The sequence below is a fragment of the Phasianus colchicus genome, chromosome 1 (assembly GCF_987193195.1).
Source record: "Phasianus colchicus chromosome 1, bPhaCol1.hap1.1, whole genome shotgun sequence".
NCBI classification, from domain to species: domain Eukaryota; kingdom Metazoa; phylum Chordata; class Aves; order Galliformes; family Phasianidae; genus Phasianus; species Phasianus colchicus.
This window is the reverse complement of record NC_143436.1, coordinates 48305950-48417704: the sequence shown is the minus strand read 5'-3', so window position 1 is coordinate 48417704 and position 111755 is coordinate 48305950. Positions and strand designations below refer to the sequence as shown.

The 111755-nt window shown below is 40.1% G+C and overlaps 3 protein-coding genes across 4 annotated transcripts; 2 read left to right on the top strand and 1 right to left on the bottom strand.

Moving 5' to 3' along the window:
* Window positions 1–753: 753 nt before the first annotated feature.
* On the top strand, window positions 754–46230 carry NUP205 (nucleoporin 205). Its single transcript, XM_031600388.2, has 43 exons — window positions 754–1001; window positions 4078–4220; window positions 5228–5399; window positions 6344–6488; window positions 7392–7551; window positions 8644–8872; window positions 9040–9204; window positions 9983–10158; window positions 12592–12708; window positions 14244–14381; window positions 14912–15062; window positions 15794–15999; window positions 17341–17523; window positions 18948–18998; window positions 19503–19712; window positions 20298–20397; window positions 21367–21504; window positions 21759–21948; window positions 22707–22827; window positions 23816–23897; window positions 24299–24463; window positions 25542–25666; window positions 26514–26628; window positions 26963–27112; window positions 27934–28008; window positions 28714–28871; window positions 30303–30383; window positions 30965–31156; window positions 32018–32288; window positions 32727–32825; window positions 33953–34101; window positions 34862–35053; window positions 35250–35371; window positions 37042–37180; window positions 37398–37524; window positions 38286–38362; window positions 39883–40011; window positions 40542–40668; window positions 41395–41561; window positions 42189–42312; window positions 43210–43338; window positions 43979–44052; window positions 44838–46230. The coding sequence occupies exons 1-43, from the start codon at window positions 974–976 to the stop codon at window positions 44988–44990; spliced, it is 6045 nt and encodes a 2014-aa protein (XP_031456248.1). The 5' UTR covers window positions 754–973; the 3' UTR covers window positions 44991–46230.
* Window positions 46231–46523: 293 nt separating this feature from the next.
* Window positions 46524–51558, top strand: ARL1 (ARF like GTPase 1). 2 transcript variants are annotated; one of them, XM_031600389.2, is made up of 6 exons: window positions 46524–46650; window positions 47332–47469; window positions 49052–49133; window positions 49879–49990; window positions 50655–50833; window positions 51157–51557. In XM_031600389.2, the coding sequence occupies exons 1-6, from the start codon at window positions 46647–46649 to the stop codon at window positions 51185–51187; spliced, it is 546 nt and encodes a 181-aa protein (XP_031456249.1). In that variant the 5' UTR covers window positions 46524–46646; the 3' UTR covers window positions 51188–51557. The 2 variants fall into 2 exon arrangements, with proteins under 2 accessions (XP_031456249.1, XP_089996586.1); XM_090140460.1 differs by lacking the exon at window positions 46524–46650 and adding an exon at window positions 46659–47034 and having other exon boundaries at window positions 51157–51558.
* A 505-nt stretch (window positions 51559–52063) lies between these two features.
* Window positions 52064–111183, bottom strand: UTP20 (UTP20 small subunit processome component). The gene is made up of 62 exons (XM_031600386.2): window positions 111045–111183; window positions 110770–110850; window positions 109884–109950; window positions 109557–109689; window positions 108016–108204; window positions 106489–106570; window positions 105702–105839; window positions 105106–105261; window positions 104031–104177; window positions 103370–103504; window positions 101877–101954; window positions 101018–101199; window positions 99443–99598; window positions 98837–98925; window positions 96637–96742; window positions 95322–95472; window positions 94828–94890; window positions 94344–94502; window positions 93406–93482; window positions 92118–92197; window positions 91184–91427; window positions 90295–90498; window positions 88494–88584; window positions 86637–86722; window positions 85963–86088; window positions 85226–85392; window positions 84501–84709; window positions 81892–82035; window positions 80492–80571; window positions 79382–79608; window positions 78809–78953; window positions 78303–78390; window positions 77087–77230; window positions 76380–76430; window positions 76133–76285; window positions 75224–75379; window positions 74048–74188; window positions 73474–73611; window positions 72090–72229; window positions 71493–71572; window positions 70344–70648; window positions 69719–69858; window positions 69107–69263; window positions 68176–68274; window positions 67355–67522; window positions 66750–66916; window positions 65996–66137; window positions 65598–65714; window positions 64703–64873; window positions 63811–63939; window positions 62959–63069; window positions 62135–62214; window positions 61368–61437; window positions 60273–60455; window positions 59202–59333; window positions 57701–57833; window positions 56722–56921; window positions 56346–56417; window positions 55580–55852; window positions 54618–54744; window positions 52926–53071; window positions 52064–52381 (listed from the first exon to the last, which is right to left on the bottom strand). Exons 1-62 carry the CDS (start codon window positions 111087–111089, stop codon window positions 52226–52228), a joined length of 8406 nt encoding a protein of 2801 aa, XP_031456246.2. The 5' UTR covers window positions 111090–111183; the 3' UTR covers window positions 52064–52225.
* Between the last annotated feature and the right edge of the window lie 572 nt (window positions 111184–111755).

Here is a 111755-nt window from a genome sequence, read left to right as displayed (position 1 = left end):
ACCTTAGTTTACCACAGAAGACCAAGAAAGATACCACCTTTAGATGCCCCACACTTGCTAGCAAAGTTCTTCAAAAAAATGTAGTTCACTGCTTTTCAGTGGATCACACTGCTTTAATTATCTGTATTTTAAATAAGGATCATAATAAGCGCGTTTACAAATTATTTTCTTAAACAGTTCAGTTTGCAAACACAGAAACACAAACCACTCTGATTTGGGGGAAGAGAAGAGAAGAGAAGAGAAGAGAAGAGAAGAGAAGAGAAGAGAAGAGAAGAGAAGAGAAGAGAAGAGAAGAGAAGAGAAGAGAAGAGAAGAGAAGAGAAGAGAAGAGAAGAGAAGAGAAGAGAAGAGGAATAGCAGTGTGTTTTTTTTTTTCACGAAGAGAACGTGATACTAACACCCTGCTGCAGAAACTGACTTCAGGCATTCTTCTTTAATTAACACGGGTGGGACGCGAAAGATCCCCTTTAGCATGATAAGAATCCCCATTCTTGAACGAGGAAATGAATGAAGTAAAGCTGACTTCATTATTTACATTATACGAAGGAATCCGGAAACGCAGCACGCGATACGGCGCTCTCCGAGCGTCCGCAGGAGCCGCGCCGCCCCGCGCGCTTGGCCGCCCTCCCGCGGGCAGCGGGACGATCGTAGCCGAGCCTCGGCCTTCCCCTTCCCGCAGCCGGCGGGCGGCCGCGCGGCGCCTACAACTCCCGTCAGGCCGCGGCGTAGGCTCTAGGCCCCGCCGCACGGCGGCTTCCGGCTGCCGCTGCCGGCGTGAAGCGGCGTTCGCCGACCCTCACAAACACCGGGGTGGGAGCGGGGTGCGGCTGCGGGACCTCGCCCCGTTCGGCAGGGAGGAGAGCGGAGCGGAGCGGCGCTCCCCCGCTCCCCGGAGGCGCCGCCGCGGGCAGCCCCGCTCGCCGTGGGCCTTCTTCTGGTGCGGCGGCGGCGGCCCGCGCCTCCTCTCGCCAAGATGGCGGCGCCGTTGGCGGTAAATTCGGGTAAGAGGAACCCGCGCGGCCCCTCCTCGCCCTTCTGGGCGGCGGCGCCGAGCGCGGCTTTCTCAGGAGAGAGACCGCGTTCCGCCCGCCCCGCGCCGGCCGGGAAAGAACAGCGGAGCACCCGGATCTCGGGACCGCCGGGCGTGGGGAGGGAGGGCTCCGTGCGGGCCTGGCACCGGCCGTCAGGGCTGCGGAAGGTGCGAGCTGCCGCCCTGCACGGGTGCTGCTGAGAGCGGCCGCTCGGGCTGTGGTAACTCAGTGAGTCCGTACTGCGCTCTTACTGCGTGTAATAAAATGCAAAAAATAGCAGCAAACCAAGCAAACGAAAACAACCGAACCGAAACCGATCTTTGAGTGGTGCTGTGTGGAGCCGGGAGTTGGACTTGGTGATCCTTACGGGTCTCTTCCAGCTCAGGATGTTCTGTGGTTCTTTGTCATCTGGTCCCGCACCTCCCCTCTGCACTCTGAAGCAGGGCCAGCGCAGTGCAGTGGCCCGAGGCTTTATCCAAATGAGTTTTGGGCATTTCTGAGGATGGGGATTCTCCTAGAGAACGCTCTGGGCCTCTGCTCAAACGTTTGACAGCCCTCGTGGTAATTTTATTTCATGACAGCTAATTCTTCTTCTGGATTCTCTCTCTATTTTCTGTGCCCAGTGCCACTAGGTAGTTGAAGAGAACAAGCTGCTGTTTCCCCATTAGCCTTTTATTTTTAAGACTGAACAGTAGCAGTTCTTTCAGCCTTCTCCTCATTCCTTATGTTCTCTGCCTGCCTACTTCATTGTCTTGCTTGCTTGCTTGCTCTGGGAAGCCCAAAACTCAGCACAGTACTGGAGCAGTGCTGTCTCAGAGATCACTTCTGTGCACTGCTGGCTGCCATTCTGTTAACGCAGCTCAGTGTGCAGAGGCTGCCCCTTCTGTGAGGATGTTCAGCTTCTTGTCTGTCAGGACACGTGGGTGCTTTACTCTAAAGTTGCCTTCTCCAGCCTGTATTGTTGCATAGTTATTCACACTCAGGTGCAGGACTTTGCTTTTGCTAGTCTTGAACTGGAGTAAAATGGAGAGCACGAAGACATTCTGAAAAGCAGTTGTGACTATGACTAGTAGAATGTGGGTATGGCCAGAAAGTAGTGTATGTCATAGTGAGGCAGCTCATACAGCTGCTAATACAGCAGCCTACAGATTTTAAATGCTCATCTCCCACATCCAGCAAGGAATCAACTTACATAAAGGGTGTCTTGATCTAAATGAAACAATTGCACCCTGTGCCCCACCTCATAAAATGTTAATAAAACAGTCTTCATCTAAGGGTGGAGGAAGGGTGATTATTCCTACAAGCCCCCAGAGTCTGTGTTAAAGTGAAAATGGTATAATTCAAGTGGGACTAGAGTTTCTTGCTATGTAATTTATACAACTAATTCTTTAGCCTTACAGGTAAAAGAAAATAGATGTAGAAGGTAGAAACTTGTACACGAAGACAAGATAAAAATTAAGCCAGATGTAGCATTAGAGCTAATGGCAATTTTGCCTAAGATTATAATATGTTGTTTGTGAGTACAGACCTAGCAGGGACATATCTATAGCTTCACAGAAAGTTCAGGCATAAGCATCAGCAACTGTTGTCAAAAGAAGCAGCCCAGCTTGTTCTTGCATACCCTGGTAGGATGGGCAGTCCTTCTAAAGCTGGAATAACAGACATAACATAAGTGGCAAAAGTCAGCATGGTCACTAAATGAAGGAAAATGACCCAGCTGATTTCCATCCTGGTTGCTTGTTCCTTTCTCTGCACATCTTTGTGCTTGTATAGTTTATGCCCGTCACAGAGCAAACTGGGTTATAGATGTGATCACGCTTTTGGCAGTGGCTTGTGTATAGAATCTGAAGCTTACATGATTACAGATGATCCTTAACAAGGGAATCACTTTGGTACTTATTGTAATGTGGGCCTTATAATCTTTTTTCTCTCTCTCTCTCTCTTTTTTTTTTTTTTTTTAGTGGGCTGTTAATTCTAGGTAGCAGTTGTCACTGTACATGGTGATGCTGCCAGAAGTCTGAGAAATAGGTTGGCATACTGTTTTCATGAGACCTGAAGCAAATGGGGAAACTTTTAATGTAATCTTCATACTGCAAACTTTGGTTTGTGAATGATGCTGCTTGTAGTGAGTACTGACAGCTGTAGTATTGAATTCGGCTTTGGAGTATGCAAAGGAAACTCTTTTTTGGTATTGAGGAGGAGGAGAGATTCTGGAATAGGGTCAGACTTGACTTAAATTTGTGATTGCTGGCTTCCAGAAATAACCTAGTCTCTTCTCAGTGTACTGAGGTAATTATTTGTGCTAATCTTTTTCTATTAAAGCAAATTCACGTCTTTAAGAAACTGATGCAGAATGATAACAGCAAATGTGTTATGAATCCAAAGTAATTTTTTTTTTTTTAATTAGATTGAGAAGGGTGAACAAATGTAAAAGCATCTTTAGGTTTATGATTTTTATCATTTATATAACATTGCCTTTATACTTATGGTTTTGGTTTCTAATATACATTTTATTCTGCATAGTCTGATGATGCATCATGTTCATTGATGATTGCACAATTGTTCATAGTCTCTCTTATTGGGTATTTCATTGTTTTGGCCGTTCTACCAAAAACAGAAAGCAGGAAGCCTGCCTTACTAAATTTCATTCAGCTTCAAGGTCTGCTGCTCAGTTTGTACTTATTCTTTAATCTTACTGAAGTGTGTTGGATTTCTTAGGTATATAAGGATACAAGGTGATGATTTTCAGCCCTGAAACTTACCTGCTTGCATCATCTTTTCTGTTTCTCTAAATCGATTAGATTTTATACTAGATGATTGTTGTTTTGTGTAGGTAGAAAGGGAAAATATATTTTGCTTGATGTGTGTAACAATCCATACTTGTCAAGCATGGACTGTCACTATAAAAAGCCTATTGAAAACACTATATGAATAATTGCTTCTTCTTTTTCCTATTTCAGATGCTTTTTTTTGTTGTTGTTGTTTTATTTCTTTCTATTTTTAAACATTTCTATTTTTATTTCTTTCTATATTTTTTTCCTTTTAGCTGCCAGCTTGTGGGGTCCATATAAGGACATATGGCAGACTGTAATGAATGCCATTTGGAAAAGGCAACCTGAAGCTATTCATCGCCTCGACCAGGTGTTAAAGAAACACAGATCTGACTTCATTTCTCTCTTCAGAAACCCGGTACTGGACTAATGCTCTTGCAGAATGATTTGGAGAACTGATGATTTACTGTTTTGTGTTGTTGGACTGTGTACTATTTAGGCACTGACTATGCCTTTTATTCTACATTTTTACAGTACATTACACAAATGTCTTACAGAAATCTTCTTCTGTTGTATGAAGAGAAATGGCTTGAAAAATACGTGTTATTTTGCCTCTTGTAGAGGATAATTGTAACATTTTTCCTCTGATTACTTGAATGTTTTGAAAGGAGCAGTAAGAGCATCTGATTATCCATCGGTTCAGTGTTGCATTTTCCCGAGTACTCTTATTTGTCTGAAATGAAGCACAAAACTATTTCTTCTGGCTTTGGTCCATGCTCGTGCTTCAGTCAGTTAGATAAATGAGCCTACTGAACAGGTAAACGTATGAGTTTACGCAATATAGAAAATAAATTGCTCAGAGTGTGAGATGATTTGAAAAATTTCACTGCTTCTTGGCTAATGGATCACAAAGTAATAGCTATAAATATCTTCTATTGTTACTTCTGTAGTAGTGTGTAGCTTTACAAGAGTGGTAGATCAGAAAATTGAACAGTGAGATATAGAGATTTGTCAGCATATTGGAGTGTCTGAATTTAAGAGAAAAAATTATGATGTAGAAAATACTGATCTGGAGAAAAGCAGCAGTTCTGATCAACATTCCTGGTATCTTTCATTGAACTGATATTCATTTCTGTAGAGAATTTTATCAAAATTTAATTTTCAGCGCCGTTATTTTCAGTAAATTAATGCTGATTGTATAATACTGTTTTTGATATGTTCTCACAACAAGACCATTACTGTGCAAGTGTAAAGCATTTTTAGGATGCCTTTGGTATCTTTGTGTTTAGGAATGCTGCCTTTGTTTTTAAGATGACAATCTAACTTGTCAGAACTGCATTTGTGAGGAAGGATTAATGTATAAAGCTTCATTTGATTTTTCATCTTGCCATTTTGAATAACTTCCGATGCTTGTTTCTCTTCCAGCCAAAGAATGTTCAGCAGCATGAGAAAGTTCAGAAAGCAAGTACAGAAGGTGTTGCTATCCAGGGTCAGCAGGGAACCAGGCTTTTGCCAGAACAACTCATCAGAGAAGCCTTTATCCTCAGTGACCTCTTTGATATCGGAGAGTTGGCAGCTGTTGAGCTTCTTCTAGCTGGTGAGAAGGGAAAATATTTAAGAGCTGGACAAAGGCAGCTTCAATAGCGTCTTCCTTTTTATCTTAAATGTATGCTTAACATGAATGGATGATTCTGTCAAGGCCTGACTTTCCTAACATCTAGAATGGTCTTAAAAGGAACTCTACTACCTGCTATCATTTAATATGAAGGAAATGTCCTGAACTTTTATGTTTATGTCTTATGCAGATTTTGCAAAAAGGAGTAACATGAGTTTTTAAAATAATTTATTTCTCTATCACTGAATTTAAGCATAGTTTTAAAATAAATAGTTTAAAAATAGACGTTGGTTCTGGAAATTATGTATTAGTTACATATTAATATGTAGCTGTATTTAGTTATAATCTAATAAATGATTAATAAGGGATGTATTCTGGAAAGAGTCTTCCACATAGAGAATTGATTTCAATGTTATTAAAATATAATATCTTAGGTATCATTATTAGTTACTGTTTATCATTAACTTTTTTTCAAATTGATAAGGAAATGGCTTGCTAGTTTTGTCATGTTTGGAAAGACACCTTGAAGCCAGTCTCAATTTCTATTTGGAACTTGTTTGTTTTTATGTAAATTCAGGCAGAAAATTTCATTTTGAACAACAAAAAAAAATTTTTCTGATAATTAGCTTGAACTGGTTCTTAAGATAGGCAGATGTTGCAAATACCATTTGAACTAAGTTATTTATGGACTTGCACTTCTACTCTTAAGTTTGTGGAATTTTTAATAGTTGAATATGAGTTTCAATATCATCCAAAAACCTATGATTTCTTGGAGACACCTGAAACAAATCGAAGTGATGGTGAGTAACAATGGTTGCTTTGAATGCTATGTTTATGTTTCAATTAGAAATAAAGTGATATAAAGCTATTATCAAAATATGTATTCTCAAATTTCCTTGGATATTCTGTGCATTTTCATTCAATAGGAGAACACCAGCAACCTCATTTTCCTGGCCTTACAAGAGGTCTTGTGGCTGTGCTGTTGTACTGGGATGGAAAAAGATGCATAGCTAATTCACTACGAACCCTCATCCAGTCACGCCAAGGCAAGACTTGGACATTGGAACTCAGGTCTGTATTAGGGTTAGCTACTTTTAATGCTTTTAAAACGATTTAGACTTGTGGGAATGCAGATATTCTCAGGTTTGTCTTACTTAGAACCTAATGCTATTGCTTTCGTGTTAAACATAATGTTCTCTGTCTTAGTAATACATTTAACAGATTATGAGGATACCCATTTTATTTTCAGTTCTTTCATACTGCTTCAGCTTTTAGCAGTGTTTTGCTTCAGACACCCTCCCAGTCAGTGCTGTTCAAACTAGCGATAATTACTCAGTATTTGAGAGACTGAATTTCTGCCTGTGCTGTGTTCTTACTTCCCACATCCCACAAAACAGAGAATTGTGCTCCTGCCTCTACTTAAAATAGATGCACTGTCTACTGGCAAGCATAATGTTTTTTTGACTAAAACCATTATTCACTCTTTAGTTCCAGTGCACAGTGATTGCTTAAATACAGAAAGATTAAAATAATGTGTTATGGCATAAACTTAAATTCTGCAACTTAAGAGAAAGTATTGCTTTAAAACAAATTCTGCTGCTTCTGTAGGGTGTATATAATTGGACAAATGCATTTGCTAGTGAGAAAGAGGCTGTGAGCTTATGAATTATGTACATCTTATATAAAATACTTTCACCTTTTGATAGAAATCTTAACCTACGTAATCCATGTTGTACTCTCTTTGTATTCCGTGTTCTTGAACCTAGTTCCTACAGACTTTGTATCCATTCAGCATGTTTTGAGAGAGCGTTGCTTACTCACCAGTGATGCACGTTTGATTATTGTACATATATAATGTAGGTGTACATTTTATGTCAGCTAGCATATGCAGTTGATGGCATTCATTGTTTTAGAATTCCTCTGTGACTGAGAATAATATGATTAATTGTTAAATTTATGTTCTCTCTGTTATAGTCAAGAGCTAGTGTCCATGACAACACGCTTTACAGATGACCTAATGGAGCAGGGTTTGACTCAGAAAATCCTCACGCTTGTGTCTCAAATTGATTTAAACAATGAATTTGATAAACTCCAGAGGGAGCGAGGATTGGGCAGTGAGAAACATCGCAAAGAGGTAAAGAGGGGACTGGCTGTAATTATTCTTCCAAATGACTGCATGGGGCAAAATGTGGTTAGATCACAAAGAGATAAAGATTGATATTTTTTTTTTCTCCCTACTTTCTGGTTTCTTTTCTCTACCTTTGGAAGCATGGTTAGTGTTTGAGACACAGAGGTAACTACTCACACTCTATCACTGTGTAATCCAGATTACTACCAGCATTTCTGTTTATGTGTTGCTCCTTTTTGTTAGGACACACATTGTCTTTACTGAAGGAGAGAATTAAGGACTGCATAGAAGTAAATGTAATATTTATACGTAGTGTAATTTTTCTTTTGCTATTTTATTCTTAAGAGTGTAAATTTAACCATCTGCTTTCATCACCACCATTACCACCACCATAAAAAAATAGGAGTGGAATAGAATAAAAATAGAGAAATAAATTTCACAAATGATTAAAACGGAATGAAACCAGGTCTAGTCGGGCAAATAATTCATTTTTTTAATTATCCATTTGTGTTATTGTGATCAGAAGCATCTCAAATTGTAAGCATTAAAAACTGCTTGAAAACCAGTTCTCATTTTTGTACTCCTTGGAATTACTTGAGACTACAACTAGCGGTAGTGTATTTGCAATAGGAAGATTCCAGACATTTAAATATTTTATTTCCTGCTCTTTCTGATATGTGATGTATCTAAAAATTATGATGTAATCAGTTAATTTATTTTCTGCCAAGTAACCAGTTTTACATTTTTGCTACTTATGTAGAAACTGTGCAAAGAATTTCCTTGTAGTTTTCTGTATGTACTGTGTTTATTGCTATAAAAATTCTGTGTAGATTCATGTCTCTGGACTTTGACTGTCATGCTGGTTTGCATATTGTCATAATCAGAGATATCGTGTCACACCTTACATGAAATGACAGGAAATATGAAGGCATTTAACAGGAAAAAATGTTCCTTTTGCTGTTTGACAAGGAAAAAAATCAGCATTTTCTGCTGTTTTTCGAGTTGTTTTTCACTTACTCTAGTCATAATAATTGACTGCAAAAGTCAAATTGAATGTGTTGCTAGTACATTTATATACTCTTTATTTCTTTTGAAAAGGTTTCTGACCTCATCAAAGAGTGCCGACAGTCCTTGGCTGAAAGTCTCTTTGTCTGGACCTGCCAGTCACCTCTGAGTAAGGATGACACTCTAATCCTAATAAGTTACTTGGAGAAAGTAACAGTAGAAGCTGATGGCTCATTGGACAGCGTCAACTTGTCTCTTCTCATGGCGCTCCTCTACTGCTTTGATGTCAGCTTTCTGGAACAAGGCACAGAGGATCGTGAAGGTAATGCTGACAGATTTCTTTCTCAGGGAAGTTATGCTGTGCAGATGGATACATTGTTATTTAACCAGGTTTGTTATTTGTTGATAACAGATTGGTAGAATTTTGCATGTTTGTCTCCATGTTCATGAGGTGATGGTGTTGCAATTGTGGCTTTGTTTTTCTTCAAGATCTGATGCACCGGCTCCCTCTATTAGCAGAAAGACAGTACATAGCAACAATACACACTCGTCTTCAGGAGTCTCAGCCTTGGAAACTACCAGGTTTACAAGCAACTGTTAGATTAGCCTGGGCACTGGCTTTACGAGGAATATCCCAGTTATCTGATGTGACAGGTAAATTACCCCAAAGTGCAGCCACTGCACTTCATTATTCTGAACTTGCAAGTCAAAGTATGTTGACTTTTTGAAGCATTGGTATTTACTTTTGTGATAAAGCTACTGTTGACACTCCTTCAAAGCTTTCTCAGTACGTGCATTTGGTTGTTGAGAATTAAATTGCTCTGATATGTACACTGATTTAGAAATCATTAGTCATTAGACATTAATATTGTATAGTATCTCATTGAAGAGAAAGGGATTTTAATACATTGAAAAATGTGAAAAATTGCATCTTATCTGCTTTAATATAACTTGAACACTGAAATTAAAAATAGATTCATGTTTATGACTTTTTGCCTCTGGAGATATTAAACCTCAGTATCTTAAGAGGACAGATCTCTTTTTTTTTCCTGTACTTCACAAGCTGTCCATGCTCCCTACTAAGTCAGAATTTGTCTTCTACAGAATATTTGTTAAAGAAATTGTAAACATTGTAATTTTTATTGAATTAAGATAGGTTTGTGCTTCTTAGTTCACAGCCTTAGTTTTGGTCAGGTAAACGCATTATGCTCTTTATCTTACTTCCAGAAGAAAATTGAAACTACTACCCTACATTAAATTGTCTTTTCTAGTCTAGAGTTTTCCTGTACAGTGAAAAAAAAAGACCTAGTGGATAGAAGCGTGCTGATTTCTTTTTCAGACAGATATTCTGAAATATGTTAGTTTGTTAACAGATAGTTGTGATTTTTTTGTGTGTGTGTATTATAATTGATTTTTTTTTTCAATTGCTCAGCTCTTGCAGAATTCACTGAGGCAGATGAAGCCATGGCAGAGCTAGCAGTTGCTGATAATGTCTTTCTGTTCCTCACGGAATCTGTGGTGGGATCTGAAAATTTCTACCAGGAGGAGTTTTACATTCGCAAGATTCATAACCTTGTCACAGACTTCCTTGCGCTCATGCCAATGAAAGTAAGCTTTTTTCTGTGAATAGCAGTTCTTGAGGAATGTGGACATGTCTTCTATAGTTCAAAACTTAGGTCGAAAAATGTAGGAAATCTGATATCAGCCTTCGAATGCTGCAGTTCAAAACTCTTTTATGGAATCCGTAACATTTGGAATTTGTTTTCCACAGTGAACCATTTTAAAAACCATGTTTTATTTCAGTGTGGTGAGATTTGCAAAACAAGCTATTGTGGTGGCTGTGGTTTGGTTTCATTTTAAATGCTCAGAATCTAAATGAATTCTGAGGTTGTTGGCAATATGTGTACTTTTTATCTTTTTTTTCTCTTCAGATACAGGCAGTAGTATAACCTCAAAGAACTGGCTGTTTTTGTCCTTCATTGTTTATTTCATTCTTTTACTGACAAACTTTTGCAAGTTTAAATGCTCTTTCTTTCAGTACCATCAGTTGTTGGTAGAAGAGCTAGAAGAAGAAATGCTGCAAAAGGGGTTTTAAAAAGTTTAAAGCAATGACAACAATTTTATTTGTGTAAGAGCTCATATCTGGGCATGGAAAATTAAAATTTTATGAAAATGCTTTTATTTAATTGATAGAATCTTTATTTTGTGACCTTCATTGTGTTGAGCTGTAACTGGAGTTGCAAATAATTACTTTTTTCAATGAGGGAAAAGAAGGAGGATTTTAAAATACATTTTGTTCTCGTTCTGCCAGTTTACAATGAACAATATTGGCAGGAAAACATTATTTGAGCCTTGAGAATCTCTGAGTGCACATATAATCATGCTGGAGATAGCTTTTATCTTCAATCCTAATTTATAATCTGTTGGTTTTATATGTTGTTTTCTGAAGCTGTCTGTTTAACTCACAGGATATCCATAGAATAAATATAATTTCATTTCAAGCAAATTTTTGTAGATAACTTTAGCACTGTACTTCTGCTGCAGTGGTTGCCTGCATACAAAACTTACTGCATTGTAACAGACTTTGGACTTTGAAGGCTGCCTACAGTGCTGTCTCCTGTAATATGGAAGCAGTAGCTCTTAGGAATATTTTGAATAGATGAGCAGTATGTGGGGTGTATTTTATGAAAGTTCCTTGAACAATCAGGTGCTAACACGTTTGAATCTGGGAACTTTTTTATGATGGCTTTTCTTTTTTATGAGGTAGTTCTGAGGATAGTGTTGCTTCACCAGAGATGAACTATTGTACCAAATTTCATGAAAGAGATATAGGCACATTATTTGAATGAAGGTGGAAGAGCTGGAGACTGACTTAGGCTCAAGTTGCTGACTTCATAGATGCGCATCTGACCCTGTTTCCAGTATCCCAGAGAGCTGCATGAAAACCCCAAGGCTGTTCGTTGGTTTGTTGTTATGTCTCTCTTTGTTGCACAATGGGATGGCAGGCTCTAGGAAGAATATTTCAGTTTTTTGTTTTTATTTGGTTTAGACCTGTGGTTTGTTGCACTTAACGCCTAATTATGAAGAGAGATTCTTCACTAGAAATAGGATTTTGTAAGAAGTCCATGGTCAAAAGTCTGAACACTGGCTCATATTCCTGCTTGACAGAGGCCAGTGCCAGTTGTTTTAGAGGAAAAAATCATTGGCAAGCAATTAGAATGTAGGTGTAGAAAGGATTCTTTTGTTCAGCTACAATTATTCAGTACTTAGCTTACAAGTTATTTCTACTGAGGCTCAATTTTTAGGAAAATAGAAATGTTTGCTTTGCAGGATCCCTTTTCTATTAAGGTATTTATAATCTTTGTTTAGTTTTATTTAAATCTGTAACTTGACATTTTATTATATCTTCTGTATAGTTCTAGTACATTTGCTGCTTGTCAGTGATGGTTGACGAAATCTTTTGGTTGACTGCATTACACTTATAATTTTTCTTTTTTCTTTTTTTTTTTTAAGTAACTGGTATTTTTGGCACCCAGAATTTTGCAGGACTGACTAAAAGACTTTTTTTTTTTCCCTCATTGCTTCATTTTTTTTTTTATAGTAATGCTATTAGTTCTTATAGATAATATTCCTAGATCCAAATTTTTTTGAAAGATAAACTAGCTGTATTTAGAAGTAGTCTTAAACTGCTAAGAAAGGTGCAGTCCAGAGATCTTTCTATAGAAGACATTATTTCCTGGTATTTTCCAATACCCTTCACTCCTTTTGGATCACAGCCAAACATTCTTTGAAATCTAGCTTACTTTAGCTTTCTCTCAAAATTTAAAAAAAAAAAAAAAAAGGATTTACCTTTTACAGCCAAACCAGGGGATCTGGTGAAGTCAGGGCCTTGGCAGTAAAGAAGTGACGGAACAAATCTTTGAATGTAGGCTGTGTAATAAATAAATAAATGAAATTTTAAAATTTGCTTATTTCTGCAATTGTATCTCGTTCTTAGCTAAATACAGAATGGTATTTTTCTCCAATTCTTAAATTGCATAGGTGAAGCAGCTGAGAAACCGTGCTGATGAAGATGCTCGCATGATCCACATGAGTATTCAGATGGGAAACGATCCCCCTATTTCTCTTCGGAGAGATCTGGAGCATTTAATGCTTCTAGTAAGCCCTATTTTCTTTTAAACTATCATAGGAAAAAAAGTTGCACTTTCCTTATTCATTAGAAAGCCTGTATTTGAATGATAAACTTCAGTGCTGGGTCTTGCTCTCTTTGGATTGAATTTTTTTTCTTACATAAGCATTGACACTTGCTATAAGTTTCTGTGGAAAGAATGCACTGCCTTGGCTTGTGATGTTGAAGCATCAGTTCTTTCCTGTTCAGTGAGTAAATACTGCATTGTTTCTCCTGCTGGAAAAATTACTGAGCTATTGTTATTGTAGAAAATGTTACATATCTATAATTTAAATTATAGCAAGATTCCTTAACATAACTGTTTTCTTAAACATAATATATATTATATTATAGATAATTATAATGTGATATATTATAAACACATTATTTTAATGTCACTTCGAAACAACCTTTATTCTTAAAATTCTTATTTTAAGAATAAAGAAAAGAATTTAAGTTCTAAACACCTGTGTATATAGATGCCTTACTGTTCACCCAATGTTTGATCTTTCTGTAATTCTTCACAATTTTATGTAGTAAATAGGGAGAAAACTGGTTCTTTTTCCCCATTATTGCCAATTAATCTGATAATGATTTAAATAATTCTTTCCTATGTGTGATTTGTAATATTTGTAATGAGACTTTTGAAAGACTATTTTATATTTGCTGTAGAGTAGGTTAGGCAAGGTGACCCCAGTAAGTCCAATGCAGAATTGCAAATTCCATCATTTCCCTTGTTATGACCTATTTTGGAAAAAAGGTCTTTTTATTTCTCTCCTATTTTTTTAATAGAAGAAAGAAAACAGTCTGTATGTTTAGTTAAACATTAGTTATTAAAGTTGCCTCATGACACTTAAAAAGATCAGAAAGAAATTTTAAACTTAGTGACTGTGTTTTCTATTTTCTGTTCATTTATAATTTAAAAACATGTATGTATTTCCCACTAAGTAGCATGCAGATGTACAAGTGTGCAGTTTTAAATATAGCAGTCTTTAACATAGGGACTGCTTGTCTTTTGTAAGGGAGCCCTTTAGGCTGTTGGGCATTGAAAGAAATGGTTTTAGTGAAATATTTTCTTGAGTAGCTCTGAGGTGTGGAGTAAAGCTATATGAAGAGCTAGAAGTGAAAATTATCTGAGAAATTGTATGTTCCTTTAATAGTTAAAATTTGTGATCCTGATACCAACTAGTATGTTGATAAATCAATACAGCAAGATACGCAAATGGTTGCTTAAGGTGAAATGCCACTCTTTTGTTAGCAGTACTTTCATCTGTAGGAATTAGATAGAAAGTATCAAAGCTATGAAAGCTTAACATGTATGCTTTTTAATTTCTCTGGCTGTCATCTGTTCTTATACTATTGTTTAACAGCTGTCATTCTTCAGAGATTTTTAAGAAATGAAACATCGGGTGTGGAATGCTTTGTGTTGCAGATGTGTTTAGCTTACGTAGAAGCAGTACTCATAGAAATAATCTTCTCATCTTTATACAGTTAATGCTTTTTGTCATCCTCCTTTCTCTGACAGATTGCTGAATTGTATAGGAAAGACCCCTTTAATTTGGAACTTGCCCTTGAATACTGGTGTCCATCGGAGCCTTTGCAGACATCTACCATCATGGGCTCATATCTTGGAGTAGCTCATCAGCGACCTCCTCAGCGCCAGGTTATCTGCATTTATCAGTTTTACATTTTTTAAGTGGAAAAACATTATTTTCTTTAGTATTTACAGTTAACTTCAAATTAAAGTAATAATAGTTGCAAGCTGAAGCAATACAATAGTGTGAGTTAAAAAAAAAAAAAAAAAAAAAGTTTGTTATCCTTATTACCCAATTACTGCTAGCTACTAAGAAGGCATTATCATCTTTTCTCCCCGGCTTATCTGCATATGTCTTGTTCTGCAGGATATGGTTATTGTTGCTTACTCTAAAATGAGCTACTGCAAGTCACTCATGGTTGTCAAAACATTTAGTAAGAGAGAATCTAATTAACCTCTTTAAAACTTTAGTTCTATTGCAGTTTTCTGTCTTGTGTTTTCTGTCTGATGACCTCTTCATACATTTTGGTGTAATCCCCCATCCCCTATGATTACTTTAGAATCTGTTTTCTCACTCTGCCTGCTTACTGTTTTCCTAAAATACTCAGGGTTTTTTTTGGTTTTGTTTTTTTTTTAACACTGATATTTATTTGTTCTAGGTTGTATTGTCAAAGTTTGTTAGGCAAATGGGAGATCTTCTTCCCTCCACAATTTACATCCCATACTTGAAAATGCTGCGGGGACTGGCCAGTGGGCCTCAGTGTGCTCATTACTGCTTTAGTTTGCTGAAAGTCAATGGCAGTAGTCATGGTAAGAAAAATGACACTTCAGCTCCTTCTTATCTCTTTTTCCTTCTAATGTAATAAAAAATGAGACTCATGTGAAATGAACTATGGCTTTATGCTTTGCATTATTAGTACACAGATGAAATTGGAATGCTTTGCTTGAAAATGTAATTCAGGGGAAAAAAAAAACTGATTAAATAATTAAGTGTCTGAGTACCTTAGCAACTAAATTGCTTAACCAAGCAGTGCATTTTAAAAAGGCATGTCTTACAACAAGATGGAGAATATTAGTGTAGCTCAAGGTGAAATATAAAATAGGTAATATCTTCAACATAAGTTAGATATATTTTAAATGTAGCTATCTTTCCCAAAGGTTTGTTTTGTTTTGTTTTACAGAAGCATTTTGAGAAATACTACATGTATAAGAAATTGTAACAGAACAGATTTTTTTGTATTTCGCATTGGTCAAATTGGAAAAATACTTCCAAGTAGTACTACAAACATTCTGATCAATAAAATAGAAAACTTGCTTCCACTGGCTTTTTGTATTAGCACTTTCATGTCTTTCTTGTCAAAGAAGCAAAGTGACTTCCAGCAAAACAACAGAACCATTCCAGAAACAATAGTTTTCCTTTGAACTTTATTGTTGAGTCAAGATAAGAAAGTTTTCCTTTTAAATTTAACTACCTTCCTGGTTGGACTGTGAATGAGTTAAAAAAAAAAAGAAATCTTGACACCTTTTTGTCATTTTTCTAGCGGAAAACATCCAAGGAGCAGGTGGCAGCCCTGTCTCCTGGGAGCATTTTTTCCACTCTTTGATGCTTTATCATGAACACTTAAGGAAAGACTTGCCAAGTGCAGACAGCGTTCAGTATCGTCACCTGCCTCTCCGAGGAATCACACAGAAAGAGCAGGATGGGCTAATTGCCTTTTTACAGCTGACCACTGTTATAGTAAATTGGGTAAGTGACATTTTATTTGTTATTCTTTAATGTATTGTTTTTTCATGAAGGTCATCCTTCAGCTGTGATGTTCACTTGATCAAAAAGATATTCAGGGCAAATGTACCTAGCAGCTCTTTTCATTTGATTAGGGAACTTCAAAAGTATGACAAATATGAAACATAACTTCTATGACCAAACACATTGCCAGTGTTACTGATTTTCTCTCTTCCCTGACACTTCACTGTCATGAAGATGTCCTTCAGAAGCGAGATGTATTCAGAAGAAATGCTTAGAGAGTAGGAAGGTTCTTTGATAAGGATTTTTAGAAAGCAAAAATAATAGAAGACTACATAGAAAGCAAAAATAATAGAAGACTACATAGAATTGGTAGAAACTTGGCAAGGAAACCAGTCTGCTCTGAAACTTGCCTGCAGAGTTAAATTTCAAATATCCCCAAACCAATAATGCAAAATGTGCCATGGAGTGGCCAGAAGTGGAAATCTAAGAAAACAAAACTGCAAAACAGGCTTTATATTGTGAATTATCTTTATAACTCATGATACTGTGGAATTCAGTTCTTTAATACCCACCAGAGTCTGCAGTTTAGAAGTTTGAAGAATATCAGTCTAAAAATTCTGTGATTTAGCAGGATGCCCACGATTTTAATGGCACAAACACAGGACAGATCAGTGAAACTAATTGGGCTTTTGAAAAATTATCTTTTTTGGTGCTGATGTTGAGATGTTCCTCCTGAAAGCCAAATTAGTTCATTGAAACCTACATTAACTGTCATGTCAGCATTGAATGAATGGGAAAAAAAATATTATCTTAGCACTAGCAAACCATAACCTAGGAAAACGTCTAAGGATGTGAGCAGTTATCATTTGATGAGACTAGAGGCTTGATCTTGCCCAGCGCTTCAGAGTGGATCAGAGTGTCTCAAATGAGCTTACAACAGTGATGATCCTTCTCTTAGACTTAAACTATTTCATGTAAGTTCCTAACGGATGTCCAAACAGAATTTAGGTACTTGTTTAGGATTAATTACATGTATGTTCTTCCACATATATGTGAAATGAAAGGAAAAGAAAGGCAATTGTAACAAACTTATAATGCACGTAAGTTTTCTTTATGGATAGCAACAATTTCAGTACAATTTTAGGAACAAATTGAATCATTACATTGGGCTTTTGTTGAATTAAAGTTGTTTGCATTGGAACAGTCTGCCATTCTTTTGATATTTTCTGTACCTGTGCAGTTATCATTGCTGTTACTGAAGTGTGAGTTAGAGATTATAAGTCATGAATAATCTTCAAAATTATAGCATGCAATTTTTTTTTTTTTTATGTTGAACTCTAGAGTGAGAATGCTCGCTTGGCTCTTTGTGAGCACCCTCAGTGGACACCAGTGGTGGTCATTCTGGGACTTCTGCAGTGCAGCATTCCTCCTGTTTTGAAAGCTGAGTTGTTAGAAACTCTTACTGCTTTTGGGAAATCTCCTGAAATAGCTGCTTCACTTTGGCAATCTCTGGAATACACACAGGTAATTTAGGATTTTCAGTGCTTATGACTATAGCATCCCAGTCTGATAAAATTATCAGTGTGTTCAAATGATGCATTTGTACCAATGATATTACATTTTCCACTAATTTCTCTTTTCCATTCTTGATTATCAGGTTTTTCACTTAGTTAATGCAGTTCATATTTTGAAACAAGTTTGAAAATGATGGTGTGGTTTTATGTCTTAGATCTCACTGGCTTTGTAAACTTTGTAACAGACAGTCCAGTATATTCAGTATATTCTTTCCCTCCCTGTTTGTCATTCATAATTAATGTTTTACAGGCTACGTATTTTTTCCCTTGTGTTTTTTTTTTTTAAATTATTTTTTTAAGAGTATGTGTAATATTCTGTGAGTGGTGTTCACAGAAAGAAGGAAAATTCCGCTTTCAGGAATTTCAGAGGAAAAGTTGATTGAAATTTACAGTGTGTGGTTGCTAACTTCCACAATTGGATGGCAAACGTCAGATGGATATTTAAAAAAAATAGTTTTTCCTTTTTCTCTTGATTTCAGAGAAAAAATGTGAATGTGACTCCTAACGAAGATTGATCTCAAATGAAAATATTTTCAGTCTTGTTAACTCAAAAAATCATAAGGAATGGAATTGCATTATAGTGTGCATTATAGATCAGACTCGTTTCTGTTTTGTTTGAAAGAACTTGAGGCATTTAACGACTGCTTACAAGGGTGCATAGTGATAGGACAAGGGGAATGGTTTTAAACTGAGACAGGAGAGGTTTAGGTTAGATATTGGGAGGAAGTTTTTCACACAGAGGGTGGAACAGGTTGCCCAAGGAGGCTGTGGATGCCCCATCCCTGGCGGCATTCAAGGCCAGGCTGGATGTGGCTCTGGGCAGCCTGGTCTGCTGGTCGGCGACCCTGCACATAGCAGGGGGTTGAAACTGGATGATCATTGTGGTCCTTTTCAACCCAGGCCATTCTGTGATTCAAGCTGTGACTGCTGGCTTATTGTTAATTGCTAATTGACAGGCACCGACAATCATGACATCTCATAGCAGTAGTATTTTAAATGCTCACCACCTCTGCTTCCTCATTTATTACATTCCCTAAAATATACTGCTGAAAGAGATAATAAGGAAAATCTCTTTTCTATGACTACTATTAGAAGAAAATTAATAAATTAGTGAAAGAACAACTTTTTTTTTTTTTTAATAAGCATGATGGAGATCTTTGGGGATGCAGAACTAGAAGTGTGTAAGTATATAATACCTAATTCAGCCTTTCAGACAGACAAAACTTAGCTTTTCAGTTTTTAAAAGGATGTAGAGAACTGCTTACAGCTACAAGGTGATGAGTACCTTTTACTACTGTTAAGAATGATGGAGAAATGCTTTGATGATGTGAAGCATATTGTTTATCTGTTTTCTTTTCTCTCTCTGTTTTGAAGATATTACAAACAGTGAGAACTCCAGGCCAGAGACAAGCAATTGGTATTGAGGTAAGAGTTTCTTTGTCCCTAGGCAGACTGTCTCATCTTCTGCATATGAGTACAGGGTAAATTTGGAGGAGGTTACAATTTCTGGAAGTTTTATACGTTTATGTGCAGCATTGTACTAGTAATAGAACATATGAACCTTCAAGTTCCTTATTGGCACTCATCTTAAGATTTTTTCTATATTTTAGTTATTTTTATTATATCTTAATACAATTCAGTTCCATTTTAATAAAATGGTAATTAAAAGCTAAGTGCAATTCTGAAGCATATCTCCAAATAACTCAGAAATGAATGAAGAGTGTGTTGCTAATTTAAACGACAGTATTTTTTAAATCTAATTTAAAATGATTTGCTTTTGCTTTGTTTGTGATGTTCTCTGGACAATAGTGCAGTGAAGTCAATTCACTGAAAATAGTTTTATAGTTGATGTCTTTATCTTATTTGTTCCCATGTATTCTTTCTCACTCAAAATCTTTGCTTTTCTGGTTTTGCTGTCCTCTTGGGAAGGTTGAACTGAATGAGATTGAATCCAGATGTGAGGAATATCCTTTAACCCGTGCCTTCTGTCGACTCATCAGCACGCTTGTAGAGAGTTCATTCCCCTCAAACTTGGGGGCAGGTCTCCGCCCACCAGGCTTTGATCCCTATCTCCAGTTCTTGAGGGACTCCGTGTTTCTTCGATTCCGCACCAGAGCTTACCGAAGAGCTGCTGAAAAAGTAATGTTTGCTTGAAATTCCTTTTTTTTCCCCTTTTTTTTTTAGGGTATACTGGTATATATCTAATTTAAAATGATTTGAAATTGATTACGAAGCTTAGGTCTGTTTGAAAAGCTGTGTTATATGCAAGTTTGACCCAGCAGAAGTAACTTGGGGCAGTTAATTCTGTAAACACATCACTTTTCAACTCATGTTATTAGAACTACTTCTAAGGAGCGTGTATAAACTACAAAAGTGTTGAAGATCTAGAAAAAGAGAACTCTAGAAAAAGACTGTATACCTACAGTCTGTTTATTACTTGTAGTTTTTAATACATTAGTATATGTAATATAGGAGAGAGGACAAATAGACAATAAATCTGTTTTAGTGTTCCATTTTACTTCAAAAAAGGAAGCTTGGCAGTTTAAATTATTTGTTGTGATGGATTAAGTGTTGTGGGATAGTGCTTTAGAATGAGACAGTCATGCTGTGTGTCTGATCAACTATGTCACTGTGTTCTGTTGTATTATTTGCATTCTGGATTTGTTGCTGCAGCATTAGTCATATTCTGTGTATGATTTTTCTTTATTTTGTGATTATCTATAGTGGGAAGTGGCTGAGGTGGTACTAGAGGTATTTTACAAATTGTTGCGGGACTACGAACCTCAACTTGAAGACTTCGTGGACCAATATGTGGAGTTACAAGGTTAATTTGTTCGTTCACTTATATTTGTTCTCTGACAAACAGAACTGTAAACTTTGTTTGCTCTCTTGCCTTTATCTTGTGATCTTGTTAATACAGCAAGTAAGCAGGCAAAAAGATAAGTCAGGGCAATAAGATATTAATTAGATTATTAATGGAAGACATTAAAAAATGTCCACATACTATGGGGAATTATACTCCTGATTCAGTAGAGCTTCATGTAAATTATTTCCAGCATCTCTAGCTCTGCCAGGAAGGTGACTTACATTTCTCTTGCATTGCTGATTTGGTTAAAACCCACATTTGATACTTGTGAAAAATAAAATCCAAAACTTCTTGGGGGGCTTGTTCCCCTGGATTTGTTTCTTTTGGACTTTATTTAAATCACAACTGTACTTAGGGTTAATTTAAATGTTTATTTTTAACCTAAAGGTTAATTTAAATTTTGTTTTTATTTTATTGAGGAACTTGATGCTTCAGACCAGCTGTTTTCTTATTTTTACATATGTTGTTGCAGCAGATAAGCAGGGATCTTAGACTGTAAGAAACAGTGGTTCAGTGGACCTTTTCAACATTGGTTTCTGAAATGTTTTTTTCCTCACGTTGGGTCTTCATGCAGGTTTTGGGAGATGTAAAGTTTTTTCTCAGTTACTTTTCAGTCTCACAAAACCATTTAACATAGCTCTAATGAAGTATAAAATCCCGTCGTTTATCTGACGGGATTCAAGGAAGATCAACTCAGGGAGAGTCTAACTGGTTAGAGTTGAAATCAAGCCATTAGATACTGAAGAGTAATGGTAATTGGCATTACTGCTCTTTACAAACTTTCTAAGCTACCTAGATGGCTTGTCTGTAAAGAAAAGCTCTGAAGACTTTTGCTGCTTCCAACAAACTGTGTTTTCTAGCTCAGGCTAGCTTGAGTAATAGAATTTTTTCTATTTTGTGTTTTTTTGTTTTTTCTTTTGCCTTTAGGAGATGAAATAATAGCATACAAACCACCTGGATTCAATTTGATGTATCATCTATTGAATGAGTCCCCAATGCTGGAACTGTCTCTGAGTTTGCTGGAGGAAGGGGTTAAGCAGCTGGATACTTATGCCCCATTTCCTGGTACGTGCCTAAAATTTATTTTCCATGTAAAATTGAAGTACATACTAAATGTTCTAAAGCTGATGTTGTATAACTTCAACTTGACTTTGTTTCTCTTCCGTATAGAAATTGTGTTTTGTGGGAAAGTTTCCTAGTAGTAAATAACTGATGGAATTCTTTCTTGGTGCAATACTTGGTGAATTACATTTATGAATGTGGCCTCTGTAACTGCTCCTTTCTTTTTCTTATTGTTCTTGTTTGTTTGTGCACTGCAGGGAAGAAGCATTTAGAGAAAGCAGTAGAGTATTGCCTTGCACTTCTAAACTTAACCCTACAGAAAGAGAATCTTTTTATGGATCTGTTACGGGAAAGCCACCTTTCCTTAATTGTCACACCACTGGAGCAGCTGCTTCAAGGAATCAATCCCCGCACCAAAAAGGCTGATCATGTGGTGAATATCGCTAGGTACGTTCAAAGTACTGAGAAGGGAGGAGTTTTGTAGGCATGGAAGTCATTGGATCCCTATCCTTTCATTTTGCCAGCTAGCGGTGCTTCTCAAGATTGGAATCTGCCTTTGTATTTTTTCTTTTTATTCTTTTTCCTCATAATTTCTTTCAGTTTGCCTTATATGCAGTGGTTCCCTGGCATATAATTTTCTGTTTGACACATACTTCGTATGGATGTCATAGAGTGGGAGACAACCAAAAGCTTCTTTTTGCTGTTGACCATTTATGTGTTTTATAGTATTGTCCATTAATTACTGTATTTAATGTGAAACAGTGATTTCTGCCATGAATTTACACACAAACCAACACTGAATAGTAGAACAGACTGCATAAAAAAGCAGTGAGATTCTGAGAAATCAGATTCTTTTTTTGTCTTTCTTTTGCCGTATTACTTTTGTTTTCACATAACAGTAGTTGATGAGTATCGAAAAAAAAGTGTGTCTTTAAAGATCCTTTTATTTTTTTTAAATCTTGCCTATTTTAGGAATAGGTAGCAGTTGAATTTAGATAGTCTTGGTGTTCAGTAATGCTCATTCCTGTGTGAGCTGAAGGTACTTTCCCCACATGTTTCATGTGAGTCTTTGACCAGATGCAGATATTGGATAAAAAGAATGATGAAACTTTTGGTAGCCATTATTAAGTTTGCATGTCAGCATATACTTTTGATGCAGTAGTGTTAAGTGCTTCAGTCATTACAGTAATCTTGTATTTTTGAAGGTATCTTTATCATGGAAACAGCAATCCTGAACTGGCTTTTGAAAGTGCGAAGATTTTGTGCTGCATTTCTTGTAATTCCAACATCCAGATAAAACTAGTTGGTGATTTCACACATGATCAGGTAAGCGTAAGTTTTGTTTGGATCTGGAATGACCAACTAGTGGAGAAATCCTAATGCTCTATAATGTTACTTTCAGAGCTTTATTTCTAGTTCAAATACATTGAAACAATCATAGAATAATTTGAGTTGGAAGGGACCCTTAATGATCATCTAGTCAAATTCTCCTGCAGTGAACAAGATCACCTGCAGCTAGATCAGGTTGCTCAGACTGGTCCAGCCTGATCTTGGACATCTCCAAGGATGGGGCATCCACCACGTCTCTGGGCAGCCTATGCCAGTGCCTCGCCATCCTAATTGTAAAAAAACTTTTTCATTATATCCAGTCTAAATCTACCCACTTTTAATTTGAAACCTTTTCCCCTTGTCCTATCACAACAGAAACTGCTAAAGAGTCTGCCTCTTCTTTCTTATAGCCCCTCTTTAGATGCTTAAAGGCCACTCTCATGTCTCACTTGAGCCTTCTTTTGTCCAGGGTGCACACCCCCAGCTCTCTCAGCCTGTCCTCACAGAGGAGCTGTTCCATCCTTTGGATAATTTCTGTGGCCCTCTTGTGGATGTGCTCTAACAGCTCCATGTTTCTCCTGTATTGTGGACTCCACTGTTTTGTCTTATCTCTGCCTCTGTCTCCAAAAAATCTTTTACTGTGGCACTGTAACTACTTCATTACTTGAAAAACTACTTCACTATTTGAAAAAAAAGCAATATCACACGTGTTTTGCAAAAAGAAAAAAGACAGTATTCTTAGAGATACTGAGACCTTTTCTTGACTTTGTAGTCTTCAGTTTCTGAGGATAATTTAGCATATGTAACGACAGATTTGTTTTTCTCAGTGCTCAGTGGCTACTTGCTAAGCTTAGCATGTACTCTTCATGCTTAGTAACCAGGTTACTAGGTTAATTTTTGTCAACAGCTTCTCTTGAGAGAATTGTTATTGTTTTTAATACTCTTAAAATCCCCTTCATTTCCATCTTTCTGTTGCTGAATGCAGAGTACTAGTCAGAAGCTGATGGCCGGGTTTGTGGAATGTTTGGACAATGAAGATGCAGAAGAATTAATTAATCCAGATGAAGGTATGTAAAAAAGGCTTCTTAAAAATGATTTACATTTGTCTTTGCACAGTATGAGATTAATGAAGGAAGAGGCTTCTAAGTCAGGAAAAAAACTTTTCTTACATTCTGTAGAGACAGACCCTTAACAGAATGAAAAACACCAATGTCTGGTTAACCTGTGTCCATTTTAAGCTGAACCTAATAGAAATTGAGTATGTTTTCAGAAGAGGATCATTTAACATGGCTCCGGATGTATTATTTAGAGTTTTATTAATAGTAATTTGAAAATTTGGTCTTGTATTTCTCTGCAGTAATATAAGCTGAATGCCTTAACTTTATTGCATTTAATCTGAAGGCTCTGAAAATTGTTCCATTAAATGCATTTATTTACTTCATTGCTCACTTGATCTTTTTTAATCAAGAACTGGAGCCTGAAAAGAAGCGGGCGCGAATCCATCATGAAACAAGGATCCATATTCTGAATCTCCTCATCACATCTCTTGAGTGTAGTCCTCCCAGCCTTGCTCTGTATCTCTTGGGTTATGAACTAAAGAAACCTGTCAGCACCACAAATCTGCAAGACCCAGGTATGAATAGAAGTTAGAGCATTTTTTCAGGTTTGGTACCACCAAGAGTACCTATTCGAAAATTTATGGGGAAAAGCAATTCCTCTAAATGTCAAGACTAAGAGAACAGGCCTTACTCTACCCCTCAAAAGCTGAATTAAAAGATAAATTGATACTCAGATGCAGCATTTAAACTGCAGAATTTGATCCTTTGTATAAATTTGCTTTGGAACAGATTCAAAATTAGAGCTTTGAGAAAAAATGTTAATTTAGAAGTGAAGCATTAATTTATTTACTGTTTCCATGCATTGTGGTTGTGTCAGCAGTGCGAAGAAATTCATTATGGGACCCAGAAAGTCCCTACATAAGACAACACTTAGAATTGTTACACAGCTTGAATACTACCCTGCCCCTCCTCTAAGATTAATTATTGAGTAGGAAAAACAGTCTTGCTGTTTAACAGTGCAGAAGAAAACTTGATAGAATATGTACGTTTTTCATTCTTTTGTGAATTCATTTATGCATATATACAAACTTTCAAAGCGACAGGAGGGGTATTTCAAATATTTCTTGAAGAGGTGTGAAAAATAGTGTGCCTTTATGGTGCAGAGGATAGGGCAGAGCCAGGACAGTGCATGAATGAGGTACGGGGTTGTTCCACAACACCTGATGCCATGCAGAAGGCTGTAAAGTTGTGGGTAGTTGGCTGGGGTGGATGGGTAGTCACTGCTTGGGGATTGCTGGATGTTGGCTGATGGGCAGCTTTGTTTGTCGGCAGGGCATTGGTTGGCAGGTGGCAGATAATTGGAGCTGAAGAGAAATTTCTTAAATAAGTTTTGATTGCATAATTTGTCTTCTTTCACCAGTCTCAGAAGCCCGCAGAGTAACTAACGATGTTTTCATTTAACTTTCACTGAAAGACTTCCTGCTTTTATTTTAATTCAGATTTTTTTTTGATATTTTTCTGCTGCTCTTTGAAGCAGTATAGTACAGCACAAGGTATCTGAAGAATTCAGTTTCTGTAATTCTGTGTACTAGTCTGCATTTGTCATGGAGGCAAGTAAGATCAAGAATGCTAGGAATTTTTTGTGTTTTTAAGGTGTTTTGGGTTGTCCACGGACTTGCCTTCATGCTATTTTGAACATACTGGAAAAAGGCACTGAAACAAGAAATGGGCCTACAGCAGTTCAGGAATCTCCTCATCTTGCAGAACTCTGTTATCAGGTATTCAGCGTATTTTCTTTTGACAAGTAGTGAACGGTTCTAAATAAAATTAGCTGCTTCATGGCTGGTGAAATGGATAATTTTTTTGTTTTTTACAAGCATCTGTCAGATTTTTTTTTATATGTTGAACTGCTTCTCTTCTGTCTTTTCCTATGTGAAAATGTTATATCTTCTAACAACATGATAAAGAGCCTATACTCATATCAGAACTTGGAATATACTTACAAACCTAATGATCTAAATATTTTTGTCAAGACTGAGTCTTTTGTGACCACATACCGTTTTTTTGCTTTAATGTTTGGAACTGCAGTTTGCCAACAATTAAGATGATAGATAATCACAAATAAGTAAATGAAATTATTTTCCTTATTCTGCAGCAGAGACGTCTGTCTGTCTTTCTGTCTTGTCAGGGGGAGCAGGCAGGGAAGACAGTTGGATTTGACATGTAAGCAAGGTTAGCTGGTGTTTGGCCTTAAATAGTAAAACAACACATCTTCATAATGCAGCTAGTCTGTGAAACCTTGAAATTATTTTAAATATAAATAATTGAAGTGGAAGGGGAAAAAAAGATGACGTCCTGTCTTGATGAACCTAAATAAAAAATTGACATTTAAATGAAATGGACAAATGGGGAGGATTATTCAGTGTCACACTGTAGGTGACTAGTTTTTATAATTGTGTACATGCTGATAATCCTTCAACATTATAATATTTAAATACTGGATATACTGTTTGAGCAGTAAAACAGAGTTATGCTGCTTTTGATTTGACAATTTGTTTAGTTCTTCTGTTTTGTTTCTTTTTTCTTTAATAAATTCCATAAATGAATATTTACTGTTTTTGTCAGGTGATCTATCAGTTATGTGCATGCTCTGACACATCGGGTCCAACTATGCGATACCTGAGGACCAGTCAGGATTTCTTATTCACTCAGCTGCAGTATTTGCCATTTTCTATAAGAGGTAACTTTTGTACTAGGATAAGATTGTGCCTGCTTAAAATTCAATGCATTCCTTGCATCTGTAGGAATCATAGAGGAAAGATACGTACTTTTTTGTTTGTTTGTTTGCATATATAATCTATATTCTAAATGCATGTGTGTGTATGATTCCTTCAAAATATCAATCTGCACGAAACAGCTTTTGTCAGATCCCTCATTAATTTTGTCTTGTGAACAGTTGGTGAGCAATTACTAATAGCATCTCCTAAAAGCTTTCTCATATGAAAAATGCTTTCCTCGGAGTGGGCAGTATTATTTATATTCACTTTTATAATTGTTTCCTTATCCCCACTCAGAACATGAGATTTCAACACTGAACCAGATGTCATGGTTAATGAAAACTGCAGCTATAGAAATGCGAGTGACATCACTTAACCGCCAGCGCTCCCATACACAGAGACTGCTGCATCTGCTGCTTGATGACATGCCTGTGAAACCATACTTGGGTAAGAAGAATCTGTTGTGAGGAAAAATAAACTCAAATAAATGAAAGCATGAGAAAATGGCTTATTTTTAAGTCTTTTCTCTATAAGCTTGTGACATTCATTTCTGGTTTTTGAAAATGAATCTGTTCTTAGGTATGGAAATGCCACTGGAGAGACAGTAAGAAAGAGGATGAACTTGGATGTAATGCTCCAGATTGAAAGAAAGAAGGGCATCTTTTTGCTCATCGCTGCTTTGTCTTTGCTTCAGATAGTAGCTATGGGTCAATTTGGCTTTTGACAGTACAACATCACGAAAAAGATATTTCAAACCAATATGCCTTAAAATGTAATGTTACATATAGTATGTAACATTAGGCAAGACTTCATAGTTTCAGAACAGATTAGTAGGAATCAAAAGCAATATAAATAGGTGGAAGTAAAAGTCATTAGGTACAGAGAATTAATGGGAGTAGCAGGAAGATTCTGTAAGAGGGTGCAGCAGCATGGCATTTTTCCCTTACTTTTCTTGATCCTTGTGGACGTATGGCTGCTGGTTCAGATACCCTACTCATTCATTTTACTCTTCATCTGACAACATTATACGTACTGGGGGATGGGGTATGCTTTTAGGCATTTCCAGCAATGTCAAATCTGTATTTGATAATTGTTAACTTCTGTGAGATGTATTGTTTTCATTTTTATTAACAATCAGGGCTATTTTATCTGTATTAATAACTTTAACATGAAAAGTTTGTGTGGTCTCTCTGCCTTCCCTTTCAGGATTGATAAAATAGGTGGCATTTTTCTCTTAATTTTTTAATTTATTGTTTCATTACCTTCAGCTGATGGTGAAGGAGGGATGGAAGACGAAAGTCGATCAGTTAGTGGTTTTCTCCATTTTGACACTGCCTCTAAAGGTAACCAATCTGACTGTTAGTTATTTCCCAGTGAAGCATTCTGATCCCTGAACCAGGGCTGCCTCTAGTGGAGGACACTGTGAGAAAGAAGATAATAAACTTTTAAAACAGCAGCAGCACATGGAATACTTTTTATTGTGAAATAAGTGAATTTTAGAACTTTGACATAGGTGGCTGGAGAGTAGAAAATAATACACTGGAAAGGAAGGAAGAACAGTGTGTTTTAGAATCTATGGAAGGGAGAATTGGGAGGTGGCAGCCTGTAAATTTAATGATAACAGTAACAACAGTGAGACTGTTGCTAAGACTTAACATGCTTGTGTATTCATGACAGAGAATGTAAATACCAGATGATTAACTTTAGATTCCTTATCGTCTTTTTAAGTCTCAGAAAAAGCCTGCGGAATAAACAGCCAGTTTTTAAGAGACAAAATTTAGAGTCATGTAGTTGCAAGTGTATACGTAACAGAGAAAATAGAAAACAGCATAGTTAATAATTTAAGGCTCTAGAAAATGTTCTTAACCCCCTTATGCAGATTGATAGCACTTTTGGAAGATTTCGTTTTCTTTTGAAACGATATTAAGACATTAAGATTTGAATTTAAGGGGTAAATAAGACTTCTTTCATCAGTCGTTTTATTTGATCCTTTTTTTTTCCTCCCTGTGGTATTTTGGAGTACATCCTGAATTGTTTTGTATTTACAGTTCGCAGGAAAATCTTAAGTATCTTGGATTCTATTGACTTCAGTCAAGACATTCCAGAGCCTTTGCAACTGGATTTTTTTGACCGTGTTCAGATTGAGCAAGTCATTGCTAATTGTGAACACAAGAATGCACGCGGGCAAGTGGTCTGCAATGTCAAGGTGCGCAGTCTTTCTTCTCAAATTGTGTGTGCCATTTTTATCCTGATAATTATTAATTTCTTTAATTGATCAGTTCAATAATTACACTTTGAAAGTTGCTTTTACACAAAGAATGTAGCTGTGCGAACTGTTTGGGTTAACTTATTTTTATTATCTTCTGTATTGTATACATAGATTTCTCATTTACACCTGACAAATTGATGAGTTCAAGATGCTTTCAGGAATATTTTCTGTTTTAATGATCTTCCCTCCTCAGAATAGCCAAATGAAATTACAGAAATGACTTCTGCATTTCATGTTTCATTGTTCTGTAGTACACAGCTGTGTAGTACTGCATATGTACACAATTATGTACATAAAATACTTGTGTACTGCAGTTGTCCATAAAGGTTTCAGGTAAGATAGCGTCTGATGGGGATAAGTACTTGACAAGTATATAATATGAGGGCTGCTGTGAAAGTAATGCTTCCTATTTTATTATGTTGGCCCACAATGTCAGAGGTGGATGTTGGTGGAATGGCAGTAGAGGTTGAACCTTCCCGCCAGTATTTCTGTATATGTTTTGTTGCCGTGTGACAGATGGCAGCAGATGGGCAGTCTGACAAAATTATGTTTGACATGGAAGTGTAAGTGAAGTAAAAGTGTACGGAAAGAAATTGCACCCATTGATGCTCGCTGAACATTTTGGAGACCAAAGAGTGGATGTGAGTGCAGTGAAGTGGGTGGTGCGTTTCAGTAGTGGTGAAAGTGCTATGAAAGACAAGCTGTATTCTGGATGGCCATGCACAGCTGTCACAACATGAAATAAAGAGCATCTCAATCAGTTCATCCACATGAATTAGCTAATGGTGTTGACTACATTGAAAAAGAATGTTTTGTAGCAGAGAATTTGCTCTATCAGATAGTGTTATTGTGCTCTTTGTATCTGTTGTAGTCTCCATGGAAATAGAAAGCATTATTTTCAGAGTGACCTAATAGATAGATCTGAAAAAACTGTGATCTAAAAGACACTCAACAAAGCAGGAGTAGAACAGAATATCTAAGTGATCTTGATGGCAATGAGAAAACTCCTACTCCACATTACTCTACACTGTAAATGTAAATTAGAGGAGATAAACATTTACATCTGTGCAAGAGGTCTGTAGTGAAGATTGACAAGAAAAGGGAGTTGTGATGTACTGGAAGAACTGATGATTTAGGAACAGAAGGAGACAAATAAGTGCAGAGATGAAAAGTGTAATCAGTAAGCAGAGACTGGACAGCTAAAAGTAGTTAGGTTTCTCCCATATTTAATTCTCTGAAGAATGGGTGAGATTCATTTGAATTTCAGTCTTTCAATTGCATTTCTTACTATGTAGCTACCTCCTAAATAATTTTAAATCTTTCTTGTGGTTAAAGTTTCTTATTTTTAATAATCCTTTGCCATTTCAGCATCTTCACAGAGTTCTGGTTGCAGAAGTCAATGCCCTTCAAGGAATGGCAGCAATAGGTCAGAGACCTTTACTTATGGAGGTAAGAAAATAAAAAATAAGCTGCTGTTGTTTCTCTTGGTGAATTTCATAAAGTGTTAAACAGTAAGCTTTACCATGAAAACTGTATATTTGAGTCCTGAACTTTGAGTTAGTAATTCCTGAAGGTGAAAAAAAAGACATTGGTAAGAGAAACTAGTTCTTAACATTCTGTTCTCTGTACAGTATCAACCAAGTTTGTCTTGCCTGTCTTGTAGGAGATACCAGTTTTATTTCTGCTTTTTTCTACACAATTAGTTTCTTTGAACTTGGAGGATCTTAGTTATTTTTTGATGCTCTTACTATCTTTTAACTTTATTTGCAATTGGATTTGAAAATAGAAAGATGAAAGAGGGATGACTGACACTAAAATGAGAAGATAATACTTGGACAGCTTTTTCCAGTTGTCTGTTTCCATTTGTAAGGTGTATGTTAGAATTTCTTTCAATTTTATAAAGCTAAAGACTTATCCTTTTTTTCCCCAGAGACTTACTAATAGATTAATACTTCTAATCTTGAAAGCTATCTTTGTCATTAACCTCTTTTGGCATATTGTAACTCAGTTTTTTTGTCGTGGGTGGTCAGGAGATCAACACCATCCTGCAATATGTAGTGGAGCGGAATAAACTGCTGCAATGCCTCCATGCTAAGAAACATGCTTTAGAGTCATGGAGGCAGCTGGTGGAAATTATACTCACTGCCTGCCCCCAGGATCTTATACAAGCTGAAGACAGACAATTGATTATCCGTGATCTATTACAGGACGTTCATGACAAGGTAAAGCTTTATTGGAAAACAACTCTCTCCTTGAACTTTGTTGCTGTGTCTTTTTGAAAGAGAAACTACTCTTCATGTAGCATTCTTGATTAAAGACAAAACAAAATTTATTTGCCTTTAGTGTTCTTTTCAGCTTTCTGATTGCTACTGTGCTGAAGTTAGAATGCACTGTGAACAGAGTAGCTATGTGAACTATGAACCTTATATTGACAAATTTTAAAGACATTTTAGTGTTAACTGGAATAATGATAGCCTGGAAAGGAAAATGAGGAGACAGCCCATTTTGATAAAGAATACAGAAGAACTCACTGAAGTGATGAAAGCAGCCAGTACTGTATTTGTTAATTTATTGCATTTAGATATTCATTTAAATCTTATCAATACTTCTTTTGAAGAGTGAAAGAGTTTAATGAATCCTCATAGTAGAAAGAGTAAGGATTTTGTAATTAGAAATAGCTGTGAGAGGCTAAATTAATTACTTCTATAACTGTAGGGAAAGACCATGGCAGATAACCAGTTCTAAATTATCCAAAAAAGTGTGATTGTCACAATCCAGTTAAAGAAAGAAAGATTTGCTTAACCATCCCAAGGATCAGGGCTCATCAAATACTCCAAAAGGAGGGATCTCCAGGTAGAGATCTTTCCTTCATAGCAGTCAGCCCTGAAAGGAGGCTTAGGGAAAGGTGGAACCCTGATTGCTTTCACCTGTACTCCCAAGGCTGGCTGTGTCCCTTGACCAGGTGCTCAATCATTGGTTGAGGCTGTGACTTAGCCATTCCTACACAGTAACTCATGAAATTAGACACTTATGGACTTCTTTTTTCCCTTTGCTACTGCTTGTTTGTTTTCTTCTGTGTTAAGATCCTGGATGATGATGCAGCTCAGGAGCTGATGCCAGTGGTGGCCGGGGCTGTGTTCACCCTCACTGCCCATCTTAGCCAGTCTGTGAAAACAGAGCAAAAACAGCCACTTGCAGTCCCAATGACTGGACAGTCCCAATATGTCTTGATGCTGGATGGTTCTTTTACCTCATCACCTGGCTCTGAGAGCATATCCATGGGTTTTGCTTCCATTGGTGACTCTTCACTCCACATCATCTTAAAAAAGCTGCTGGATTTCATTTTGAAAACAGGTATTTGCAGGGCATGTGTAAGAATTCTAACCACTGAAGGTAGAAGGATGATCTGAACTGCTTGATTTAACAAACCTACTGCCGTGAAGTTTTTTTTTATTGCAGTCAATTAGATGGATCTTCCAAGATTCATATTGAGGCATTATAAGTGATACTGCTAATATGAAAAAGAATAATTTAAAAAAAGGCATATTTTTAAAAATCAGAACAATCAGAAGAGAACGTAAATTACTTTAAAGGGAATTTCATGTTTTAGTATTTATGGCAGCATAAACTTGCTGAATTTACTCATAAATACATTTTTATACAAACAATAGAACTCTAATAAATCTGTTTGTTTTATCTTTACCAGCTCTGCCACAGAAAAGTGTCAGTGGCAGATAGCTTTGTGAAGATTGCATCTATTTGGTTCTAATTATGAATATTTCTTGCAAACAGGTGGTGGATTCCAGAGAGTGAGGACACACCTTTATGGGTCACTGCTTTATTATTTACAGATTGCACAGAGACCGGATGAACCAGACACTTTAGAAGCTGGTATGGTTCAACTGTATTTTGGGAAAGAGAAAAAACAACAACAACAACAAAAAAAACACAAAAAAATTAAACATGCTGAGATAGTTTATGATACAAATTTTGTCTATTTGAATTGTCTGTCTAGAAGATAGAGCATTTATTTTTGTGTAGAGCTATGACTCACAGCTACAAAGTTGTTGAAAGACTGGAGATTACTTGGACCTACACCAAAACAGTTATAGCTGTAGAAATATGTTGTCTTCACATCTTTATGTATACTGATGCATCCTTCAAGCTGTTAAAAGTATGGATGCCACTATGATTATGTTTAAAAAAAAAAACCAACCAAACAACCTCAGAGATAATATTCTTTCTTTCTGTTTAGTGGGAGACTCCAGGGGAAAACAAACAACCACAAAACGGAGCAAAAAAACCCAACAAAACAAACAAACAGAAACTCAGTAAAATGCCTTTTTCAAGCTAGTCAGCTGCTTCTTAACCAGCCTAGAGAGCTTCTGGCCAAAATTACATTGTCTCTCTTAATAGTCTGGGTGCTTGACTCATCAGCATTTATTACTGCTATTTCATCTTAGATGTTGAATGAGGATGGAAAAAGAACACTTGGGGTCACTAATTGTGCATGCAGACTGTTATTACTTGATCAGCTTTTTGAGCCTAAGTGAAAATAACTGAAATTGTTATGACCTCTCTGTAGTTTATTGCTGGCTTTGAAGTCAGGACGTTTCCACTTACCTCATCTTGTTTACTTTCCTTCAAACTGAGTATTTTGTTCTCTATGGAAGTTCTTAGCTCTAAGAACTATTTTAATTTGCATGTATTCAATCTTAAAATAATTTCATACAGATTATTTACAAGCATGGAGTAAGTATACGGGCACAAATCTTTATTAATTTTGGCTGGCACGTTATGTGATACTTAGGAAAAAAAAAAAAAAAAAGGATTTGTGGGAAAATGTCTGCACTTCAATCAAAACCCATTATCCCATGGTTTTTATATTTCTTTTTCAACATAGAGAATGCCCTGAAAGAAGTAGCCTAAGCTGTGCTATAAGTAAGCTAATGCCAAGCTGCACACTTAGTATTTTTCCTTTTTAGCTTTACTTGTGGTTTTTTTTTTTTTTTTTACAGCTAAAAAAACAATGTGGGAACGTCTGACAGCTCCTGAAGATGTGTTTAGTAAATTGCAACGAGAAAACATGGCAATTATTGAGAGTTATGGGGCAGCTCTCATGGAGGTGGTCTGTCGTGATGCTTGTGATGGCCATGAGATAGGCAGGGTAAATAAATCTATTCCTCTGCAATTACTGCTTTGTTTGTTATAGAGAACATTTTCCTACTGTGCAGGGAAAGTAAATTTCATGAGGTAGAACTGGAACATTCTTTGTAGATACTTTGTCTCTTTCACATTTCTGTCCTCCCCCTTATCCTTCAAGCTGTTAAAAGTATGGATGTATATACGTATTATTTTGTCAAAAAAGTAATGTGTCCTTTTGTTTAAAAACAAAAGTATCAAGGACTACTGCAGAAGATTGCAGATATGAGCTGCTGTGACATTTATCTGTTATCTTTAAGTCATGACCTTAGTGGTTAACTTTCCCACTTTCGAAAGATTTGTTGACTTCAGAAGTAATTATTTTGTGATATCTTCAGTAGACAGAAATCTAGTCAGAATGCAATCTAATTTTAATTACTAATAGTTCTTATAGCAGTATTTCATTAAAAAATACTTTGGCATAGTTATTGGTGAAGAATATCTGTAATGTTTTGTTAAAGAATGAGCAATAGAGGAAAGGTAATTGGCTTAGAGGAAAGATAATTGGTTTGTTGTATACTAAAACAAGAATTTTTACAAAGTATTTTACAAAGAAGGGATAGACAGAAATACATTCTGCTTTTAAGAAGTGATTAGAAACAACTCCCTAGCATTTAATATTTTTGGGTATTTGTTAGAAATCTCATTCATCTTATCAATTTAATCCTGCTTTGGATTTGTTTGTTAGTTTCCAATTTTGTTTGTTTTTTTCTTTCCCATCCCAGATGTTGGCATTGGCTTTGCTTGACCGCATTGTTTCAGTAGACAAGCAGCAGCAGTGGCTTTTGTATCTCTCCAATAGTGGCTACCTGAAAGTGCTTGTGGATAGCCTAGTAGATGATGATCTCACTCTTCAGAGCTTACTCACACCTCAGCCACCTTTACTTAAGGCATTGTACACCTATGAATCCAAAATGGTAAGAGCACCTAAGGAACAATTTTGTGTTTCTAAGTTTTAGTTGCTTATCTATACTCTAAATCGATTGTATGCAGAAATGCTGTACTAAAATAATAGTATTTGAAATGATGCTAAAATCAAGAAGGAATTACTTACTAGTCTGTTGTTTGTTCATTGCCAATAGCAAGTACTTAAGTTTTTCTGTTGTTCTCTAGGCATTCCTCACCAGGGTAGCTAAGAGTCAGCAAGGGGCATTAGAACTGTTGCGGTCTGGAGTGATTGTAAGGCTGGCACAGTGTCAAGTATATGACATGCGACCTGAAACAGATCATCAGGGGTAAGTGTTGTTCCCCTAGTTGGTTTTGAAACTGTAATACAGTAAAGAGAGCACATTTTATCTTTTTTATAGCCATGAGTCTTTTGAGTAAGTTTTAGTGAGTATATTCTTTTTGCATTTGTTCAAGCTTTTTTCTTTTATTGAGAGAAAAATTCCAAGTGAGTGTGCTTGCATGTTCAGTTGCTTATAGTATGTAAAGCTGTATTCGTTTGATTCCTTAGGCAGGAATGGTCCTCGTGCTAATATTTTTTTTAGATTAATATTTGAAAAGCTGGTCAACTACCACTGCTTAGGGGAATTGATAACTGGTGAACAAAAAGTAGAAAGTTAAACTTCCCCCATGATGCACTAGCAATAGAGCAATAAACATGATAGAATAAATATAATTTCAGAAATATTTCATGTATTTAAATATCAGCCATATACTGCTTGGCAAGTTTATTGGTATGTTGTCATATTGTTGGTCATCACAAGACAACTGAGAGAAGAAAGTTGACTCCCAGAAAACTGAGCAGTCAGGGAAAATCACCATGGCAAATTTGAAACCTTGGTCATTGTTTTAAATTTACAGTTTTTAGTAATGTACTGTGGGTTCAAACTTTGAAAAAGTAAAACTTAGACAAGTAAGAAAGAACATCAAGTTGGTGTGGTACAGTTGACCTTGGCAGTCTTGAAATGTGGACCCATGTGAACCTCACGATGTTCAGTGAGGCCAAATACAAGATCCTGCACCTGGACTGGGCAATTCCAAGCACAAATACAGAGTGGTCTAAGAATGGTTTGAGAAGCATCCCTGAGGAGAAGGATGTGTGGGTGCTAGTTAGTTAAAACCTCAGTGTGAGCCAGCAGTGTGTGCTTGCAGCCCAGAAAGCCAGCCGTATCTTGGGCTGCATCAAAGGTCTGTGGAGACAGGCTGAGAGAGTTGGGGTTGTTCAGTCTGAAGAAGGCTCCAGGGAGTCTTGGCAGCCTTCCATTACTTAAAGTGTGCATACCAGAAAACTGTTAGAGGGACACTTTAGCAGTGAGTGAAATGATAAGACAAAGGGTAATGGCTTTAAATGAAAAGAGAATAGATTTAGATGAGGTGTAAGGGAGAAATTCTCTACTTCGAGGGTGATAAGGCACTGTTACAGGTTGTCCAGGGCAGCTGTGGGCACCGCCATCCCTGCAAGTGCTCAGAGCCAAGTTGGATGGGCCTTTGGGCATCCTGATCTAGTGGAAGATGTCCCTGCCTATGGCAGGGAATGGGAACAAGATGATCATTAAGATCCCTTGTAATCTGTACAATTATATGGTTATATGAAATACTTTGTGTAGAAGTATCAGTGACATGTATAAAATCATATGAAACATATAGGGCATTTGTAGAGGACAGTGCTTTTCAATTGCTGCAGAATCAAGCACATCTCTCCATAAAAGATTTGAGAACATTTAGTTTTATATCTGGAAAAGTAAAGAAAGCATGTGTCTTATTTCTAAGACAGATTTATTTCTTAGTCTGTTTTCTTATGGTATAGTGCAAAAAAGGAATTATCTTTGAATGGAGAAAATGTCTGATGGCAACCTTTTAGGTTTTGGGTGGTTTTTAAGCTAAGGCTCTGCTTCATGAGTGGGCCTCATTTTTCTTCATTATTTTTTCTTTACATTTGTTTTCCCCTAAACCACTTAAGAATGTATGGAATGAGAGATCCCCCACTCTTCATTCCTGCTCCAGTGGAACGTTATCGCCAGATTCTGCTTCCAGCTCTTCAGCTGTGCCAAGTGATTCTCACATCCAGCATGGCACAACACCTGCAAGCAGCAGGACAGGTATGTTGTGAAAGATGCTGAAATATCACTGTTATTGTTCCTTCGATCAAACGGTGTGTCATCTTGCTCTGCTTAAGTAAGCTATTTTAAAATAACATTTTCAATGATACTGAGAGATTGCTCTAAAAATTCCCTCAGAAGTTAAAACACTGCTTCCTCTTTGCTTACTGCTAAATTCTGATGGATTCACATTTCCTTTTTTCTTCATGTGTTACAGGTTTTGCAGTTTCTCATTTCCCATTCAGATACTATCCAGGCAATCCTGAGGTGTCAAGATGTTAGTGTTGGATCTCTCCAAGAACTGGCCTCCCTGACAGGAATAATCAGCAAGGCAGCTTTGCCTGGTAAGAACCTGTTGTTTTGAATTCTCTTACCTGCATTTGCATGAATATTGGAGTTTGTTTTCTATAAGGAATTAGTAGACTAGTATAATGTGCATTTGATTTTCATTTTCTTTTCATTATCCTACCTGGAAGTAAGTCCTTTTTGTCTTTGAGATCACTTGTTAATAGTAGTGTTCAAAGTAGCTTCAGGAATTTTCATTCAGAAAATTCTACAGCTGAGGAAATAAAGTCAGAAAATGTTTGTGTACCCATATCTTTATTAATGTTTTCTACATTTTTATTTCTTTTTTTACTTTACAAATAATTATTTTTTTCCTGCCAATTCTGTGGCATACTGACATTTCTCTTGTGTGACTTATCTTTGTGGAGGACTAATCATTATTTTGATGTATACAGAGATTTCTGCTGATTCTAGAAGACTTGCTTAAAATTTCAAAATAACTTCTCTATTTTGATGTAATGGCTTGTTCTGTTCAAAGGAAGATCTGAGTACAATAGAAAGGAGTACAGAGTTGCAGGTTGAGACCAAGTATTAATTTGTGTATAGTATACTGTGCTTTTTAAAACTACTTTGCAGATTAGTAACCTATATAGCATGCATACTAGCTGCATTCATATATGAATGTTTTCCTCAAAATAGTGCAAAATTTAGATTGTTTTGCTGATTTTTTTTTTCTGATCTTATATTTAAATATACTTTTATACTCCCTCAATTTGTTTTCGTTTGAAAAAGTTAATTTCATGGCTGTATTTTTTACCAGGGGTGCTAAATGAATTGGATGTTGATGTTAATGAAGGGACACAGATGGAGCTACAAGGACATATAGGTCGATTTCAGGTGATAAAGTTACATATTTAACACCTGTCTTTTTGGAACTGTGTATATAGATTAGAGTTGCTTCCTGGTTCTGTAGGTTTTATGCTCTGACTGATAGGTAAGAAATGCATTGCATAACATGAAAAAGAATGTGCAGTGCTAATTTTTGGTGTGTGTTTTGTGGATAGGATGTGTATTGTTTATTTATTTATTTATTTATTTATTTATTTATTTATTGCCATTCGATTTGGGGATGCAGTTGTTCTTGTTTTGAAACAAATAGAAAAGACATCACTTGGCAATGTAAGAGTTAAGTCAGAGACATTTTTAGCTCTCCTTGGCTTAGGGTTTACCTTATGTGGAGAACAATTTGAAGTCAACACCAATGTGTGTGAAGTGGTGCAGGATATTGTTACCACTTCTGCCATAAGCATGCCTCCAGCTCAACAGTGTAGGACATTTAGCATGCTTATGTTAAGTTTCTTTGCAGAATAACTCTGACTTAGAATCCAAAGGTAACGCCAAGGTAGAGTAAGTTTTGCTCAGGAGCTGTAACTGTTGCCCATATTGCAGCTCATCATTCAGCAGTGTTTTTGAAGCTTTGCTATTCATATCAGCAAGATGTTTGTAAAAAAAGATTCTTTGAAAACTGTTTGTAGACAGAGCTGCCCTGACAAATATTTCTGGTTGCCAAGAGAAGGATGTGTTTTCTGGGCATTTTGATAGTAAATACTAGACTGACCAGCCTAAAGCAGAGTAGCAGAATGTAAATGATTGCTGAAATGCTGGGCTAGTTGTTTCTCTGAGGCATCATGTCAGCAAAAAATTCATGCAAAACAGCAGAAATGTTTCTTGTTAGAAGGAGTTTTAATTGGTTCATTTGAAACAGAGCTGTTTTGAGCAAAACTGGAGATCAGTCATCTGTTACTGTAACTTTTATCTCTAGTTTGTCATGTTATTTTCATTAAATAATAAAAATACTTTTTCCTAAGTGCAATTACCAGTAAATGTTTAATCTTCCATATCTTTTTGAACACTCTGTATGAAACTGACTTCCAGTCTGAGACACTATGACGATCTTAGCAGCTGTATATAAAGTAAAACCAAATTTATAGGTTTTTCTTCCTTTTTATGAAACCACTGAATTGTTTTTTTTACTACTTTTTTGCAACTTAGTATCTCCATATCCAGATTATTCTTCTTTATAGATAAAAGTGTTTTAAATAGGTATACATAAACCTAAACTGTCATTGCTGCTAGTCAGTATAACAGTCTGAAAGAGGTGTTAGACAACGTTGTGCCCTCCTGAATCACATCTCTCAAGGAGCTGTTTTAGGATGTCATTAGCTTTTAATTTAACTAAAAGTGAGTTAAAGCATTGTGTTTTGAAAGATACAAATGTAGCTTGAAAATTTTATTTGCATCGCTGTCTTCCTATTGTGCGGGAAGGGATGTGTCTTGCTCTTCTGCTTTTAAAAGTGACAAGGATCATGCACTTCCTTTGCTGAGATTCTAATTGAACTGTGTGTTTCTGATGGCAGCGCCAGTGCTTAGGACTTCTAAGTCGATTTGGTGGTTCAGACAGGCTACGTCAGTTTAAACTGCAGGATGATAATGCAGAAGGAGACAGAGTGAACAAGAGAGATGAAATTGAGTTGGCCATGCAACAGGTAAGGACAAAAGAAGTTCAAGAACCTTCAGTCACAAATTATGGAATTTTACCTGTTGTGCAGGTTACTTTTGTTGTCATACCTTCGTGTGATTTTGACTAGTTTTAATGCTCTGCACTATTTTCAGTTTGGTATAGGATCCCACATTTAATTTTTATTCAAAATAGTCATTGAAAATTTGGTTACTTAAACTTTCATTAGTGATCGTTATTGTTCTGGATACACAGAAGTCTGACAACTTCAAAGCTATAAACTGATTAGAGAATTTCAAAATAAAGTCTGGATACAGGGAGCATGGAGAATACTAAGTTAGAACCCAAGAGGAGTTACGAGTGACCAGAAATTGTGACTAGTAGGTTTGGAAAGAGGGATAAGGTTGTAAGTCCTAGACCTGACATGGAAGTGGGGCTATAACTCAGAAAAAATAATCATCACATTCAACTGAATAGAGACAAAGAAAAATCGAATGCTGTTTATTGACTTTTATCCATGTTTCAACTTGCATACCATCTCCTTCTTTTTATTTTGAGATCTGTGCAAATGTGATGGAGTACTGTGAGTCGCTTATGTTGCAAAGCGCCCCCACTTTTGAGCACACTGTTTGTCTGTTCACTCCTAGCCTGTCAGAGTCAACCAACCGAGATGGGCCTCGTCAAGGTGAGATTTTTGGCTTCCTATTTTTTGGACATTGAACAGCAGCGTCTGGGCTAGTAGAAAATAACATAGCAGCGATTGCAGCTTCACCTATACTTCATGTCAATGATGTAGCTGCTCATTTTCATACTCTGCAATAAATGGTTTTACAGCCTTGAACGAATCCAAATCAGGAAACTAATCAAGTTAAAACAAATATAACCCAAAGTACTTTTACATCCACTTCCCATTGAAGCCTCAGAAATAGTGCATGAATTTAAAAAAAAAAAAAGTGGATATAAATAAATAGTAAAAGGCAGGGGAAGCTAAGGGGTTTTTTTTTGATTGATTGTTTCTTTAGCAACTGTGCTGGATTAAATTATGCAAAACTAGGACCTTATTTATGACATATAAGATTAGTTTAAGTGTTGACTCTTCATTACAATACATGGCAACAGACTTGGCTGTGCTGTTATGCAGTTGAGTGGTTAAGAAATGTACCCTGTATGTTGTAGTTAAATTTTCTTGTGTTACATTCAGTACTTTGCTGATTGCCTTCTAGTACTGCTGCTGCACAACTTTTTACCTAGACTTCCACTTGTATGAATTCTGGCACAGAAATAAATCACAGACTTGCCAATGCTTCCATGTCTTTCACTGCTTTATTGACAGTATTGACTTCTTGATTTTTTATTTTTATCATTTTTCTTAATTTAATTTGTTTATTATAACTTGGTCATCTTTTTCTAGATACACAAGCACCAGTGGTCCCATACTGGCGCTTGCCTGGTTTGGGCATTATCATCTATCTACTGAAACAGAGCACTAATGATTTCTTCAGTTACTATGATAGCCATCGTCAGAGTGTTAACAAACTACAAAATGTGGAGCAACTCCCACCAGATGAAATAAAAGAGGTAACATTTCCACTGACTTTGTAGGGACTATGTTGCTTGTAACACATACAGCTGTACCAGGGACTCTGAAGTATCTTATATAAATAAATAGTTCCAGTTATTTTGCATGGTCCTTTCTGCTGTTGATAAAAGGAACTATAGAATGGGTGGCATAAAATTGATGGGGGGTGATACTGGACTTGTTAAAAGTTGAGTGGTTTTCCATTATGTTGGAGAACCATTATTAACACTTTGGGACTGTTCATCCTGTTTCTCCTTGACTAAATAGATGCAACTTGTATAGTGTTTAGTAGCTGTAACATCTGCATCAGACCTTGGGTTACAGATGACAGGGTTGCAGAGAGAATGAGTACTTCATACAGAAACACTGTCACAGTGAACTAATAAACTGATTAATAAACCAAATGATCATTTTTCTTGACAGAAAAGTTGCTTGAGGATACAGTTAATTTATTCATTTTTTGGCAAGCAAGGTTATGCAAGTTAAAATTAAAGTGTAGAGTTCTGAAGAGATAACTGGTTGACAGTAAGTTCTAGATATTGGTAAATAATTTTATTTGCTTATTTCTTTCATTATTCTTTCCTTCTGTTCTGACTTGCTATAATTTTCTTTTTTCCTCTTGACAGCTGTGTCAATCAGTTATGCCAGCTGGAGTTGATAAAATCTCCACTGCCCAAAAATACGTTTTGGCAAGGCGACGGCTGGTGAAGCTCATAAACAACCGAGCCAAGCTGCTTTCTCTTTGTTCTTGTATCCTTCTGAAATTGAAGTTAACCTCAAAAGTAATTCCTTCCAAAAATGCGGAGAAATAGGAACAGATTATTTTAACCTAGGTTTCTGACCACTTTGAACAACACATCATATAAAAGGAAAATTTGAAATACAGAAACTTAAAATAGTACACATTGTTCTGCTACTTTTAGGCTGTAAGTATTTTTTAAGTAATACTACGACTGGAAGATGAGGTCAGTGATAAATCCCATCACAGAGACACCCTTACTAGGATTTTTCTTAATTATGATGAAGCACTTATTATTGTTAATATTGCCAATATTATTACCGACCAGCTCTTAAATTTAATATCCAGGCCCACTAGATATGTACATACATGTACAAGTGTGCTGGCAAAAATTCTCTGAAAAATAATTCAGATGCTTATGAGAGCGACTGGAGTTCCCAGTGTTACAGTGAATTGTGCATAAGCTTTTTCTTGTGAATACCAGTAATTCTTTGGAAATAACTAGTACTGCACAAAATAATTGTTGCAGAGGCTCAGAATTTTCCTCTGAAATCTAGCTTAGGAAAGATATGCTCTTGCAGACTTGCATGTTGTAGCTGGTACAGCCACTTCCAGCTTTACAACCTGAGCTTTAACACACTACTGCAACTGAACTACCATTACAAGTCACAATAAGTGTAGCAGTCATTTGAACTAGCCTAGCCAGTACGGAAACAGGTAAGGATCCATGTGATCCATTCCAGGCCCTCATTATCAGCAGTGGGGGTGGGAACCTGCTGCTGGAGGAAGTTACAGTTGCTGAGATAATATCTTGAACTGCTTCTAAATGGTTGTCTAAATATGCTTATATAGTAAATGTACAATCTAAAGACAAACTTGAACTCCTTCACTTAGAAATATGTCAACAGATATTATAGAAACATGTCTCTTCATTCTTTGGCGTCATCTGGAACACTATCTACTGAATTACACACCCACTGACTCCCAAGACTCATTGCTATCTTCCAGAATATCATTTAAGAGAGGAAGATTGCAAGGTAAAATTTCTGATAGATGCTTTTGAGTTAATCTGATGGTTAAATTTAAAACCAATTTGTTACTATTAACATTTTGCAATTTATATTTAATGAAGAGGTTTTGTTTGGATTTGGATATATGTTTAGACTTTCCTTGGAAGAAATGACGATGCACGTATTGTTCAGCCACAGACTTTGGAGTGTTGTCTATTACACACAATCTTCAAATGAACTACTATTTTATTTATTTATGTAGTTCAAACAGAGTGAAGTTCAAATAATGAAATCAGACCGGTGATCCAAAACGATGCATATGAAAACATTGTAAACAAAGAAAAAATGAAGAACTAGAATGGAGACTGGTGTTTTTGAAAGCGCTTGTTAGAATTACAGGCACTGTTGATTTGACAGAATGTGTTGAATTTTGATAGAAGTCAGAAAGATTACTGACTTGAGGAGGAACTTTTTGCTTAAAGTTTCACGTTGTGTGATCATGGCTGCTCAGTGACTTAGAGAAAATATGTTAAGTCAAAAAATTACTTTAACTTCTAATATGCAAGTTTAGTGACAAATTTTGAGTATTACAATTTAAAATTATTTATGACGGTGTGGAAAAATCATGTTGTTGAGTAGCCAACAACCTCTTATTTTCTATCACTAGATTCTTTTGGTTCAGAGTCCAGCTTGGATTTCAGCAGTGGACTGAATCGAGTGAGTCAGCATGATATAGATCAGGTAAGATGTCACAGTCTACTGAAAAATACAGATTGTTACCGTACAGCTATTGAGAGCAGTCTGACTACAATTCTCCCATCTCTCAACAACCTGTGGTAACATCAACAGTAAATAACTTGATTTAGAACTAAAGATGTATTGCACACTTTTTTTAGGAAATATTATGAAGCAGGTAGCACTTGCAGTGCTGCACACACATTTTCAAGACTTAATATGTAAAATGAAAAATTAATCTAGAGTTTCAAATGAAACTAATCACTTTTTTTTAATAAACCAGACAAATGGTATGCATTTATTAATAACAGCTCCCTGAAAACATCAGTTATCTTGAAAGGTTTTCAATTTGAGGGCAGGATGCCCAAGTTTCTGTGATTCTGTAACTGTTTACAACAGGTCAGCAGCAACTGACCATAGAGAAATGAGATTGGAAAGGGTAACAGAAATTGAGCAGACTGTAAAGTGTGAATATTTACAAACGGAATCGTTTTATTCTTACACAGAAATTTAATAGTCTGTGTTAATTGGGTGCAAAAGCAGCAGAAAAAAAATACCATTTTTATTAAAAAATTCCATTGACATTTCTGCTGCTGTTTGTGCACAAAAAAGGAGCCTGTGTTCAAAATCTTTTGTAATCTCAAGCACCTTTATAAGAAAAAGTTTTGTTTAATTCCTAAAGATTGTAAAGTATTGTGAAAAAACTGATAGATGTTGACAGGTGATAGATGAACAGATGTTCTAGAATGATAAAATTTTGTATTGTTGACTGAAACAAATCTGTTTCTCAGCTTCAGATTGAAACCACCAACAGTTTTGGTGAATCCCTACAGAAGAAACTTCTGGACATTGAGGGGTTATATTCTAAGGTTCGGTCACGTTACACCTTTATTCAAGCTCTTGTGAGACGCATCCGTGGTCTCCTAAGGATATCAAGGACCTAAAAGACTGATACATGAAGCTTGTCCCTTGAAGCAGTGTATCTGGGCAGGCCTTCTGGATCATCGGATTTTATAGATGACACATTTTCTAAACAATGTCCAAAAAAAAAAAAAAGCATTTTTGTTACCTTTTTTTTCTTATCCCTTTGGATCGGTTTTGTGCATTCTTTCTTACTGCTCCCAACTTGAAAGGAAAAATAAAGAATCATTTTTAAGTGAGTTCTGATTAATGTAAGAACTACAGCAAGAAAGAATTCAAATGGAGTACATAAAGGAAAGAAAAGCTGTTGTGATGGTACCAGACTTATGGATGCTCTCAGAAAAAAGGGAAAGGTTTGTGTGTTCATACTGTTCCTGCTTCACACACATTTAATGTGATTGGACTCTGTGATACGGATTTTATGAGAAAGGTCATCATTTTTATGCTGTAAGCTACTTGTTTATCTTCCCCATTGCCCTGCCTTTTTTCAGCTGACATGGATACAAGCTTCCTCTCTTTGGAGAACTCTAGGTACAAGAAAAAGAAAATCCATGAGGAAAGGCACAGAAGGTGACAGCCATAGATTATGTTCTTACAGCTTGGAAAGCTAAAGATTTCTGTGCTGCTTCAGCAGGAGTACAAAGGCAGAATACAGTGCTTGAAGAGGGAGCAGGCAGGTTTGAGTGGCAGATTGGTTCTGTAATTAGAGATTATTCTTAGATTTTCATATCTCATTGTCTCATGTAAAAAAACGTGAGACTGATTGGATTTCTTACTACAGTGTCTGATCTTACAGCTCACTTCTCTGCACGTGCCTTGTGAGTTGTATCCTGAGCTGCCACTATGTAGCGTTTCACGTTCTTGAGGATTTTATACTTCACATAATTAACGTGTGCTGATATTATCTTTCACACAGGGCTGGTTGTTCCCTGCTGTCAGACAAGGGCTGTTATCTGTTCTCTAAGAATTACTGGTTATTAATGATTTACAGGGCTGCCTTTTGCCTGGTGCTTCGCATCGCTTTTGTTCATCTATTCATCAGTGAGAATCAGGAAGCACTGTATTTAATGAGAAAGCCTGTACTAGAACTAATTTGGGGATTCTGGTGGCTCAGACATCACGCAGCGCTGTGTGGAACGCTGTTGTTTGTGACGGGTAACACTTCCACCGCCATTTTACACAGCGCAAGTCTCTGCCTTTCGTGCAGAATCCCACAGCGATTCGGATCTTGTGTGTTTATTTGGTCACGGCGGGAGCGATCGGCGCGGATACACCTGCGCTTGTACCGTCGTGGATGCAGGAGGGGCAGTGAGGGCGGGGTGAGGGTGGGGGGAGGAGGTTATGCCGCACCGCCCTCATTTCCGCACACGCTGCTTCCGCGGCAGCAGATTCGTCACTTTTCCTCGTCGGCCCGCTTTATTAATTTCTTCTTATTTCTCCTTTCTTTTTCCTCCCGCCCCGCGTACCTCTGTATCAGGAGTGTTAGGGTCGCCCTACGCTCTGTTCTCCCTTCTTACTTGGAGGCAGAGCCCGTCCCGCCCCGGTGTCGAAACGGCGAAGCGGGGTGGGGGGGGGCGCCTCTTTTACTCGCCGCGGCGCGCGACGTGGAGCTGCGGGCAGGCGAGCGGCGGCGCTGACAGGAGCGGCGAGGCGGGCAGGGCCCGGCGCAGCGGCTCGACATGGGTGAGGGCAGCGGGGCAGGAGCGCGCGGTGGGCCGGGTTGTGCTTGTAGCGCGGAGCGGTGAGGGAGGCGGAGACCCCGAATGTAGGGGTTGGGCGATTCGTGCGAGCCTAACCTACGCGGACGTGGCGTTAGAGCAGGGTTTTCGTGTGGCCGAATGGCGTTGTGCAGAAGGCTGTGCGGAGCGGGGAGCTGCGTGCCGCCGTTCTGCCGATGGGCCTCACGGCGCCGTTCCGACGCGGCGATGTGCGCTTGTCGGCAGCGTGACTTGGTGAGCGCCCGCCGAATTGCGCTTCGTTTGAAGGAAGGAGAAGCAGGTGGTCCCGGGAGAGATTGTAGGCGTCAGGAGGAGTGCTTTCTCGTACCGCAGTGTCCTTGTGTGCTGGGCTCTTGCTTTGACAAGGCAGAGGCTGATGCAAACGAAGGAGGAGATGGCTCAGATTTTGGCAAATGAGAAAACTAACCGCAATGAGGAAGCTCGATGCTGCTGCAAGCTTCGTTTTGCCGGGAGATTTATGATAAAAGAATTGCATGAGACCATGAGAGAAGGATGTGTTTCAGCACTCAGAACTTGCCTTTTTTCTCTGAATGTAAGAGATGTGCTGCTGGTCAGGAAGAAGGACAGCCTCTGCTTTGCCAGCTGACCTGGAGGTGGCTTTCTGTTCTGCTTTTATTTTTTGTAGGGGGCTTTTTCTCCACCATCTTTTCCAGTTTGTTTGGAACTCGAGAGATGAGGATTCTGATCCTGGGGCTGGATGGAGCCGGAAAAACAACCATCCTGTACAGGTTACAGGTTGGAGAAGTTGTTACCACCATTCCAAGTAAGCAGTCGGTCCGTTACTAAATGCAGCTGATTTGTTAGCTCTGGTATGTCAGAGCTTACTTTGTAAACAAATGCACCTTATATTGTTGCAGCCCAGCACTTGCCTTTAAGAACTTTCTCTTACGCTCTTACTGTATGCTATAGAAATACAACAAAAAGGAATCTTTTATGCTGCTCTACTGAATGCAAAAAGTACTTGACTTCAAGGTTGTTACTGTGATTGGTAGGCTTCTCTAACTAGTAGCTATGGACTGTTGAATTTTTTTGTCTCTAGACATAGCACTAATGTGAATTCTAGAGTTTGTTGTTATTGTACATATCACATTTTACATAGCATGTGATCGATGAGTCACACCTATTTAATTTAAGGGATGTGGTTTAGTAGGGAAATATTGGTGGTAGGTGGACTGTTGGATTGGGTGAATTTGGAGGTGTTTTCCAACCTTGGTGATTCTGTGATTATCACTTCTTGTTATTGACAAGGGTCTTAAGCTTGTTATATAAACACTTCTATTTAACACAGAAAACTACCTGCATTTCTTTTTGTGTTCTACATTCTGTAGAAAGTGTAGCAATTCAGTGTGAGATGTCATAGTAGGAGATATTTACTTAAAATATAACTAATTTCACCAATTGTTCTAGTGTCCATGCCATCATACCCACACATAACAAACATTGAGGTTTGTGTGCTGAAGTTTTCTGGCTGAAATCATAGAATCAGAATAGTTTGAGTTGAAAGGGACCTTTAAGACCATCTAGTTCCAACCCCCCTGCTATAGGCAGGGACACCTCCCTCTAGACCAAGTTGCTCAGAGCCCCATGCAGTCTGGTCTTGAATGCTTCCAGGAAGGGGGCATCCACAGCCTTTGTGGGCAGCCTGTTCCTGTGTCTCACCACCCTTGCAGTAAAGAATTTTTCCTGATATTTAGTCTAAATTGTAGTGTATTGTGAACTAGATGGGGGTGTAACATGAAGGACGGGGCATATTGGTTGTTGAATCCTTGCCACATCTGTTGAAGTCTTCCTGAATGGCTGGGATGAACTTGACTGTCTTTGGTCAGGCCTTTTAGGCAGTCCACGTTTGTTTGTTTTCCTGCTCTGTGTTTCTCTGTGGTGACAGGGAGAGGAATGACAGCTATATATGCTGTAACTTTACTGCCATCTTTCAGATATCACAATGTAAAGCCTTCTGCTGAGAAGCAGTCTCTGCTGTGATCTTTCAAGGCCACAGATCTGGTGTTGATGTGTAGGATATGTTCCTTAGCAATTCTATTGCTGTCAGTTGTGTACTTTGTTATCAAAGCACGCTGCTCTTTTAACTGCTGCTTTGTTTCCTTTGACACTTTCAGGCACACTAATATTCATTTATAACAACTTTAGCATTTGTTGGCAGGTCTCTATAATATGTTTATGATGCATTATTTTTAGCCATAAATGCCTGCTGGAGTCACTTCTCAAGGGATGTGAGCATCACTACGTTTCTCATGAGGAATTTTTAGGCATGATGATATTAAACTAAGTGTATTTCAGGAAAAAAAAAAAAAAAGGATCATCAGTAAAATTGTGTAACTTTATTTCAGCAATTGGCTTCAATGTTGAAACAGTGACATACAAGAATCTGAAATTTCAAGTTTGGGATCTGGGAGGACAGACAAGCATAAGGTAATATGTGTTGTCTAAAAAATGAAAGGATGTCATCAAACTTCTGTAAAAAGTGCTTGTAAAGTTCTTGAAATTCTCATAGCTGTCTGTTCTGACAGTTGTTTCCTTTGAGTTAAAACCAGCTTGTTGACAAGAGAGCGCTGTAGTTTGACAGGGTTCTGTTACTGCCACCTCTGTTTTGGACTACAGGTGAATTAATTTCACTGGTATACAGTTCTGCTTTGAAAAGCTAGTTGACTTGTGTAGCATGGAATTAGGCAGCATGCTGAACATTTATATTTAAATATTCATATTTTTAAGAGTGCAAAGCTATAAGATTATATTTGAACATAGGCAATAATTTTTTTGAGTAGTGAGCTTTGAGTTTTTTAACAAACCATTCCATGCATAATTGTAATGGTTTGTGCAGGACCCCTGTGTGCCCTCCTCAGGATTACACTTTGAGCACTGTTCAGTAAGGGGCAGTGCTTGTTTCCTTTTCCTTTTTAGCTCCAGTAATCCTGAAAAAGATGGTTTGTTGTGACCCTCAGTAATTGCATACCTATATGAATTAGCTGTTTGAACAATTCCTCTTAGTTTTTGCTGGTGATTTTTTTGTACCAGTCTGGTCCTTTTCATAACCTCATGATGATAAATTCTTTCTTTTTTTACCCCAGAGAGAATTGTTACTTCCTCTGGTTGGTTTTTCATTATGTGGCTGTAGAGTGCTGCTAAACCTTCAGATGGCTTTTTTTGTCTTCTGCAGGCCATACTGGCGATGTTACTATTCCAATACAGATGCAGTCATTTATGTAGTGGACAGCTGTGATCGAGACAGAATTGGCACTTCAAAATCAGAGCTTGTTGCTATGCTGGAGGTAAGAAAATGAGAACAATGGTCATATGAGTGAAATGGAAATGAAGTGTTACAGTTCTTGGAGCAGATGTGAAACTTGATTCAGTGGTATCATGTTCAGTTGTGAAGTTTCAGCCATCAGAACAGGCCTGTGCAGTACTTCTAACTGAAGCAAGCTCAATGTGCTGTAGGTATTTTATATTTCTGCACAGTAGTTCTCTGGACAGTAGGTAACATTTAGCCTTTGGTTGCGTGAAAACTTGCCTGTCCACAAGCTGCTCAGTGCATCAGTGGTAGAAAATCAGGCCCTGAAGGGAATTCCAGTGGTGTCCTACTGGGTAGTGAAGAACATGCACGGAACAGTAATAAAGGGAAGATGTGTTAAGTGAAAGTTCTTTTTCTTCCAAAAGTGCTATAAGCTTTTTAATTGTATGCTTTGTCAAATCTGCCTCCTGTTTACAGTGCGCTGTTACATTATGAAATCTGCCTTGTTTTGAAAGTGCTTCTATGTGATGTGGGAGCAAATGGAATTCAAAATAGGTGTCATTCTTTTGGTGATGCACTAAAATTGGCAAACTGGAGGAGAGTCATGATAGAAGCTGCTTTTTGTCCTACAGGTTTTCTCTGCATAAATAAAATTAGTTAAAAATCCTGGCAAACAGTTTGGCATGATTCTCATTTCTTAGGAAGAAGAATTGAAGAAAGCCATTTTGGTGGTGTTTGCAAATAAGCAGGACATGGAACAGGCCATGACTCCCACAGAAATGGCAAATGCACTGGGCTTACCAGCACTGAAGGACAGAAAATGGCAGATATTCAAAACTTCTGCTACTAAAGGCACTGGGCTTGATGAAGCAATGGAATGGTGAGTAAAAATCTGATTGTTAGCTTTATTAGTGAGGTGTCTTAACACATCTTCTTTTGTAAAGAAGAAAGATGGAAAGTCTGATGTAAAAGCATTAAGGTATGAATTACAGGTTTGCAGAGCTTCTTTGGTAATTGTCAGAACAGAAAGATGAGCATTTCAGGACTTGCCTGTTTACTGTGCCCTCTAGCTAGGGCTGTATTGCTATGGGCAGTCATCTTTAAAACAAGAGCCCTCGTAAGTTGAAAGGGTAGCTTACTCCTAAAGGTGTCCTGGTATCTCTGAAATGACTTTTCAATAAACTGCTTTACCCTTTTTCCTAGGTTGGTGGAAGCCTTGAAGAGTAGACAGTGATACAAAGCTGACAATTGCCAAGAAGTTTCAACTACGTCCAGCATCCCTCTTTCTGCAGTCAAGTATGGTCAGGCCACAAGTACTTGTAAATAGGGCAGGTTTGCATTTGGGTCACGTAATGTGGATGCCTCTCTTCAGCTAGAAAACTGAACCCAAGTGGATGTCTGTGTACATTATGACCTTCATTTTCTTTCTTTATGTTTAAAGATGTGCTTAATAATTTGTATGAAAGTTTTTCTGGAGGGCAAAGGGATTTATATATTCTTTTTCCATTCACTGGGTAGTTTGAAGTTGGTGTGGTTACTCTATTTGTGTAATTAAAACACTAATAAAATCCACAATGATCAGCTGTACTTAAAGGTGTGTTGCTTGCTTGCAGAAGCAGAGTTGAGTTCAGCTGCAGCCAGTTATAACAGACATGGCTGAACATTTCAGGAGGTTTCCTTAAGCTGCTGTTGTTATGCTTCAGCATCCCTCAGTGCAGGTACATTGTTACAATAAGGTACAGCTGTTAACAACTGTACCTGTTAACATAGCATCACTTTTTCTGTTTCTCCAGTAGCTGCCTGCTGCCCTGATGTGGCACGGCTGTAACTTAACTCCCCCCTTCCCTGAGCTGTTCTTCCTATACTCTGTACTTAGCTGCAAATGAGTCAGCTTTCTCCCTACAGCTGTGGAAGCTGAAAGACAAATCAAGGTCAATGCAGTCTGTTTTCTCCAGAAGGTAGGAGGGGCACAGGCATGAATGCAGTCATCATATAACCCATCTTTTAAACATGAAATAAAAATTCAGTGTAAAAAATCATACTGGTTGTCCAATGAACTTTACATTCTCTAATAAATATACAGGTTTTGGAAAAAGAACAACCCTTAAGCTTTATTAAAAAGCTTTTATTTAAGATCATCGATGAAAAAGAAGACATGGAAAAAAATACAAATAAATACAATTAAAATATGTAAATACTCTTTTTTTCTCCCCAACAGTATTAAGTTGAAATTCATTTTTACAAATTCACCTTCTGGGAAGAAGATGACTTTTCATTCCACCATTGCTAAGTCTTTCAGTGCATGACCACGATGTCTCTTGGCCTTATAGCTGGGGCGCAGGAATTCTATTTTTCTCTTCCTCGTTTCTGCTTTATTCTTGTGTCTCTTCAGCTTCCTCCTTGCAGCAATGTCAGGGTTTGCCACAGTCTAATGAAAAAGAATGTTTGTTTAGTTAAAGCTGTAAATGTCAGAAAGTTCCCAAGAAATGTGTGCCTAACAGGCCTAGTGCACTAGCTCCAAGGCTTCTCAAAAATGAGGGTCTTCTGGCTGCTGGAGCCATGTTTATTGCTGCTCTTCAGGTAACCTAAACAGCAGGGCACTGGGATCGATCAAAACCTGCCCACAGGTTTATTTACCTTAAATGAAACCACAGCATCATAGAACGTTCTGAGTTGGAGGAGTCCCCAAAGATGATTGAGTCCTGGCTCTGCATGAGGCCACCCTACAAACCCCTTGGTCTAGGAGCGTTCTCCAAGTGCTCCTTGAACTCTGGCTGCTCAGGGCTGTGACCAATGCCACCATCATTGCTGCAGTGCCTGATCACCTTTCTCAGTAGTTTCTTGTTTCTGTTTCACAAACTACCCAAATTCAGGATGAAGTTATTCTTCACACTCATCTCCCTGATCAGCTCTCAAGCCTTTAGAAAAGCCCTGTTTTCCTTTTCCCAGAAGAGGAAGCAGAATAAACTTACCTGCAAAGCCCTCTGCTTTTTCCTCATAGCTCTTTTCTGATTGGCCTGTTTCTGCACAGAAGAAAAGGCAAGCGAAAAAGCCTCCAGACCGACTAATTTCTTGAGCAGTTCTATAATTTCTTGGGAAAGGTTCTTCAGTGTTGGATCTAATAAAACAAAATAAACTAGCTTAATCCTTTCAGCATATAGAGCAAAAGCCAAGAACCCAATGGGGAATTACCCTTTTTACTAAAAGCATTCCTACTGATGGATCTCGCCCAGTATTTCTGCAGGCACAGTCCCAAAGACAGAATCAGAGAATCACCAAGGTTGGAAAAGACCTCTGAGATCATCTAGTCCAACCATCCATCCACCACCAGTATTTCCCTACTAACCCTGTCCCTCAGTACCATATCCACATGGTTCTTGAGCACCTCCAGGGTTGGTGACTCCCCCACCTCCCTGGGCAGTCTGTTCCAATACCTGATCACTCTTTAGGAGAAGAAATTTTTCCTAATATCCAACCTGAATCTCCTCTGGCGCAACTTATGAAATATCTGCTTGCTCTCTACCAGCCTTCCCATAGGGCTACAAGTGGTGCTTCATGTGCTGACACAGAAAGCAAGAAGTTTATCTTTCTTTACCCACTCACACCATTGCCAATCTCTGCTCCATCATTTTGAACTCAGCTAAAAAATGATGGCCAGTCAGTTGTTCCTTACAAAAACCCCGTTACTGCCCTTCTCCTTTTCTCCAGTTCTTTTGTATCCTTTCTAGAGATGCACAACATACTTTCAAGGCGTATGTTACTCTAAGTGTATGGCTGTGTAACTGTTTTTTGCTTTATGGCCTGGGCTTATCCTGACATTGGGTTTGCCTGACTTAAAACACTCTCATGAACAATGAAAGATTGTTCTTAAGTCAAGAGTCCATCATGGGAAATTAGTTGGTCTTTCTCCACCCAGCATCACTTCATACAGGCCGCACACACAGATTCACTGCTCTGCAATTAAGTTTTGAGGCTGCCCTGCAATCTTTGCTCTCATTTTCCTCATTATGTACCTTCAGGTTTCCTTAAGAATTTTAAATAAACACAGGTCCCCAAGGAGGAACCAGGGTTTCTGCTCAGACAAAGTGAGTGGAGCAAAGTGACCTGGACTCATTCTGGAGGGTGAAATTCAATAGGTGCCTGTCTGCCTGCACACACAGCGTGCATCATTCCTGTAGTAAACAGCTCTCCTCCCTCGCTGCAGCATTTGTTCTCTTTCAGTCACTGTAAACACATGACACACACACTGAAGTTCATTTTCAGGATGCTCTATTTCAAAAGAGCTCCTAATCCTCACAGCAGACCTTAATATGGCAATTAAGAAAGAAAGACACTTGGCTGCAGCTTTGTCCTACCTTCTCTGAGACCTGCACCCCCTACCTTCCCTTGCTGAAGAAGTCAGTCCTGCTGCCATGAGTCCACCCTTGAGCACTATACTTTTTCCACATAAGCTCAAGCCTTATTCACTTGTGTGCAGGAGCCTGCCTAACTCCAGGACTTTCTTTGTCAGCATATACATTTTTGTTCCAGCTGTCATATTGTTCTCCCCCTCTCCTGATATTTTGGTTAAACTGTAGGTAGGTGAAATTCACTGTTAAAGGCATCTGTTCCTCAACAGAGGAAAAGGATGACAGGGGGCGTTCATGATGAAGGATATCACTTACCTTGCTCTGCATAGGTGCTGTTCAGCTCCCTGTACAGAGGAGTGAGGACTGTTGGAAGGTACGGCTTGATTCTGTCTTTCCCCAGATCCACTGAGATTGCTCCGAGGAACTTAAAGATGCAGCTCCTCTGAAAATGAGTGCATGGAACACGAAAGCAGGTAAAAAGAAACTGCCTAAATAAGCAGCTACAAGAACACTGTGCATCACAGTGTACAAGGTGTTTCAGATAGCTGTCAGAAATTCACCGCTGGCATAAAGTCCTAGTGCAGACAAGTACAGCCTTCAGATGAGACAGCCCTATGGGATCTGTAAATGTGTGAGCTGGTAACACTTTAAAAACAAGCTTGTTCTGTCACTGTCCTGTACCGGGGCAGCTGAAGACATGAAAAGCTCGGCCTTTCCCTCTGCATCACAGGGAATCACAGCATTTCTTCTGTAACTCACATGGCCTCCCTTTCTCCTGACAATTCCACACTGCCATTCCCCCGTCTATATAAGTAGCACTGTCAAGCTTTTAAAGCATGCATGTCCAACCTGCTAGCTTTATCACTTGGTTGCCTCTTTTTCTGTTTTAATAAAAACAGAACAGAATAAAATAAGTTTTGGTAACTATATGCATAAACTATATTACATGTTTTATACAAGACAATTCCTCTTTGCTCAGTGTGGCCCAGACAAGCCAGAAGGTTGGACACCCATGCTTTAAAGGCAGCACTCTGTCCCTGCACACTGGTGGCCTTTGGCTTCCCACCTTTCCACCACCTGGAAGCAACAGCAAAGCAGAAGCAAACTGGTGGAAGGCCTTCCTGAGAATCCCAACCTGAAATGCTGAAGATCAGAGGTGAATTCTCCATCAGCACCCACTACTCCTCACCTCAGCACCAGTTCCCTACAGCCTCTGGTAGCAAAGTGTCTATGCAAGTGCTTGTTGCATTAAACTGCTGGTTTAATCTTGTTCTCACCTTTAATGGGATCTTGGGGGAATATGCTGCTTCTCGCTTTGCCATGAGAGAGAGTTTCTTCATCAGCCATATCAACGTGGCTGGCTGACCGTTCTCTTCTGTGTCTTCTCCTTCTCCCTCTCCTTGAGCAGAAACATCTTTCTCTTCCTCATCTTCAGAAGCCTCCTGCTCTTCCACCTCACAGCTAAATTCTCCTTCGACCTGTTCACTTTCCTCTGATGGAGGTGCAAGCAAGTAAATAACTTTGGCAACAAACAGCAGATTCTTTATAACCTGAAATGTGAAAACAGAACAGTCAGTCACTGGGGGTTCCCACAGTGCCAGCACCAGCAGTGATCAAAGGTAGCCAAGAGCCAATGTTAAGTCTAAAAAAGCAACTGGCCATGAACTGGGTTCAATTCCATGCCACAGGATGGTGCACAGTGGAGTCAAACCTTCAAGCAACAGCATAAAGCTGGGCCAAATGCTCCCAACAAGCAAGCAGCCAGGACCTCAGTGCTGCAGCAGGGAGACAGCACCAGAGATCTGGCTGCCTGCTCAGGGTCTGGTTGCCCTTCTCCATGGAGAAGCCAGACTCTCCCTGGGCAAGGGCTGGACAGAAAAAACTCCTGTCTTGCTCTGCATGGTGCCCAAAATGTCTGTCCCCCCTCACCCTCACCTTCCAGCAGACTGACACCAGAGCCCTGAGCAGCACTACTGTCCTGACCAGGAGGTGACACTGCTTCATGCGGCCCCACCACAGCCCCAGACAGGCTGCTGCTTTTACCTGCTCTCCCAGAGACTGGTCCAGGAACTTGGAGCGCAGCTGATGGCAGAACGCAAACACAAGTTCCTTCATCTGGTGGGACAAAACAGGGAAGGAATTATTACATGAGAGGAAACCAGCAGCAGAACCCCACAGCAGCGTTGTGCAGTCACCAAAGGTGGTTCCCAGGGAGGCCAATGAACTGGCTCAGCACAAGTTTTGCCTGCATCATGCAGTCCTGAAGGGAATCTGTGTGTTTTTCAGAGTAAGACCCCAGAGAAGCCCCCTCCCACCAGCACAGACACCTGCTCAAATGCTTTCAGTGATCGGGATTAGGAAGCAGACAGGCAGGAAACAGGTGTGGGCACAGGGGAAGGAGCAGCACAGACACGATCACCTTTCTGTCCAGCTCAGCAGTCAGGAAGAACGTGGATGCAGACAGCTCTGCTGACGGCTTTTTCCTCTTCACTGCCTGCCTTTCCTTCCATTTGGTGACAAGGTCTTCTGGTTTGTGGGATGCAAACAACAAGCCAAAGATCTGAGTGGCCGTCAGCCATACCCAGCTGTGAGGATGCCAGAGGTGAGACTGGACGTGATCTAGGGGAGAGAAAACCTCTTTCAGTGCAGGAGCCAGTCTGGCTAGAGCAGAAAAAGCACCCCATCCTTCTTAGAGCTACCACAGCATACAGTGCAGTAAAATGGTGAAGGAAACAAACTGCTCATATGCTCAGAATATAATAAAATTGTTCCTAGGATCTCTGCTGAGCCAAAGCAAATCCAGAACTTGCCAGGGTTACCTTGTCTCTTACTGAGGACACCTGGCAGGCTGAAAACAGAACCCAGCCAGAAATACTCCTTCTGCTGTCAGCAAATAAAGCAACTGAAAGTAAGTCAACAAAGTGATAGTAAGGCAGCCTGACACTGTAGAATCTCTCTCATACATATATCATTGGAATCAGATGATCTCTGGGTCTTATCATGCTGGCAGGCACACAGTATTTACAGTGCCATTATCACATGTCATCGCTGGCTGTGTGCATGATCTCATCAGGGAAATCTCTTCCTGGAAGAACTGAAAGTTTTCATCAAAGAGGCTGTAATTATGGCCAAACACGCCATCATTCACAAGTGTTTGCTCTTGGGATGATAGGAAATACTTCCCAGCAGCTGAGACAGATGGCTTATTGTTTTCATCAGCTACGTAACCATTTCCATTAAAATCTACTCTTGCTGCCCAGCAGCTGCCACGTATGAGCATTCTGCAGCACGTGAACCTTGTGTGACAGCATCTAGCTCTTTCCCTTGAGGTCTGAAGAAACCCAAGGCACTCCAAGAATCTTCCCTGTAACACAGATATCGTAACTCTCCACACTCACCCCAGATCTGGCTGACAATGTCTGCATGCTTCGTTAGCTGAATGAAGCTGCACTCCGAGATCAGCTTTGTCACCAGCACAAGGAAGCTGAACAGCAGCCTATCTGCAGCCTTCTCCTCCTCCTCCTCAGTTATCTGAGAAAATCAGCAAGACCAGAAATGTGCTTGAGAGGGTGTGAAGATAAATGTTTATTTCCCTACGGGGTACATTTCAGATCAACACCACAAGGAAGCAGAGGACTGACCTGTACCCAATTCCATTAGAACAATGCTGTGTGTTACTGAATTGCGTGCAGGACCTGACTGCCTGCAGTCCCAGCTGGTGGATGCAGCCAGCCCATGCCTCTCCCACAGTGCAGCACAGGGGGTGATCATAGGGCATTTCTCATCACTCCAGATGTTTTCATCTCCTGCCAATCTCCACACCCCCAAGGCTCTCCTCCCTTGCTCAGCGTGCTTTCCAGGCACATCAGTAGCAGACATGGCAGCTCCCCAAGTGTCTGGTATCCCCCTAGGAGTGCCACATCCCATGCAGGATCTGAGGCAGCCTTGTCATTCTGAGTTAATTGTGTACACAAAAAAAAACAAACCAAAACAAAAACAGCCACCAAACAACAAAACCACGGTCTGAAATACGGGAAGGGAATTCATCAGAAAGTTAAAGTTGTAGGCAATGCTAAACAGAGGTAGTCAGTCACAAGCAGTTCACTTCTGACCTCCCATGCATCTAGCAGACATTCCCCAGCTAAACAGGTGTCAGCATGATATGAGGCTGTTTCCTAACTGAAGACATCCTAAGCCATCCCAGTGCTAGACATGCATTCTGCCATTCCTTCCTCCATCCCTTCTCTCCCGCCACCACAGCAAAGACCACACAAGCAGGGAAACTGCCTGGACATACACACTGCTACAGGGCCTCAAGCTGTGCCAGGGAAGGTTCAGTTCAGATATTAGGAACAATTTCTTCTCAGAGAGTGGTGTGCTGCCCTGGCACAGGGTGCCAAGGAGGTGGTGGAGTCACCATCCTTAGAGGAGTTCAAGATAAGGGTAGATGTGGCACTGAGGGACATGATCAGTGGGCACAGTGGGGATGGGCTGATGGTTGGACTAGATGATCTTTTGTACCCATAATGATTCTACGATTCTATGCACCAGTTCAAACAGGCTAAAAATCCAACAGCCCATGACTCGACGGTTGTCTCAAGAACCCCTTCCACCCAGAGGCTGACAAGGAGTAATGCATCTGCTGGTTGCACAGCAGTGCTGCAGGAAGGCTAAGGAGCTTTGCAAAGCTCCTTTGTTCCTTGCGCTGTGAAACACGACATGAAATTTGGGCCTACAAGCAAAGTATGATTCTGAGCCAGCGATGTCCCCTTCAGGACAGGTGTGTGTACTTTATGTATTTCCTCAGTCCCAAACAGTAGCACCAAAGGTTAAATCTCTCCTGCACTTCTTCTCTTCTTCCATTTTCCTTCCTCAAAAGGAAGTGGCAGTACAACTTACGTCTTCAAACTGAACTGGGTTGATTTCTTTCTCAACTAAGGTGAGGACAGCTTCAAGGCGCCGCTCAAACATGACTCCCTCCACTTCCACAAACAAGCCGCACGCCTGGGCAGCCAACCTCCGGTGTGAGCTCTGCCAACAGAAAGAACACCACCCCCATTACCTCTAAGTCATCAAATCCTGCAGCTCCCACAGGTGAGTAGAAACTGTTTTTACCTGTAGCAATGGCATGTTAAGAGAGGTTGATTTTCAGACTGCTATTGATATAGGAGATGCTCCCAGCTAGGGACACAAGCACCTGGCAGGACGTATTATTTCAGGGAAGGCACCCTACAACTAAATGCCAAAGGGCTGTTTTCCAGCTCAGTTTCCAGCTGCAGAGCACTGGGGGCAACTTTGCATTCACTGATTCCTCACAATACCATGGGCAGCTTGAAGCTATAAATCAGAACTGAACACAACAGAGATGACAAGAATGAAGTATTGAAGAACAATTGCTCCATTAATGCAAAAGGAAAGAAACTGAGTTCCTACTGAAGAATAACTGAACAGCCAGGCACCCAGATCAAAATGGGAGATTTGTAAGAGTATGTTTGCCACCCTCCAGCTGCTGGCCACAATACAAAGCAAGCCTTAGCAAAAGACAGCATGATGGTCAATCAATGGGATCAGAACAGCTGTAAGGCATTTATTCAAATATTAAACCTCAGCAAAGGCTCTTACGGCAAACACCTGTCCTAGGTGGGACTGTTTGAATGCAGGCAATGCAGCCAGGAGATCTGTAGGCTGATCTTGAGCTACAGCAGCAGCGGCTCTCTGCATTTGCTCAGCTGCACAAAATTTATCATTTCTCCCTTTTTTCTTGCTAACAAGAAGCATGTTAATGAGCACAACTTTAAAGACCTTTTCTTCTACACTGTACCCTGTCTATACTCTTTTCCTAAAACTCTAACTCAGACTTAACTGAAGTCATCAATGCACCACACCTGACAGCAGCAATCGCACTTGCCTTAATCTTATTTAAACCCCAAAGTCTAGACTCAGTCAACAAAAAGAGCATGGAATGAATACCTTCTTGCTGTGAAACCACTCTGTGACCAGTGAAAACAGCAGATCTTGTTTATCATTGTTTATCTTACTGAGCAGAGACTTGCACGTCAAAGCTGCCATCTTTTTGCACTTGGCCGAGTCATCGTTTATCATCATCATACACAAGGAGATGAAAAACAGCCCACAGTATTTGTGGAGGAGCTCCTGGAAAGAAACAACCATTAGTCAGTGATATATCCCTAAGGAGCTTCTGGAATTTGAAGGGGAAAAGGGATATTTGTGGCACAGACCTGAGTAGGGTTCAAGTCAAGACAGGTGAATTAACACAGAGGACAGCCCAGCTGCTGATGCAGGCAGGGAATGCACAGTAGCCCCCTCTCCCCTGACTTGCTAACATGCCCCTAGGACAGGAACTTGTGTGTCAGACCTCAAAGGGCCTTTTCATAACTAACTTGCATTAAAATGGCCATACGTCTCTCAGCAGTGCCGCAGTCAGGTCCAAGGGCCCTTCTCTTGCAGAAAAAGCAGTGCTTTACTGTCCTGCAGAATTGCTGGGAACTGAGCTGAGGTACTAAAACTAACCAAGGATGGAAAGGCACAGCTCACTGCACTCGGTTTCTCTTCCTTCCTCCCAAACTCTTGCTTGACTGCACTTTTCTCAGCCTCCTGTACACTCAGTCAAGCTCCAGCTATAAAGCATTGGGGCAGCTTAGCATTTTGTGCATGTTATCCTGCATAGGTGCAGTTATTATTTAACTGTCATTTTGATCCACTGTACCAAGAAGCCCTCTCTCTCCAGTCAGGCCAACAAAACCAATATTTCACACCACATTCCAGTACATAAATTTGCATCACATTCATCCAAGCTCCTGCTGACAGAACTTTACTTCACCTACAGACTGAGCACATTAGATCTGGAAGCAAAGTGGACTTTCCAGCATGTCATTTCTCTTCCGAAGCAAAGCCAGTTTTTTGGAGATAAGTGAATACTCACTTATGATAGAAGTTAATATGATGTATCAAGTGCTCCCCAAATAAACTGCTCTAAAAACGCTATTACACAAGCAGCTGAAAGGAATCAACTGTCTGATGCACAGTACCAAAGGTGATGGTTACCTGTGGAAACATGTCAAGGAGGTACACAATCATCTCCAGAGCAGACTCTCTTCCAGTTTCATACTCGTAGCTGCAAGGAAATGGTTAACACTTAGGCTGGGCTGACACTCTGTAAAGTTACTAATGATTTACAAGAATGGCCAATGCTAATAACACACACTGACATGGATCTTTTTACAGCAGCTCCCTGACCTGATCTAATGCTTAGGAGAAAAGAAGCAAACAAGCCACTCAGCTCCACCTGCTACAGAATGAACACATTCACAGAAAGGTGAGTCAGGGCTCCAGCCAATAGCACTGTGCTGCAGTGCTGAGGGCATAGAAACTGCCGTCACCTCAAGTGAAGGAGGGGTGATGCTCAGAAGGAGCCTTCAGGCACACAGACTGTTCCTGCTGAACTGCCGCAGCTGAGACAATTGCCAAGGGACAGCAGTCATATAAATACACTTTCCCATATGCTTTCTGGATTTTGTAGTTCACCTGGTTCACAAGTGGTGCAACCAGTGATGGCGCTAGGCAGACAACAGCACATTTGCTCACATAGGTGAAGAACAAAAAAATACAGCTGGGAAAGGGGGAAGATAAAACTGCTTCATTTCTCCAACATCCACCTCAGAAAAAAAGGGAAGTGCTTTAGAGGTGGGAAAATCAGAAGTCCAGTGCACCCACTCCTTATGAATAGCATACAAAAAGGATGATGCTGAAATCAAACTTAAAGCACCACGGTTCTGTATTGAGGAAAAGAGAAGAGGGGAACATAAACTCACTCCAGCTGTGCGAGCATGAAATCCAAATTGGGTTTTAGCTTGTCACCAAGGGGGTAGTCCAGAATATACTTCAAGTAAATCTGGAAAACAAAACAACAAAACACAGAGGAGTTACAAGAAACACTTGGACAACCTTGTAAAAAATAAATAAGGAATAAGCAGTTATGGATCAGAATGACGATGAGAATAAACCCTTCCATCCTCCTGAATGCACTAGTTCCTATTCCACAAGTGGTGAAGCTCCATGCCTGGAACAGGATCTGCAGCTGACATTCACCAGATCAGTCCTCAGAGTATTACTGTGTCTTGCCCAGGCTTCTGTTAATAGAAATTCAGCATTCTTCATAATTCATCTGCTAACTGTGGAGAAGTTGCATTTGGCCATGCAAAACTCCTGCTGCATCTGTATCCCAATGCTTGAAATGAAGTAACCAACTCCACCTTTTGGTTGCTTTTAGCTTAAAAAGAAAGAGTGGGAAGGAATCATGGTTTGTGTCAAATTCTCTTCTGCTGGGATACAGAAAACAACATGTTATACAAGCTTAAAAGCTTTCAAAGGAGGAACTGCATCAGTGCTGCTGAGTAGCCCTGTGAAGACATGACATGGCAAGCAGTTTCACTGCAGGCAAGCAGCCTGAATTTCTTCTATTGTTCTCACAAGGGCTAAAACCACCCTGACAACAAGGGAACAAGGATTAAGAGGATAGAGAAACAGGGCTGGGATTCAGTAGATCTAAGGCACATCTCTATGAGAGATGGGTTGGCCTCACAGAGCCCTCCAGCCCATTACTGCATAAATAACATGGACTTCTCATGGTACTCACCTGCCTGCACTGGACCCGCACTGGCTCACTCTGGCCTGTGATGGCAAGCTGGGCAACCTTCTGCATCACATCATCAATCTCAGGGACAATCAGCTTCCTGGATAAAATAGCCTGAAAATACGAAAACATAACCGGAGTCAAATCATTTTGTTTGCAGTGTGAGATATAGTATTATAACCATTGGTTACTTTGGTATCAAGTGGCAGAGTAACACTGACATACCTTCAAACAACACACAAAAAAGTTGGCTTGCAAATCAGTATCTTCTTCTTTTGGAAGACATAGAATACCCAGTCTAACAGTTAGGGATGTGAATTCTTTAGCAAAAGCATCCTGCCACCCAAATGCATCCTCATATACAACATGACAGGATGAGGTAATGGCTTTAAGTTGCACCAGGGGAGGCTCAAGTTGGATATGAGGAGCCATTTCTTCTCTTTAGAAAGTGGTGCTGCTCTGGCACAGACTGCCCAGGAAGGTGGTGGAGTCACCATCCCTGGAGGTGTTCCAGAAATGTGTAGATGTGGCACTGACAACACAGTCAGTGGGCATAGTGGGGATGGGCTGACAGTTGGAATAGATGATATTAGAGGTCCTTTCCAACCTTATTAATTCTGTGATTCTTTGTGTATCAAGCAGCCTCCCAAACAATTCTGAACAAAGGCTATAAGTCAAACAGGAAGGCTCTGCTACTTTTCCTGTTCTCCCCATTTTCCTTTTCTGTAACAGAGAAACTCAGTGGCACTCTGCTGACTGTTTCAGATATGAGTTCTTCCAAACATCCACCAAAATGCAATCACTACCATTCCAGTAGTTCACTCATACTTGCTCACACTTGCTCCACAGAAATACCTTTAGAAGGCCAAAGGCAGTGGCTTGCCGTGATGAATCATAAATATCTTCTTCAGCAAAGCCAAGCAGCACTTGGAGCTGTTTGCTTGTTATTTGGCTCTTTGCATTCTTCACAAGTATTGTTACGGACTGCAAAATCAAATTGCACATCGTCAATACACATACACCTCCATAAAATATAACCCCACACCAAAACCTGACTGTTTATAGCACTTAGGTTTGACAGGACAAACTGCTGCTCTCAAATGTGCAGTTAAAACTGTTTCCAGTGCTGTTTTCTTTGCTTTCAGCTGACAATTTTGAGATGAAAACTGCATACAAGCAAATACACAAATGCAGTCCCTGAAATGAGCGGGGATGCTCATTGATTTGAACCACAAGGCAGGAACGCAGACTGGAAGAGGACAAAATCCTTTTGGTACTGGGACTCTCACTGTCCCTTATGATTGCAAAGCTGTAATTAATTCAGCAATGCATTGAGAAAACACGTAAAGGAAGATGGTGCACACAATAACAGCAGTTTCTACTACAATTAATTGCCTTCCTACAATTGCCTTACTTCTGTGAGAGTTTATTCCAATGAATCTACTCAAGCTCAGAACTGATGCCTCTCAGAAGACAGGGTGGTAACAAGTTACTATCATAGGAAAGAAAGAAAGCAAATCTTCTGTAAGACACCACCCCTCAGCTCCAAGCTGTGTGCAGCTCCAAAGGATAACTTCCTCTAAGTCTGCACTGCAGAAAGACTCAAGGCAAGACCCCATTTCCCACTGCCTTGTGGTTTCCAGACTAACTCTCCAGGACCAGCTACAGGAGGGACATGCAGTGGAACAAGTCTTGTTCTACAGAACTAATTCTAAAGGAGAGGTAAGCAGACCTCTCTCTGACTTACTTTGAAACAGTTCACAACTAAGTGGAAATTCTGGCCTTTGGCTACTCCTGTCTTGGCAAATTCTTTCAGCAAGAGGAACAGCTGCTTGATTAGCGACTCCAGATTTGTATTGATAGAAGGCAAAGGAAACTTTAAAATCCATACTAAGGACTGCAGAGCACCAGTTATCACCTGTAAGAAAGAGCCAGAAATCAGCATGTGGGTACAGTGGTACCAAAAGAACACTTCTCACTCTGCTACAGATGTTTTCAGGCTATTTGCAACTGTAGTAAAAAGGAATTAGCTAACATCAACATCTTTCAAACCACTCATGCCATACAAAGGGTTTTTCAGTTCTAAGAACACTATCTGCCACTCTCCAATTCTCCCAGCTTGGATTTTAGGAGATAAAGACACTAACACAGTGGGCAGGAACTCCTTCTGAAGCGGAAGTGCCTTCAAGGCACAGAAGCTGCTCTGCCAAAAAAATAAGTCACCTAAAAGCCCTGCTAGAAGTATCTCATGCTGTCTGAGGCACATCTCCCATGCCTGGGAAACCTGGGGTTTAATAGTTTCCCTCCTAGGCTCACTCAAACCCAGGGAGGCTGGGATGCTGGGCACAAAGATATCAAGAGCTGGATCAAAAGAAAACACAGCCGTTCTGCACAGCTGCAGGATCTCAGGAACCTCCTCACAAACAGCCCACATTCAAACTAACAGCACTAGAAGCAAAACATTCAGTTCTCCATCAGCCACAATTCTCCCTTGCCCTTGGGATAGCTTGTCCTCAGACAACTTAACTGTACACCTGTGAAATTAGGTTTGAAAACAGAATGCCCCTCTCTGCTTTTCCAGATGAGATCTGTGGGCAGGACCTTTTTTAGCTGAAGAGATGGACTCCATCACAAAACCATACCTTGACATCCATGGATTTCAGGCAGTCTATGAGTAGCTGAACAAAGGGGTCTAACATTTCCAAAACGTGTTCATCGGAAGAATTTACTTTGGATCTCTTCAGGCTCATGTGCAGCAGCTAGCACAGAAAACAAAAGATATTCATCTCAAAGTTAGACTGGAACTCAAATTCAAGTAAAATCCCGCATTGGTTTGGGTTATAGTAGAATTCATGCCTATTAAATTATCTTTAACAGGCTGAGCTCTTGAAGAGGCATCACTGGAGTTACCACATGCAAAATAAAGTTAAGGCAAATGGTTGTACCGTTAACAATATGTATTCAGAAAATCTTCTTTTGTATACTCTTAACAAAAATACTGGTTTCACAGCTTTCTCTTCCTCTCTGAGGAGATCCTTACCCGAAGTCCTGATTCAACCAAGATATACGTGTTGGTCCTTCTGCTGACAGGGGCTTTCTGCCCCCCTCTTGTGGGTGTGGGTTGGAGCAGCAAGCAGCTCTCTGGTTGCAGCCGAGGATCTGGAGGAGGGGCAACTTTTGTTCTGAAAAGAAGATATAAGACAAAGGTGAAGATTCAGATTTGTGAATACAACGAAACAAACTGAGCTTGAGAGCAAAAGGAGAGATGGGATATTCAGACTTAAGAACAATGTCACTATTGCAAAAATAATACAATGCGCATTGATTCGTGTAACATTTCCACTTTTTCCTCTCAGTGAACAGACAAAGCTTTGTAGCTCCTTCAAGCAAACACATCTACTGCACGGTTTATTGACGACTTACTGACATTTCTGGTAACTTTTAAAAACTGCAAGCAACTGTCAGATCCAGGACCCCAATCACCTCTTATATGCTAGTTTGTAGCTCCCTCCTTACCACCATAATCTGTACCTTAATTGAAACACACACATCATCTTACCAGATGGTGAAAGAGCATTACTCAAGAGCACTTGCAAGAGTAGATTGCTATCAGTGCAGGAAAGGATAACTTTCATTTCCAAGCTTTCCCCTCCCCCCCAGCTGCCCAAATTATTTGCTTACACCAAAAAGCAAAGGCATATGAATGGAAGGAAACCCTCATCTATTTGGTTTGAGAGCTGCAAGCAAACCTCCCAAGTGATAACAGAGCAGCTGGGTAACCTCTTGGAACTCACTTGGCCTTCTCAGTGAGTAGAGGCAAGTTTTCACTGATGAGACCGTGGCTGAGGAGGAGGAGAGATTCAGCATTCATGTCTGAGTTGAAGATCAGCCCTGCCATGATGTGACGCAGCGCCTCGTGCACCTTCCGGACTACCTTCAAGCTTGTGGTGCTCTCCAGAATCTGCAAAGGCATCACCATGAGAATCAGGAGGGCAGTGATCTGACATCAGAAATCATAGGAAAAGCCAGAACAATTTCTCCAATGTGGCTTGCCTTAAGCCCCCAGCTCTCCCATCATCTCAATCCTGCCCCATCATCCCTCCTTTTTTACTTCCAGCCTCTCCTCAGACTCCAACCAGTTCACCTGTCACCACCAAGACACTCCAGAGCTCTTGAGCAAATGGAGTCCATTTCTGCATGAGCTTGCACCCACTCAAAACACCGCATCTCTGTAAAGGTAATTATACTGCACATGGACAGAGACTTAATACATTCTGGTGATGTGCTGGCTCCCAAAAGAAAACAGGGAACCATAGTGGGATTATATAGGTAGCTGTCCACAGGCTCTAGAGTTTCTTCAGATTATATAGAAAAAAGCAAGGCTCTGGCCTTTTCTTACCTCTTTCAGTGGCAGAATAAGTTTAGTCACCTGGCCCTTTCCTATATATTTTCCAAGAATTTCATAGGAATCGTAACTCTTGTTCTTGCGTGCTTCCATGACCTTGGAGACAATTCCCTTTACTTCTTTCTCTTCAGCTACATCCCCGAACAGCTCTTGGTTGAAAATCTTTGGAAAGCAGCCCAAAGAAATCAAGGAGAGGAGCAGAAAAACAGAGCAAGATTCTTTAATTAACAGCAGCACCAAACTATTTTTCCGCAGCTGCAGAAAACTCAGTTCTTCAGGTTCCCCACAAATCACGCCCACCTTTCTTTTGTTAACATAAGACATCCTAGGTTGAACACACCAGATGGAAAAGTGTTTTCACAACACTCTGTGGAATTTTGATAGAAATAGTGGGATTCCAGTCAGATCAAGCTGACCATTCAGAAGCAATTCAACAGGCTAAAGCAATGGGCAGAGAGAAACTTCTTAAAATACAACACACAAGTGCAAGTGGGGAGGAATAACCCCACTGAATAGGTATCTGCATCTATTGCTCAGCCATTTAGGTCACAGGGAAACACAGTTAAGTGTCTTAATCTTGAATCACCCCCCTCTCAAGATGCAGGGCTCAGGAAACAGCCCCAGAAGCACACTGCTCTTCTACCAGTGGCACGCTGATGCCTCAGCAGAAAACAATCTCTTCCCTTTGAAGTAAAAGCACAACCAGCCCTGTTTGCCATCAAGTCTGAAGCAATGTACACCCAACCTTCTCCTTCTCTTATATCCTTCCCAAGCATTTCATGATACTACTTCCTTCAATCTTTAATAACTCTTACCTCAATCAGGATGTCTAAGCAGGGGTCCAAATCACCAGCATTCAGCCTGGTAGTAAGACCCTTCAGTAGCAGATTCACAGTGAAAGTCAGCACATGGAGCTACAGAAGAAGAGAACAGATCAAGTTTCCAACTGCTTGCATGGACGTCTTGTATAACTGGATAGCTAGATTCCTACACAGAGACATCACAACTCACACAACACGCTTAAGCTCTTGCTACAGGAAAGAATACTGGATAGGAATCCTCATACAGGCCACAGGAAAAGGACCTCGATCCCTCCACACACTGGCAAAGGGTAGGAATTCCCTCTTTCCCCAGTGCTTTTAGAACTATTTTTAGGCTGTCCTAGTCAGTGCTTTCACTGTAGTAGTCAATAGAAGCTCTCATTTTTCCACTGTGGTAACTCATATCAGAAATGACACTTGCCACAAACCACTGCGTACAGAGGAAAGATGAGTTAAGAGCTAGGGTCCTGGCTCTGTAACTGAGCAGCAAGAGTTCAATTAATATCACTACATACTGTCTACATAGTCTTGGTGACAATTTACTTCAGATGGTGCTTGGCCCTAGTGACCTTACTGTAAAGATTCCCAATAATTCTATTGAAACCAGAAATTCATTCTTCAACTCATTTCTCTTTACTGAGAAAATGGAGATCTTCTCTTCTTCCCTGCTTAGACTGCAAGTTCATTGGGAACAGACCCTCAGTCAACATACATTTATATACTACTTGAAATAACAAAGACTGATGTAGGCATAGCAGTAGTATTTAGTTCTATGATACACATCTGTTCTCCCAGTGTAAAACAATTTCAGTAGCAATTTCCCTTTGGATTCTTCTAAAACACACACAAACACACACACACACACACCCCTCCAAAAAACCTCCGAATTTTACTAAGAATAGAAGACAAAGAATTTCAGCATTACCTGATATCCATGGATGAGAGTTGATTGCATCTCTTTTAAAACGTACAGAAGGTATTGCACTCCCAACACTTCCATGATCTTAGTGAGGGTGTTACGAGCAACATCCCGGATTTCCTGAAATCTGTTCCTCAGAAATGAGCAGACCTTCAGGAGGATGCTGGAAGCAGAGACAGACAGCTTAGTTCAGCCCCTAAACAGCAGAACTAATTAGACTGCTAGCCAAGGATGTGGGATGTTTTTATAAGCTCAAAGTCAACCTCAAAGAAAGGCTTTACAGTCACACACAGAGCTACTGTCCTTCAAGAAACATAACAGATTTTGTCCTTTCTGTATGCTACTCTTTCTTCGGCTCTGCCACTCCTACCTCTGCACTCTGCTTCACAGCTCTGCTCTTATTTAAGGATTTACCAAATCCCTTTCAAACGTAGCCCTGTAGAACTCCAGTGCAAGGGGGAACATAACTAGAAAAATGTATTTCCAAATAAAAAGAACTTATGGCCTGTCAGATGTCCCTCCAGAATTCAGCCATGTGTTTAACTGCAGCTTAGTAAACATGCCTGTCCTGATTCCCAACAAAATGCGTGGTATTCAAAGAGCTTCTCCAGGACCTACCTTGGCAGGTTGGCTTCCATCACTTCCTGGGGAAGACACTGCATCACCCTGACCATTGCAAAAGCCAAAGGCACACGGACTACCTCATCATCATTCACAACACTGGATTTCACAAGCTTGTGTTCTTCATCTCTCTTAACCTTTTTAAGACAGAGTAAGATACAAGTTGAATAAAAAGAAGTGTAACAAACAGTTCAAAAAAAAGTCCTGTTTTTTTTTTTTCCCCTCAGCAAAACCCAAGAGGCCAATATTGCAAACTGACTTCCAATGCTGACTACATGACAAACCTAGGCAGCTAAAGGATGGGCAAGATGAATCCCTGCATTTTCCATAAGGAAAGCTGGGTGCTAATAAGTGGCAGAGAAATTTTCAAGAGGCTGCACTAAGTGAGTTGTTTCACACCTACACTGACCAGAGGGTCTGTCAGCTCTCTTGATGACACATCAAATGAGATAAATCTCTTCTGTGATTTCAGGTGTCTCTTTCCAGTTGTGTCCTTTTTTTTTTTTTTTTTTTTTTTTTTTAAAAACATACTGCATTTCAACATGGCTCTTTCCAGTACCACCCCAACCCTTCCAATAGCAGCACAGGTCAGCAAACTGCCTTTCCAGTGCCAGCTTCTCACCTTCGCAACAATGCACCTGTGCAATTTAGGCAAAATGTTGACTATAACTGTATCTTGAATGTGTTTGATCAGACACTCCAGCTCTTCTTTATTTCGGGGTAAGAAGGAAACTGGTTTTGCCACTTGCTGAGTGTTTTCAGGTGTCTCAGCTGCCTTTTCAGGCAGAACCAGCTCAGGTTCTGCTGTTTCTTCAGGGATATTCTCCTTCTTGTCTTCCTCAACCACTTCCTCTTCCCCTTCACTCTGTTCCAGCTCCATGGCTTCTTCACCTTCTACCTCTGGCTCAAGATCCATGGCAGCAGCTTCTGTCAAGTAATTATTAAAACCACAGATAAATACTAGAGGCAACATAGTTGGAGCCCTTAAAACAGACTCCTGGGATGGCTCTGATCTGGACAGAACTCCTACCTACTATCATAACAGTAAACAATCAATAAACTTCAGAGCTGCTCTACCAGGCAGAGAAGCTCTGGCATGCTGATTTCTGATAATCACCCCTCAGGGCTTGGCTTAAAGCAAAGACTAGGTTGTTCTTCAGCTGAACTCTACAGACAGTTTACCAAAGGTCAGTGCCCTTGAACCTTAGTGAAGTGTGATTAATTTATATTTGGTAATCTTACAAGGCAGGAAGTATTGACGAGCACATCCATGAGATATATTCTTCCCTCTTCAGAATATCCAGAATATCCTAAAGGCCACAACATAAACAACCACAATGGTGGACAAGTCAAAACATAAAATTACTCCTCATGAAACCTCAGTGGAAGAGGGCCAGGGCACAAAGCACTCTGCTCAGGCAGAGGATAAAAATGATAGAAACCAGTGACAAGATAAAATGTGGTAGCAGCAACACAGTTGTGTGTACACCATGAAGAACCTCCCAGATGAACATAATCCCAGTCTGAGCGTGTCTGCTTTATGGAAGCCTGAGATGGAGAGGTAACGTGGAGGTGATTCCTCCAACCTCTCCTCACTGTGTCAGCACATAGAAAGACAGTCTGTACAGCTCCTGAGAAGCCAAATTAAAACTGGTTTTCCAACATGCACATTTTAAAAAGCTGTAAGTAGCCAACCTCCAAAGTAAAAGTGTGTCAATCAGCTGCATTTTGAGCAATCAGAGGGTGTGTCTATCAGGAGCAAAAAGCTCACCTTTGTTCTCAATGGTCATGAGCTGTTTTTCCAGTGTTTCATGGTCAAAGTGAAAGGCTTCCAGCACTGTTTCTAACAAGCTGAAAAAGAAACACATGAAGAGAGATAAGCTCTCTGCAAAAAAAAAAAAAAAAAGGAGAGGCTGCATAGAACCAACACAACAGAAAATCTTAAAACTGCTTTAAAAATAGTTCAGACTCAGTGGCAGTGCAGTTTAGTAAGGTTTATTTTGAAATAATAAATCAGGAAACAAAGATGGGTTGTTTTTCATCTAATGGTCTCTGTCACCTAGTGCAGTGTGAAACCTCAAAGATAGTGGTACTGCAATTGCAGAGCATCCCAGGAGCTGGGAAAGTCAAACAGGAGCAGAAAATCTAATGCTCTCATGTACACAGTGAGATCCAGCAAGCAAAAACAACTACCTATTAATCCTTCATAGCTCAGTTACACAGAAATACAAAGCCATGCCCATTTTCATTAGCTTAAGTGAGAAATCTCTCATGCCAGTGAAGAGTTTAAAATCCACATGATGCTCCTTAAGGCACTGATTTTCGCCTTAGTCATTGAAGCTAGAGCAGCATCACTTAGGGTACCCACCTGACTCCCAACTTGGGACTGATCTGCCCCGTCTGCAGGACGTGGATGAAATGCTTTAAGTGGTACAAGTATGCTGACCACGAGAGATGCTGGCAGATGGCTCCAACAACTTCAACAGAGGCTGTTACCATATTTTCATGCTACCAAAAAAACCAGAAATTCAGATGCTATTAGCGTTCAAGCATGCTAAAGTATACTTTACTCAAAGTAACAGGAGCCAGAAGTAACTCCTGTTTGCTGAGAATGTTTGGTACTCTACTTTATTAAATCTGCTCTCAGTTACCAGGTTAAACAAACACAACATCACAGCTCACCAAGCACATCTCCAGACCCACTTCCTCCAAACATTTCTATAGTTTATCTTTTCACATACAACCAAATCTATGGGCCCACTTCTGTGAGGAACTGAAAGCAGCCACAATACATAGTAACATCACACATTGCTAACCTAGTGCTAAGGTAAAATAAAATGGGTTTGTTTCTTCAAGGTTTCAGTCAATGTATTTTCTCTCTTGTTGGTCAAAGGGCAATGACATTAACCCTGTCAATGGGCACAGACTGGATGACTGTGGGTGCTGGCTCATGTGCCTGAGCACTAATTCAGGAACAATTCAGAAGTACATTTCTGAAAGGAAGTGAATTACCCAAAATGACATCTGCTTAGCCTGACATAAGCAGCTCTGCTGTTCTTCTGATAATTTGCAGGGTACTGTACAGATGTGTGAAACCTTGATTTTTCAAGTTACAAGCAGAAAGTTCTGTCTACACTGATGTTACAAGTATTTCATCTCATGCTTTAAAATAAAAGGTATGGAATACGACTAAGTGAATGCTGCCCTTCAAACATTATTTACAAAGCTGCTGCAGGCTGAGAATCTCTGAAATCAGTTCTTTCAGTCCCTCTCACAGTCCCCATGAAAATGTTATTTATGACCAACTCAGTGACTGCTTACAGCCCATGTTTCACACACACCGTTTCTGCTGCCTAAACTCACAGCTGAATATGAAGAGAATAGTATGGAGGGAGAGGGGAAAAAAACAAATGGATTACAAAAAATGCAAACAAATATAAGCTCAAGTAAAAGAAACCAAACAAAACACAACCCAAACAACAACAAAACCTGCACTGAAAACTCAACCCAAACAAGCTTACAGTCTTAGTTTGGAGAAACAGGACAGTTTTAGCAGATAGAGAATTGGATCCAGGTTGTATCTGCACCCTCAAACCCTCTTTCTGCCACCAAAAGAAGCACAGTGCTCTCCTCTGAAAGGGGAACACTCACTCCATAAACCCATCAGCCTTTTAAAGCAGCTAGTCTTTTAAGGAGAGCAATACAAGTAAGGCGAAAATACAAAAACTGATGCATACAATTTACAAGTCTACCTTCAGCATTTTTTCACTAAAAATGGCAGTAGTAGCATAAGGCATGATGTAGTTTTGCAGGGATTTGGAAGACAGCACAAGTTTCTTCTCAGTCAGCTGCTTAGCCAGTCTCCTCAGAGCTCGTGCCCTCCTGTGGATCTGAGCCAAACATAAAGGAGAGTGAATGAGGTGGCCCTTGAAGCACAGCTAGCACAAGGGAGCACACGCATCCAACAGCAGTCGTGCAGGTGGCTCAATCTGACATAAACACAGTACAGTCACCTCCAAGGGTAGGCCACGGCCTTTTCATTCTTATCTGGGCTTTCACTAGACTTCTGCCCCAATAAATATTATAACTCAATGAAATACTTCACTGTGAATTAAAAGGCACAAGAACATGCCATCTTTGGGTATCAGACACATTACTTCCATGTCCATCTCTTTTTCTTTTCTTTTAAATGACATCTAATAATACTGGTTCAATTCTTCCTTGAAGACATGGCACAGGCAATTAGGAAAACATCACTCCACAGTAAAATGCTTTTGCTTTGGTAAGGGGGGGAAAGGGCATCAAGGAATGCGCATTGCCTTTTACCTGCATGTGTTTCATGTTCTCAAAGAAGTCCATGTCAGGATCGTGGCAGTTGGTCAGCTGGACCAAATCCCGGAATTCAGGATTTGCTGGGAATGTCTGAATGAGGCAGGAAAGCAAAGACGTGTAGTCTTGCTGGATGCTCTGTAAAGAATAAGACATGAAGGTTAAGCACTCCCTGGAAAGGCAGCTACATGCTCCTCAGAACAACTCTGCTGCCACTTAGATGTTTTATGCCAACAGGTCACATTATTTGGTAACACCAGATATACCTGTAGTTTAGATTGCACATAAATTAAAGTTTCTGCTCCAAAGGATGAGCTACAACTGAGAAAAGCTAAACAGCAAAAAAAGCTCCACACAACAGCGGGGTTCTATAATTTGTTAGATTTTATAATGATTTTAAGTGAAGGTTTAGTTTGATTACAGCATGTATCTGCAACTTAAGTGGTGGTTTCACTCTAAGGGGCAGCTAAACTTCACCACAACCACTCACTCACTACACCCACCTCAAAAGAAGAGGGGGAGAAATATAATGAAAAAGGGCTCAAGGGTTGAGATGAGGACAAGGAGATTGCTGACCAATTGCTTACATGGGCAACATAGGCTCAGTGTAAGGAAGTTAATATAATTGCCTATAGCAAATTATAGAGAAATTAAAAGCAAATGAAAATCTCTTCTCCCTCATTCATCCTCTCCAACCTCCTCCCTCCCCAAGCAGTGTAGTGTAACAGGGAATGGAGACTGTGGTCAGTCCTTAATCATTAGTCTCAGTCACTCTTTCACTCTTTGCCCCTGCTCCATGTGGGATCCCTCCCATGTGATGACACCCTTCCTGAACTGGTCCTGTGCGGACTTCCCACAGACTGCAGTTCTTCAAACACTGCTCCAACATGGGTCCACACCACAAGGGCCCATCCTTCAGGAGCAGACAGCTCCAGCACGGGTCCCCACAGCCAGCAGCAGGTTCCTTTTGGAGCTGGCTCTGATCTGACATGGGGAAGCTGCTGGGCTCTGCTCACAGAGGCTGTCCCTGGAGCCTCCCTATTACCAGGGCCTTGCAATGTAAACTCAATACAATACAATTTCTTATCCTCAAAGGACTCATCTATAAAAAGTCTTGGATGCCTTGCTGTCCCAAGACACTTGGATATAGGTCACCAGATAGCAGTGCCTTACCTCAGTTTTACTCTTCAGCCCCCTTCTCAGAGACTCCAGAAGAGTGTGCTGGATTAGCTCCTTGTAGTCATCTTCTGTGTGGTCAATTTCTGCCAGGCGGTGGATAAAACTGGTGAGGCAAAGGCTTGCGTTGTCACTAAGAGCCATATCTCCTAGCTGAGTGGATGAAGAAATTGCACCACGTGAGTCTGGATACAACAGCTTTTTCTACTCAAAAGACTGGAGTGAATAGTAATACTGTACATAGCACAACAAAGCCTAGAACGATCCAGTAATTCTATCAACTCCAACAGAAGTTCTACTCCTTAACTTATGTCCACTTTCTCAAACAGAAAAAAAATAATTTTGAATCAGCAGAAAGCCTACACAGCCAGAACACACTGCAACAGAAAGAAAAGCAGCCTATCAAGATTGCAATATGCCTTTTGTAAAGAAAAAACTGACCAGAGAGTTCCAGGGCTCACTGATAGACAGGTATACCGGCACTTGGTTTATTCTTCTTGCTGCAGTGCATTTCACAGAAACACAGAATCATAGAATTTTTTTTATTTGAAAGGAACCTTTAAAGGTTATCTGGTCCAAATCCCCTGCAATGAACAGGGACACTACAGCTGATCAGGGTGCTCAGAGATCCTCCAACTTGACCTTAGTTGACTCCAGGGACAGGACAGTCAGCATCTGTCTGGGTAACCTGTGCCAGTGCCTCGCTATCCTTATCATAAAAGAAACCTTTACTTGTATCTTCAGGACACACAGGGGAAAAGGCAAAAGGAGGAAGCTTAAAACGAGGTGCTTGTGAGAAGAATCCATCTGCTCTCTGAATGTTTTGAAGCATCAGAAAGCAAAACAACAGTCAGTGAAATGAAATGAATATGCCACACAAAGCAAGAGAAGGAACATTTAGCCCACCTGGATGGTATAGAAGCAGTTGTGCATAACAGGGATGAGGAAGTTGATATCCACTGTTTGCATTTCTTTGATGTGGGCAGTGATTGACTGGAACGCTGAGAGGCGTACATCGAAGTTGATATCATCAAGATGCCGTTGATCAAAGGCATTCAACTAAGAGACAGCAACAAGTCATTCATAAAAAAGGCTAGAAACTTGACAGAACAACCGTGGGGGAAAAAAAAGGGAGCAAAGAAGCTGGGCATACCTTAACAACATCTGTAATGTATTTCAATTCACTGTCCAAATCAGATAAAGTCTAAAAAGAAACAAAGGAAAACAGTTTAACTGTTATAGCTGTTATAAATTTGGAGGACTCCAGACTTTCTTCCAACTCTAACTACCTGAGATTTAGGAAAAAAAAAAAGTAGTACCAATATCAGTCCTTTTATAAGCTTAATAAGAGCCACTTTGCCCATGTTATTTCATCTCTAAGTCAGGCTAAGTATCTTTTAACTTCCTAAGTTTCTAAATATTTACATGAGGATATCCTGGGTTTTCCTATTGAAAAAAACAACAACAAAAAATGGACATGTAAATCACTTCAGAAAGTACAAAACAGCCTGACTGCTATTCATCTGAGAGAAGAATAAGAATAAAATCATCTGCAAGCTGGTAAAAACCACTCTTATTTTATAAAGACAAAGAATTCATTATGGATGCAAGGTGCTTTACTTGGCTTCTTTTCCACAACAGAACCGAGGAGATGCTCACACCAAGTAGGCTGCAAACAAAAGTTTTACCAGTCTTCTTGCAGAACACTGATGTCTGCAACATGCAATACATTTAGTTCACTTCAACTTAATACGTCAGAGATTAAAAAGTTTCTTAAGCTCATGTACAACAAAGATGATTGCATTTATTTTGTTTTTGATCTGCAAAAACAGCACAGAAAGATGTGTAAAAATGCAGTACCTGAAATACCAAGCACAACTTCTGTCGAGACAGTTTGTTCTGGATGACAGAAAATAGCTTTGCCAGAGGTCTGAGAAAGCTTGCAGGGTTTGAGCAATGCCTCAGCAAGTTCTGCACTGTCTCCAGAATGTCAATCTCTGCATCCTGAAAGAGATACATCGCTATCAGTAACTACTGAAACTTCATGAGATTAATTGGGAAATATTTCAAAACACAGAGTAAACTTCGCTGTATTTTATTCAGATCACAGACACTGAATTTGAACAAAAAACTGGGAGGACATTCATTGAAACCACCACACTTCAGAAGCACTTGCAATCTTTCAATTAGACATGAGCACAGAGTTTGAGGAGAGTGTTGTCACAAAGCTAACTTCTATTTTGGGCATTTCCTCTGACTACTCCATTAGAGTAGGACCTCAATTAGGTTAGAGAAGCAATAGAGCTTTACAAAGTCACCTTTCTCCAATCTGTGAAATGATCATGAACAGTACCATCTACCTGTATGGTCTCCCTGAAGGGAAATTACAGACAGTTCACTAACGATTCACAAACATAAAAAAGAAACTGTGAACCAGTTTCTATGACCATCTGCAAAGCAGAAGTTACAGGCTGCAGCCTAGCAGTTCTTTCTGAAATCCTGAAACCTGTTCTTGAGCAACTGCATGTCATTTAAGGAAAAACAAGACCCATACCATGATCCAAGGATGCAGGCAATCAGGAAATATGGCGGCGAGTTAATAGTTCTATACAACATTTGCCTTTTATCTTGCAACAAACCAATGAAAGCTCACTGCACAGCATGTATTACATTCACATTTACTCACATTCTGTCTAAATTCTGTCACTTGTGATTTGTGATGTATGAAGCACAAGTTGAAGAGAGCATTTGTGTAAAACTTGGCAAGGAATTGGGTGAACTGACTACTGCAGCAAAGGAAGCAAAGATTGTACAAACACTTCTGCAAACCTTTCCCAGGAGAAAAGGCAAAAGTCAGCTGTGACACTGGCATTCCTGCAAAGCACCCAGTGGCTTTATATCCATCAATACACAGTAACACACTGCTGAGTGGACTACAAACTCATGAAGACTTGATTTCAGACTGATCACGAGAAATGGCATGTAACCAATAAGCTTTAAATGCATCTTAAATAAATCTACTTCACAGAAAGGAAACTGCATTTTTAATTAGGGGGGATAATTCATTTCTACTTACTTGTTCAATGTTACTCTGGTGAAGGAAAGGAAGAAGGAGACTCACAAGCACTGAATTCTGACTTTTTTCTTGTATAAATTTGCTGATCCTGCACGATAAGAGAATGTAATTTACTGTTTATTTCAATCCAATCAGTATAGAGCAAAGAAGGATTCAGTCAGCACCAGTGCTCCATCCCAGGGTATTGTCAGCCCATCCACCTGCTCTCAGGCTAGTAAGACTTTCCTATTCAGTTCTACATGACTGCAATCCCATCTGTATCTTTTCCTATCTCAAGAAGTATTGGTTTGATTACCAGCAAAAAGAAACAGCTAGAGTAAATTTCTGAACACTTCCAGTTGGTCATCAGCAGCTTCCAAGGTCAATGACAGATGCAGGTATTTTCAAACGCTCTAGATTTAAATAGTTTCAGACAATGTTTCTAATTTGCAGCCTATTAAGAAATGATTCTTTCTTCTTCCCCCCTTCTACCCTTCAACTGTTTTGAGCACTGAAGAATCACCTACTTGGAGAGTATACTCAGCTCTTTGCTGACTTGGGCTCTGTACTTCTTCTTTTTCATTTTCTCCACATTTAACATTGTTTTGCTGAAGTACTGAAGTATGGCAGGAACGTGAGGTAGGACCAAGCGACAACCTAGGCTGAGGGACTCTGTAAGGAATACAACAGTCAGCAACACTCAACTCTGCGCTGCAAGCAACAAGGCAAGCTCTGTGCAACAGAAGGAAGATTCAGCCCACACAAACAACCGAGGAAATGCAAGTAAAGGAGTGGAAGAAAAATCAGGGGGAATTATGAACGTACTGCTGGGAACGTGCACTAGCACTTCCATTACAGCCCTACTAAGTGTTGGCTCTTCATAGGGAATTTCTCCTTATCCATATTCAAACCTGGATCTTACTTGTCACGACATAAGCAGAACTTAACATTTTTTGAGCATGCCAAGAGAAATCTGTACAATGACTTTTCCCTGAAGCCTCCTTCCCTGTATGCTCACTCAAGGCAAAGACAATCTCATCATAATCTAACACCTCTTTCCAAACCACCCAATAGGCCTCTCATGGCTCTTACACAGATACCTTCTGTCACTTCACCAGTGTTCAGGACAACACAGTCAGTCACGTTCAAACTGGAAACCTGCTCCGTGGGTTCAAAATCGGGGCTGTTGAGAAGGCTATCAGCAATGTCCATCACAAGATTGGATGTTGCCTCAGACAGATTCTTGGCTGACAGGACAGCAAACACATTGGACAGTATATCATACTCTGGACGATCCGGATACTGCTTGGCCAGTAGAGGGAAATACCTGAGAAGATTATTATTAAAAAGATATGCTGAAAATTTAAGTACAGAACTTCATAATTCTTTTGTGCAGAGTCATACAAAAAAGATAATGGGAAAAAGCACAGAAGCCACACCAATGGGCCATGAAAAGTAGAAGGAATGGAGGTTGAAAGGTCATCAGGTTTCTTTTCACGCTTCAAGATAGCATCATCTAAGCTTAGTCCTTTCTCTGCAAATGTTTCCCAAGACTCCTGTCAGAGCTTGCTCCTATCTTAATAATCCAATTTTTTTTATTGTAAGTTTGTGTGCAAGTTCTTCATTCTTACAAAGGACAAGTCTCAAAAGAGAAGTTGGACATTTCAGCAAAGGAAAAGCAGCATGTCAGTGGAAGCGTTGAAAACCACTCAAGATAGCAGAGATGGAATTTCTCATAGTGTCTGCCTCAAAAAAGGCTCTCTTTCAACTTTCAGTCTCAGAATTCTGTGCTGAATTTGCCCATTTTCTTTCGCAAAGTAGAAAGAAATACAGTATCATAAAACAAGAATAAAATCATCTTGTCAAACTGCCCTCTCCATCTCCTCAGAGGACTTACATAAAAGTAATTGGTTTAGATGCAGGCACATTCTAAGAATTCACTCTCCTCCTGACCCATGAGCTGGGCTTAGTCTATATATCTGTTTGGTTGTTCACGTACGGGAAAAACAGCTCACTAAAAATATCTTAATTGCCATAAAATGTAAAGCTTCAGAACTGCATCTGGGCTGCTATCAAAAGAGTAACAAGCCTAGTGGAGAAGATGAGTTTTGACATAATTATTCATAACCTGTTAAGAGTGTTGTGATCATTTTAACAAAAACGTGGTGTATTTGAGATACTTGAGTTTCACTGCAAGAGCACTTACTTACCTAGGATTCTTACTCCAAGTGTAAATGAGTTTGAGCAGAAAAGTTGGAGAATACTGGCTCTCTGAAGCCAACCTGCAAACCTGAAGGAGATACAGATCAGACACCAATGCAATATAAGTACACAAAGCCAATTAAAAACCCATTTCTAACAAAGACCCCACTACAAACTATATTGTTTCTTTTAGAAAGCAAATCTTTTGTTGTTTTTCCACCTCCTTCAATACTGTTTGTTTATCTCATTCTTTGTACATCGCTCCGTCTACGTTTTTTGTCCTCCCCTAAAAGTGACTCTCCATTGATCCTCACACTTGCCACAGAGACCTAACCACCTCTCCTGGACTTGCCTATGACCCTCAGGCATGAACCCAAGACTTGTACCTCCCACACTTCCAACTTCTCAGCTGCAGCAAACTGCAACTCCAGGCACAGCTGCATTAAACAAAGTTTTTATATGTATCAGTTCTACAGCCTCAAAAGCTGTTAAGTCAAAACATTTTTCTGCTAAAACCAAACCCTCACCAAGTTAACTGGCAGAAATTCCCTCTAGAGGGAGCTTCTGGATCATGCTACAATTCAAGCTCCAAAATTAGTGTTGTCTTCCTGACATCTACCAGGAAAACAGGAATTGTAACTTTTCAACAATTCTATATTCTGTTCAGATTTACAGAGCATTTCCAAATGCAATGCACTTACAAGCATTAAGTACTTTGCTGACTCAATGCCTGGACTACATGCTTTTACTGCTCTGGGACCAAAGTAAGTTTTCACTGCTTTGCTCCACACGGCTTGGAAAGACTGGGATAGACAAGTCCCTGCTGCTCAGCCTAGTGAAATACACAGCTAAATGCATTGCCAGATGTAATCAACACTGTTTTATTTTCAATACTGCACAATTTCTCTCTCCCAAGAGTGCATTTTCCCAACTAAAAGGGGGTCTGAAGTTCTCTGATGAAAACTGCAACCCTCTGCTTTGTAACTGTGCTCAAACAGGACTCTTGGCAGGACAGCAGAAGAGCACACAGCCCACTGAAGGACGATGCTGCAGTCCTCCCTTTCTGGCAGCAGCAGGAAAGCCCACTTATGTTTGTTTCTCTAATCCTCCATCACAGGTCCAGTAACTTTCAGATAGAAAACCAACAAAATGCACCTAGGACTGACCCAGAAGTATCATTTTGCTTCCCTAAAATAGAAGCCTGCTTCTGTGGCTAAAGAACAGAGACATCACATCCATTTTATTCAAAAGAACTCATTTTGTACTTAAGCATGAGACTTAATTACTCAGGACTAATCAGACTTGAGCCAAATCTGCCCTTCCACACACACATCAGAATGCCACAGAACTGGAGTCCCTGCATGGTACAGGTTACGCAGATGCCAGTCTGGAAGAAGAAACACATTACCTGAGGCCATACCACTGCATGGAAAACTGCATCAATCTCTTCCACACTAAAACTGTAAGTCTCATGATCAGAAAAAAACTCAACCACAAGCTTGAGTCCAAGGCGCCTCAAGTTCTTCAGCGGATTAATCAACCGTGGCTGAACCTGTAAAAACAAAACAACAGACAAAACAGTAAAACCTCTGCAAGAACAATCACTATTTGCTCAGAAGTTAAATATAGCAATTCACTGGCCACAGATGCAACAGAACGCAGAGCTACAGCATTTGGTTATAGAAGGATGTTCCATATACTTTTGGGGGAAAAGTCTAAGGAAGGAAGTCAGCCATACAGCTAGTCATGAGGTTATTTACACACTGCTGCATTCTGACTCTTCTCCCTGTTATGATTTGAGTAACCTGAGTTATTTCTGTATCATGCAATGCAGCTTATAGGAAAAACCTGAGACAATTCCAAGAACAGGTACACTGCACAGTGCAGAGCTACTGACTCCTGTCTCAGAAACAATGGAGATCAAGACTACATCTTGGGATCTTCAAGGCCTCCATTACGCATCACAGACCACCATGCTGAATAAACACACGTAGGTTCCTATTCTGCAAAGCAGCTTGGAATCTCGCTTGGAATCTCCTAAGCTATACTGAAATGTACTAACGAAATGGTGTGCAAGCAGCTTCCAAGCAGCAATAAGCTGCCTGAAGGGCCAAATACCTGATCCTGCTTTCACTCAGCAAGCACAAACCAGGCTGCTATTGCTAATGGCTACCTTTAGTTTAACTTCCAGAAAAGCAGTCCCCTGAGATCAAGACTTTGAGTGAACAAAGAAACTCACCACTGAACACAGTCAGAAGGAAATAGGAAATGAATAACTTAGCTTAAAATGTCAGTGTAGATGTTTAACTCCCAGGCATTATCAGCCTGCAATAAATTACTCTCAACCCTCAAGAATGTCAGCTAATCATTAGCCAAGACAAACAGATTTCTCACACTCCTCCTTGAGCTTTTAACATCTTATGGACTAATGAAGTGCTAAATTAAGTTCAGGAAAATGATAAACCGTCACTCCCCAAGTAACAAAATGGTGACAGGTTTATGGTAGTAACCCAGGAAAAAATCTGACTATCCCAGTAATGAAAGAAGCAGCTCAGAAACTCCCCTCTCAGTTTAACATGTAAGCACATGCAATCCACTGCTAAGGCTGGACTATGGGATGCTACTATCCTAATGAACTGACTGCAAGGACTTGAGTCGTTGACGGACTGTTTTCAAGACAAGTTCTAATTTCAGATGTTCACTCAGATGGGTCCTGGCAAGAACAAGCACATGGTGACAGAACCTTCATTACCTAACATCCCTCGCTCAGTCTATCATTGCAATATTCCTTTCAACACATTACTTGCTCAGTCTACCATCTCATAATTCCTTTTAATAATCAGTGATGATGATGACTGTGCAGTTTGCCTGTTTCTCACCTAAGATCAGGCTCTGCACAGGACTAGACTTGAGCATTTTCTGTTCTGCTTGGTTTGAAGCCTGACAAAGAAAGGTTTTAGAAAGGCAGGAAAGCTTGGCTCAAAGTCATTAATTCCAAGCAACTGATAACATACCCTCAAGATAACGGCTTCCACAAGACACTGTGCAGTGTTAAAAAGAAGTGCTAGCAGTAAAATCAAAACAGAACAGCCATATCCCTCCCCTCTGGACAGTTAGCCCTGCCACTGTGCCCTCCTGGCAGTTAAGGTGTTATTGGTGCCAGATCGAGCTCAGGAGTCTCTGTACTGCTCTCTTGATCAAAAGGTGGCAATAAGCCAACATGGCCCATTTCTAGTTGCAGCCAATCTTTAACAGAATATTTTCCTTGCTTGATTTGTTCTGCAAGTACAGCCTTTGCACACCAGGGAAAAAACATTCTCAGTGCTCCGCAAGTAGCTGGCTGACACTCAGACTGTGACACTGGCTTGGCACGGCTGCTTCTGATGCAGAGCTGTATGTGCTACTAGTATGCTGAAAGCATGGCTCATAGCCATGTTCTCCCTATATCCCATGACAGGAGACTATCATTATACATAATCACTGTGATCACCCACAATGCTGAGCTCCCGTGGGACCCAGCAATGCAACAAAGCATCTCAAGGTAAGTTTTACTCTCAAGTCTGCAGGCAAGAAACTTGAAATCCTCTCCTTTCCCTGCTCCAGTGTTCTAGCCCTGCAGCCAAGAAGCTACATCTCTAATATCAAATTCAACCTCCAGCCATATGACCCTGTTATGATCTTACAATGAATCGTCTACCTTGCCCTCATGTCCATCCTTCTACAGAGCAGGCAGGTAGCAACTTCCAGCCTTCACTAACTCAAACAAAAACAGAACTCCAAAGCAGGGTCCTGAACATATCAACTCTGCTCGTACTATCCAAGCCCTGCAGCACATTTAGTATCACTGGCCTCTATTTTGACTGACATCGAACTGCTAAGCTTCACTGCATGCAGGCACTGAAATTATCTTTATCTGAATCAGTGAAGGTGTGTGTACTGCAAGCTAAGCCATGCAGTAGGAAAAGAAATTTCATCCACATCTCGGATGCAAAGAGGTACATGTAGTGTTTACTATACCTTTTCTCTTTGCTGGAGAATGCAGGATACCACAGCTGTCATGCAGAGCAGAATTTGTAGAATTTCAGGCAAGTACTGACTGATCAAATGTCCCATGTTTTTCAACACAACTTCGAGACCATTGAAGAGGCTGTGCTGACGCCCAAGAGGCAGGACTTTAGCTAAATCCAATTCTGACATACTTCGAAGCACTGCTGTCTGGCAAGGCCCTGTTACAAAGGGACACTTACTTAGAAAAGCACTGTAAAAGCACTGAAAATAATTTTCAATAAATAATAGTATAACTTAGCCCAAAGTTACAGTTTCTTAGATTCATCTTTTTAAATAAAGGCAGCTCCACATATTCATCTCTGTGACATTCAGACATTTCCCATTGCTACAGTATCAGAGCACTTTATAACCTCTTTCTACTCTTTATAACATCTGTTTACTGCCGTCATATACTGGTAGCCCTGTGCAAAACAGCACATCACAAGGGAGGGACAGTACAGAGGCTGCCAAGCAGCCAGCTCAGCCTACAACATCAGTAATTGCTCACTCCTGGCCTGCCATGGCTTACTTGCAAAGCTGTAGCAAATCACTTCATTTTTCTGAACTCAGATATTTAAAAGATAGCAATCGTGTTTTGTAAGTGAAACAGGGAAAACCCAGTCCCTGGGATTCTCACCCTTTCATCCTTCCAAAGAAACTGTCAGAGACAAAGAGCACCAGGTGCCTGCACCTACCATGGCTGAATTGCTTCACAGCTTCAAAGAGCAGATCCAAGAACATCCGGATCTCTTCTGGCAGTGAGCCGGCCAGAAACCGCAGAACGATGGACATGCGAGTGGCTGCTGCAGACTTGCCCTGTGTTTTGTTCCCCGTTTTGTTTCTCATCCTGCCATAGAGAATTCTTCAAGAGCCAAAAAGAGGTTGTATTAGCTTTCAGCAAGCCATCTGCTTCCTTACCCCTTTCTCTTTGGGAGAAACTTGTCTTGGTTTAAAAGCTTTGCGCAGTGTGAATAAATCAGGTGGAAATTCCCTCTTCAGGGACTCCTCTGAATGACTACACAGCACTCAGGAACATGCCAGCGAAAGATCAGCTTCTGCTTTTACTATAGCAGACTTCAGATACAAAGCTAAAATACCAACAGGCTAGCTTGAGGTCATTCACTGCTGAAGAAGCAATCTATACAACCTGCATTGTTATATCTTAGTAGGAATAAATGGTAATAAATGATGAATTGCAATGTCTCACAGTATTCTTAGAGCCTTAGAAGAAACAGTATTTAGCAAAAGGACACCAATTGCCTACCACATTGCATAGTGGCATTAAGAAGGAAGCTACGTATAAGATCACAAAGTCAAACTATACCATTAACCTTAGACTTATCTCAACTGTTTAAAATGAGAAGCAGCAGCATCACATCTCTGCTCACAGTACTTTGACATGAAACCTTCACCCCAGCACTTTGTAACTAACCTCATCAGAACAGGGACAAGATGTGGTCGATGCTCCATTTTTACGATCGTGTTCTCCTCAGAAATACTGAAATGGACTATTTCTTCTTTAAAGCTCTTGTCCTCCAGCAGTCTTTGCAAGTTCTCCCTGAGAGTAACAAATATCATTTGTTGGGCAGACGGGGGCTGTAAGAAGAAACAGACACACACACCCCATCTATCTCTACCTTCCTATCTATGCCGTATGCAAGTTAATAAAGTATAGTGTTCTCAGTCTTTTTAAAAAATACACTTTAAAACTCAGCAAGTTTAAGCTAATCCTGTAAGAAGTATCTTCTGAACACGTTCTGAAGAGAATATTCCATCAACAGCTACAGTTTTATGCAGCTGTTTTCACTGGATGGTTATAAACCACTGCAACAAAAGACCTCTTTGAAAATGATGCAATTGCTGAGCACATTTGTGACAAAATGAAAGTACTGCAATTTTTCTTTTTTGCCAAAAAAGACACACTGACATACTACTTCCTTATGGCCTTATTTTCTGTTTTAGGTAGGAAAAATACAGCTGGCTAAGATTAGAATTTATGTTTCTTCAACAAACACAAGCAAGGAAGGCTATCTGAGGCAAGTGATTCCAAGCAGATGTATGATGACAGACTCATTCCTGATACTAAAACAGTGCAAAGATTTTCACCTGTATGGCAGTAGATGAGGATGCTTGTATGTCATGATACAGTCAAGAGCTATTCTCTGCACACTCTGGTCTTGGTGGGACAGTAACTGCAGGTGACAAAAGAAAGGAAGTGAGCCATATCCAGAATTGCAGAACTGCCTAACAAAAATAGCTGAACAACCCAAAACTTCCAAACTCAAGCATGTTTTGGATTACTCTGCCAAAATAAAAGCAGAACATGTGTTGCAAGTCTAATGTTGAGATGCGTAAATACAACTGTCACTCATAAAAACCAGATGTAGCTGCTGGCAGTTTATACACACACCCCAGCCCCTTGACCCCAGTAGCCAAATTATAATTGTTTTTTCACAATCATCTTTTTGGGCCACCATCAGCTTGAGTTTTCAGCCTCAGTTGTGCATCTAGTAAGACCAGATTAAATAGAAGGCTACTCAAACCAACCCTAGACACATGCCTTTCCTTCTTTTGACAAACAAAATACTCATCAGACCTGATATACAAGGCCTCGCTCAGATTCACCTTCTCTAGAAGATTAATCCTCACAGCCCAGGCACCAAAGAAATACAGATCATTTCCCCAAGCTACATCCTTATCAGCTCTTCAGTCTCCTACGAAACAACACATGCTGCAGTCATCAAAGGTCACTCTGCTACACCGTTCTTTTGACAGCTGGACACACCAGTGATAATAAATGTGCTGACACACTGTACACATCTGCTCAGTATTTTCCCAAGAATATGTAAACACATGGAACAGCTGTGCCTGTGCAAAATTCTCAGGTTGACTGACCCAGAACTGATACTCCTCAGAAGCTCTCAAGTTTGGGAACAAATAGACCTTCCAACTTGCACAACAAGAACCAGAAAGAACCTACAGCAGAGAACTAGTTAAGTTCACATCATTTAATATAGTTCTACAGTCCATGGACTGCACTGTCAGAGAACACAAACTGAGATCAGAGTAAAACCCAAACATCTGAACAAATCCAGAACCAACAACATATGACATAATTAATGAAATGCACTCTTAAGGGTGCATCTCACTTTTAGATTCGTTTTCCTGTTTTCCTTATTCAAAATTAGAATGGAGTCTTGGTTAGATAAGGATTATCTAGGCTCTACTCTTCAATTCTTGTTTGCTTCTTTTTCACTTAATGTCTGTTTATCTTCAGTTTCTATGTTATTGATAATGACAGTAATACACTACGCACAGCAAATGTACGTTCGTATGCCAGCAAAGGACTGCTATCATCAGCCACTAGAACCAATCAAAGGAAAAAGAGGGAGAGAGACTTCTTTCCACAGAAGTTTTTTTTTTTTTTCATAATGATGACTACTGTTCCACTTCTATTCTCCAGATGCTAGACAGGATGAAGATCCTGAATTTAATACATTTTGTATCTCAGAAGTCACAATGACAAATGTTGACAGCCGTAGGCCTACAACAATTTGATCTGTTCTTCACATCAACCGTGTTCCCTATTGATATAACACTGTATGACAATAACAGATGCCTTCAGCTCTTCACCAGGCTTTGGATTCAAAATCCTCTTCCAGATCTTGCTGTGCCTCCTGCTCTCCTTACAGCCATGTTTCCACACTGCCAAGGCCCATTGCTTTTTCAGTTGCCAGATCCATTCAAATGACCCACTCCTGAGAAACTGAATCAGTTATCTCAAAAGCAGGTCTTTGCTAAGTGGCTCACTTCACCTGAAGCCTGCTACAAAGCCTACTCAAGCACAGCTCCTTTTCTAGCTAACGTGGCTGAGTTCATAAAACAACAGGGTTTTACAGTTGCAGGCACTGCATTCAGAAAATGGTGTATTTATGAGCAATTTTTCTAAATGCCAGCAAGTACCTGGGTATACAATGCATTTAGCTTCTGCTCCAGATACAATGCACGAGGATTGGAGAACTTAGAGAAAACCTGTAAGTGAGCTATCAGTTGCCTGTAAAACAAAACAAAACAATTATCACAACATTAGGGAAACTTTTTATAAAGTTGATTAACAAGAAGGAAAACTCAACAGGATCCCAAGTCTATAGGTCTCTATTTCAGAGGTATGGCAGGTTGTATCCTGCTCTCTCACCTACACAGTTTCTCCTAGGTGTCACCTCACTGCAAAGAGAAGGCCACTTCCTCAGTAGCACTGGATGGGCTTGGTCTTTGGTGTGAAAGGAATACAGTTAGGATGCGGCTTACTTCTTCCCAGCCTATGCTTGGAACTTCAAACTTGAATTCATCTCTTTATTTACCTGTCCTTAACTTCTATCAACATAAAGGACTGCATTTAACCACAGACTGTGCTGAACTTATGCCATGCTACAGGCACAGTCAGGAAGAAGTTCCTATAAAAGAGGCTTTGCCACTCCCAAATCTGCCCCCCTGGAGAGAGGCAACTGAGGTAAGGAAGAGGTTAAGACTTCATCTACCACATGTGCTGTGGGGTAGGCAGAGGCTGTCCCCATTCAGTGTCTACCCACAGTGGTTCACACTCAACCCTCCAGATGTTCAGCTAGGCTGAGCCAAACATCTGCCAGCAACCCCACAAGGAGCACAGGGCAGCCATGGGTTCTCCTGCTGCACCAGCTAGAGGTGAGCCATCATCAGTGAGAGCCCCAGGTCAGTAGCACAGAGCTGGCAGCAGTTCTGCCCAGGGCCCAGACAAAAAGAGGTCACTCCAGAACTCATTAACACGTCTCCAGCAAATCTTTTATAGACTTGTTACCACTAGGAGGAACTAATACTTCTACTTAAGTACGTGGACATTCTGAGATGGAAGTTTTGCTTTGCTTTTTTATTTTTTATAAAAATCTTGAACTGTCACTGAATTTTTATTGCTGCTAAATTCTAGATGTAAGCCAGAACCTGAGAGCAAAATCAAGAATTTTGTTCACCTTTAAGGAACCTGGGATTACATATCAATATAGGTGACATCTCAAAAACTCATAGTGTTCCAAAATGTAAGGTGATATTTTGAAGTTCTCTGTGATTACCAGCACTATTCTTTGCAAAAAAAACAACAAAAAACAGGCAGAATACAAATGTAAATGAATTGCTTGTAATGGACACTTTGACAGATGTTATCAACTTAAAGAGACTACACTAAAGAAATCACAGAGAATTCATATAGACCCACTTCCTCTAAGTATTCAGTATTGTAAAACACTGACATTACAATGCCATGGAGCTTTGTATCAGCAAATGAAAAAAAAAGTGTAACAACCTGTGTCCACAAGAAGACAAGTGGGATCAAGATATTTAACAGGTAGATAATAACAGGATCCCAGTATCAAAAATACCTAACTGAATAGTCTGAATCTTTAAAGTGTTTGGCAACGCCCATCGTTTTAAAAGATCAAAAGATACAAACAGAGAAGCTAAGGGACTACAGGTACTTCACAATGGCTTCAGAATACCACATCACTTAAAAGTAACAAAACCACAGCATCTCAGATATAATGATAAAGCCCGAACAGGTCCTTTGTATGGCACTATACAAACAGAATTTGACTTTAAAATTCTTAAAATCCACTGGAAAAAAGTGCAAGCAAAAGAAGAAAAATGAATATGCCTACAAATAGCTTTTATCTTGGCAGAAATCACTGAATCTGACTTCCCATGAAATTACTAGGAACAGAAAACTAAAAATACTTACTTAGCAGCAGCTCTTCTTGTTTTCTTTTTTGGAAGCCCTACAGTAATCGGTTCTCCTTCTTCCTTTTCTTCCTCGTCTTCCTCCTCCATATTAACATCGTTAACTTCTTCACCTGATACTTCTTTTGCTATGACTGTACCAGTAGTTTTCTTCCTAAGATCCTGAGTTGGAGCCACTAACGAATCTGCTGGGTAGTATTCATTTCTTTGTTAAAAAAAAAAAAAAAGAAAAGAAAAGAAAGAAAAGAATTAGGAAGCATTTTTTCAGGGTTTCAGGGCAAGAACAAATTCAAACTGTACAATCCAGAATTCTTGTTCATGTTGCTGTGTTTTGGGATGCTGTACAGCTAAAAACTCTCAAGGGAGTGTCTTGCACCAAGTACAAGCTTCTTTGCCTACAAGCTGTAGCGATGCAAGGCAGTAGTCATATACGCTAGAGAATACTGGAGGTACCAGGTGAAAAGGGGAAAAGAGAATCACTGAGTTATGAGAATTCCGTAAAAAGGCTTTGTGCAGGGAAAGGGGGGTTGTGTTTGCTAGAGTGAGCAATGAACAGCACGTATGGCAGTGTGAGAGAAAATGCAGGAAACTAACGTAGCACAGTGCAGTTTATTTTTCCAGGAAGGCAAGCAAAACATAAGCATTCTAATTATAGAAAAGGACTATTAGAAACTCTTCCCTGCCATGATGTCACATCTACCCCACGTGCATCATACTCCAACAGAATCCACTTTTCAATCAAAAAGTTATGTTAGCTGGGAACAGGTATCGTATCAGGAATGCATTTAGGAAATAGTCTATAAAGAACTAGCTGTTGACTCAAAGCTCAGCAACACCAAAATCAACAGAAAGCAATGTGTCTTCCCAAAGAACATGTGAAAAGTACTTACCTAATGAACCTCAGAAGAAGCGGGGAAAGTTCCCTTGACCTGGGCTCCACCCTGTCTGGGAACTTCTCTAACGCTTTCCACAGCAGAAAGCGGAAGTTTGTGTGGTCCAACCGCTCGCTGCAGTCTGTTCTTGTCCCCAGCTGCTCCAGGAAGACAGTGCCCACCCCTCCTTCTGGTATCTTCTCGCTTTCAGTTTCATCGATGTTTTCCTCCCGTTCGTCCAATTCATTTTGCAGTTCCATTTCTATACAACAGATGTTATGAAGTAAATATCTTCAAGTTACTCCAGTCAGCAGAAAGAGATCTGCACCCTGTTATGAAAGTAAGACTCTTGATGCCAAGCATCTGCTCAGACAACTATGTTTAACTCTGACCTGAAAGGCCCATGTTGCTTAGGAAGTACTCCAGGATGTCTTACAGCCCTGGCAGCTTAAATGAGTTCAATTCTCTTGAATAACAGAGAAACCTACAAGCGGCTGCATGCTCACATCTCTACTGTGAACACATTCTCCACACATTCATAGATGTATCTAAAGAATACACAGTCAAGAAAGGCATAGTGCCTGCAGAAATACCACTCAATCTATGTAATAGAAAGATTATGTATTCCATTATACAAGTTTCTTCATTGTTCCTATCAGACTGGAAAAAGCCAGCCTTAAGCAGAGATGAAGTTGTTGCGTGGCTCCCCAAAACATGTGACTCCCCTCATACTGGGGACATTTCTATCTACTTCTTGCTATTTAGGACAAAAGAAGGCACAGCTCTCTCTCAAGCGTCTGCATTCCTGCCCTGGACGTGACACTGGCAGTCAAGAGCTCTGGTTCTGAATTCCTCCATCACATGTAAATTTGGGACACATGAAAACACGATCGCATGTCATTCACAATTAGCTAGGTTTCTGTCAAAATACCATTTAGGAGCTGATCCTTACCAGCATAGGCAGCAGCCCTCTCCAGATGTTCATAAAATACCTTCCAGAACTGTTTATTCTCCATTTCCTTTGCATGAGAACTAACAAAACATAAGAGCATGAAATTAAAAGAAAAAAGAAAAACCATGCATCAAGGGAAGCTAACAGCTAATGCAATCAGAGGCTTTGATTATAGCTTTAATGAGAGTGTCCAAAGATAGGACATCTGCAGGACACAGCTGTAGCACTTCCTTGCCCTCATTCATGAATCCCAAATGTCAATTATTCAAATAAGCGGGTTGTATTCCATGACTTCAAACAAACTCAAATTAACTAAAAATGTTCTTGAGCTTTCCACTGACTTCTGTACAGTAATATCATACAGAACCAATGAAAGAATTAGTGTGAATGTATCTTTAGGAGAGCTGGTTTAATATTACTTCATTAATACAATAGTTTGATGTGACAAATGTCACCCTTTCTGATAATACAACAGAGAAGAAAAAAAACAAGGAGATAACATCATGCTGAAAGCAGAGACATTTACTTCAGTATTCAGCTTAGCAGATGCCATGGTACAACTTCCCTACTCTTTAGTAGAATTTAGAGGTTTTCCAGTAAGGACAGAAAAGTCAGGAGATGAGAAAATTGAAAGGCGCCTTCTGTTTCTTGAGTATTTGTGAAACATTAATCAAATCTTGCCATCTTGGACTCAAACTCTGATGCTATTTAATTATATTTGTTGCAAGCTCCTTTTAATAGTGAGAAAAAAACCAAAAGTTAAAAACTAACACACTACACCGATTATAATATGAGAGATCAAAACAGTTTGGAAAGATTTCACACAAAGTCTCTCATACATGAATCTCTTCAAATCAGACATTTTAAACTCAGCTTTTGCTCACAGAACAGTCAGAGAATACCCTGAGTTGTAAGTAACACATGAGGATCATCAAGTTCAACTGCTGGCTTCACACAGGGTAACTGAAAACTCAGACCATATATCTGAGAGCATTGACCAGATGCTCCCTGAACCCCATCAGCTTGGGGCCATGACCGCTGGGTAGCCTGTGCCAGGGCCCAGCAACTCTCTGATGAAAAACCTTTTTCTAACACCCAACCTGACTCTCCCCTGAAGCAGCTCCATGCCGTTCTCTTGGGCCCTGCTGCAGTCACCAGAGAAAAGAAATCAGCATCTACCTCTTGTGAGGAGGCTGTAAGATCACAATGAGATTGCCCTCAGCCTTCAGTGGAAGAAACTGTCCTGTGAAACAAGCACAGACTGCAGCATCCAGTCACGTATACTCACGTTATGAGTTCAATTACAGGATCCCAGAGAGGGCTGAAGTTAATATAAAGCATTCCCAGTAAATACCGAAGAGGCACCTAGAATGACATAGAACCATCTTGTTCAGAAGTTAAGAACAACAGTTAAAGACTAACCAACCTCCTCTAACCTTTCCTCCTCTCAAAGAAGAAACTTTGATCTAAGAAATTCTCAGAAGTACTACTTGCAATGAATCAAGTCACACACATCATTTTTTGTCTCATAGCTACATGATGAAATTTGTAGATCCTGCTTACTCTAAGCTGCACTGATATCTATCCACCACATCTATGTACTGTGAATGTGCAAAAGCCAGTTCTGTACCGCAATGCTAAACACAGATGGACCAACCTATAGCTCCTCCTCTGAGGAGTTCACAAGTCAAGGCAATAAATGAATAAATAAATAGAAGTACTACCACAGCCGTAAAAATAATAATGAATAAATCCTCCCTTCCCCCCTCCACGAACATTTTACTAGTAGAAATGTGACCCTTTCAGCATCTACAAAATGAGAGGTGAGAACTCTTTTTGCACAATTGTACACGAGATGTAACAGCCAGATGGAAGACAAGAGTATCACTCTGCAGCAAGATCCAGAAGCTATGTTTGCCAGTGGCCAGAAGGAATCGTACCAATGTGGAACGAAGATGAGTGTATAGTAAGGTCATAGTTCTACATTTGCTGACAATTCACTTCTCCCTAGAATGAGTTGTCCTCCTTTCCATAATAACCGATCAAACTGTCTATCCATTTATCTAGGTACCACCACTGCTCAAGAAAACACAATAGTCTCAAGGACAAACAAGAGCTATGAACTGGGATCTAATGCATTTTTTATGAACTCTTATTAAAATTTCTGAAATTCATGGAATGGAAGTATTGGAATATGGGAACTGCCAACTGACAGAAACTACTTACCTCCTGCAAAGATCCACTTGGTATTGCGGACAGCACTATATCACATCTCAATTTCCTCAAGTGGAGAAGTTTCTCTCTGTAATCATTCACTGTCGCTGGCACAAGCTCTGCTTGGAGCAGTATGGCAAATACTGACTGGAGGTCCCCTGTGCCATCACTCTGAACAAACAAATGACACAGATTTTGTTGGACTATCCTTTTCCTACTGAAAGCTATCTCAAGAAAACTAAACAGAGTCTGAGCTACTTTGAATCAGAAAACAAAGTCAAGATGTTTGTTCCAGTTTTCATCATTTAGGGACCAGAACTTACACACGTGAAAACATTAGAGGGCAAAGAGATGAAAGATAAAACTGGAACATGAAAGCACAAAACCAGAGCGCAATCTTGGGTAGAAACATGCTCTGCTCCTGAAAAGCAGGCAACGGTTCACAATCATCAAATCAGACTGATTCAAAATGTTAAGTGAGAAGTATTAGCCTTACCACCATTACTGTAGAAGGTGGAGTCTCAAAGTGGTTTAGAATACGGACAGTTAAGAGTCGAACCTGTCCAAAGTGGAAACATATGTCAGAAGCATGCAGGAGAATGCAAGCTGCATATACAGACACACAGTTACACAGAGGTTCATGCCCTGCACAGGATGTTGATTTCACCAGGTTCCTTGCTAAGCTGAGAAACAGATGAGCTCCTCTGGTCTAGCAGGCAACTCAGAACGAATACAGTAGACTTCTGATCTGTTTCCATCTCTAGGGAAGAAGTAAGCCTCCCAGGGCTAAGACTTCTGCAAACTCATGCCCTGTGGCAGCCTCTTAGAAAAAACAGATATAAACAAATGCTACAGAAGCAATTCTTTTACAGTCTCACGTTTCTCCTGTCAGTCTTTCTCATTTAACCTAACTTACTTAAATTACTTTGTAAAATACAATCCATATAGTATGTTCTAAAAAAACAACAACAAAAACAAAAGGCAGATTACCTTGGAAATACCAGTGGAGATATTAGGTTGCAACTTCTCAAACAAGTCCATTAGGTTCCCTTGGGAAAGAGGTTCCTGGCAGCCGCACAATGCCAGTCTTGTGTAATAGAGATCAGCCAGCAGCAATGCTGATGGGTCTGAATGGAAAGTGCTAAAACAGAGAGCGTTTTATTAGCATACAGAGAGCACTGTAGCAATACAGATATTTGAAAACAAGGCAGCAGTGACAGTAACAGCATTAAGGGATCTCAGGATGGTGAAGCCAGAATTCACCAACACACTGCACACAGCTTCAAAGACAGTACCTAAAGCAGACTCAGAGGCATGAGATTCCTCCCTTTGTTATAATTAGGCCTATCAAGCTGGGGCTGGTCAGCTGGACCCACATACAGACAGCTTCAGAAAACAAATCTGCTGCCGCTGCATGGGTGCCTGGTTAGTGATCAACTGCAATGGAAAAGAAACAACAGGGCCCCTACATGGGCTATCAGTTCTACCGTCACCAGGAATCTTGCCTGCTCACAGGGAAACCTCCTAATGCCAACCAACGTCCCTTGCTCCAAGAGGGATTTACACATGCAGCACAAAGATGACACAAAAGCACTACAATGAAACTCCCTGCCAAGACTTCCTGCTTTATCTGGGCAAGTTGCTTTGCCTCCATCATGTCCCAGACATGGGCAGCATGCTTTCTTATCAGAGCAGGATGTTTTGAAACTCAGGCCACCAAAGACTTGGAAATGCTCTAAGCAGAGCAATGATGGGAGATGACAAATTCAGCAGCATTTGCTGGATCAACAGCCTCCCTCAATCTCTCCACTCATTCAGTTACATGTGTTAGTTTTAAGTAGAAGGGAATTGTAATAACTAAAACTGGGTATACAAACAACTGAGCATACTCCCACTGTGAAGCAAACATACAGGTGGATATGTAAGGTCACAAAGGAATCCCAACACTGCCAGCAGACTGCTGAATCTCAAGTTTTTGACACAACTCAGAATGCACCATTACTAAGTGTAGTGCTCTTGAAAAACTAGAAGCAACATATTTAACACGCTACTGCTGCAGTTGGCTAAGAAAGCTTGGGTTTGCAGAGAAAATACCACCAAACAGGTATTATACCTATACAGTTCTCTAAATAGTGCCTACAACATTGCTACCTTAAATTACCACAATACTGAAGCAACACACTAGTGTAACTGAACAGACAACTCACAAAAAGGCATTAACGTTCTTCTACGTATAAGGCAAGTCAACTCTTTCCCATATGAAGGAAAATCTCTGACAATCACAGAACAGGCAGAGCTTACTTACGTCACCAAGTTCTTGACACGCTCCACAGGCAACAAATGGAGTATTTCAGAAGACTCTGTCAAACTGAGAAGAGTACTTACAGCTTGGCAGGCCACAAACAAGCTCCCTGGAGCAGAGAGAACAAGAACAGTCTGTATATTTACTCAGGTCTCAACAACTTGTGCTTGCAGGGTGATTGCCCTTCCTGAAATAGCTAGAGTAACACATGGATTCCAGAACTGATATGTGTGTTTTCTAACACCTATAACCCATAAAGGAAACATTTCTCTGTCTAACAAAGTAAATGCCTACTCTAGCAAGCTACTGTTGAAGGCTGTGAGCAGCTCCCAGTTTGCATCTGCCTCCATCACACCCATGTATATGTGAAGATAAGGTCTGGAGCTAACTAAGCACTGACACAGAAGCCTTGGGTTTATGCTACAAACGGCTGTATTGGTCTTATTTGGCAAAGTTTGAGTGCTGGGGAGGTTGCAGGGAGGGCTCTGTGAGCAGAGCCAGCTCCAGCTGTTCCAGCAGCACCCTGCTGCAGATTTAAGGATGGAGGAAAAGTGCTGTGCAACAGCAGCTGGGGGAAAGGAGTGAGAAATGAGAAACAGTTCTGCAGGCACCACAGCCAGTGCAAAAGGAACACAAGAGGTGCTCCAGGCCCTGTATGAGATCTTCAAAGCTGTCCCACACACTTAACAGCTGATTTCCTATTACTCAGTGGATGCTGGGTTTACAAAATATTGTTATAGCAGCAGCACCCCCTTCATAAACCTCCAACCTCCTCTGGGGATAGAGGGTTTCCCAACAGTACGGGTCATTCAAAGCCCTTCCAGGCAAGAAGGGGAAGGGCAAATTCCATTCCCTACCAGCCTTAAGTTACTTTAAATTATTACTTTCTTTGTCTCCTCCTAAGCTGTATTCCAGCTTCAAACCTGATTTTCTGCACTCCCAAGCAACTTTAGAAAACCACCTGGCTCTGGGACACGCACAGTACCTCAGGCTAGATGCCAGGCAGACCTAACAGGGAGCACAGGGCTGGATGCACCTTGCATAGGCAATGGGAGGAGACTGGAGTCCTAGTACAAGGTGAAGGGGTTGTAGAGATCACAGAGCTGAAGAGAATGCGAATGATGGACAAAGTGCTCAGAAATACCAGTTTGAAAGAAAGGTAAGAAAGCACAGTACAGGGCAACAGAAGAAAGAAACATAGGACTGACACTACATTTGTTATCTTTTCTTTAGCAGCAAAGGAGGAAATGGCAAGATGCCTCTTCTTGGGCATACACAGAGCTGGTGCACAGCTGCTACCAAGAACGCAATCCACAAAAAGGTTCGGGTATTTTCTTTCTAGAGTAAATAATTACAAGTCACATAATCATGAAAGCATGCAAAATCTGTAAACAAGGCAGAAGAAAGAGCTAAATCAAAAAGGACCATGCTTGACAAACACTAGAGAGGAAAAAGCAGAAGAACCAGTCAGCAGATATAGTCAACAATGTTAATCAAGAGAATACAAAGGAGAAAGGCCAGGCGCTAGGTAAGCCCTTTCAACCCACGGAAGAAAAAACACTGAAACTGGGGCATTCCAGTACTTGCTCACACTTTGTCACAAAGCCAAATGCTTGAGATCTCTTTGAGTACTCAACTGCCCTGTACCACACAAGCTAAGCTAGAAGATTTTTTTTTCTTTTCTGGCCAGTGATAGAAGACAACCAGCAAGGTTCCTGTGACAACCCATGCTCAGAGGGAGGATACATCATTTTATTACTGATACTCTTATTTATGTCAAAGATGATAAGGCTCCAAAATTTGAGTAATAGGTTTAGAACAGTCTAATTGGAGCTTGTCAGTCAATAGTCTCTCCTTCACTTGACTGCTTCAGCCTGGGTCTGGCTTGAAAGGATTTCCATTCTCTTTTATGACTCTAATTTTTATTCTCAATTATCTTGATCAGGCTTCAGTTTGGACAGTCCACCTTCTACTTTGTGGAACATCTGCCACTCCATTATGACTACCAACAACAATTGCAGAATTGTTTCCTGGAGGGTGTTTCCCTCAAGCTTTGCTTTTCTAGTTTTACTGCTCAGTACATTTGGATACAATACTATTGCTATTCATTTTCATGTTTTGTATCATCAGCAAAACTACTTTTTTTATTCTCCCTCTTAGGTCTCAAGAGAAAGTAAACGAACAGGAACTAACAGTAACTGACCTTTGCAGAGGCCTCCTTTGTCAATGGCTGTGAACAGAGAATCTATAAAACTTGTCACACAGGGCAGGATCATTTCTTTGTCCATTGGTCTGTTCAAAATAAATGGGAAGCCTTTTATCTCTATGTTGACACTCACACCTAGACACGTACAAATATTTCCTTTCACATCTATCTCATGTTAAATTACGGAGAGGTTATCCCAAGTCTGAAATCAATAGCAAACCATATTTGCTATTTCTGAGTCACAATTTAAGCTGCAGAAGAGCAAGCTCTTTCCGAAGCCTTCTGTCACACAAGAATATAATAATTATTGAAAACACTGCCGTCTAGAAAGAATGGTGCTTAAAAAACAGAAACAGAAATGTGTAAGAACAACTCCACATGCTAGTGTACTAAATTTAAAGGAGCAGGCAACCAAGAAACTGATATCCCACTCCTGAGTTTACCACGGACCCAGTATTTCCACACAGCTTTTTTTTCCACCTTTCTACCCCAGTTACCCCAAACTAGTGTTAATAACTCTTGAGTTTACCTGATTTTTGATAGATGGTGAAGTAGATAACACTACAGAAATACACAGCAATAGCACCTTAGAGTATCCCTTACCTAATATGTGGCAGCACAACCAAGGCAACCCAAGGCTGTGAAAGGTCAGTGATGTCTTTGTTCTCTCGTAACTGGATTAGAGACAGCACGTAATCAAGCACTGGTACTTCTGCCCTTCCTCCTTGTCTTTTACTTGTTTGTTGTCTTGTATTAGAGCTAGAAATAAAATCAAAAGTTTTTAGTAACCCACTAAGCCCCCTGCACATCAGAGACTGTTCCTTTTTCCTCCCACAATATAAATGTAACATGTTTCCCATGCAATAAATTCAGGTCTTTATTTTGAATTTTAAAAGCCCTTCTAGAAGGAAAGAGTCTAGTTCTCAGTTAGACATCCTTACAACTAAGGTGAGAAGCACCTGAGAGTCATCTCTAAGATTCAGAGTGATTCTTACTTATTAACAACCCAGATACTAGCAAAGATTAACAGAAGACAGAAAATAGCTAGCTAACTGTGGTAAATTATAAGGAATCACAAGCTGAGCCCAGATTCAAAGCTGTATCTTCAGGTACAAAGAGCTGACACCATACTGGAACATATAAACAGAAATACTTCACACCTCATGGAAAGTAACTTTTCCATTCCACTCAACACTTGCAAGACCACAGCTGGATAGCTCCATGAGCTCCACCCTTCAAGAAAGCAAGCAGCTAACAAAACATCTCATAAAAAATGATTAGAGGTTTAAGAAATAAAATATATCAGATAAACCTCAAGGAATTAGGATTGCAGGTCCACAGAAACGATTTGTGATGTTTCTAAGGATCAAAGTCTGTTATTTGTAAAAGCTGGATGCAAAGAGGATGAAATAATCTGTTCTGTATGTTTCACGCAGACAAGATAAGCAGCAAGGGATTTAATCTGCAGCAAAGGAAGTTTAGTTCAGACACTGACATTGCAGGAGCAACATCCTCTCAGCTATGTATTCCATATCACTGAAAATCCAGAAAAATCCACAGAAAAAAATATAAGAAGAGAAAAATCAATTTTTTTAATTTTTTTTTTTAATTATTTTTGACTCACAGCCTTCTGTTCCCTAAACCTTGATACCTCCACTCAGTAAAAACAGAAGGAAACCCACAAAATAAACTGCTTTGAGGAAAGATAAAATCTTACATAAATGTCAGCATCAGTCACCACTCTCAGCAGGCAAGTTTTGAGCAAGAGTTAACAGCCTTTATCATAAGCCTAGCAATGGTCATTCTGTGCTTGACTGCTGTCACTCAAATTTTTCCAAACAGGTTCCAGTGGGAAAGCAAACACCTTGCTGCAGTCAACTTAGCTCTGCAACCAGAAGCAGTCAAGCTGTGCCAGCATAGTGCTGTATTTGAATTAATTATATGCACTATGATACTCAGCTGTGCTCTATGGTAAGATTATATAGCACTGCTTCCAGCAAGCTCCTGGACAAGACATATTCATATGTGAACATGGCACAGACAGGAGGTCACTAGAGCAGTATCTCTTCTTAAATCATCTCAGAAAAGAAAACGGAATCCCATTGTATCACCTTGCAGGCCTTTTAATCTGCAGACATGCGGACACATGTAGTCTTTGCTAAATCTGAGAAGCCTCACCTGATGGATGATGATTCAGTGAAAAGAAGAGGATACTTTTCAAATGCCATTGAACCAATGGTAGGAGGCTCTGCTTTCACCAGAATGAGTTTAGCCAGAACTGCTGTTGCCTGATCCTTACTAAGTGCATCTGTGCCAGAGAAGCAATGTTCAATGTACTTTAGAAAGCATGGAAGAAAGTGCTGAAGAGGAAAAAGAAAAAAAAAAGAAAAAGTTTAGTAACATTTCTGTAACCGTCATCAAAACCAGAAGAGCACATAACATCAGCTACAGAGGAAGCCAAGCACAAATGAGCCAAAGCACCAGATTTCTCATCAGTTCTGGAGCTCCAATTCATCAGCACGTAGACATCCTGTTACTGGAAACAGCAGTTTGATGTAAAAACTCAGTCTGCTCCCAAGAAAACCAATGTAGTCAGGATCTTCCAGATGCTCAACTGTGCTTTCATATCCCACCCCCTTTGTTTCTTTCATTCCTCCCAGATCACCATTTCCAGGCTCGATCTATCAGATGTTCCTTATTCTTCATTTCACTTATTTTCCCCTCATCCTATCTAAAACAAATCCACATCTTTGCTTCTCAACACTTGAGCTTCTCTCTGTGAACATGGATAGCCTCTTCAACCCTGAGCACCAAGTACTGACACAATGGCATAAGTAAAGCTTTCATTCTTAGCACGCTAGAAGTCTGTTCAAACATCATGTCAATACTGATAAGTGATTCATCAAACAAGGCAAATAAATATACTATGAATTTTCCATTTGTAGAAGAATTTTCCTGTTCAGATGTCCTCATCACAATATCTTATGATCCTTTTGGCAACAAAAAATAAACAAAATGCACAAGAGCTTCCACTTACCCTCTCAAATTGCTTCATTGTGAACATTGCTTCAGAAAAGTCCAAAAGAAAGCACCATTCAATTCCACTTCCTAATACCTGCAAAATGCAAAAAAAAAGTTGACAGGAACACATTAAGAAAAGACATCCTATACTTACGTTTCCATTACCCATAGGATATTTTTCCTGGTTTATCAATCAGCCATGCTCTAAACTCTGAGATACCCACCTGGCTTTCTGTTCACAGCTAGCAGAGTTTCTAAGACAGCCACATGCAGCAATACCACTTCCAGTGGCAGCTCAGCTATAGAAGCAGCAGAACCCTTGTAATAAGCCCTGTGAAGTCCAAGCGGGCTCTTGCTAAGACAGCTTAACTATCTCTTCAAAGTGATGTGGAAAACATAGGCTGAAAGTTCTCTGACTGTAGCATAGACAATATAACCTTAGAAAGAAGCTCAGGCACAAAAGGTATTTTAACTCAGTGTTCTTGATGCATATATCCTGGTATATGACTCCACCATAGTTGGCTGCAAAAGGGGGAAGCTGACCAATATGCTTCTGAAGGGAACAAGATGGAAACCATTCCTGTCTGCACATGGAATCAGTGCTTTTCAACGCTGTGTTGTGCAACACAGAAATATGCATACAACTTCTTTCCCAGACCCTTCAAATTATAAGGACAGCTTTAAGCCTCCTTCAGATTAACAGAAGCCCGCACAAATTTAATCAAATGTTTCAAGGATCGCCTCTCCTGAACAAAACCGGACTCTTGCCACACACAGGCAGAACCAATCTCTTTCAGCAAAAGCCAACACTGAAATCCACATGATTTTCTCTAAACAATTGCAACAGCCTTATCTTCCAAATGCAAATCACACAACATCTTTATTTTCCATACATTTTTTGAATACAAGGTACAACTATGGCAAAATTATCACGTACTGCAACAGGAAAACCAAAGCAGAGCACTCCATAGCATCATCTCTGATCAATCTGCTACACTGCACTTTATATGAATGTATGCAACTGATCCTGTCAATGTTTATGCAATGGTTATACTAGAATTTGCCTAACCCTGTAGTTTCTAAGTCAGATTTGCCTGAACCATGCTCATTAGCCAAACCCATGTTGTTTGTCAACACAGTGAAAAATATACTTTTTCAATCAAATCCAGCTCACTGACCTGCCTCATAATCTCCGACAGAACACAGTCCCTCTCTGTTCTGTCTTTACTACAGGCTGTTAGTGTTTGAAACAGGACCTGTTTTTCACTGCAAATATGTTTGCCACAGTGGCATTATTATAACAGACTGACAGTTTGTGTAAGACTCTCAAGGAGTCCCAAGACCATAGTAGGCATTATTTTAGGCACTGGGCAGTTTCTCCCTTTTCAGTGCAAAAAAACTAAAGAGATCCTCGTAGTCTACTGTCCAGCCTGAAATGGAGTATCATGAAACCAGACTGCTGTAGGGAACCTGGACTCTGGTATTTCTCCAGTAAGAAGTCTTTGTTACCTTTTCAATAGCTTCTTTGGTCAAAGAGTCAGGTAAGTGAACGTTCTCGGCCAGCAGTAAAGCAGAAATGGTGTTCAGCAGGATCTTGCAGCAAGATGAGGAGAGATCTGGTGTCTGTAACATTTTTATTAAAACCTGAAATGAAAGAGAGGAACTGGTATTGATGTAATAAGACAGGCGCTGTCTGGTCTGAATGACCTAGGTAGTCCCTGGAGCAGGAGGATACAATGTTCTAAGCTTCAGCCTACAAAAATGAATACAAACAGCCCTGACAAAGTTTGAAGGCATGAAATCTGCAGCTGAATTCACAGGGTCAAATATATGTGAATCTGGTAGAACTGCTCTACCATAGGCATGAGGCTAGGGGCACCTAGCTCTCCTTCACAATAGCAGGAATTACAATACAGCATGGTCTCTAGCATCAGCATTCACTTTTCCCCCCTCTTATTTAAAGGAAGATTACATAAGCATTACATGACAGGAAAATTCTCATGGAACTGGAGAGGTAGCAATACTCCCCCATAAATCTCTCTTCACTTAACACAAATCCTAAGCCTGTTACTGCAGCAGGAATGTTTCAGACTGCTTCAGCTGACCATCTATCTTCCAGATTCAATCAATACTTCTCTGGCAGGCAAGGCAAAGTGATGGTCTGACTTACCTGACAGACTTCTTCTGGCTGTGAGATTTTGGATCCATTTGCATGTTCCACTAGGATCAGATACGCTCGCAGAACCCTTTCCATCTGCTCTGAAGCCACACAGCAATTGACTTTAGTTATTTTGCTCTGCAAGTTTAAGAGTGACTCCTGTTTAAAGAAAAAAGAAAAACAAAATGCTTCAGAAAAAAAGATCAGACCCTATTTCATTTACTTCTCCATTTCAAACTATGGGTAGTTAGAGGTCCAAGTACCACACAAATAGGATTATTTGTCAGTGCTGGAAGGACTGCCCTAAATTACGTTTGCACATGTACATTTCCTTCAGTTTCCCATTTCACCCTTCTGAGGTGCAAAGCTGACAGCCATCATTTGCAGAAGGTTTCAATCTCTCTTAGCAAATCCCAGTCCCTAGGAATAAAACATCTACATGGAGATCAGATAAGTAAAACCCACTTGCTATGCCCTTTGCTTATTCTGTGTCATCCTGACCCAGCATAGCCTATGACACTCAGCTCTCCTCCCCCAGACCTCAGAGTGTAACCACCACAATGCAGTGTACAAAAGGAAACACACACACACTGACTTGCAGGACTTGGCCATGAGGCTTAAACTCAGCTTTCCAAGTACGGCCCAAGTCTCTGATGTAAAGAGAACTGGAGGGAAAGAAGCTTCCACTTCACCATTACAAAGCTGTTCTGGAACCATCAGTAGATCTGATTCAGCAGAACAGAAGGAAAGCCCAGCAAGGGGCCTGCAATACCCATCTCTGCCAAAGCAGACCCTACAAACACTCTCTGCCCAAATGTGGGACTGAACTCTAAATCTCATCCATAGTGGTTTTCTTCCCATTCACAGGGCAGCACAGCCAACTGGGTCATTATGGACTTGCAAAAAAAGGGTGGATTTTTTCCCCATACACATGACACTCAAGTTAATGTTCCAAAGAAGAGAAAACCCAATTCTGGTCTAACAGGACACAGTTTTCTTGGTAAGTACACACAGATCTTCTTCAGTCTCTTGTGAACAGAGGCCAAAAAAAAAAAAAAAGAAAAAAGAAAAAAGGAAATAAGCATACCTTCAGGCACTTGAAAACAATGTCAAAATGCTCCCTATGTATATGCACTGCAGCTGATCTGATCATCTGCTCAAAGGCTTCTCCAATTGTTATCCATGGTAGTTCAGTTTCCTCTTCAGTAACAGGTCCCAGCTTTACCAGAATTAATTTTAGAGCCTGTACAGGAAAAGAGCATATCACAACCTCAGAAAATAAATCTAATAAATCAAAAAATAAAACTAAATCCTAAAGCCAATTAGGGCAAGATACTATTATATTTCAGTGATCTCAATTCTCTCTAGAATGATTAGCCGAAAAAAAAATTAGGTTATCACTTAAAATCTGAATTGTCTTCAGATTAACTTAGAGGGTGTAAAACATGCATAGTGTTATCAAGCAGTATTGTTTTAATATATAGTGATATCATATAGGAATGTTTAAAAAACAATCCATCTCAAAAAAAGGTTTTTAGAAATTGGCTTTCCAATCCTATTAAATAACAAACAGCACGTTTATCACTAAGGACCCAGAGAAAGGAACAAGGCAACACTCATTGGTTTCACCCAGTGCTCCATTGCAGAACCATTAAACCAACTTTCTTTTCTTCTGGTCTTTACCGTCTCTGTGCAAGAGTGAAACATGTTTCGAACACCCTTGCACATCTCAAAAAGTAGCCTTCCCACACCTTCCACCTTCTTGGGGTGCTCCCCCAGGTCATGGAACATTAAGTTGAAGAGGGCATTTTTATCAGAAACCTACAAAACACAAGAGGAAAAAAAAAAAATTATCTTCTATGACCCACAAGATGGACAGAGGCAATTCAACAGCTCCGCAGCACCACGCTGCACTTCTAAGTCCTGCCTTTCTATACCTGTTCAATGTCATCATTTCTGCAACCACCAAGGGAGCATGGTGAGGCCACTGCAGCTGAGATATGTCCTTTTGGTTATTCTTACCATTTTAGAGTTAAGCATGTGCATAAATGCACCACTGAAATGGTCCCAACTGAAATACAAAGGTCAGTGTTCTGGTGTGGAAGGAGACATGCATCAGCTGAAAGCAGAATCCAGTCATCCAAACTACAATAACACTTGGGAATACTGCAAGGATTTCTGCTCATAGATTTTTAAACCCTCTGTGTCAAAGGACCTGAGGTTCAGCAACTTCTGAAAACAACTCAACAAACGTTTACAAACATTTGGCTTAATTGCTCTTAAAGCTGAGTATTACAGTCTCTATTTGCCACTGCTGATAGGAAGTCCATGACATACTTAGGAAAACGCTCACTGAAAACGACAACTCAGGACATGCAGAACGCCAGTTCAGGCCTTGTTAACCCTCCTTTACAGAAATCTTGTATGTTGAAGCCATGAGATTGTGTCAAGGTACAAACACCTCACTTACCTTTCTCATTAAAAAGACAAAACTTTCAGCAGCAAAGTTTCTGATGTGAAGCTTGTGATGAGCCAGCAGGGTGCTGTAGAGGCTAAAAAGAAACACAGTAATAAATTGTCTTAAAGGCTGTGCAAGAACTGTCACCAACTGGCTTTAAAAATTATATTTTCAGTTTACAATGCCACATTTTACAAGCACCAAGAAGCCATCCACCCAGGGACAGCAGATACCTTTCTTAATTCCATTCTGTCCCACTCTTCCTGTATGAAGATCAAATAACAACACCAGGCAACTTAAGCTGCAGCCTGGAAACCTGCAGCAATTCTGGATCCATACACGCTGCAGCATCAAGATTTTCAACAGATACACTCAGCAGCACTTAGTTAAACCAAAACTTACTTGATATGCCACATTTGTATTTCAACAAGCTCTCATCTTCAACAAGATGAGCCAACAAGCTCTCCTGTGCATACAGATTTTCCAAAAACACTACCGAGAGGAGTGACAAGTGTTTGCAGTTCTTTGGTAAACACCAGTGACAGTTGCAAGTGGCTCAGCACATGTTAAGTGTAGAGCGTGGTGCCTCAGATTCACAGAGAAGCAGATGTTTTTGCAATATGCCTGACAGCTTTCGCTGGGTTGGGGAAGAAATCTGTAGCCCATCTTTTCTTCCATCTGTTCTGAATTGAAACTAGTAGGAAGCAGCATGGGCCCACTGGCTAGAACATAAAGAAGAGAGCAGCTACCACTGCAGCATGACAGTGAGCAAGCAGCCATCATGGGGCAGAATACAGTCCACCCAGCACAGTTGGATGAAGCAGACAGGAGCAGATGCCTGGGAAAAATTTAAAGAGGATAAGCACATACAAAAACAGCCTTCAACCACCTGCATTTCAGGGACTTCTCAAGCCAGAATTGGTTCCTGTGCGTTTGGAAAGCTTGATAAATTCTGTTCTGAGCTTATGCCCAACTCTACATGCCTAGAATCCTGTGGCAAGAAGTTTCACAGCATACAGCGCAGCCTGTCTGCTCTCTCACTAAACAGACAGGAAGAATGTAAAGGTCAAAATGCAACAACAGGAGCAATCAAAGACACAAAAGAATTCATTTACTGTTGTATGTCTAAGTGCCTGCAATTGGAAAAGACAGAAGCAATACAAATAAGACTGAGGTATTTGACAGGTACTCAAGAGACCTGTGTTGAACTTAGACTTGTCTAAGTTGCCAATGCCTTTCTCAGCTTTGTTTACCCAGCCTAGGTAGCTGCTTCCTCTCCTATCACCACCTGTATCCATCACATCAGAAGAAGGATGAATGCTGAAAACAGCAGATCAACACACACTCCTCCTCTTATACAGTGCCCCAGTAAGGAGGATCTCAAAGGAGCTGCATATGATAACAAGGCTCTATCCTAGAAAGCAAAGAAATTATGCTAACAAGTATACTAAAGCACTAAACCATATATTTGTACAGTACTTGCATTCCCGTAACATTTAATAGATGCCAATCAAGACAGAAAAGAAAAACAGCTTTTACCTATATATGTTGCTTATATCCTTCACCATCAATCTCCACAAGTACTTGTAGAGATAGGAAAGAGAGGTAAAAGCCCATTCCAGCAGCTCTGTGTCCTGTGTATCCAGCAACTTGGTGATGGCCACGAAGAAGTCATGGAAGTGAGGATAGAAATCAGCCTGGAGATCTCGAGCCAGCTGCACCACTAGACTGATTCAGACAATTTATCAGTGTTAGTATGTTTTTTGTTGTTGTTGTTGTTGTTTTTTAAATCAATAAAAAGCTAGCCAAGCATTGCTTGCAGTTGAGCACAATATTTTTTGAAAGATGGACAGCATTACTCCTGTTTCTTACCTTTATTAAACATCACCTGTAAGCAGCTATGGATGGCAACAATTTTAAAGCAATTCAAGCAGACAACATTAAACAAGAAGAAAAATGGATCAACCAAACATAGATGATCAACATCAACCAAAGCACATTAATTTTCTATCAGACACTCAGTAACATGTTATTTTTTTTTTTATAAGGCTGAGGATTATAAAGCACTACCAGGGAAATATGACTACTTTGGGTATCTCATTGCTATACTTCTTTCCTCCTGTACAAAAAATATAAAGAACACTTAGAACAAGACTTGGGATTATTTGTAATATCATCAAGCTTCAGCTGGTGACCAGTCACTAGTAGCATTCCCCAGGGGTCAGTATTGTAGCCCGTCCTGTTTACTATTTTTACTGACCATCTGGACAAGGGGGATTGAGCGCACCCTCACTAAGTTTGCAGATGACACCAAATTGGAAGAAAGGAGGGTAGGAAAGTCCTGCAGAGGAATCTGGTAAGGCTGGATCAATGGGCTAAGTCCAATTGTATGAGGTCAAGACCAAGTGCTAGGTCTTGCACTTCAGTCACACCTCAGTTAGTACTACAGGCTTGTGGGAGAGGTTTGGGAAAAGCTGCTTGGCAGAAAAGGGTCTGGGGGCGTAGGCTGACAGCTGACCAAACATGAGCCAATGGCATCATGGCTTGTATCAGAAATACTGCAGCCAGAAGAAGCAGGGAGGTTATCATGTCTGTGTATATGGCACTAGTGAGACCACATCTCAACTGCTTTGTTCAGTTTCGGTCCCCTCACTACAAGAAAGACACGGGGGCCCTGGAGCATGTCCAAGGAAGGGCAATGGAGCTGTGAGGAGGCTGGAGCACAAGTCTGATGGGGAGCAGCTGAGGAAATTGAGATTGCTTAAAGTGGAAGAGGCTCAGAGGAGACCATATCGCCCTCTTCAGTGATAGGACAAGATAGTGGCCTTAATCCGTATCAGGGGAGGTTCACGAGGGATATTAAGGAAAATTTATTCTCCAAAAGAGCATTCAAGTACTCAGAAAGGCTGTCCAGGGAGGTGGTGGAGTCACTGTCCCTGGAGGTGTTCAAGAAACACGTGAATGTGGAATTGAGGTACATGCTTAGTGGGCACAGTGGTGATGGCTTGATGGTTGGACTCGATGATCTTAGAGGTCATTCTCAACTTGACTAATTCTACAATTGATCACCATATACTTACTCTAATAACGGTTGATAAGCAAGACTGGTTTTGACTTGCAAATGTATCTTCAAGCTCTGCACAATGGCACCCTGGTAATAGACCAGCTGGTTGAAGGACTGGCATTTGTTGGCCACTTCTTTGTAGAACTGCACTGTTTAAAGCATGAAAGAGAAATCATGATAACTATAGTTCAGTGAACATGCAGGATGTTAAAATTAATGGCTCTCCAAAGCCGAGTTCAAAACCCAATCTACAGAAACTTTCTCAGTCTGCTCTAGATGCAGAAGAAATGTATTTTAACAGTCTAGAACAGGCAGAAAATATCAACAAATAAAAATAAGGTACCAAAATGCTGAGTGAGGTTCAATTCCCTCCATTTCTGCAGTCCTTCATAAAAGTAGGTTTCAACCTCCTGTCAAAATAAAGACAAAATAACAGGTCACCAATTCTTATGGATGTAGCCAGTAAAGATGACAGGTTCCAGTGAAAAGAACTACCAAGTGCTTCAAACGTTTTTTGAATATTTTAAGAAATCTTGATGAGTTCCTTCCAAAGGGTGCTACAGGATTTGTCTGAAAACAAGACCTTCATTTCCACATTCAGAAAACCATTTAACATATATTCTGGTGACAAGACTTGCTTACATAATTGCTTTTTAGACTTCTGTTGACTGGACTCGATAATCTAAGATGCTGAACCACAACCACCCAGTAGGAGAAAAATGCTCTGGGGTTTTATTTTGGCATCCTCACAGCTATTCAGTGGGAAGCTTAGAAAAACAACCCAGCAGGCCAGGAGGCAGTAAGCTGCAAAGCATTCTATTAACAGTGACGATCTGCAAGACACAGAGATGATCTCTCTTTTTTTTTTTTTAATGATCTATGAAGAGCTGGAAAGTACCTTTAAAGGTGCTAATCCAACTTCCCTGTGAGTACTGCACCTACTCAGCACCCTTAAGCCTTTGCAGGACAGGACCCAGGACTGTTGACGGTCACCACAGGCCCACTCACTATGTGGAAGCAATCAGGGTGACACTGCCAATATGAGAAGCATTTCCAAAAGAAGAAGGGAACAAAACAGTGAATGAAACTTTAGAAAGAAGCTCATGGAGGAGTCATGTTTTCTAACCCTTCCCCAAAGAAAAACGTAAGCATATCTTTCAGGGCACGTGTCTATTTGTGGAGTGACCTGCAGTCCTCTAACATAAAATGACTGCTGTTGCTTTTCTCACCTCAGCGCTGCTTCCAGTTCTGTCAATCCGATGAATAATATCGATGTTAACATTACTTAAGCGCTCCGAGAAGGTAAGAAACTGTAAAACAAAAGGACACACGTGTTCGTGCTGTTAGCCTGGTGAGGCCAGCAGCCGCACCTCCCCTGCAGTACAGAGAGCCTTCTTGGAGCCCTCCGTCCCTCCACAGCTGCACCACAGCTCAATGAAGACTAAGGACGAAAACCCAGCGACCCACCCCGGCTGCCACCCGGCCCGGCGAGGCGGGCGCTCACCCGGTGCGTGTTCCCCGACTTGTGGGCCGAGGATTTGCCCTTCATGGTGGCGGCTTTAAGCCCGCAGCGCGGATCACACGTGCGAAGCTAAGCGCTGGGCGCCGCCATGCCGGCCGGGGCTGCCGGGAGGAGGAGGCGGGGCTGCCGGCGGAAGGGGCGGCTGCCGGGCGGCGGGGCTGGGCGGGCGGTGAGGGTTAATGAGTCTGCTGGCCTGATGAGGGCTATGTTGCTGTCTTCCCTTGAGCAGACGTACCGAAGAATCATAGAATCGTTTGAGTTGGACGGGACCTTTAAAGGCCATCTGGTCCAACTCCCCTGCAGTGAGCAGGGGCACCTACAGCTGATCAGGGTGCTCGGAGCCCATCCAGCCTGACCTTGAATGTCTCCAGGGATAAGGCATCCACCACCTCTCTGGGCAGCCGGTGCCAGTGCCTCACTGCCCACTGAGTAAAAGATTTTCTACTAACAGCTAATCTAATCTCCTCTCTTATAGTTTTAAATCATCCCCCCTCATCTCTATCTGCCCACGTAAAAAAGCACTCTCCCTTTATGTTTGTAGTCTTCCATGAAGGTCTCACAGAGCTTTCAAGCAAAACAAGCCCAGCTTCCTTTGCCTTTCATCATAGGAAAGGTGCTCCAGCCCTCTGGTAATCTTTGTGGCCCTCCTTTGGACCCACTCCAACAGCTCTGCATCCTTCCTGTACTGGAGGC

Bases quoted from the DNA above. Each gene is read 5' to 3' on its own strand.
- NUP205 (XM_031600388.2), top strand. From the start codon at position 974: ATGGCGGCGCCGTTGGCGGTAAATTCGG. The intron at 16,000-17,340 runs GTAAGTGACATT...GTTGAACTCTAG, and splicing joins CCACTGTTATAGTAAATTGG to AGTGAGAATGCTCGCTTGGC. The intron at 21,949-22,706 runs GTACGTTCAAAG...GTATTTTTGAAG, and splicing joins CATGTGGTGAATATCGCTAG to GTATCTTTATCATGGAAACA.
- ARL1 (XM_090140460.1), top strand. From the start codon at position 46,806: ATGGCGTTGTGCAGAAGGCTGTGCGGAGCGGGGAGCTGCGTGCCGCCG. The intron at 47,035-47,331 runs GCTCTTGCTTTG...TATTTTTTGTAG, and splicing joins GCAGTGTCCTTGTGTGCTGG to GGGGCTTTTTCTCCACCATC. The intron at 49,134-49,878 runs GTAATATGTGTT...TGTCTTCTGCAG, and splicing joins GGAGGACAGACAAGCATAAG to GCCATACTGGCGATGTTACT.
- UTP20 (XM_031600386.2), bottom strand. From the start codon at position 111,089: ATGAAGGGCAAATCCTCGGCCCACAAGTCGGGGAACACGCACCGG. The intron at 68,275-69,106 runs GTAATGCTGAAA...CTTCTTCTGTAG, and splicing joins CTCTCATCCATGGATATCAG to CTCCATGTGCTGACTTTCAC. The intron at 63,070-63,810 runs GTATTTCTGTGG...TCGTATTTTCAG, and splicing joins CTGCCTTTGGCCTTCTAAAG to GCTATTTTATCCAGGAAGCT.